Source organism: Malania oleifera, chromosome 8 (genome assembly GCF_029873635.1).
Source record: "Malania oleifera isolate guangnan ecotype guangnan chromosome 8, ASM2987363v1, whole genome shotgun sequence".
Lineage (NCBI taxonomy): Eukaryota > Viridiplantae > Streptophyta > Magnoliopsida > Santalales > Ximeniaceae > Malania > Malania oleifera.
The window spans coordinates 27,036,985-27,181,163 of NC_080424.1; the positions used below are offsets into that span (position 1 = coordinate 27,036,985).

A 144,179-nucleotide genomic window follows, 5' to 3' on the forward strand; every position below is an offset into this window, starting at 1 on the left:
ACTTGGGAGGTCTTTGTGCCTCTTAGGTTGGCTATGGTAAACCTGGCCTCCACTTGGGATGTCTTTATGCCTCTTGGGCAGCAGGTAGCCTTTGGCAAACTTGGCCTCCACTTGGGAAGTCTTTGCATCTCTTAGGTTTTGCAGGCGGCCCTTGGAAAACCTAGCTTCCACTTAGGAGGTTTTTGTGCCTCTTGGGCTCTGTATGTGGCCTTTGGTGGACTTGACCTCCACTTAGGAGATCTTTGCGCCTCTGGGCTTCGTAGGTTGCCCTTGGCAAACTTAGAGTCCACTTAAGAGGTCTTTGTGCCTCTTGGGCTCTAAGGTTGCCTTTGGTAGGCTCGACCTCTATTTGGGAGGTCTTTATGCTTATTGAGCTCAGAGGGTAGCCTATGGCAAACCTAGGCTCCACTTAGGAGGGTTTTATGCCTTTTGAGCTCAATAGGTTATCTTTGGCATACTTGGCCTCCATTTAGGATGTCTTTATAACTCTTAGCCTTGGCAAGTTGTTGTTGGCATTCATATGCGTAGAGTATGAAGTTTACAGACCAACATGTGCTATCGATTCTTTCCATAAAGTACACAATGTTGGTATAACATATGTAATATTGGTATTCACAATGACACGTATGTGATGTTGGTATCAATAATGGCATGTACAATGCTGATATTTACAATGACATGCAATGTTGATATTTTACAATGATACACGTGATGCTGGTATTCACAATGGTATATGCAATGTTGATATTTACAAAAACATATATTTACAAGAATCAAAGGCTACTTAACTCTAATGATGGTACCTCTTCAATATCTACATTCCAAGTTTTCCCAAATAGTAAGCCTTGTAATTTCTTAGTTTCACCACATCTGTAACTTTGTATGGTCTGTCCCACTTTGTCCTCAACTTATTATGACCTAGTTCTGCACCTCCAAAGACTTAACTTGTGTAGTGCATAAGCTTTTGTGTCCCATCTTCCTTCTTCAAGTGAATTGAGCTTACAATCTGCTCTGTTGTTGCAAGGTACAAAAAGAGTACATCTCCAGGCCGATGCTTAGTCAAGAGAGGTGTGGAGCCTATGTACTGCTTTAGATCATCAAATTTCTTCTTTTGCTCATCACCCCACCCAAGCTTCTTTGCGCTTCTCTTAGTCTTGAAGAATGGTAAGCATCTCTCAACTGAACTAGCAATAAATCGACTGAGATCTGCCACTTTTCTTGTCAACCTTTGAACATCTCTTTTAGACTTAGGAGACTTCATATCTACCAAAGCTTGAATCTTTTTAGGATTTTCTTCAATTCCTCTTTAGGAAAACATAAAGCCAAGGAATTTTTTCTGATGAGACACCAAAAGCGCACTTGGCTTGATTTAATTTCATCTGATGCTTCATCAACACTGAAAAAGATGCTATTAGGTCGTCGGAATGGTCACTAGCTTCCTTGCTCTTTACTAGCAAATTATCCACGTAAGCCTCCATGGTTTTACCAAGTTACTTTTCAAATATGTGTTTAACTAACTTTTGATATGTTGCACCTACATTTTTCAAGCTGAAGGACATTACACGATAGCAATAAAGACTTTGATTCATTACAAATGCAATTTTCTCCTCTCGTCCATGCTCATCATGATATGATTGTAACTTGAAATAGTGTCCATGAAAGTAAGGACTTGGTAACCTATAGTGGAGTCAACTAATTGGTCTATGCAGGGTAAAGGAAAGTTGCCTTTTGGGCACACTTTATTTAGGTCAATGTAGTCTATATAGGTTCTCTATTTGCCATTTGACTTCTTCACTAGTACTACATTCACCAACTATTCTGGATATTCCACCTTTTGAATGAAATGTGCATTTAACATTTTCTTTACCTCTTCATTTATCTCCTCTACTCTATCATAACAAAAGATACTCTTCTTCTATTGCACTAGTTTACAAGCTCATTCTATGTTCAATCTATGTGAGATTGTCCTCAGATTAATCCTATGCATATCGTTTTGTCTAGGCAAATATGTCTCAGTGCTCATTTAACAATTAGATAAGAGATTCATTTAACTTAGGAAGCAACCCTTTCCCAACTACTAACAATATGAAAATATGAGCGATTCTAATAAATCTATTTATACAGTTAAAAGAACATTGACTCTTATGAGATGACGTTGATGAGCTATACATCAACATTATGTTTGATATGTTAGTAGGGAATGGATTGAGACTGTAACGGAATAAAAAAAAATGTAGGGTGAGTTTGTAAAATTATAAAGACCAATTCCATTCCTTTCTATTCTATTCTTGTCTACCAAACAAATCTAAAATATATTTTAAAAAATAATATGTTAAAAAATTCATATGGTTATTTTAAAAATGGTATTAGAATTTTCAAAAACAAAACTGCAACCTTGAAAAATAAGAATCTCCAATATAAAATTGAGTTAGAAAATGAAAATAATAATTTTGAAGATGAGCTTGAGCTTTTGAATATTGAGTTTTAATCTTGTTTTTAATTGTGTGAGGTTGTGATTACGTCCAACGAATAACGCAGTAGATGTAGCATAGTTTTGGGGTGTCGATTCCACTGAGAGACAAATTAAAAGAATAGCTGAAGGAACAAAGAAACTAAAGAAAAATATTAAATGATTAATGGTGAACAAAGATTAAATTTAAATGCAAATTAAAGTGAAGCAAAGTGATTAACGGAAAAAGTATCCAAATTTTACAAATAGTTAGCATCGGGAATCCCTTGCACAAATTCGGTATTTTAATTATTCTTAATTCATTGAATAACTCAATTGGGAACTCAATTCCCAATTGGAAGGTATAGATTTATAAACCAAAATTAAACCAAATATAACCCTTTGAAAAATCATTCACCACTTTTAGAATTCGTAAATTATTATCAGTATTGATAAAATCCAATGACGACAATATTCTCAGGGAGCGATATTGTAGCAAAGAAGTAAATCAATAAAGATAAATAATTGATCCAAACATAATCAAAGAACTAATCCATTCAATAGAAAAACACGACTGAATCCATACACAGAATAAATTCTATGATTATTCGGAGAATAAAACATCAACAATGAATTGAGAATGATAAAACAAAGGAGTTTAGTAATTGAAAATCAAATACATAAATTAAAAATACCATCTAGTGTGCAAGTTCATCCCTAACTCTACTTGAGAATTTAGTTCTCCATACTAGGATGAAAAACAAATAAATTCTAGAAGAAAACCTTCAAATCACCAGCCCCCTCTCTTCATAAAAATTTTTAGCTTATATCCCTCCACAAGACCCTTAAAAAAGGAAAAATATAAAAAAAAATGTTGAAAAATATCTTCTGATTTTTCGAGCTTGGATTGCGGCCCACTTTTGACCCAATAAACGTCTGGATTAGCGAAATACTGTGACGCCCCGATTTTCATATCATTTATTTATTTTATTTAAATAATAATTAATAAGTCAATCATCTGCCACGTTACAAACTCTGATACCAACATAACCTGACCTGAAATATGGTATCGGGTAATCTGACTATCTCATACAAACATACCTAACAGTGGAAGTTAAAATTTACATACCATCCAGAATACAGATAACAAAGAACTATCCAACCATAAATACACATATCTATACACATCTCCAAAATCAACAACATACTCTAAGGGATTACATAAACACATCCCCAACACAAAACGCTTACCCTGTCAATCAGGGTACCAATTCTCTCTATCTCGGAGCTCTATCTACTGGTCTGTCACGGTTTCCTGAAATATTTAAATATTTGGGTGAGACACTTCTCAGTAAGACGGAATAAATTATTCACAGTGTGGCAATATGAGTTTAGTTATATCATAATATACTCATTTAAGTGATTGTATCATCTGAGAAAATATACAAATATCTACTCATAATCATATAGATATAAAACATAATTTCATAAGCTTTTATACCATTTCTCATACTCATATATATGTAACCTATGTTTATCAGCGAAAGTTCCCGAGGATAAGGGAGATTACACGCCCATACATGTAACGCCCCTCTGCTTTGATATCGTTTGTAACCTTACTCGATTAATTTGGGTGCAGCTACAATTGATACTTATCAGGGCACTCACCTTACTCAGTAAGCCCTCGAGCGGAGAGTTTTACTTCGTCCTAATTATTTATGCCATTAAATTCACACTCTTTCATTTCTCATTCTCATCTCACAATTTAGCTCATGAGTGTTCACCAGTAACAAATATGCATCCTGTCTGTAACTCATGGTTGCCCTGAGGATATTCACATCTTTATGCTTCCCTCCATGACCAAGTTGTGTGGCCTGAAGGCTAGACCTAACCATGGTTGGCCTACCCAGTTAGATCAAACAATGAAAATGTTTGTCTGTATTACAATTGGCCTACCCACTCTTGGTCCGGATGCCAAGTGGCAAAACTACCCTTCTCACTGGCTCAATTGATTGCCACGTCACACTTTCCACGAGACCGTGTGGTTGCACTAACACCTCGCTTGCAATGGTACCGTGCTCTTTAACCAACAATCGTCAATCAGGGTTCTCATTTCACAATTTAGTATTCACATTTCAGTATGTTGGTACATTTCATCACATTAGAAATATTCTCACCATTTTCTATATCATTCTCATCATTTCAATACACATTTCATCTCATATCAGTATAAAACTCAATTCAATATTTTTGTATAAAAAGTTTCTATACCAACATATATTTCTATCACATATATCATTCTTTCAATGAAAACACATCTGTATCTCATATTTTTATCATATCACTATAAAAATATGTCTCTATAACATATTTCATCATTTTCCAGTAAAAATATATCTATGTTTCACATTTCATCAATTATGTATATAAACCTCGTATCATCATACTTATATATATGCAAATATTACTAGGTTTCCATTTCTTCATATCTATATAAAATATTTTGATATAATCATATCATAATCTCATTTCTCAGTACAATTCACATATTTAAATTTCAAACACATTCCTAGTATTAAACAATCATTTCATATTTCCTCATGCCAAACAATTTTTCACTTGATATTCATAATATAATAACCACCATGAACATATCATATTTCCATTTTCACATATTTACTCAACTAGTAATTTTCAAAAATAACTATTATAATTTATTACTCTTACCTAACTTACTGAGAGGCCTGCTAAAATCAATAAATCCACCCCCCCATGATATTCGAAGCTCAAAACCCTGAAATTCACATTTCCCCAGTTCAAACAACATCAAACCTAGAATTATTATCATTAAAACATATCCAGGCCCAAACACTCCATTAAATCAATTAAATACCAACATTTAACATCCCTACCTCGACTCTGGAGTGGTACCTGGAATGCCTAAATTGAAAATCTACTCTGATTAAACCGCTAAGGATCGCTCCTAGGATCCCGTGGTAGCTTCTGATCATCAATTCATGCTATAATCGGAGCAAAATCGTAGAGAGAAGGGATAGGGTGCCGTAGGGTTCCGAGAGAGAGAGAGAGAGATTTTTGTTTAAAACAAATGAAGCTCGCCGCCCCCTTTATAATTAGCACTGTAGACAAAACTGTTGATGGTTTTCTACATCCCTCACAAAGTCGTTGACAGTTTGGGTCTTTAACCCGTTTTTTTTACCATTTTACCTGTAACCAACCCGCAGTAAATACAAAACTGTCGATGGTTTTTTTTGGTCTCCCACCAAACCGTCGACGATTTGGCCTACACCAAACCAAAAACCTTATTTTCTTTTACATTCTCATTAATTCAAATTTTCGGGTCTTTACATTCTCTCCTCCTAATAAAAATTTCGTTCTCTAAATTTTCTATTTATCACCTTTCCATTCTTAAGGAAAAAACACCACAATTTTATTAATTACCCTCACTTATGGCGGAATAATACCGTGGTTACAAGGGAGGGTTCTGGGAGATTACAATCATACACAGAAAATTCTCCCAAAACCATTCATATCCTAGAACCAAAAACACTATCTATCCTTCCCTACACTATACAAGTCAAAATACATACACTGTCATTTATTTTTTACTCCGATTGGCTCAGCTCTAAGCTCAACTGAATAGATGTGAATATCTCTAGCACATCTGTTCCTCTAATTCCCATGAAACCTCCTCAACTGCATGATTGCGCCATAGCACTTTTACCAATGAAATTCTTTTCATGCGTAGTTCTTGTTCTTTTCGATCCAAAATATGCACAGGCACTTCCTCGTAAGACAAAACATCACCAAACTCCAGTGCCTCATAATTGATCACATAGGAAGGATTTAGGACATATTTCCTCAACATGGATACATGAAATACGTCATGAATTCTAGACAACACTCGTGGTAATGCGAACCTGTAGGCCATTAGACCCACTCTCTCAAGAATCTCAAAGGGTCCAATGAACTTAGGGCCTAGTTTACCCTTCTTTCCAAATCTCATAATCCCTTTCATCGGTCCAATCTTCAAAAATACATGATCCCCAGCTTCAAACTCTAACTCTCATCGGTGAGTGTCTACTTAATTTTTTTGCCAACTCTGTGCTGTTCTGATCCTGTCTCTGATGAGTTTGACTTTATCATAAGTTTGTTGTATCAGATTTAACCCCAAAATCTGTCTTTCCCCAATCTCATCCCAGTATAACAGGGATTGGCACCTCCTACCGTACAACACTTCATATGGTGCCATCCCAAAGCTGACGTGGTAGTTGTTATTATAAGCAAACTCGACCAGTGGTATAAACTGTATCCAATGGCCTTTGAAGTCCAGCACACATGCTCGTAGCATATCCTCCAGTATCTGTATCGTCCTCTCCGCCTGCTCATCTATCTGAGGATGAAATGTTGTGTTGAATGATAATTGAGAACCCATGGTTCCTTACAAACTCCTTTAGAAACAAGATGTGAACCGTGAGTCTCGATCCGATACAATGGACACTGGCATGCCATGTAGTCTAACTATCTCCTGAATATACAACTCCGCCAATCTGCTTATGGAGTAGTAACTCTGATAGGAAGGAAATAGGCAGTCTTTGTCAGTTGATCTACGACTACCCAAATGGCGTCTTGTCCATGAAGTTCCAACTGTAACCCTGTGACAAAATTCATTGTTATATGCTCCCACTTCCACTCAGGAATGTGAAGTGGCTGCAATGATCCTGTCAGCCTCTAATGCTTAGCTTTCACTTTCTGGCATGTCAAACACTGATTCACAAATTCAAAAATTTCTTTCTTCATATTGCTCTACCAAAAAGACTCCTGAAGATCCTTATACATTTTAGTGCTACCAGGGTGTACAGTATACAAGGATCAGTGCGCTTCTTCCAGAATAACTTTCTTAATTTCGGCATCAGCAGACACACACAACTTGGTACGAAACCTCAAAGCCTCGTCATCTGAGATACTAAATTATGCCTTTTGACCATTCTGTACTTTATCCATAATCTTCACTAGTTCCGCGTTTTCATCTGAGCAACTTTAATTCTTTCTTGTAGGGTCGGTTGTAGTACCAGATTGGTAATAAATGCCCAATGATCGCCCTTTACGAGTTCCACCACAAGTCTTTCTAGATCCATCTGAATTGGATGCTGAATCATCACTTCAGATACTGATGAACCCACTGATTTCTGGCTTAGAGCATCAGCCACCACATTAGCTTTTCCTGGGTGGTAACTGATGGTACAGTCGTAATCTTTTATCAACTCCAACCATCTCCTCTGTCTCATATTTAATTCTTGATGCGTAAATAAGAACTTCAGGCTCTTTAGATCAGTGAAAATCTCACACCTAACCCCGTATAGATAGTGTCTCTAAATTTTCATCCTAAAGACCACCGCTGCTAACTCTTGATCATGGGTAGGGTAATTTTTCTCATATTCTTTCAGCTGTCGGGAGACATGCGCTACAACTCTCTCCTGCTGCATCAGAACACATGCAAGCGCTTCATATGACGCATCACTGTAAATCACGAAACCCTCTTCTCTTGAAGGAATCGTCAAAATTGGTACAGTGATGAGTCGCTGCTTCAACTCTTGAAAACTCCGTTTGCATTCATTAGACCACTCAAGCTTCACACCTTTCTTGATCAATCTCATCAGTGGGCCTGACAGTTTAGAAAAACTCTCAACAAATCTATGGTAGTTGCTAGCCAATCCCAGGGAGCTTCTGATTTCCTGCACATTCTTAGGTCGCACCTAATCAACTACTGCCTCGATATTGCTCGAATCCACTGAAATACCACCCCTAGATATCACATGTCCAAGGAAGGTAACTTGTTTTAGCCAGAACTCACACTTCTTGAATTTCGCATACAATTTTCTTTCTCTCAGCACCTGAAGCACTATCCTCAGATGTTTATCATATTTTTCCAGGCTCTTTGAATACACTAGTATGTCGTCAATAAACACTACCATGAACTGGTCTAAATATTGGTGGAAGACCCTGTTCATTAGATCCATAAACACTGTAGGAGCATTTGTCAATCCAAATGGCATAACCAGGAATTCGTAGTGGCCATACCGAGTCCTAAACGCTGTCTTTGGTACATCCTCTATCCCAACCTTCACCTGATGGTACCCAGATCGTAAATCAATCTTAGAGAATGTTTGTGTCTCTTGTAACTGATCAAAAAAATCATCAATGCAGGGAATCGGGTACTTATTCTTAATAGTCACTTTATTAATTTTTCTGTAGTTAATGTACATTCTCATCGACCCATCCTTCTTTCTCACAAACAAAACCGGTGTTCCCCAGGGTGACTCGTTGGGCGAAATAAACCCCTTATCTAACAGTTCCTATAGCTATTCCTTCAATTCTTTCCATTCCATCGGTGCCACTCTTTATGGGGCTTTAGAACTCGGTGCTGTTCTCAGAGCTAGGTCAATTGTAAACTCTACCTCACAATCAGGAGGTAGTCTCGGTAAATCCTTGGGAAATACATCAGGAAAATTGCTCACTACCGGGATGTCCTCTAACCTTAGCTCCCCTTCTGATACTTCCTTCATGTAGGCCAAATATCCCTGACAACCCTCCAGTAACAACCTCCTTGCCTGAATGGCAGGTAACTTCTGTAGTGGGGTACGTACACATGTCCCCACAAATCTGTACTCCTACTCTCCTAGAGGTCTAAACACTACCTCTCTTTGATGGCAGTCAATACTGGCATAGTGGGCAGCTAGCCAGTCCATCCCTAGAATCACCTCAAACCCATACATCTCTAAAACGACCAAATTAACCTGTAAAAAACTCCCATGAATACAAATTGGACAGTTCCCGAGTACCTTCTTATATAACCCTATAACCCAGTCGGCGTAGCCACTAACAAACTGACATCTAACGACTGAGTTTCTAACCCACAAAACTTTGTAAACTCTCGGGCTATAAAGGAGTGAGTCGCTCTAAATCAAATAAAACAATTGCTTTATATGACATAATTGGAACAATACCTGTCACGACATCTCTTGCCGCCTTTGCATCTCCTGGTGTCAAAGCATAGACCCGTGTTGGGGCGGTGTTCCTCTGTTGACCTTCTCGGGGTGCCTGGTGACCTCCTCGATACGTTCTAGGAGCAAGCGCACTTACTGGCGGTGCTCGGCAGTCTCTCACCATGTGGCCAGGCTGATAACATCGATAAAAAATCATTTCTCTGAGTTGACACTCTTCTGGGTGTCTCCTCTAATATCTAGAACAAAGAGGGGGCATCAGTCTGCCTTGTACCACTCGATCTCCCATTCCTTGTCTCTGACCTCCTCTGCTATCCTATCCTCCAAGGTCCCTGGATGGAACTTGCTTGAAAATCAGGAGGCATGGGCCTCTTTCTCTAGCTCTGCACTGGGGCATTTCTCTCTAAGCTGGTCTCAATCACTGTAGCTTTATCTACCAACTCTGAGAAGGTCTGGACCTGAAACCCCACAACCTGCTCATACAAACTCTGTCTCAAACCCTCCTCGAATTTTCTCGCCTTCTTTTCCTCATCCAACACCATATACGGGGAAAACCAGGACAACTCAATGAATCTATATTGTTGTACCATCATACGCCCTTGCATCAAGTGCAAAAACTCTGTTGCCTTCGCGCTTCTGATGGTAGCTAGGAAGTATCGCTCGAAGAACAACTCCCTGAAGTGGCTCCAGGTCACCGCTACAGGATCAGGTCTCTGGTCCTCTAACAGTCTCGCTGATCTCCACCAGAGTTTTGCCTCCGCTGTCAACTTGAATGCAGAAAAGGACACTTTCTACTCCTCAGTACAAAGGAGCACTACCAGCATCTTCTCTATATCCTGGACCTAGTCCTCATCCATGAATAGGTTAGCCCCTCTGGAGAACGACAGAGGTTTCATACACGTGAACTGCTCAATCGTGCAGCTCCGTTCCCCTGAGCTCATGGCCATCTCTGCCATCACCTGCTGGGTGACGCTATGTAGCATTGCATCGGGGGCTCCGCCACCCATACTGGAAGGCCCTGCCTAATCACCTCCAGCATGTGCCTTGCTACTTCCAGGCTCCATCTTGAAAACGATATAAGACAATCTTAGAACTCTTATCATCATAACACTACTAATACACTCAACAAACTAAAACCCATAAAATATTTGTCTATAACCATTCATCTTAACATTCTCAATCCAAATTTAAGATTCAGTCCTATGACTCAGAAACAAGAACTGGTGATAATTTACTATGATTTTCCTAAATTCGTCACCCCTAGGACAATTATAGAAACAACCATGGAACTCCTGTCTCCAGGCCGTAAGATAGAACCCTAAATTCCAATCTCATCCTCTAACAACAATTGACCCATATCTTAACCTACCCATCTCCTATTCTCATCAAAACCCATTCCTATACTCTGGTATTGTATTCCGCTGTTTACTAAAGTCTGCAGAACCTAACAACCTAGGCTCTGATACCAAACTGTGATGCCCCCATTTTCATATCATTTTTTTTAACAATAATTAATAAGTCAATCATCTGCCACCTCACAAACTCTGATACCATATCAACATAACCTGACCCGAAATAGGGTATCAGGTAATCAGACTATTTCATACAAACATACCTAACAGCGAAAGTTAAAATTTACATACCATCTAGAATACAGATACCAGAGAACTATCCAACCATATATTCACATATCTATACACATCTTTAAAATCAACAACATGCCCTAGGGGATTACACAAACACATCCCCAACACAAAATGCTTACCCTGTCTACCAGGGTACCGGCTCCCCTCTATCTCGGAGCTCTATGCACTAGTCTGTCATGGTTTCCTGAAATATTTAAATTTTTGGGTGAGACACCTCTCAGTAAGACGGAATAAATTATTTACAGTGTGTGGCAGTATGAGTTTAGTTATATCATAATATACTCATTTAAGTGATTATATCCTCTGAGAAAATATACAGATATGTACTAATAATCATATAGATATAAAACATAATTTTATAAGCTTTGATACCATTCCTAATACTTATATATATATGTAACCTATGTTTATTAGTAAAAGTTTCCGAGGAAAGGTGAGATTACACGTAACGCCCCTTTACTCTGACATCGTTTGTAACCTTGCCTAATTAATTCGTGTGCGGCTACAACTGATACTTATCAGGGCACTCACCTTACTCGGTAAGCCCTCAGTTGGAGAGTTTTAGTTCGCCCTAATTATTTATGCCATTAAATTCACACTCTTTCATTTCTTATTCTCATCTCACAATCTAGCTCATGAGTGTCCACCAGTAACAAATACGCATCCTGTCTGTAACTCATGATTGCCCTGAGGATATTTACATCGTCATGCTTCCCCCCATGACCGGATTGTGCGATCAGAAGGCTGGACCTAATCACGGTTGGCCTACCCGGTTAGATCAAACAATGAAACTTCCTATTTGTAGTACGATTAGTCTGCCCACTCCTAGTTCGGACTCCAGGTGGAAAAACTACCCTTCTCACTAGCTCAATCAACTGTCACGCCATACTCTCCACGAGACCGTGTGGTTGCACTAACACCTCACTAGCAACGGTACCGTGCTCTCTAATCAACAATCGTCCATCAAGGTTCTCATATCACAATTCATTATTCACATTTCAGTATGTTGGTACATTTCATCACATCAGAAATATTCTCACCATTTTCTGTATCATTTTCATCATTTCAATACACATTTCATCTCATGTCAATATAAAACTAAATTCAATATTTCTGTATAAAACATTTCTGTACCAACATATATTATATCACATATATCATTCTTTCAATGAAAACACATATGTATCTCATATTTTTATCATATCACTATAAAAATGTTTGTATAACATATTTCATCATTTCCCAATAAAAATATATCTATGTTTCACATTTCATCAATTTTGTATATAAACCTCGTATCATCATACTTCTATATATATGCAAATATTACTGGGTTTCCATTTCTTCATATCTGTATAAAATATTTTGATATAATCATATCATAATCTTATTTCTCAGTACAATTCATATATTTAAATTTCAATCGCATTTCCAATATTAAGCAGTCATTTCATATTTTCTCATGCCACACAATTTTTCATCTGATATTCATAATATAATAACCATCGTGAACATATCATATTTCCATTTTCATATATTTACTCAACCAGTAATTTTCAAAAATAACTATTATAATTTATTCCTCTTACCTAACTTATTGAGAGGGTTGCTAGAATCCCTAAATTCACGCCCCACGGCGTTTGAAGCTCAAAACCCTGAAATTCACATTTTCTTAGTTCAAACAACATCAACCCTAGTATTATTACCATTAAAACATATCCAGGTCCAAACACTCCATTAAATCAATTAAATACCAACATTTAGCATTTTTACCTCGACTTTGGAGCGGTGTCTGGAATTCCTAAATTGAAAATTTGCTCCGATTAAACCACTAAGGATCACTCCTAGGATCCTATGGTAGCTGTTGATCGTCAATTCGGGCTATAATCAAAGCGAAATCGTAGAGAGAAGGGAGAGGGTGTCGTAGGGTTCCGAGAGAGAGAGAGAGAGAGAGAGAGAGAGAGAGAGAGAGAGAGAGAGAGATTTGTTTGTTTAAAACAAATGAAGCTCGTAACCCCCTTCAAAATCAGCACTACAAACAAAGCCATCGACGATTTTCAGCACCCGTCACAAAACCGTCGACGGTTTGGGTCTTTAACCCGCCCTTTTTACCGTTTTACCTATAATCGGCCTGCCATAAATACAAAATCGTTGACAGTTTTTTTTGGTCTCCCACTAAACCGTTGACGGTTTGGTCTACACCAAACCAAAAACCTTCTTTTCTTTTACTCTCTCATTAATTCAATTTTTTAGGTCTCTACAAATACTATGTCACAATGAATTGTAACTCTTTCTGTAAGCTTTCCAACGCCACTTGAATTACGCCCATTCGATGTCCGATGAGAGAGTTATGATTAAAATACAGAAATATATTCGGTTTGTCTCCTAGCGAATTTCGAACTTGGACTTCTTACAATTTCCTTTTGTGATTCCTCCTTTGAATTTGACTGGGCTTTGACTTGATCTTTTATAAACTCTGAAATTAAATATAAAAATTTCCTTAGGAGTATCCTGAAGTAAATAGAAACTTAATTCAAGAATACACATTGATTCCAATGATTTCTATTCGCATTTTAACATTTTAGTCTAATAATAGGGTATTTAGAGAGCACTTTCGTACACTCATCAGGTTGTCATTTTGTAGTTTCAAAAATGTGCATGTACATAATTGAAGAACAATGAACTTGAGATGATACGTTTTGGGAGACAAATCATTGAATTTTTTTCTTTTAATTTTTTGAATTTTTATTAGACTTCAATTATAAAATAAGAAATAACTCATTTCCTATTGCATCGAGCATGTCTCTTCCTAATACCAAAATCCTAAACTAACCATTTAAATGTCACCCAAGAAATTGGAAATTTTTTATTTTAAAGAAATATTACTTTTATTTTTCTCTCAACAGCATTATGAAAGTTATAAAAATTGGAGCAAAAGTCTCATATCTTGCTCTTGTTGACAATGAATATATATGAATAATATGGTTATGACTAGAAAAGGTTTCGGTCTGAGTGGAGAAAATGGATTAGAGGGTGCTTATCTTCTATGGTCTTTTTTTCGTTTTTGGTTTTTTTGTTTTTTTTTGTTTTTTTTGTTTTTTTTTCAATTTTAGTAAATGGAGAGGTTAAGCCTTTGTTTCAGGCATCCAAGGGTCTAAGATAGGAGATCCTCTTTCTCCTTCTCTTTTTGTTATTATGGTTGATGCCTTGAGTTGGGTGATTGAGATAGGAGTTGATAAAGAGTTTTTGGAGGGGATTGAGGTAGGGTAGGGTATGAGCATTGTATTATATTGCATCTTCAGTTTGCAGATAGCCTATTCTCTTCCTCTTAGAAAACATGGGTTGCTTCTCTAATTTGTTGACTATCCTACATGTGTTTGAGAAAGCATCCAAGTTAAAAATTAATTTCTCTAAAAGTGATTTGGTAGGCCTTGACATTATTATGGATCCTTTGTTAGACCAGCTGGTTGTGCCATTTTGACTTGGCTTATTACATTTTTGGGTGTCCCCATGGGTGGTAATCCTAATGCTCACTCTCTTTGGGATCTTGTTTTTAAGAGTGACTAGGAGATTAGATGGTTAGTAAAATGAGTGTTCTTCACCTTGGGGGGTTGTATTACTCTTATTCAAGGATGTTTGCCTCCCATTCCTTTGTATTATGTTTCTCTTCTTAAAATTCTTGTGAGATTGACACAGGTTTGAAAAATTAATGAAGAATTTCTTGTGGTTGAGTGGATAAAAAGAAATAGAAATCACCTTGTAGGTTCCAAGACCACGTGAAGGTCTAAAAGGAAGGAGACTTGGGTCATGGTAATTTGGCACCCAAAAACATTTCTTTGGTAGGAAAATAGTTATGACTTTCCAACCTAATAGCATAAGGTAGTTCATAGTGAATTTGGTTTACTATAACACAAGTGGGATGTTAGACTAATTGTCAATATACTTATTATAGTCCTTGGAAGTAAGTTTGTCAAATTTATGACTATTCCTTCCAAAATTCAATATATGGTGGTAATAGGGAGTGAAATTGTTTTTAGGAAGATCATTGGGCGAGGGAGATGCCTTTATCTATTACTTTTCATCATCTTTTTTAATTATCGAATTCTCAATGCTCCTTTCTTGCTTGTTTTCTTCTGTAAAGGGATGATATTTCTTGAAGGTTTGATTTTGGGAGAAATCGAAATGAGAGAGATTAATGAGTTAGCTCTCTTAAACAACTTGCTTGATTCATTTCATATTCATTTGAAGAGTTATTAAAAAGACTTGGGATTTAGGTCCTAAAGAATTCTCATGTAAAATCCCTTTTTTACGACTTGACTCTTAGACTTTAATGCAAATCATTGTCATTTGTATTCCTTGCTCTAGAAATTTAAAGCTCCCTAAAAAAAATAAAAGCTCTCATTTGAATTACCATACTTCAAAGAATCAACATCAATGATTTGCTCAAGAGAAGGTCAGACCCCATCACTTGATGCTCGTGTTCTTCATTTGGGGAATAGGGAAACTTGCTCACATTTGTTTCTTCATTGCCTTATTACTATAGTTGCTTGAAATAAATTATTTGGCATATTTGGTGAAAAGTAAATCTACCTCTCCACTTTGGAAGCCTGATAAGAGTATTGGTAAGGAAAAGGATGAGACAAACTTGTGGCGATGCACTTCGTGCGCCTAGTTGAAGAGGAACACTAGAATTTCCACAAGTGTAGCTACTGTTAATAACTTGCTTTGAAATAGAGTGATTTATCTTCCAGCACACCTTTTTGAACCACTTGTAACGAGCTTGATTGGCTCTACTTTCATTGACTTAGCTTATTGATATTGATATAGGAGGATTTCTCTTATTCTTCCTATTTCTAATTTTCTCCTCTATTTCTTTTTCAGTTGTACCATCTTCTCCCTTCAAATAAAATTCTTCATTTATAAAAAAATCTGCAAATATTAATAACATAAGCAATAAATATTTATTACAAACAATGTACTAGAAAAAGAAATTAAATATTGGCAAAAGTTGTTTGTGATAGATTCATAGACAATGTGTTGCCTTCTCCACACAATCTAAAACATAAAAAACAATATACATATAAAGTTCAAATTTCAAATTCATAAGGAACCTGCATTTCAAAACGATAATCCTCGATCTTAAACGAAAAAAAAAAAGCAAAATTACCACTGTTACAGATGCCTGATCCAACGTCAGGGAAAAATTAGAAACAAATGAATTAATAAATCTAAATGCTAAATTGGCTCTAATGGTCCCCTTGTAGAAGGAAGGTTAAAGAAAATCAGAAAAACATTTAAAAAAAAAAAAAAAAGCATGGGCACACCATCACTCATTAAATTAGCCCAAATCCATTTAAAATCAATCCCAGGATTTCACGAAATTGCACCTTCTAGTCTACAAGCAGCTACTCATAACCACAGTTGTTTCCAGTCGGTGCAATTTGTACCAATAAGCAGAGCAGCATGAACACTGACTCTTAACAAAGTTTCAGCGTGTCAGGAAGGAGAACAAGGGGAGATCTATAGGAAATTAAAAAAAAAATAAAATCCAAAAAGGTCATTTTATGTTCAGTCCAGGTGGAAACCATGTCAACAAAATGATGCTTGCAAAAGTTCTTTAACCATCAGTTCATCTACCCCTTCTGTAAAATAGCAGAATTTTCCACTTCCCAAGAGCTCATGTTCCAAGAAGATAAAAATGGGGAGTAGAAAATTCGAACCAGATGAGCATCTTTATATAGTGACAAAAATAGAAGGCTTGTCCTACAAAGTAAATAAGAGAAGAAACACAACTGGAAAACACCATACTCTTAAATTAAGATTATGTTTCTGGGGTTTTTCTCTTCTTATCTGCTGCCGAAGATTGGGCCTGACCAAAGGTTGACCTGCATTATACCCGCCAACATGCAAACAGGAAAGAAGAAAGGTCATATGGTAGTGGGAGAAGCATCAGCAAAAAATAAAGAGCATTTCTCTTCATAAATAACAACTTCAACAAGAAGAAGAAGCTTTAAGTTCCACTAGGTGAGGTTAGTTACATGAATCTTTTTCCGCCAATTCACCCGATCGAGAACATTTTCCTCTAGGAGATTAATGGCTATTAAATCCTTCCTTACTACCTCATGTCAAGTTATTTTAGACTTATCCTTAACCCTATCGCTTTTTATACCAAAAACAATAACTAACTCACTTCTCACAAGTGAGTTACTAGGCCTGCATTTCAAATTCCAAAACCATGTAAGTTGCCCCTACCTTATATTGTCTTCAACTAGTGCTATGCCTAAATTATTGCTTATATGCTCGTTTCTTACTTTATCTTTTAATGTCATACCACTCATCCATCTTAACATATGCATTTCAACAATTTTTATTTTTTGTACATGTTGTTTCTTAGTTGCCCATCATTATGAACCATAAAGCGTAGTTGGCCTTATAGCTGTCTTGTAAAACTTTCTTTTTAATTTTAGTGTATTCTACAATCATAAAATACACTTGACACATTCCTTCATTTTACCCAACCTATTTTAATTCTATATACTACATCTTCAATTTCCCCTTCCACTTGCATAATTGATCTAAGATATCTAAATCTATTAGTACTATTAATCTCTTGATTATCAAGTTTAATCTTTTTTCCATTGCTGCTCCTTACATTACTGAAATTACATTTCATACATTTTGTCTTATTCCTATTTATCCTAAACCCTTTAGACTCTAATGTGACTCTTCAAAGTTCTAACTTAGATTCCATTCTGCTCCTACTATCATCAATCAACACGATATCAACTGCAAACAACATACACCAAGGGATCTCATTTAGGATAATCCTAGTAAGTTCATCAATCACTAGAGTAAAAAGGTAAGAACTCAAAGTAGAACCTTGATGTACACCTATTGTGATTGGAAAATTTCTAGATTCCCCTTTTATAGTCCTAACGCTAGTCACTACTCTATCATACATATCCTTAATGATCTTAGTATATCTACTGCATACTCTCTTCTTTTCTAGAACCCACCAAAGAACTTCCCTAGGTACTCTATTACATGCTTTCTCTAGGTCAATAAAAACCATATGGAAATCCCTCTTCTTTTTCCTAAACTTTTAAATTAAATTTCTTAAAAGATAAATAGTTTTTGTTGTTCATCTACTAGGTATAAAATCAAATTGATTTTCTGAAATCCTCATTTCTAGTCTTATTCTATATTCAATTACCCTTTCCCATAATTCCATCATATGACTTATATTCTTAATTCCACAATAGTTATTATAGTTTTGACATCGTCTTTGTTTTTGTATAAAGGTACTCCAATACTTTTCCTCCATTCTTCGGACATTTTATTGGTTTTTATAATAGTGTTGAATACATTAGTTAACCAAATATTTCCTTTTATCTCCTAAACATTTCCAAACTTCAATTAGCATTTTATCTAGTCCCTATACATTTCCTACTTTTCATCTTTTTAATGTCATCTTAATTTCAAGGATTAATGCTGCGAATAAATCTCCTATTTTCAGTCTTATCCTCACTCGTCACTTCCAAGTTCAATATTTTATTTTGATTTTTATTAAACTTATCAAAGTATCTTCGCCACCTCTCTTCATCCAACTGGAAATTCAAAAAAAAAATTATTAATATTTAGTCTGGACAAGCACTTTTGTGCAGTCAAGAACATAGTGAATTCCTATTGAAAAAAATAAACATGCCGAATTCATCTTCCCATTTTCTTTTACTTAACAACTAGAAGTTCCCTGAAATTCAAAAAGCCCACTATAGACAAAATTTACATCTGCTTCTATAAAAGGGACGATATTCAGACACTGGCAGCCCATTTTCTTTTACTTGACAACTAGAAGTTCCCTGAAATTCAAAAAGGCCCACTATAGACAAACTTTACATCTGCTTCTATAAAAGGGACGATATTCAGACACTGGCAGCATTAGCAGTCAAAAAATATTGTTCAAGCTCTTGGGAAGGAGAATCCAAAACAGTGGCATGACTTCCAGCATATTTTACTGCACAGTCCTGGTACAGAGGGTTCATGAACACCTAATTTATGTGTGATCACTAATCATTTTAGTTTCTTTTATTTATTCATTTATTTATTTATTTATTTTTTATAAAAGTGCTGTCCTGGCACTGCACTTTTGGGGCCAAGTTCTGCTCCATTCAATATCATGCAGATTTGTTTAATTGTTGACCCAGTCTAACCCCGGCTTGCATCATTGTTGTTAGATCATTCCCTATTTCACGTTACCTAGCAAACACACCGGATATTAAATTTTTTTAATTTCACATTACCTGATGACACCAGATATTGATTTTTTTATCTTTTATTTGAGAAAAAGAAGAAATTTTATGGCAGAAGAGAGACTATACACAAAGGAACATAAGAAATCCTCCTTCAAAAAAGATAAAAATCAAAGAGAAAAACGGAAAAACATCAAAACAGTACTGCCATCCAATCAAGCTGATGTTCAGAAAAAGACATCCCTATGAAACAACCAGCTGCAAATGTCCACAATGAAGCCATATACTGAATTCTACCAAAAGCATGGAGCAAGACATCTTTTTACCCGTGAAGATACGAGCATTCCTCTCCAGCCAAATACCGACAAGACAGCAAACAATGCACACGTCCACAATGCTAACCCATCTCGACTCCTTCCAAACCCTTTAAAAGAGAGAGTTAACAAACCGACTTAGGGCAAATACAACTTTCTCCAAATAATCCAAAAAAATTGTTCCAAATCCTCCAAGAAAATTAACATGAAGCAACAAGTGAGAAGCAGATTCATAACTTTAACAGCATAATGAACAAATATCGGGAGATAGAGCCTTAAAATCCTCCCACTGGACCCACTCTGCAACAGACTTTTGGTGTTTACCTTTATTAAGAATAACTAGAAGCCTTAATCAAAGTGGGGCTTTGGCCTTTCAAACGATACAACGAAGCAGGGAAGACAGATTTTCAAGGATAAAAAATTCAATAAAAGATTTACAGAAATACTCCCCCGAAGAGTCTAGAACCCAAGATCTATAGTCCCTCCAGATGGAAGGATGAATTCCTTCCTATCATTAAGAGATTTATGAAAATGAAAGTCTCAATAGAGCTCATCCCCATTTGAATAAAAAAAAGGAACATATAGATCCATTATGCTACAAGGAAAGCCTATAATGAGGAAAAGAAGTGCAGGATGCAGAATCACCCAAACAAGTGCCATTCCAAAACTGAACGCCAGAGCCATTTCCCACAACAAAATTGGTGTATGGGACAAAGAGAGGATAAATCTGCAAAATACACATCCGCATGCTCTCAAAGGAACATCTAAGCCCAAAATTAGCCCCACCCATTACTTTGCATCCCAAATTTACTTTTAGTTACTTTTTATGCCAAAAGGGAGGTTTTCCCTAAAGGGGAACATCAAAGCCATTTGCCCATTAAACCAATGCTTTTTTCAGATACCAAATTCTCAAGACCCAAACCACCCTCCTTTTTAGGCCTACAAACAGCCGCCCAACTAACCAAATGATCCCTTTTCCTCTACCCCAGACCAAAGAAAATCTCTAATCACTCTCAATATTTTCAGCTATCCCCACAAGAATTTAAAAAAAGACAAGAAACAGCGAGGGGTAATAGAAAGACAAGACTGAATAAGGATGACCCTCCCACCCAAAGAGAACAAAGCACGCTTCCAACCATCTAATCTCTTAGAAACCTTCTCCCATACAGAATTCCAAAAACCAACCAACCTCAAAGGCACTCCTAGATAGGTCGGCCAACTTAGGGAACCACACCCAGCTAGTGCAGCTGCTGCAGCAATTCCAAGGATCTAGACTCGAGTAAAATTAATACAAGCTAAACCACTCATATGAAATTGACTTTTAACCCTGACACCTTCTTAAACAATTGTACCTCTTGAAGCTCTAAACAATGACTTAGGTTCTACAATAATAATGACTGCAAAGAGGCATTTGACAAATACACCCTCATCCAACCCCACTGCCTCTCACCAAATCCCTTTCTCCTAAAAATTTTATCTAAAAAATTCCAACTTACACCATCATAAGCCTTTTCATAATCCACCACTTTAAACAAAATTCCCCTTTCTCCCTCCGAACATCCTCAACTGCTCATTTGCCATCAAAATAGCATCCAAAATTGCCCCGCCCCCAACAAAAGCACTTCAAGCTTGAGAACTAGTATCACCAACCGTTGAATTCAGCCTATTAGGTAGAAAAGGGCAGCTCAGTGCACAAAACTCCTGCATATATGGGTTCTAGGGAGGAGCTTATTAGCTAGAACCATAGCAATAATCTTAGACACTCATAGCTAGGCTAATCGGCTAAAAATTAGCAACTTGTATAGACCCATTCTTCTTGGGCACCACAGGATGAAAGTAGAGTTAATACTCTTACACAAAATCCCATTAACACAAATTTTCATTAAATCCCCTTTGACCACATCCCAACAATCCCGAAAGAAACCCATACAAAGCCCATCCAAACCCAGTGCCTTATCCCTATCCATCCCACAGACAATCACCCTAACCTCCCTCTCCTCAAAAGTCTTTCCAACCAAATTACCTTTTCTTTAGAAATTGGACTCCACTCTAGCCCCTAAAGCATAGGCGCCTACCCATACTCCTCCACAAACAAATTAGGAAAAATTAAAAAACATCTGTAATATCAAACTAGAATCAATTGTAACCTCACCCCACCCCCATACCGCCCCCCTTCCCCCCCCCCCCCCCAAAAAAAAAAAGGGAAAAAAATCCAATTTCCTTTTTTCTCTTACCATTAGCGAACCTTCAAAAAAACTTGAATATCAATCACCCTCCCTAACTCATTTGAATTTAGTTTCTTGTTTTCAACTCATTTCCCTAAAAATCATCTCCTCAAGATCCTCTTCTCATAACCCTTCTCTAAGATGTGAAAGCCTTTTCATACACATAAAACCTCCCCAACCCTTCTCCACTTCCTCGCTGCAAATACTCCTAACCAAGGATTGGAAAGATTTATTAGCGAGCCACAAATTTTGAACTTGAATGGAGAAGGATTTCACTTAATTTTGCTAGGCTTTGATTAAAAAGAATAATCTGACACGTCTCTATACAAAAACATCTGAGAGAGATTAGAAACTCCTCCTCCCACTTAGTACAACCCACAATCCCCTTAAAATTATACATACTTATGGTACTTCTACCACCCCTCTTTTTTCTCATTAGGGAATCTCACCACTCTAAAAGCCCCCCCAACAACCCACCTAGGATAGCAAAACCCCACACATCATATAACTCATCCCAAAGAGAAGGACCTAAGGGCTGCTATAAAAAGGACCATAGACTGTGCCCCTCCCTTTAACTTCCAACAAAAAGGACACAGGAAAAAAAACCCACCAGCCTATTAGTTTTAATGAAAGTGTTGATGGTTATCTTAGTCATTAAGCATTGTTAGTGTGAGTGTTATGTTAACAAGTGAGAGCTAGCAAGGGCATCATGGTCATTGGTATGTGCTTTGACATATATTATAAATAGAGCTAGAGATTGATAATTGTGATAAGGTCTTCCATTTTACCCAATTAAACAACATGGTATTAGAGCAAGATCCGACCTAAACCCTAATTAAATGACCACTGCTAAATCAAACCCTAAACATCATAATACCATGCAACCTGCTGCTGTAGAAGGGTCATCAGCATCACCACAGTCCAGGAGCTGCTGGAAAAAGTTGCAGTTGCTGGAAAAATCCTGGATGCTGCTATCCTCTTTAACACCTCAAGAAATACCTCATATTTTGTGAAACTAACCACATAGCAAGCCACATAACCTGCCAATATGCCAGCCCTCAAAATTTCAGTCAAAGGAGCCTCCACGCACTGCCACGCGCTGGCTGAAAGACGGCAGTGCCGACCACACACGCCGGCACCTGAGACACTTTTGAGCAGCCATATTGCTCTGATTTCCTCCCAAATGTCTTGAATCCTTCCTCACACCATAATACCAAGGTGTTTGTCATCCTTTTTGTCCGAAGATATCACATTTTTTAGTTGCTCATGTGTGGCATTCCAGGGATGATTGCTTGCTAATGCCTGAACCTGTTGGTCAATGTTTATAGGGTTCATTGAGGCCCAAAACAGTTGTATTGCTGTGTTCTTGATTTTTTTTAATCTTTCTTGTTCATTGTATGCTTGTGGTTTGCTCCGGTTGTCGAAAGTTGTGCTTTGGGACGGTGTCCATGAATTCCAAGAGAATGTTGTTTGCTCTGCAGTTCTAATTTTCTACTGTATATAGACTGTTTGGTACTGTTAGAGCTGTGTGTTGGTATCTTGGGGCTGTGTCTAAGTCTCTTGGAGTAGTGGCAGCACTTATACATTGATTTTGTAGGGTTGTGGCAGTGGTATGTCCAACTGTTGGTGACTCATCCGTGGTTGAATCAGTGGTTGACTCATTTTTGTTTGGTTCAGTTGGTCAGGAAATTCACTTGTGGCTGTTTCAGTTGGTCCAGAAGTTCACTTTGGAATCTCAAGAGCATTTTGTTTGCTGTGTATTTCTGATTTGCTGCTGTTTCGAGGTTGCGGTGTTGGGATGGCATACTCAAATCCCAAGAGTGTGTTTCCATTGCCAGACATTTGTTCAGGTGAACAGTGTACTGTAACTATCTCAGAGGAAGAGTATTCAAGGTTCCTACAGTATCAAACATCCCAACAAGCATCTCATCAGATTGCATATTTTGCTCAGAAGGGAAATCCTAAAGTTTGTATGTCATCTGGTATCCCTCCCAATAGCCCTTGCATTATCGATTTTGCTACTACTGACCATATGACAGGTGTAACCAACTTCTTTTCTAACCTTCAGTATCCTAAAAATCTACCTCAAGTTACGCTTGTTGATGGGTCCACAAGTACAGTTAAGGAGATAGGAACAGTAAATCCTACTCCCCCAATCTCTTTTTCTTCTATTTTATACATTCCTAAGTCCCCTTTCAATCTCTTGTCAACTAGTAAGCTTACAAAGGCACTAAATTGTTCTATAACCTTCTTTCCTAATTCTATGATTATTTAGGATCTAAAGATGAGGAAGACAATTGGCACAGCATGTGAGGCTCATGGACTCCTGCTACTTTGAGATGTTCTCTTCTCCCATTGCTCGCACAGCTGCTGCTACACCACTTCAAATCCATTGTCGCCTTGATCATCTGTAATTGGACAAATTAAAACAACTACTTCCTACCTTGAGTTTTTTGTCTAGTCTAGAGTGTGAGTCTTGTCAATTGGCAAAACATTGTCGTGTTCCCTTTGCTCCCCGAGTCAACAAAAGAGCAGATAATCCTTTCATGCTCGTTCATTCTAATGTTTCGCGTCCTAGTCATGTTATTCGAATTTGGGATTTCAATACTTCATTACACTTGTTAATGTCTACTCCAGGATGACTTGGTTGTATTTAATGAAAGATCGTTCTGAGTTGTTTAATATCTTTTGTGCTTTCTGTTCTCAAATAAAGACTCAGTTTGATATGGCAATTAAGATGCTTCTTAGTGATAATGCTAAGGAGTACTTTAGTACCCAATTAGAACCTATATGATTAATTCTGGTATAATCCATCGGTTATCTTGTGCCCACATTCCAAAAAAAAACAAAGTTTGTCCCCAAAGTTTTTTGGAGTGATGTCATGCCCATTGCTTGCTCCCTCATTAATAAAATGTCATCCTCCGTCCTTAGTGGTAAAATCCTATAGTCAATTATCCTCCCCAAGACTCTTTTGTTCTCCCTTCCTCCTCATATATTTGGTTGTCTTTTGTCCATTAGTTAACTCCAAGAATGGAAAAGTTGGATCCTCACGCAATCAAATGAATTTTTTGGGGATATTCCTACACTCAAAAGGAATGTTGATGTTATAGCCCTACATTACATCGATTCTTTTTCTCTATTGATGTCACCTTTTTTGAGTCTACACCATACTACTATGATTCCTTGAGTTCTGTTGATCTTGATGAGTCTCTTTCTCTGCCTAGTCTTCCCGATCCTTAATTATTTCCTTCGTCTAGTCTTCATGCATCTTCGTCCAGTTTGAGTCCTTCTTGTCACTTGGATCATCCCAATCTGCAAGTGTACACACAATGACTCAAGGGAGGAGAGCCTCCTCCAGCTTTCACTTCTACGCCTCCAGTTCTCTCATCAGATGTCCTTTTCCCCAAGCGGTTGATCCTCCTATTTTTGTTTGAAAAGGTAAACACACTTGTACCCATAGGCCATAATCCACTCTCTTAATTTTGTTTCTTATGATTTCTTGTCACCCTTAAACTATTGTTTTGTTAGTACCCAGTCTTCTATTGCTCTTCCCAAGTCTTTTCCTGAAGCCTTACCCCATTCTGTGTAGAGGAATGCAATGATAGAAAAGATGCATGCTTTATAAGAAAATGACACTTAGGACTTGGTACATCTTCCTCCTAATAAGTCTGTGGTTGGTTGTCGTTGGGTGTACACTATGAAGGTTAATCCATATGATTCCTTGACTTGATTAAAGGCTCGCCTTGTTGCTAAGGGATAAACTCAGGTGTATGGCCTGGACTGTTCAGACACAATTCTCCCTTATAGCCAAACTTGCCTTAGTACGTTTGTTCATCTCCTTAAGCACCACCTATCACTGGCCTCTATACCAATTAGATGTGAAGAATGCTTTCCTACATGGTGATCTCCAAGAGGAGGTATATATGAAGCAACCACTTGGGTCTGTTGCTCAGGGGGAGTTAGTATTAGTTTGTTGGCTCAAGAAGTCACCATATGGTTTAAAACAATCTTTGAGGGCATGGTTTGGTCACTTCAATGTTGTAGTACTTGAGTTAGGCCTTCAACGGTGTACAATAGATCATTCTATATTTAATCATCATACTCCATCCAGAAGAATTCTGCTTATTGTGTATGTGGATGTTACTATGATTAGTGGTGATGATGATCAAGGATTTTAGAGCCTAAAGAATTCACCCCATACTAAGTTTTAGATAAAGGATATGGGAGTATTGAAGTACTTTTAGTGTATAGAAGTATAAAAATTTCGTATCGAAACCGTCTTGTCACAGAGGAAGTATGTTCTTGATCTTTCAAATGAGACTGGACTGTTGGGATCCAAACTCATTGATACACCTATGGATCCTAATAGTAAGCTAGTGTCAGGCATGGATGATTTGTCGCCCAACCCAAGATGATATTTGAGACTTTTCGAAAAGCTGAATTATCTCACGGTCACATGGTCGAATATATATTTTGCAATATGTGTTGTGAGTCAATTTCTTGATTCTTCAAGAACTAGTCACTAGGATGTAGTAATTCGCATCTTGAGATATCTCAAAGGTGCATCTAGGTGAGGTCTCCTATATTAGGATTGAGGTCACACTCGTATTCAAGGATATATTGATGCATATTGAGCTCGGTCACCTTCTGATAGAAGATCCACAACTGGGTACTGTATCATTCTTGGTGGAAATTTGGTTTCTTGGAGGAGTAAGAAACAAACTGTGATGGCCAAGTCAAATGTTGAGTCAGAGTATAGGGTCATAGCTAATACTACATGTGAACTTGTTTGGCTGAAGAACATGTTAGAAAAACTAGGGTTTCCACATTCTCAGTCTATGGAGTTGATGTGTGATAATCAAGCTGCCATTCATATTGCCTCCAACCTGTTCTTTCATAAGTGGACAAAAACACATTGAAATTGATTGCCACTTTGGTCAAGAGAAACTCGTGTAGAAGCTCATTACCACTACTAATGTGAAGTCTGATTTGTAGCTTGCTGATTTATTTACTAAAGCTTTGCAGGGTGCTTGTGTTAAATTCATTTGTAACAAGTTAGGAGCATATGGTATATATGCTCCAACTTGAGGGGGTGTGTTGATGGTTATCTTAGTCATTTAGCATTGTCAGTGTGTGTGTGTGTGTGTTATGTCAACAAGTGAAGTGAAAGTTAGTAAGGGCATTATGGTCACTAGCATGTACTTTGACATATATTATAAAGACCAATAATTGTGATAAGGTCTTCCATTTTACCCAATTATTCAACAGAATGAACAAGTATCCTGCATAATAAGAATCCCCCCTTGCCACCCCCCGAGAGGGAAGAGCCTCCCAATCCTTAGGCCTACTCTCCCATAAACTATAGACGACCATTTGGCCCCCATCTACCCTTTCAAGTTTGGTTCTAAAGTATCAAAGATCAAAAGCACTCCTATTCAAAAATTCTCTAATAAGACACCTCTTCCTCAAATTCCTCAACTCCACAGCAGTCCAACCAATGATCCTCATAATTTAACTAGTTGGAACCATTGCCTCATCCCCTTCCCCCTCCATAATTTACATAGGCATCTAATTTATTCAATTCTTTTTGCACCTTCTTTTTCTCTCTCACAAGTCTTAGGAGTAACAACTACCTCTAACTCTTTCCCTAAAGGACTCACTAGCTTAATTCCCAACCCTTCAAGGAGTTTTTGGGGGTCTCAGTTGTCTCTCTCACCTACTAATGAATCAATAGAAATAACCTCTCCCTCGTTAGATTTTTCCTTTTGGCACAAAGAACTATCAGTATTGTTGGACAATAAGGAGTAGAAAGAATACCTTTATGAGTGAAGTTTCTTTAATCATCCAAGAGAAGCTCATTGATAGCATTACCCCCCTCTTTGTATAGAGTAGACTCATTAGGGTGAATTTAGATGTATAAGCAAACTAAGATATAGAGAAAACTTTTTTCTTGATTTCAAAATAAATATATTAAGAGAGAGAGAGAGAGAGAAAATTACAATCTAGGTGAAGTCGAGAGATCCTTATAGAAGGGAAAGCAAGAAAATAAAAAAAATTTAAAGAAAATAAAAAGAAAGAAAAATAGAACTAACACATCTCAACTATGAAAACCCATTTTTAAACCCTTTCCTTCATAATTGATAGAGCTATGAAGCCTTGCTACTTCCCACTGACCTTTATTCACTTTTCTTTTAGCTCCATCAAATTGACCTTCATTCCCTCTAGGATCAACCAACAACAATCCCATTCCATCCAAAACATTTTGGGCTGCAACTTGCTGAACACTAAACTTCTCCATAGGAGTAGAAGAATCAAAAAATAGATACATACTCTGAACCTTCAAGCAGAGAAGGGGGCACATAAGAAATATCCCTCGTGCATCAGAAAAGTAGGATGCATGATCAAACTTTTTACGAATCTCAACCAACAATAGACCAGAATCACATGCAAAGTCACTATCCCTCTGTGAGATGTCCCACACTTTTCCTCCTTCCATTTACCTCTTTCATCCATGTCAGAGTTATAGCAGTTTTGAGACTCCTTAACATAAAAATTCCCAGCATCATCCATTTTAAAAAATTTTCTGCCCCAAATGTTTGAATTCGAGCAAATTCAACCTTTCCTAGCAGATTTTTTAAAACTTTCCCCTCCTTTTCTGATTGGTGCTTCATATTTATTTCCATTCTGTAAATTCCCAGAAATAGGAACCTCTTGACATGAACCATGGTCAAGACTCGCATATTTTTTCCTCCATCTGACTGAACTTTCTGCTCCATCTAAAAGATCCCCCCTTTTGTATCTTTGACTAAAACTTCCCTCCTCAGACCATTACCCCCGTCCAAAGGATCCTGCTCACACTTATCTCTCAAGCCCTGGTTCTTGCTATGAGAACCTTCTTGGGCCTCACTACTGCCTGAAACCCAACTAAAAGAAACCCTCTGGCTCTTATTAGAAGGTAGTCCGACCCTTGGGTTATAATACCTCGCTCTTGGGCTTTGACAGCTGCGATTAGAGTATGGACCTGATCCTTCGAGTGGCCCATCTCATAGGCTGAAGAGCCCTCCATTTTATCCAAAAAACTATTCAATTCTGACCTTTCCACACAATGAGCCTTTTCAAAATCCTGGCCCAGCTTAGGCAACAAAAGGACGACTCCTATAACAAATAACTAGCCCAAGTCAAATACAATCAACAAGCTACCCTGCCCAATCTTCATCTCCTCATCCTCCCCAAGAGAAACCCTAGCCGCTTCAACCACCTTTGCAACTCCAGCCGAAGCCCTAACCGCTTTGACTGTAGGAGTCATTGTCTCAAAACACAAACTGGTAGCTTCCGGTGCTGAATTGTACAATTTGCAGTATGACAACATAAACCCAACCGACAAAGTAGAATGCTAAACTCATGTCTGCCTGGAGGATCAAAGAGCCACATATCGAGACCAAACCTTCAAACTCATATCTGTCATTAGGCCCTCGAAACGAGAAAATAATTAATGTGAAAACAGGATGCATAAATGAAATTCATAGCCACCAACAAGCGGCCTTTCTAAGACATTAAACTCAACTGACATCCAATAATCTCACACAATGTCAATATATAAACTAAAATAACAGCTCAGAACACCCATAATGATCCACCAGGCCTCCCCCATGATCTAAGCATCCTGATTCATTTGTTTAAATTGTGAAGCCACAATATGAAAATTTGTTTTCAATAAAGACCGACAGTCTCCCTGCTGTCCACTGCTGTAACCCCCAAAGTTAGAGCTTAGATGTCAGGCTTCATGATAAAGAACCCGAACCACCTTTTGACTTCCCACCAAGGACATCTCCTCTGCCTCTTGTAAACCTCAAACCTCATACATGACAAACAGAACCACAATTTTTGCAGGATAATTTTATTTTCATAATCATGAAAAGTTGAAACTGCCAAGAAATTTGAAGCACTACTAGATATATCTATAAGATTTTTTTAAAATTCAGAAAAGCATAAAGGCAGGCAGACTTTGTGAGCATACTTTTAAAAAAAGGCATATAGAACTCCACCAAGCATTAAAAGGCTACTCTTATTCTGTGTTCTAATTTATCTACATCCATATCTATTGTTAAGACAACTTGGCATTTAAGTAATACTAATAATAATAAAACAGGTGGAGATAAATTGAACTGCAAGGAAACAATGCTGCATATATTTCAAATGAACTGGCACTCATTTTTAAATGGTTTACTTCACAAGGAGATGTAAAAAGGACTATTTGGCATGGAAGCTTTCAGTAGTGTACTAAAGTTGGAAAGGGAATAACTGCTCACCCACAGGTTGAACATTTCTTGTGATGCTTACAGAATATAGACAAGCAAACAGAGCATATGTAGCCCATGTCAATTGTATTTTTATGGCAGAAACACCTGCGAGTACCACAATTTTGATAAGAGAACTGCTAAAAAGAACCCCAGAAAAAAGCAAATAAGTGACAGGATATTAGTACAATAAATAACAATGAAAATGGCTTCCAGAACATAATTTATCCAAGTTGATAGGCACAAAAGAAAAAATATACACATGAAATGAACATGGGAGGAGGATAATGATATGCAGCTAAGCAAATGATACAGGATGGCACGAGTAAAAATATGATTTCATGCTTTTAGTAAATAGCTAACATAATGGTGCATGGAACTGACAAACCAATCCTATTTATTGCACGAGCCTACAGCAAACTGAAGAATTAAAACAGCTAACCAGGAAACAAGCAGTAGAGAGTATAGGACGCACATAAAAGCTCAGATGTCCACACCAACAAGAACTAGATTCTCATTGGAAAAGGTCTCCTCCACTGGAAAGCAGATGAGGCCAATCTAGTGCAACTGGCACTTCTGCAGGATAACTTAATAAAACCTTGACAGAATGGTTTTGGAATGACTAGCGCAATGAATCATTGTAGCAATTACACAGCTATCATGAGAAATTATGATAAATTCTTGTTTCTTCAGTTGGGGAATTTCAGTTGGGTGTTTTTTCACAAGATTCATAGCTTATAGCTGCTTCTGATCATATTCAACTCCCATTGAAGTGTGGAGAAGCTAGAATGTGACATATCTCACATACCAAAGTACAGATAATCAAGAAAATAAGGAAAGATGGAGAGCTAGAACATCAACATCTAAATCCACAAGAGAAGGAGAGGCAGATCTGCTTTGGCAGGCTGAAAGTATTGGTAATTCATCTAAAAAAAAGAAGAAAGAAATCAACAACGTGACTTCAAAAACCCTTTTAAAAGGCTGGCTGACCTAACAATGAAACCATCAAAGTCCAGAAGAAATTAAAATATTAGAACACCATTAAACAGTCACATGACTTGCATAATACTTAAAATAAATCTCTACTAACCCAAACAACCCTACAAAGAACTTAAATGACAAAGACAAACAAAAGAAAAACAATAAACAGGAAATTAAATCCAGATTAAAGACATAAAGATGGCTTAAAAACACATTAACAATCACATAATCAGATCAGGTGTACATCAGTCCAACCAGATGAAAAAAAGATTGCCCTTGGGTTTAGATTGAGCTTGCCATGATGAATTGAAGGGCCATACAATTCTCTGCATCCTTTTTTGTAGTTGTGGCTTTGAATAGCTTGACACACTACATTAACCTTGATTTACTAATGATAAGTCTTACACTTCAAACGCACATGCTTGATCTGATTTTCAGTTGAAAATGCAATGAAGTTGCTGAATACCAACTAGTATTGAAGTTCTATAATATCATTGAACATTGTTCAGCTGAGAAACTCAATTTAATCCTTAAAATTTTAGAAATTTGACTAATCAATTCATTCTGCAGAAAATCTTCCCAAATTTTATTGAGTTCCCCTTCTTCAATGTTACATGAACGAAAATTTTCATGTTTAAAATTTCAGTGAACAGCAATAAAAGAACTTATCTTGACCTGAGTAAAATTTCTGCGCAGACATTCGCAAAAACACTTGAACTAGTATATCTCTGCTAGTTACTTGATCATATTGCAAAAACTTTGCATCCCCTGTTTCCCAGTCAGGAGGGGATACCCCATATATTTGATGGAAAATACCAATATTCAAAAACATCATTGCTCTAAACATCATAAGTTTTGAGAATAATATCAAATTTATGGAACTATCTTGTTCATCTTTAGGTTGAGACTCAACCTCCTGGAACTATAACCATCTTGAGAAGGGGTCTTTCTTTTCAGAACTGATTATATCACCACTGTGGATCAAAATCAACCATTGCATTCCAGTTCAGTTGAGCAACTGGTCCATGAGAGGGATTTCTTCTCCTTGAAGGTATCTTGTTTCTGCTCTCTGACACCAGCTGATGGCACTTCCCTCACAAAAGTAAACAGAATTTAAAAAAAAAAATACAAAGGAATTTGGAGGGCCAGGCCACCCCATCCTAATCCCTAAGACAAAAGGAGAGACATCTGCTTAACAGACCAAATGCATTGTTAATTCATCCAAAAAATAAAAAGACTTCTTGAATACAAATTGTAACAACCATTTAAAAGGTTTCAGGGTTTCCCTAGCAAAGAAAACATCTAAAGGGCTTCATTTAGAGTCTTAGACTTAATCTAAAGACAGCACACCTGCCCAACAGAAATTAAAACATAAAGATGACCAAAATGCCTACAAACAGTGACATGATTTGCTAAAAGTCAAATGACATTTAAAATAAATGTCCAGATACCAAAATATCCCTACAAATAACTTAATGACTGACAAATAATAGGAGCAATAGAAGATATATGCAATTCATGCATATGTCCTAGTGGAAACAGGTAGCGATGCTGTTCGAAGCCAAACTCGCTCACCGACTACCCTTGCTGCTTCCCTTCAACATGTCCCTTCACCGTCAACAATGGAGGTTCTCTACTCGTGTTTCGTCCTGAACTGGAGAACCCATTCGACCTTGACTCCCCTTTTGCTCGACCTCAACTCCTCTCTCGATCAACCTCAACTCCCCTCTCGCTCGAGCAGTCCTCACCTTACCCTCTTGCTGCAAGCCCTAGTCCTCTCCTTATCCTCTTCGGTGTTGTTCATCATGCTCGACCACGACTCCCCTCATGCTTGAGTAGTCATCTCCCTTCCTCAAGACCTAGTTCGAGCAGTCCTCTTCATCTCGTTCTAAGCCTTCCTCTTCCACCTTTCTCTATGGTTTTTTGGTGCTCGCTTGCTTCCCACTGGTTGACTCTATGACTGGTTCTCTATTTGCTGCCTGTCCTAAAGTGATGCTGAGGGATGGGAAGTGCACTATGGTGGTCGAAAGGAAATCTTTCAACTTGTTCTTAGAAGGGGGGGAAGTTCTGATTTACTTTGAATGACGAAATATCGCAGGGGAAGAGGATCTCCATCTTCCTAGAGATGGCAAAATTCAGATGGTTTCTTGAATCTAGGGAAGAATTCTGGACTCTGAAAAAATCCATACCCCAGGCAAATTCTTGGTTTCATCGAACAAGGAACAAGGATGTAACCCTCACTTTGAAGATGAACTCAAACAAGTTTGGGAACTACCTTGCCCTTATGGAGACCAACAGCGGTGGTTAGAGAACCCTTGCGTTTCCAGAAGGGTTTGAATACAAGGGATGGGTGAAGATCTCCTCCGCAGCAGTCGAGCCGGGCCGTCGTGTTTCTTCTCCCACAAAGAAAGGCTCAACATCTTCAGGCATTCAGTAGGTGGGGAAGAAGCCAACAACCTACCCAAGGGATTTGAACTCAATTATCAACAAATTAGCTCCCTTGCGCCCATGCCCTCATTATGACAAGCCTTTGAGTCTATTGCTGGTTGGTGGCTTGACAACCAACCCATAGGTGGTGGCGAAGACAAGTAAGTGCATACAATCCTTTGTGTGTGTGGTGGGGGAGAAGAGTAGTGTTACAAGCGACTCTTTTGGATTCCCTTAAGCTTGATAAAGGCAGTCCCAAAGCCTTCGTCTCGTTTGAGGATGCCTCAACTTGGGCCTTGGAGCCGTACAGGGATCAATTTCAGCCCAACAATCCCACTTGACCACTCGAAGTCCAATCCCAAGTCTTTTTTTTCTCCCTTTAAGATACATGATAGTCCTTTTGAAGCTGCCAAAAAGTTAATCCACTTTGGGAATGCTTTCCCCCTACAGGACCTCCCCTCACAGGCAGCTGCAACTTAGGAGAAGACGGTTTTGGAGCAGGAATGCCCCTAACTCTCCAAATGACACTGGAAGACTAGACCTTGTCCCAACCCCCAGTACTAGCTATGACACTTTGTGTGTCAATCCCAACTTCGAGGATTTGGTTGATAGGCCCAATCTTGAAATTTTGAATGACTTGGACTCAGACAGCGGTCAATTCAAGAATTAGGTATCTATTTGGGTTTTTCAGAAGCTGAAATCGGTAAGCAAAACCATAGGCGTGTCCTTCAAAGGGTTTGAGGATAGAGCCTTACAGTTGTTTGAGGATATTGAAAGAAAAAGAAGAGCGGAAATGGGAAGCAATCACAAAAAACCTGTAGGCAGTATAGAAAAAGTTGGATACTAATAAAGAATTAAAGTGCTTGGAATGTACAATGAACCATGGAAAAACAGGAGGATGCTCAAAAATGGAAGAGGCATGCAGTAGATGGAGCCTTTGTGTTGAATCATTTTAAGAAATATCATTTCCTGGAATGTGAAGGATCTCAATGACAAATCCTTTATTAAGGATTGGAGAGGCGATATGGTGTGCTTGCAAGAAACTAAGGCGGAGACAATGGAGCAGCTCTTGATCAATGATCTCTGGGGCCCAAGATGCCTATGATTGGACATCCTTTGGAGCAGTTGGTAGCTCAGGGGGCATACTATTCTTGTGGAAGCCCATTGCTGCAGAATTGTTGGATCACTCTATAAACTCCTCAATTTCTTATTTGTTCAAAAGCACAAATGATAACTCTCAGTTTCTTGTCATTGGTTAGTACCAACACGCTTTTGTGATTGGAAGACAGATTATGGATGCTGCCCTTATTGCTAATGAAGTGGTAGAATGTCTATCTTAAGGAGGAAAAAAGGGGAATAGTGTGCAAACTGGATATAGAGAAAGCATTCGATCATGTCAACTAGAACTTCTTTCTTTATCTCCTTAGGAAAATGGGCTTTAGGGAGCCAGTGTAGTTGGATTGCTCAATGCATCAAAACTTCAAGCTTCTCAATGCTCATAAATGGCTGTCCTTTTGATTTCTTTTGCTCCTCAAGAGGCTTGAGACAGGGAGATCCCTAGTCCCCCTTTCTATTTATTTTGGTCATGGAGGTGCTTAGCCTCATGCTGATGAAAGCTATTGAAGGAAGGATCATTAGAGATCTCAAGGTGGGTAGAAATGGAGGGCTTATAGAAGTTTCTCATCTTCATATCCTCAACCATGCATTTTTTTAGTGTTTGAGGCCATCTCAAGCCTAAAAGTGAACCTCGGTAGAAGTGAGTTTATTCCAATTAAGGAAAACATGAGGGGGAATTTCCTTGTTGGTCTTTTGGTTGCAAGATGGAAACCTTTCCCATTAATTACCTCAGCCTCCCCCTCGGAGCCAAATTCAAAGATAAAGGAATGTGGGTCCCCATTCTTAAAAATTTTGAGAGGAGATTGGCAGGATGGAAAAGAAATTTCTCATCAAAAGGAGGCAAATTCACTCTTACCAGGAGCACTTTGGCGAATCTTCCAATTTACTTCATGACTCTCCTTCCCTTAGTGGCCTCAATCGCTAGGAGATTGGAAGGAATTCAAAGAAGATTTCTTTGGGGAAGGTTAGGGGAGAAGTTTAAATATCACCTTGTCAGATGAGGAGTGGTCAAAGAACCCATTTGTTGGAGAGGTTTGAGTTTGAAATCCCTCCTTACATTCAATAAAGCTCTCCCCGAGAAAGCAAGAAACAAGAAAACCTTCAAAGATTCATCCACATCGCTTTAGACCTGCAAAGACTAATGGATTGCCGCTGTCTCCAGCTGGATAAGTGGGAAAATTGTTAATGATCATTTTGTAATCCTTGATGTTTGCGACACTCTTTAGAGTGGTTGATGTTTTGTGCCATGGGTTGGCATCCCTTTGATGCCTTGCTAATATATTTTCCTTTTGCTAATCCAAAAAAAAAGGGAGCAATAAATAGGGCAAACTACACTACTCTCCTCAAATTTTTTTGAAAAAAGGTAGACCTCTTCTGACGTTCATAAATGAAATTTAAATACAATGACACTTATACCACTTGTTGTGTTTTGTGGTTCATATTGTTGAGTAGATGACATACACAAAGGAGGAAGACATAGTAGAATCAGTACTGGGGGAAACCGTCGACAGTTTGGCTGAATTTCAGAAGGTTTGCACTCGGCTTTTATCCGTTGAAGGAACTGTCAATGGTTGACTGAACATGCAGAGATGATTTGGTCTCGGTATCTTTCCATCGACGGTTTGACCATAAACGTCAACAAATTCGCTCGGGAGACCAGCGTTGATTTCAAATGTTGAATGTGAACGTTAGTATGGTTGGGTGTTTGGAGGGAAGCCTCCGTAGTGTTTATATATACATCATTATGGGTGTATTCTCATAGTAAGAAGATCATTGTATTGTGTCCTTTGACACCAAGATAGTGAAACTTTGCCGTTTGCTCCTGTGGATGTAGGCATTGCCAAACCACGTAATTACTTGTGTTGATTTTATTTGCTTCATATATACTGCATGGGTGTGTTCCATATTCGGTTCTACATTAATTGTTGCATGGATATTCCGCTGTGCAATCCGATCCTATACACAACAAATTGGTATCAAAGCAAGTGTTGTTGTGGCATCGAGTACTTCATCTGCGAAATTTGACGTTGTCAAATTTGATGGAATCGGTAATTTCGGTTTGTGGCAAAGAAGGGTAAAAGATTTGCTTGTGCAACAAAGGATGGTGAAGGCCTTGTGTGTTCAACCTAAAGGCATGGATGATGCAAATTGGAAGGAATTAGAGGCAAAGACAGTATATACTATCAGGTTATGTCTGGCAGATGACATGCTGTATCACCTCATGGAAAAGGATTCTCCTGCGGCTATATGGCAAAAGCTTGAAAGCCAGTACATGTCTAAATCTCTTACGAATAAACTTTTTCTTAAGCAAAAGCTTTATTGGCTTAAGATGGTGGATGGTTCGGATTTGAACCAACACATCAACGCATTTAATCAAATCATAAATGATTTAATGCGAGTTGATGTGAAATTCAAAAAGGAAGACAAAGCACTGATGCTACTGAATTCCCTACCAACGTCTCACACGTATGAGACCTTGGCTACAACTCTTACATGGAGCAAAGAGACCTTGAATGTGGAAGAGGTGACAAGTGCGTTGCTTGGATTTCATCAAAGAAAGAAAGTCAGCGATGAAATATCTTATGCAGAGGGACTTGTTGTGAAAAGTAACCATGAACATGGGAGAAGAAAATTTAGAAATGGATCAAGTCAAAAATCCTGATCTCAGTCCAAGAGGAAAAAGAAAATCCGGTATTTTAAGTGCAGCAAAAAGGGGCACATTAAACCGGAGTGTCCGGAATGGAAGAAAGGGAATGCTGAAAATCAGCAAATGTAGTTGAAGGGAATTCAGATTGCAGTGACGGTGATATACTTTCAGTTTCATCGGGGTCGGATCGCCTCACAGACTCATGGATTTTAGACTCGGCATGTTCTTACCATATGACTCCAAATAAGGAGTGGTTCAACACTTACAGGTTGGTAAAATCAGGTTCAGTTCTTATGGGCAATGATGTATCATATAAAATCATTGGCATAGGAGATGTAAGAATCAAAATGTTTGATGGTGTTGTAAGAACCTTGAGTAATGTAAGACACAAACCGGACTTACGGAAGAGTCTCATTTCACTTGGCACTTTAGATTGTAATAGATTCAATTACAAGTCTAAAAGTGGAATTATGAAGGTGTGCAAAGGCAATCTAATAGTGAAAAAAGGGCAAAAGTTAGATGGAAACATTTATGCACTACAAGGAACTACTGTTGTAGATGGAGTTGCAGTCGTAGATTCTGAATTTAATGAAACCTTTTTGTAGCATACGCAGCTTGTGCATATAGGTGAACATGGTATGAAAGAATTTCATAAGAGAAAACTCTTGAAGGGCATGAAAACATGTAAGCTGAACTTCTGCAAGTTCTGTGTTCTCAAGAAGCAAAACAGGTTACAATTCAAATCAGCTGTTCACAAGATGGAAGGTATTCTTGACTACGTACACTCTGATGTTTGGGGGGCCGGTAAGAGTAGCATCAAGGGGTGCACATGTTTATTTTGCGAGTTTTATTGACGATAACTCATGGAAAGTCTGGGTTTACCTTATGCGGCACAAGTCAGATACGTTTGTCAGGTTTAAGTCGTGGAAAGCTGAAGTGGAAAACCAGTCGGGGAGTAGAATTAAAACCTTCAAATCAAATAATGGGACCGAGTGCGCTGATTCTCGTTTCATGGAGTTTTGTGTGCAGCAAGGCATTAGGAGATAGCTCATCATTCTCCGGACACCTCAGCAAAATGGTGTGGCTGAAAGGATGAACCGGACTCTAGTTGAGAGAGCTCGGTGTCTCAGGCTAAATGTAGGGCTAGCAAAGCACTTCCAAGCTGAGGCAGTTAGTATGACTTGTTTCTTGGTAAACCGATCGCCAAGGGCATCACTATAGGGGAAAGTGGCAGAAGAGGTATGAAGGGAAATGCAGTAGACTCTTCCAGATTAAAGGTATTCCGGCGTCCAGCCTATTTCCACGTGTCTAGTGAGGAGAGATCTAAACTTAACGCAGAGTCTAGACGCTGCATCTTTTTGGGGTATCAAAAGGGTGTGAAAGGGTTCAAGCTGTGGGATCCAATAACAAACAAGGTGGTGATCAGTAGGGTTGTAGTTTTCGATGAGAAAGCTATGGTGAATTGTACTCAATCGATGATGAAAAGAAACAGGGGCCAAACAACTTATGTAGAGATAAGAATGTTGTGCAAGTGGAGTTAGAAACTCAGGGCAATGACAATGATCTTGGTCCCCCAATTGCAAGGAGTTCTAACTCGAGAAACCAGCAAATCGACAATGTTCCTATACTGAGATCCAGACACACTATCGGGCCACTGCCAAGGTATGACTTTGATGATCTAGTATCTTATGCCTTCATTACCAGTAGCAATGATCCAACTACATTTCAAGAGGCAGTGCACGGCCAAGAGAAAAGTAGGTGGATGGCTGCTATGATAGAGGAAATGGAGTCGTTGCATAAGAATCAGACTTGGGTTTTGGTGGAACTTCCAGATGGGAAGAGGGCAACAAGCTGCAAATGGATATATAGGAGGAAAGAAGCAATTTCAGAAAACGAAGGAGAGAAAGTCAAGGCACGATTAGTGGCAAAGGGGTACTCACAAAAGAAGGGAGTAGATTATAATGAAATCTTCTGACCTGTGGTCTGACACATTTCCATCAAGGTTGTGTTGGGATTAGTAGCTTATTATGATCCGTATTTGGAACAAATGGATGTAAAGACGTCATTTTTCGATGGTGACTTGGAGGAACAAATTTATATGGTACAGCCGGAGGGATTTAGTGAACCTAGGCAAGAGCACTTAGTTTGCAAGTTAAAGATATCTCTTTACGGGCTGAAACAGTCTCCAAGGCAATGGTACAAAAGATTTTATTCCTATATGATCCGGATAGGCTACAAGAGGTGAGAGTATGACTGTTGCGAGTATGTGAAAGACCTTAATGACAGTTCTATTATTTTCTTATTGTTGTATGTCCATGACATGTTAATAACTATGAAGGATTTAACTGAAGTAAATCATTTAAAGGATTTGTTGCATAAAGAGTTTGACATGAAGGATCTTGGTGCTGCCAAGAAGATACTGTGAGAAAGCCGTGAACCTACTGAAGTTAGTCAATTTAGTTATTTAGTTGAAAAGTCAGCAGACAACTCAGCTTACAGTCAGCAGAACATTCAACAATAAAATTATTCAGTCAGCAAGTTGCAGCCAGTGTGATTCTTATTCAAAGTTCCGTTCAGTTTTTCAAAGTGGAATACAGTTGTCATCCATTAATAGTACAAGAGTGAGTTATTTAGTCTAGGAACTTGTCATATTCTTTGCCTTGTTTCTAGGTTTATTTAATGAGTTGTTAAGTTCCCAGAATATTAAAATTTCCCATCAATTCCCCATGTACTCTGCCCTATAAATAGTGGCCTTATCCCAGTCATTTTAAGTAGTGGAAAAATAGAAAAGAATCTCAAAAATCCAGCAAAAAGTGCTGCAGCACTGTAGCTTTTTATATATGTACTTTCTTCATCAAGTCAGTAAATTAAAAAGGCATTTTTCAGTGTTTTTTATTCTCTGTTCTTTCTGTTTTTTCTATTCTTCTGTTCCAACAAAATTTGGTATCAAAGCTATGTCGTCCAGCACCTCTTCCTCTGCTGGAACTATGTTCAATTATTCTCAAAACCAAGTACCCATCTTTGAAGGAGAAAATTATGGGTACTGGGCTGATCAAATGAAAATTTTCTTCATTGCATGAGACTTATGGGAGATTATTGAAGAAGGGTATGATGATTCAACTTCAGCAAATGATGATTCATCCTCTATAAACACAAGCACAGCAACCTCATCTCAAAGATCGGCCCAGAACAAAGAAAAAATAAAAAATAATGCTCTTGCTTTGAGTTATCTTCATCAAGGGATCAGCGAGACCATCTATCCCCACATCTTTGGCATTCAAAAGGTTAAAGACGCATGGGAAACACTGTAGAAGGAATTTCAAGGAAACAATAAAGTAGTCTCTATCCGAACTACAATCTCTTTGGAAGAACTTTGATTGCTTGGAAATGAAAGATTCTGAAAGCATCAAAGATTTTTTCTCCAAGGTTGCTGAAATAGTCAACCAAATCAGAGCTTATGGTGATCGGTTAGAAGAAAAAACTTTACCACCAAAATTTGATCATGTAGTTGCAACAATTGAAGAATCAAAAGACCTCTCAATTATGACCATGTTTGACCTCTGTGGTTCTTTGGAATCACATGAGGAAAGAATTAAAAGATCTTCAGGTCAGCCCTTGGAGCAAGCTTTTCAATCAAAGCTCAACTTGAACCTGAAAAATCAATAGAGGAAGGGAAATTTTCAGCAATAAGACCAGTCTCAAAGAGGCCAAAATAATCAGTCCCGTGGTCGTGGAAGAGGCCGTGGCAGAGGCAGGAATTTTCAGCCTCAAAGGTCCAGCAATCAAGGACAGAATTGCATCATATGCAAGAAGTCAAATCACACCTCAGCTGAATGCTATTTAAGGTGTAAAAGGTGCCGCATTCCAAACCATTCAGACCGGGATTGTTGGCACAAGAAGAATGGAAGTTCATAAGCAAATTTCAACAAGGAAAATGATGAAGAGCAAGTGTTTCTCACTTGTCTCAATGCTGAAAGCAATGACGACAAGGTTTGATACCTTGACAGTGGCTGCAACAGTCATATGACAGGTAACCATGAGTTATTTGTTAAAATTGATGAAAATGCTTCAAATTCCATTATTCTTGGTGATGGGAAATTTGTAAAAGTTGAAGGAAAAGGCGTAATAGCAATGCAGTCTAGATCAGGTGAGCAAAAATTCATCCATGATGTTCTTTATGTCCCAAGTCTTGCTCACAATCTCTTAAGTGTGGGGCAGTTAATTCAAAAAGGATATCAAATCCATTTTGAAGGAAATGAATGCAGAATCATAGACAAGAAGAAGAACTCACTGATGGCTAAAGTTGAGATGACTCGAAACAAGGTTTTTCCACTCTCCATCTACTACACAAGTCCAGTGGCTTTGAAGAGTGAAATTTCAAACAAATCTCAACTATGGCATCTCAGATATGGGCATTTAAATCATAAGGGACTGCAGCTTCTCAAGCAAAAGGATATGATTCGTGCCCAAATAAATCAAATTGAAGGAGTTTGTGAAGGCTGTATTTACGGGAAGATGAACCACCTTCCTTTCCCCAAAACTTCTTGGAGGGCCAAAGCTCCTTTGGAGCTTGTTCATGCGGATATACTTGGTCCTACAAGAACACCATCTCTTGGAAACAAAAGGTATTTCATCCTTTTTGTTGATGATTTTACTAGAATGATATGGTTGTATTTTATTTAGCAAAAATAAGATGTCTTCTCAATATTTCTAGAGTTCAAAGCCCTTGTTGAAAGACAAAGTGGGCTAAAAATGAAGACCTAAAGAACTAATCATGGAGGTGAATTCAGATATCACCCGTTCATGAATTATTGCAAGAAGGAAGGCATTCAAAGGCAACTAACAGTGAGTAGAAGCCCTCAACAGAACGGAGTTGTTGAAAGAAAGAACCGGACCATTGTTGAAATGGCTCGGAGCATGTTAAAAGGTAAAGGACTTCCTAATTCTCTTGGGGCTGAAGTTGTACATACCACTGTTTATATCTTAAACAGGTCACCAACAAAATTAGTGAAAAATAGAACTCCCTATGAAGCTTGGAGTGGGAGAAAACCAGATGTTAGCCATCTGAAAGTGTTTGGTTGTCTAGCCTACTCACTCAACAAAGCTCCAAATAAGGACAAGTTTGATCAAAAGGGAGAAAAGCTTATGTTTATTGGGTACAACAATGAATCAAAGGACTACCGGCTGCTCAATCCTGTTAATCACAAGCTGACAGTGGCAAGAGATGTCATCTTTGAAGAAAGGGGACTATGGCAGTGGACTTCCAGCGGCCAGAACCCAACAAATATTCCAGATTTTGTACCAACTGAAGTAACAAGACCTAAATCAGCTACTGAATCTCAGAATCTAGCAATTTCAAAAGCTGAAATTGCACCCGGGAATCTTAGTTCAAAATCTGAAAATTCAGAAAATGAAGGAACTTCATCCTCTTCACCTGTCCTAAGAAGATTTGAAAGAGTTAGAAGACATCCGAAGAGGTATGGTGATTTTAGAAGCTATATTTTTAATGAAAATACAAAATTTGCTCTTTTCTCTTGTGAGCCACAGAATTTTGAAGATGCAGTGAAGGATAAAAAATGGAAAAAAGCCATGGAAGAAGAGCTGAACATGATTGAAAAGAACACATGGAAGTTTGTGGATCCTCTTGAAGGCAAAGACATTATTGGTCTCAAGTGGATTTACAAAACCAAGTACAGCAAGGATGGTTCCATTCAAAAGTACAAAGCCAGATTAGTTGCCAAAGGTTATTCTCAACAACCTGGAGTTGTTTTCAACGAGACCTTTGCACCAGTTGCAAGAATTGAGACAATTTGGCTTGTACTTGCAATAGCTGCCAAATTGGAGTTAAATGTGCATCAAATGGATGTTAAATCTGCATTTCTCAATGGAGAACTGAATGAGGAAGTTTATGTTGAGCAACCACGTGGATATGAAGTGAAGGGCAAAGAAGAAAAGGTGTACAAAATGAATAAGGCTTTGTATGGCCTCAAACAAGCTCCATGAGCTTGGAACAGTAAGATTGATTCTTATTTTCAGAATTCAGGATTTCAGAAAAGCTCTCATGAACCAGCTCTTTATTTTTTTTAAAAAGAAATTGATTTCATCATTGTTTGCTTGTAAGTTGATGATCTGATTTGCTTTAGAAGCAATCTTCATTTACTTGCTGATTTCAAGCACTCAATGATGAAAAATTTTGAGATGACAAACTTAGAGATCATAAAGTACTTCCTCAGGATGCAAGTTAAGCAAGGAAGAAGGGAAATTTTCATTTCCCAAGAAAAGTATGCAGCTGATATCTTGAAGAAATTTCATATGAAGGACTGTAAGGTTGTAGGTACTCCTATGGCTCTAAATCAAAAATTAAATTCTAATGATGGAGCTAAGAAATTCGACGAAAATCAGTATAAGAGTTTAGTTGGATCCCTTATTTACTTGACTCATACTAGGCCTAACATTACACAAGTTGTTAGTATGTTGTCTAGGTTCATGCACAGCCCAAGTCTACTTCATTATGCAGTAGCAAAAATGGTATTAAGATACCTTAAAGCACACTAAAACTTGCATTGAAGTACAGCAAAGATTCTGAGTTTGTTTTGACCGGTTTCACTGACAGTGATTGGGCCGGATCAGTTGATGATCAAAAAAGCACATCGGCATATGTTTTCTGCCTTGGAAATGGCACCATTTCATGGTGTTCAAGAAAGCAAAACACTATCGCCTTGTCATCTGCAGAAGTAGAATATATTTCAGCAACAGGCTGCTCGTGAAGGAGTTTAGCTGAGGAAATTACTTAGTGATTTAGGATTGAAGCAAGAGGGTCCTACAACCATTTATTGTGATAATATGTCAGCAATAGCTCCAACTAAGAACCCAGTTTTTCATGCCAGGACAAAGCATATTGAGGTCAAACATCACTTTATTCGTGACCTTGTGCAGAAGGAAGAAATTCAGCTAGAATTCATCAGCACTAATGAACAATCAGCAGGCATGCTCACAAAACCTATTACTACAGAGAAGTTTTTGAAGTTCAGAGACATGTTAGGACCCACAACTTTAGAGGGGAATTTGTGAGAAAGCCGTGAACCTACTGAAGTTAGTTAATTCAGTTATTTAGTTGAAAAGTCAGCAGACAACTCAGCTTACAGTCAGCAGAACATTCAGCAATAAAATTATTCAGTCAGCAAGTTGCAACCAGTGTGATTCTTATTCAAAGTTCCGTTCAGTTTTTCAAAGTGGAATACAATTGCCATCCATTAATAGCACAAGAATGAGTTATTTAGTCTAGGAACTTGTCATATTCTTTGCCTTGTTTCTAGGTTTATTTAATGACTTGTTAAGTTCCTAGAATATTAAAATTTCCCATCTATTCCCCATGTACTCTGCCTTATAAATAGTGGCCTTATCCCAGTCATTTTAAGTAGTGGAAAAATAGAAAAGAATCTCAAAAATCCAGCAAAAAGTGCTGCAGCACTGTAGCTTTTTATATATGTAATTTCTTCATCAAGTCAGTAAATTAAAGAGGCATTTTTCAGTATTTTTTCTTCTCTGTTTTTTCTATTCTTCTGTGCCAACAGATACTTGGGAAAGAGATTTGCCGTGATAGAACTACAGGGAGGTTGTGGTTATCTCAGGGCAGTTATATGGAGAAGGTATTGGATAGGTTCAACATGGCCGATGCTAAACCGATACGTACACCTCTAGAGAATCACTTTAAATTGTCTACTGCTGAATGTCCAAGGACGGATGATGAAATCCGGGACATGTCAAAGGTCCCCCCTATGCTAATTTTGTGGGGAGTTTACTGTATGTCATGGTGTGTACAAGACCAGACTTGGCACATGTAGTGAGTGTGGTGAGTAAATTTCTCCCTAATCCGAGTAGATGGCATTGGGAGGTTGTTAAATAGATTTTCAGATACTTATGGGGTACATCTAATCATGGCTTCATGCTCGGCAAGTAACAAGATAGTTCATCAGTTGGGGGATTTGTTGATGCTGACTATGCAGGGGATATGGATGACAAAAGGTCTACAACGGGTTATGTTTTTGCTCTTGTGGGAGGACCTCTATGTTGGAGGTCCATGGTACAATCCCTGGTGGCATTGTGTACAACTGAGTCTAAATACATGGCAGTTGCCGAAACAGCAAAGGAAGCCTTATGCCTTACCAATTTGGTCAAGGAGCTGGGTATATAGCAAGGTGGGGTTGTGCTGCGTTGTGATAGTCAAAACGCCATCTACTTAGCGAAGAATCAAGTGTACCATGCTAGAACCAAACATATTAATGTAAGGTTCCACAGGGTCCAGGAATTGATTATTTCAGGTGAACTTATACTAAAGAAGGTTCACACATCTGAAAACGCAGCAAACATTTTGACAAAACCGATTACTACTGAAAAATTTAAGCATTGCTTGGACTTGCTTCATGTCTCCAAGTGTTAGAAGGAAGACGGACCCAACCTAACGTTCCAAGGTCAAGGTGGAGCAACGGGCTACGTTTTTTGGTTTCTCCTAAGGGGCAAATATTCGCCAAGGCGAAGATTGTTGTGTTTTGTGGCTCATATTGTTGAGTGTATGCCATACACAAAGAAGGAAAACATAGTAGAATTAGTACTGGGGGAAACCTTCGACGATTTGGCTCTTACCGTCGACGGTTTGGCTGAATTTCAAAAAGTCTGCTCTCAAATTTTATCCGTTGAAGAACCGTCGATGGCTAACTGAACATGCAAAAACGATTTGGTCTAAGTATCTTTCCATCGATGATTTGCTGAAACCGTCGATGGATTTTCTTAGGAGACCAGCGCTGATTTCAAATTATGAATGTGAACGTTAGTATGATTAGGTGTTTGGAGGGAAACTTCCGTAGTGTTTATATATACATCATTCTGGGTGTATTCTCATAGTAAGAAGATCATTGTATTGTGTCTTTTGACACCAAGATAGTGAAACTTTGCCGATCGCTCCCGTGGATGTAGGCATTGCTGAACCACATAACTCCTTGTGTTGATTTTATTTCCTTTCATATATACTGTGTTGGTGTGTTCCATATTTGGTTCTACATTGATTGTTGCATTGATATTCCACTGTGCAATCTGATTCTATACACAACACCACCTTTGTGTTAGTTGACCTCCCATGATAGAGTTATGTCTTAATAAATGAAATTTACCCGCCTAAATGGTAAGTGTAGAAGCCATAATACTGAAAAAATAACTCAAAAATCGTTGTTGGATGAGTCTCAATGAGAACTCTGGTCTGGGCCATGCAAAGCTGGTCCAGTCAGAAATGCATTTATAGTGAAGAAAAAATTCATTCATATGCAAATATGCACCACGTATTTTCTCTGTGTTCATTTGTTCAAACCTTTCCGCAATTTATGTGCCTGTTTCAAAGGGCATCACTTTGATTTGCTTATGTCTTTATAGGAGATGGTTAACTAGTGGATGGGGTATACGTATCATGTCAATATATTTAAATGTCAAGGGAGGTTAGCACCATTTCAGCGTGTAATGGTGTATCCAAGTCTTTCAAGCAAACCTCAAGGGAAGTAAGCATAATTTACCCTAGACAGAAATAAATCCAGATTTAGGACATAAAGCTGATTGATAAATAATCCCATAATCAGCTTAATTCTCGTCATAATGGGTTGAATTCCTCTAGATTTAAAAACCATAATAAGAATATCCCTTTTACTAGGACCTAAAATTTTAAAAAGGCATCATTTAAAGAGAAAGGCAGCGATAGGTTAAAAAAAAAGTGTTAATCCATCTCACCACCCTTTGCTCATGTGAAGGGAGAGGAATAGTACAGCTTTTGAGGGAGAGGAGCTGCCTCACTCAATGGCTAAAAATAGATAGTTCAAGCTTTTGAAATTTTGGTTGGTAGGCAAGATTTGACTGATATGCATATCATTCTACATTTTGTTAATTTTTTGTCCTCTAAATCAGTTTTAGTCCTTGAAATGACAGCAGGGGTGTAATAAAATTTAGCTCAGTTCAGTTTTTGCCAAAACCAGAAACCAAACTGAATTAATTGGTTTCTAATTTTTAAACTGATACCAAACTGATCACTTTTCTTTAAAAAAGAAAAAAGACTAATGTTTGCTAACCAGTTCAGTTTTGTTTTTAATTTTTCAAAGACAAGGTCCGAAGGGAAAAGCCCAAGAGCGTTTATACTAAAGTTCAAATTTATAACTACATTTGAATACTTGGTAAATAGTGAATTCCCATTTAATAAGGGCCTACTTTCGAAAATGGCTGGTGTAGCCTACAAAGGAGCATAGCCCCGTGCAGGAAGGAAAGGGTTATGGTGGAGTTTTTATAAAGGAGAGAGATGGCCCCCACCTTCATCCTTGGTTGATGTGGGACAAAGGGAGGGTAATATCCCATCACCCACCCCCCTCGCACCCCCAACCACATCACCCAGGGATGAGAGCAGCCTCTCCCCCTATAAAAGGGTCACTCTCCTGTCTCTCATTTCATTCCTTATAAGAAAAACAAAATGAAAACTTAAAAAATATGTTACAAAATAATTAAAGTATAAAATAGAATTTTAGTAACTATAAAAATTCAGAACATGAAAATAAAAAAGTATTTGGTTTTCCAGTTCAGTTTAACAGAAATCAAAAACCAAATTCTTAGAAGATGAAAAACCAAAAAAAAAAAACTAAACAAAAAGGTCATATAATTTATTTTTGGTCCATTTTTCAGTTTTTTGACAATTTTTGCACATTCCTCGTTGGCACCTCTTTGGTCCCTTTTAATACACTTGTTGGCTCTTTACTTATCCAGAAGAAAAGAAGGGTCCATGTCTCAGAAACAAAATATCATATCAACAGAGAAAATATCACAGATACTATGTTACATGATACAGCTGTAATTTAAATTTTGAAAGCATGCCACAGGAAGTTAAATTTTGTTATGCGGCATACCTTCAGGTTCTACAACAAGGCCAGAAATGTTTTTGTGTAAAATCTATATCTTCCAGTAAGAAGCACAAATACGAATTTTTCAGGAAACTCATTGATGACAAGAAGTCTTTTAAGGAAATGCATTCATTAATGGTTAAGGGAAAACTTTTGATGGGAGATGTCGTATTCTCCTATTTGTAAATTCTTCTCTTTCTAATGAAATCTCTTCTTATTCTATATTAAAAAATTAAATTAAATTCAAAGGAAGATCATCCCACTTTCTCTTATTGTGAGGCAAAAGTGTCTGCAAATAAGAGTCATTCAAAATTATCCAATGAACTTGCTGACAAGCTTGAAAAAAGGCACAATTCAGCACCACATATAAGTGCATTGCAGTCAGAAGTTTGACTTACGAGGCACGGAAATCCACCCCTACAGGCCTTGGAAGTTGTAAAAATCTGCGAGAGTGCAAATCAGTTGCAAATACAGTCTGCATGTAAATAACACAGTCAGAGTGGCATTATTAGGAGTACAGATGTAATGGCGTGTGCAGCCCAATTTAGAGATGCAGGCTGAAAACAGGGAACAGAACTTTCAAACATTTTATCCTCAGAATGGTAGGCATACGATAAGCCAAAAGGATGCCACGATTCAGAAAGCATATATAATAAGCAGCAGCAATATAATCAAATATGCAAAACAAAATTACAGAACTCTTACTAGAAAAGGGATGCCACTAATTATAGTGAAGAAAAACAATAAACAATTAAAAAGAGCACTGCTGTTGAGCTCAAGCATATGTGCAAATGTTGGTACCTTGTTACACAGCTAATGATTTTTTGCAGGACTACGTTTACCAAAATGACTAAATTCCAAAAAAAAAAACATAGCAAACAATAAATAACAGCAATATAGTTAAATTCGCAAAAAAGAACTTCAGAACTCTAACCAGAAAACGGATGTGAACAGACAACATACAATGGGGAAAAAAAAAAAAAGCAGTGTAACTCAGCTCACATGAACATGCACAAATGTCTGGTCGAAAAACGCCCAGTGTAGCAGATGGCTCTTATTATGCAGCTAATTATTTTTTGCACGACCACATTTCACTCAAACCACTGACATAGACACATATCCAGACTCCGATACTGGTAATGCATGCCAAGTTTTCCATTGATCAGGTGCTGATGACTTCGCATATGAGCTGCAAAGTCTAATTTCTTTTTAAAAATAAAAGTTAAAACTCTAATCTGCAGCCCTATGCCCATCCAATTTTTTAAAAAATATAGCACTATACACATGGCACAGCCCTAAAATTCAAATCAACTCAATATTTAGCGAATAAGCAGCAAATAAAGCATACATGACGCAAAAGGGCAGTTAATAAACATAAGTCCAACAAAATATTTTGATGAAAGAAGAATGGGAACTTTTATACTACGAAGAGAGAGAGAGAGAGAGAGATCCTAATACATACATATATCTTGGAGCAATGGTCTTTTCACATAAGGTCTAAAGCATAAGTCTCCAAGAGGTAGAAATCCATCTACAACAGGAATAAACCTCTAAAACAAGCCACGCTCATATCTTCCATTAACCCTTAAACTTGTATCAAAGACTCAGGCTTCCTTAAAGGTTCATTTGGTAACACTGATTGGTACGTGCTGAATCAGAAAGGTGCTTAATTGCTGCAAGTATTTTTAGCTATAATTGCTAAAAGTTAAGAAGTACTGTTGAACTTAATAAGGATAGTTAGTAAGTACTTTTAGCTATATGTACTTGTTAAAGCTTGATATAAATTGTTGGCCCACAACTTAACAGCTTAAAATTTTAGGTAAAGTGGAAATCTAATATGGTATCAGAACTGATTATCAAGAGATCATGGGTTCTAGTCTTGTTGCCCATGTTTATTGTTTGGAGTTTAAAAAAATAATTTTATTCCTTGTAATGGGTATTGATAATTTGTTTATCTCTCCATGTGCTGTCAGGCTGCATGTGCAGAAGAGTGTTAAAGCTTGATAAACATTTTGGCCCACAACCTAATAGCTTAAGCTTTTAGGTAAAGTGGTAATCTAATAGTACTAAAAGTTAAAGTAGGGTTTAGTAATGTTAGAAAATATATATTGATCTGAATAATAATAATAATAATAATAATAATAGCAGTAATTTTTATTATATATATAATATAATAATATGTTGTGATAGTATTATCATATAAATGATAATAGCTTATATGTAAAAATATAATAATGCGTTCTTATAATATTTTAATAATATAATATAACATAATGTAATATATTATGATAACATAATGTAACATCATATATTATCCTTTTTTCCTAGTGGATACACTGTCAGACTATTGATCCATCGTTTCATTTTCTCTCCCTTTTTCTTGTTTGTTTTTAATGAAATTTCTCTCTGCTAATAAAAAAATAATAATGATGATGGTGACATAACATTAGTATGTTATTATATTATAGCATAAAATAAGTACATACCACTCAACCTCTTTTAAGTAGCTATAAACATCTTTGATCCACTTCTCAGAAAACCTCTTATTTAAGAAACTTCTACGAAGTACTTGGTTTATAAGTAATTTTCCTATTAGGGACCAAAGATTACATGTTTATTTTAAGTTCTTATGAGTGATGTGATATAAGTAGTTATTTTATAAGCAGTCCCAAATAGTTGTTACAAACTTCCCTAATAGTACAGAAAGTTTGACATTTTTATGTAAAAATAATTATATTAAAAGACTCTAATTGTGTCTTTATATCAGGATTCTGCTAAGTGTGACATTAAGAATCCCATTTCCATCATTGTATTGTCATTGATACCAATGCATTACACTCTTGTACGTGTGTTCGTTAGCAAATTTCTTTGCAGTACCAAGATGTTCTATAGCTTTTTGTTGTATTCTTGAGCGCCGCATCCAACTGCATCACCATCTTTGCCACCTCCTCAAAGTTATTCTGTTTTTCCGTTATTGGGTAACATCAGCTAAACAACAATCAACCCAACACCCCCTCCCCCCCCAAAACCAAAAAAAAGAGAAAAATGACGACATTCCAGAAATTCCACGTCCCAAGGCTAAAAAATGACACAAACCCTCTTAGTCAATGGTCATCAGTGACACTAAGGCCCCTTATGTTAATCAAAGGGTAACAAATGGTTTAAAATGTGTTAATCTCATGATCTTAATTTCGATATATGGCCAAATCACCCTTTTCTCTACAATTTTCAGGGAAAGGAGTATTACATGACAGCTAATAAAGGATGATACTATTTTTTCATTTAGAGGATCATGGGGAGTCTTTGTTAAATGTGATTACTAATTTGCAATTGTTTTGAGAGAATATCTGGTTTGAAAATAAAATTTGGGGAAAAGTGGTTTAGCTTGTATTAATGTGCGTGGTGCTAAATCTTTGGAGCTGGAGCTGTCCACTTTAGCTGGTTGTGGTATTTTACAGTGGCCTCTTAACTTATTTAGGCCTGCCTTTGGGTGCAATCCTAGGTCAGTTGGGTTTTGGAATTCTGTGATGCAGAAGGCGTCTAAGCGGATGGATGGGTGGAAGGGTGTCTTATTCTCTCTAGGCGGTGCATCACCCTCATTCAGGCTTGTCTTTCTGGTATTCCACTCAATGTTTTGTCTATCTTTAGATTTCCAATGAGGGATGCTAGAAAGATTGAGAGAATCATGACAGATTTCTTATGGTCTGGCGTGGGGGAGAAAAGGGATCATTCGATGAGTTGGGAGTTAGTTTGTAGGTCTAAAAAGGAGGGGTGTTTGGGTCTTGGTAGGTTGGTGTCTAAAAACATTGCTGTGATGAGTAAATGGCTTTTTCTTTTGGAGGAGTCATCCCTTTGGCACAGAGTTAATATAAGTAAATTTGGCTTGCAAGAAAATGGCTGGGATGCAAATGTTGGGTTGAGATGTTCAAATGGAAGTGTATCTTGCAGATATATCATTTTTTACCCCTCATATTAAATTTATTATGGGTAACAGGTTCAACATTTGGTTTTAGGAAAACATTTGAGAGGGTGATCTTTTTTCCTTGTTTTTATAGGCCCTCCTCTTTGCATAATGAACCCATTTCCTCCTCCTATTTGATTGGGGATGATTTTTCTTGGGACTATCATTTTCGTAGGTCCCTTAATGATAGGGAAGTTTTCAAGCTTAATATTTTTTTGAGCATTTGACACATATAGACTTCTCTTCTTCATTGCATTATTTGGAAAGCCAAAGTTCCCTCTAAGATTAAAGATTTTATTTGGTTAGTAGTTCTTAATAGAGCTAATGCTAACAATCTGTTCCATAGTAGGCCTTTTAAGGCTTTATCTTCAGATGTTTGTTGCCTAAGTTTTGACAGCTCAGAATCTGTTCCTCACTTGTTTCTTCATTGCTCTTCCTCATGGAGGGTGTGGAATAATTTATTTGGTTTTTTGGGAGAGAATTGGTGTGTTTGGAGTCATTGGAGGATCATTTGGCTATCACTTTTTCTAGTTTTGGGAGGATTACAGATGGTTCGGCATTGTGGAGGTGCAGGTTTTATGCTGTTTTGGGGGGGATTTGCTAGGAGATAAATGCACGTATACTCACAGAAAAAGATTTCTTCCTTGCTGCTTTGGGATAGTATCCAGCATTTGGCCTCGTTGTGGCTTTTGCCACTGGTTGCTTCGAAGGATTTTCCTGTTCAGATCTACAGTGAGACTGGCAAGCAGTGCTGTTTTAATTTTCATTTCATTTAGTTCTCTTATTTTCTAATGAGGTTTCTTATGCTCCCTTTTTTTTAGTAGTCTTCTATTCTCTTAAGTGTTGCTTGGTAATTGGGAATCAACTCAAGGAATCAGAAGTAGGAATGGTTGATTCCCATTCCTAAAGTTTCTTTTATGGTAATTTCATGCTAATTCCCATTCCTGCATGGAATGGGACTCCCCCTTTTGCCTACAGTTTAATTCCTGAGTCTTACTCTGGAATGAAATCCTAATTCCAGCAAACACAGTATTTATTATAATATAATAATTTATATTACAAAAATTTTAAAATAATATTTATATTATGATATCATTAATAATATTTAAGATATTATTATATTTTTTAATATAAATATTAAATCATCATTATTATATATAATAACATTATAACAAATAAAAATTAATAGAACAGTATTAAATGCTAATATTATGATATACTTGTGGTATGATTATTGATTTATTATATTATTATTTGTAATCTTAAAAATAAAATAAAATATTTATCATTATCACCAATTATAAATATATAATAATAAAATTTAATAGTGATATAGAATAGAAAAAGATGTAATACTAGTGTATATTAAATATAAACAGGCACATATATATAATAATACACTATTATATATAATATGGTAAAAATATATACTACATAAATATAGAAAATAATATTAATATAATACTATATATAATATTACATAAATTTAAAAATAATATTAACATTATGACTTCATTAAATATAAATACATAATAATATTTTTAATATAAAATATTTTAATCATTATTATTAATATTTATATTATATGTAATAATATTATAATGGCACATATATATTATAATGTAATATTATATATAATATAATAATAATATATACCACATAAATATTAAAAATAATATTAATATAATACTACATATAATATTACATAAATTTAAAAATAATATTAACATTATGACATCATTAAATAAAAATACATAATAATATTTTTAATATAAAATATTTTAATCAATATTATTAATATTTATATTATATGTAATAATATTATAATACATAAAAGGTAATAGAATAGTATTAAATTATAGAATACTATGATATAATTATGGTGTGATTATTTATTATATTATTATATTATTATGTATAACCTTAAAATAGAATAAAATATTAATTATTTATATCATTAATAAAAATGATATAATATACAAAATAAAGAATAAAACACTATTTTGTAATAAAATATAATGCTATGATGATATTCTTATTTTATATTAAATAATAAATTATGTTATAGTGTTATAATATATGAGATTTTTATTTACATTTAATAAATTAAATGTTAAAATATAACACTTATAAAATATAATATTAATAATATAGTTAAAACAAAATGGTAATAATAAAAAATATAATAAAATACAATATGCAAAGTATAATCAAGTACATGATTATCAAAATGATTTTATTGTAAAAAAAAATTTATTATATAGTGTATTCAATAATATTATAAATCAATAATATTATATAATAATATATATTTATAATATTATTATCCATATTAAAATTAATTGAATAAACTTTTTATACTATACTGACATAATTGACAAACTAGACTCATTTCAGATTCCTATGTTCATATATACTAAACACTATAATACAATTTCGATTTCGATTCTATGCCGAACAAACATGAGAGACGAATCTAACATTCCATTTCCAATTCCAACGAATTCAAATTCTAATTCCGATTCCAATTCCAATTCTGAACCAAATGCTTACATAATAGAATCTCTTCTTTTTCCACCAAAAAATAAATAACTAACTAAATCACGTATGCCTCACCTTGGTCTTTAATAGCTCGTGCTTTTGAAGGAGGAGTTCCTTTGATTCATATTCAAAGTGACTTTGATATACTGAATTTTGTTTTTTCGCTTGAATTTTACTTATCTTTTGTTTTTTGGAGGGCTTTCCCTGTATTATACTTTCTTCTCCTATCTTGTAGTAAAATCTTTCTTTTCCCATCAACGAGAAAAAACAATAAGTGAAGAAACTACACTCAAAATGACACCAAATAAATCTCAATTCATCTGTGCATGGCTACTTATGCATACATAAAAGCATTGCAACTAGAGAGGGAAATATAAACAGCATTAACAAATAAATAATTATCCACCAAAACAGCAACCATTACAATATGTTTGATGAATAACTAAAATGCATGATGTAGACATACTACATAGTTTATTAATTTTACTAAAATAATATCCATTAGAAAATTTAATTCTTTTGTTTTTTTATATATATATATAAAGAAGTAATGTGGAAACTTAGCATAATGCTCTATTGTTGATGACCCACTTCATAAGGGTCTTACAATTCAAAACTTGCTCTTCAATTCAATCAAAAGAAGAACTTCTATAAAAACGACAATTTTCATGGTATGTTTGCTCTAATCAAGTCCCAAGGTCCCTAAAAGTCTAGAATACACAAAAGACAGGGTGGATGAAATAATGAATTAGAATAAACTACTTTTTTGATTCATTTGATAAGAGATCCGTCAATTAGGGTTTATCATTTCTTTTTTTACCCAAAATCTCTGTGGGTGGTAGGAGGTGGCCCATCAACCATTGCTGGAAAGCAACAAACTTGGATAATAGAGGTTTTAAACAAGAAAGAGTCTTGAGTGGAGCACTGCAGCTCAAACACTCTTTGCAGGAGCAAGGATGACAGAGAGAAATGGACAAGCAGGGAAGGGGAAGAGAAAATGAAGCAAGGATGAACAAGTTAGGAAATATAATGATGTTTTAGCATAATGGAAAATTTGTAAACATAAATGTTTGTTACATTCTGTCGACCAACAAACCATAATAGGGGATTTAGTGTTATTTTTAAAACCTCAAGGGGGTGGGATGCTATCAGCTTAAAAACACCGAAGTTGAGCTGATTTTACCCTAACTTCATCCATAAACACTATTATTTTTCTTATTCTGGAGAAAAAACTTGCCTAAAATAAGTTTTTCAAACAAAACACAACACTCAAGATATAATACCAAAATACATTTGGGAATGATGAAAGTATGCCAGATGTCAAGGGAGCTCAAGAGCTACACGAATATGTAAAACATTGTGATTACAGCAATTAAAAACTGCAACTCGTAACATATGAACAGCATATCAAAGAACCCAAAACAACTCCGGCAAATTTTTTTTGATAGAAAAAGTTCAATGAGAGAAAGGAAAATAAAAATACAAGGGGTGAAGGATAAGTAATTATATAAAAATTTAAAAAATAAAATAAAAAAAATTAAACAGGTGCAATTACATGAGAGCGCTTTCCAATCCTGCTGAATGTCTAACAAAAATATTCCTAAAAAATATCCAAAGAATGAGCCCAAAAAGAAACCAAAAAAATAACTCTTCACCAAAGAACAGGTGAGGCATTTAATTTGTTTTTAAAAATCCTTTCTTTTCTTTCAATCCACAGAGTCCAAAACAGCACAAAAACCGCATATCTCCAAAGGACTATTCCTTTCTTACTCCTCCTAGACCCTGTGTATCACACCCTCAAAAAAGCTTCAACAGTCTGTGGCATCACCAAAGTTTCATCAAAAACCGAGGAAAGATTAGCCCAAAGCTGCTTGGCCATTCGATAATGAAGGAACAAGTGATCGCTAGTTTCACTTGCCTCTATACACATAATACAAATATCAGGACTGACAGCCTTGAAAGGCCTTCTCACCTGCAGCAAATCATTGGTATGAAGCCTATTAAGAGCCACAGTCCACATAAAAGCCCTGATTTTCGGAGGAACCTTAGCCTTCTAGATAAAAATGGTCAGGGGAAAATAATAAGGATTCAGAATTTTCAGCAACTGGGAAAGGAAGGATTTTTTAGAGAAAGAGCCAGACGAATCCCGGAACCAAGACCTTGAATCCCTCTACATTCAATGTATAAATGATTCCAACACTCTCAACAAAACATTTAAATCATCAATCTCTCTCTCATTTAGATTCCTTAAAAAGTAAAAACGCAAGAGAGAGAGAGAGAGAGAGAGAGAGAGAGAGAGAAAGAGAGAGAATCCCCCACAAAAGAATAGAAAGCATTAATTCGGTGCATTGTGCAAGGTAGACAATCTAAAAAAGTGGGGGACCAAAGACTCCTGCGAGACCTCACCAATCCAAACATCCTCCCAGAACCAAATAAGACTCCCATTCCCAACATGGAAATGGGCAGAGGATAAAAGAAGTGAGCAAACTGGGAAATAAACTTCCAAAGGGCTTGCAGAACAAACATTACCACTCCCTTTAGTATCCCAACCATTCCGGTGCAAACCATACTTTTCATAACCATGCACCATAAGGAACCAACCTTAAATGGGAAGTTCCATAACCACTTTCTGACTAGCAAGATATTTTTAGACCCCAAATTCCCTAGGCCCAACCCCCCTTTAGTCTTAGGTCTTCCAACCTTCTTCCTACTAACGAGATGATCACTAATGAGAGTAATGCGGCCCATTAAAGATAAATATGCTCTCTTTCAACTTACTAGTCTGCTCCCCACTATCTCTGCCATTGGACTCCAAAAAGTAGAAGAGTTGGGACTACCACCTAAAGGAAGACACAAATAAGTAAAGAGGCCACTCCCTCTAATAGGAGCACTAAATTGCTAAAGTTTCCTATTTTTTATTTATTTGTTGCATAAAATTGTAAAGCATGGTATTTATGGATTAAAGACAGATGATAGCAGCTTACACCTTTCCTGGTCAGAGAGAGAGAGAGAATTCAGGGGAGCTCAAGTACTTCTAATATGTAAACTCTATGCTGCGATCACCGCAATTAAAAACTGCAATCATAATTATAATCCTAATATTCACCCTCGGCTACCAAACATATCAACACGAAATTAAAAAAACCTGAAATAACTTCCCCATTTAGAAGCACCAAGCTAAAGTTTCTTATTTTTATCTCTTTGTTGCACAAAATTGTGAAGCAAGGGTAAAATCCCCATCTTCTCCACTGGACCACTAATATATCAACATCAAATCAAAGACATCAACAATAACTTCCTCTTGCTCAAGAACTGTTGCACAAACACTTATTTTAAGTGGTAAGTGCTATAACCACTTCTTTTCTTTTAAGTTCTGCCAAATGGAGGCTGAATTGCTAGTGTTATTTATCTATTTTTCATAACAAAATAAGGAATATTAGATTGAGAAAAAAAAAAATTTACAATCTAAGGGAACAAGAAGTCCACCTGAAAAAAAAAAAAAAAACAACAAACAAAAAAGAACATTAACCAAGGAATCCCCTTTTCAATCCCTTTCCATCATAATTCACTAAGCACTTAAATTTGCTAGGTCCCTCCAACCCTTCTTCACTTTGTACTTGCCCCCAACAAAGTGCACTTCTGTTCCTCCAGCAACACACATTTTTAAATCAAGTTTATCCATTATCTCTTGGGCTTCTAAATCCTTCCTAGAATTCACCTCCACTGGTTTAGGTAAATTCCATCATTGCACTGCAGTTTATAATCCAACCCATTATTTTAAGAAAAAGGAACATTTGATAGGTCCCTGAGATCATCACAGGAATCAGAAACATATCCATATTGTTCCCGAATCTCATCCAACAGCAAACCATAATCACAATCAAACTCACTTATGTGGCTACGACATAACTATCATTATCTGGAAAATCTCCCCCACTTCCTATATCCTTCATCTTCGCAAGTGCATCTTCCACGATACTCAACTCACCAACAGAATGTCTCCTTCAAATCTTAGGCCTTATCTCACAGAAATGCTCCCATCGCTTCATATAATTTCCTCATTTTTTGCACCAATCACACCAGCCTTCAAAACCTGGAACATCAGGTTTTGTACCCAAACCAACTTCTTTTTTTCTATTACTCCTGGTTACTCTCTGCAAAACCAAAGTCAACAACCAATCTGACACTTTTGTTATTATCATCATTATATTCCCGAACTGTTTTCGAAACCAAGCTAAAATTGTCCTGATTACACACTGAATGAAGATCAGTTGTGTGTTTTTCTTGAAGAACTAAAGAGGGGATTTGGATTTCATTAACTGTCTGAATATCCACCTCCCCCTTATCTGGCTTCTGTGAATTTTGGCCAGGTAAGTGATCCTGTTCAATGACGGTCAGACATGCGAAGGGCCTGGTCGCCCATAACCTTGCAGTGGGCCTTTCTGAGAGGCAAGACCCAACTAAAAAATCCCCTACTGAGGAGAACCCTACTTTGAAACCAAAGAAAGGCCCATAGCATTAATTTTTAGACATAATCCATGTTCTATTAAATGGCCCAAATTTGTTAAGAAAGAAGCCCCACCTTTTCTCACATAGCTGGCCCAAATCCAAGATGAGAACCAAATGTTCCGGGCCAACCTCCATACCCTCTCTTCCCGATTGCAACACTAGCCGCCTCTTGACACTCGCAGCAACAACCAGAACCCTATGCACTCTCACCTTATAGATGCTCTCCTTCGGACAAGCAGCAATGTTATCTGGAGCCGTCACTCCAGATTCCTTCAATCGCGAATCTCCCCCACACCAAAGACATAATTACTCTGATTTTATACAACTTAGGCAGTCTTCTCCTAACTTCCCTTCCAACACCACCTGACTCCACAATCTAGGAGCTAAAGAACATGTTACGCTTTCTCCTTTAAGATCATGACGAAACTCCTTCACGAACTCACAGAACTCATTCACGAACCTTCACAATCCAATTGCATTTACACCTCTAGGAATAAACACCAAAAAAGGCCTTCCCTTTCCCCCTCATCCCTAGCTCCCAAAACTTCCCCACTCTCATCTACCTAGTTGCAATCCAGCAACAAAGATGTCCCTTAGAAGCGCTTCTGGATTTCCTTTCCAGCCAAACAAAAGTTGATAAGCTATCGGCAACCCAAGAAGCTGCCTCCTTTGAAAGATTGACCCACCTATTTCGAGAGATGTTCTCAAGCACGCACAACAAAGGAGTCTCCCCCTCCTCCAAACTCAGATCAAACGATTTACCTTCGATCTGCACTGAATGCCTTAACATCTATGGCTGCATAGCCATGATCGAGTTTGTGTGAGAATAAGAGAGTTATTTCACAAGAGAAAGAGACACATCTTCATTCTTTCCTGATGTTATTTTTCATCGAAATTGCTCATGTTATTTATTTTCAATCTATTTGCAGCACAAAATTGAAGCAATCTATACATTGAATTGAAAGTTCTAAGAACTCGGCAACTTAACTCATAAACTGTCTTTATAACAACTTCAAAAGCTTTTTCCAAGACAAAGACTTACATAAGTGGAAATTCCTAGGAAACTAGATTTCCAAAACACATAATGAAGAAAACTTTATCTTATGGAACTTTTGGAGGCTGCAATGTCTACTTTGTACTTGAATACTGAAAAAGATCTAGATTTATTTTTGTTTTAAAAGGAATTATTTATTTCATGAGTAAAATCTCATATTTTTTATCTTTTCCTCATTTGTCACTTCTATGTTCAAGCTTTCAATTTGGTTTTCAATAAAAAAAAAACTTTTTAGAGTATCCTTGCCACCTCTCTTTTTTTGTCTTCTTCTTTAACCAAAACATTATAGTTCTCATTTTTATATATTTTACATTACCTAAATATTTGCACTTTCTTTCTCTAACTCTAGCAAGTTAATATATGTCTCTTTCCCCTTCTTTGTATCTAGTCTAGCACATAAGTTATCATAAGCTCCATGTTTAACTTCACTTAGGACCTTTTTTGCATCTTTTCTTGCCTAGTTATACTTTTCAAGGTTTTTTATGTTTTTACAATTTTACCATGCTTTATACCAAATTCTTTTTGTCTTTACGACTTTTTGGATATCTTGATCCCACCACCTACTTCCTTTACTATCCAAGAATCTTCCTTTAGATTTACCTAAAATCACTTTTGTCATCGTTTTAATAGAGCTAGCCTTCCTATTCCACAGAGTTCGCATCAACCTCATCCTCCATTGTCCAATCACTCTCTTTGATAATTTTATCTTTAAATTTTACAAAATTTTCTCCCTTCAGCCTCCACCACCTAATCCTCTTGGATTGATTTATGTTGCTCTTTCTCTCTCATTATTAAATATATATATATATATTTATATATATAAAATACTAGAACTCCATGTTGTGCAAGTCTAACTTTCACCTGAGATAACTTTACAATCCTTACATGATAAATGATCCCCCTCCTAGTTAAGAAAAAATCTATTTGGCTTTTATTTTGTCCACTCTAGAAGGTTATCAAGTGCTCTTCTCTTTTCTTAAAGCAAGTATTCATAATAACCAAACTGTAGGACATGGAAAAATCTACAATCATATCACCCCCATTTTTATCTTCATATCCATGGCCTCCATGTATCCTATCATAACCTTTATTTTTCTTTCCAATGTGTCCATTCAAGTTAGCTCCTATGAATGTTTTTTTTTCATACCTGGGTATCCCTTGTATATACTATCCATATTTATCCAAAATTGTCTTTTAAAGCTTTCTGCTAAGCCCAGTTGGGGAACATATGGACTAATGGCATTTATTATCTCTAGGCCTAGGACAATCTTGATTTTTATGATCCTATCCCCTCTTCTTTTAACATCTACCACATTATCTTTTAGGAATGATTCCCACCCCATTTTTGTGTTTTTTCTTTGCTGATGTACCAAAGTTTAAATCCTGATTTTTCAATTTCTCTAGCTTACTCCCCCTAACAATTTAGTCTCTTGAAGGCAGATTATGTTAATTTTTCTTCTGATCATTGTGTCCACTATCTCCATGATTTTGCCTGTAAATGTCCCTATTCCAAGTTGCTAAACTAAACCTAGTTTCTTGTACTAACTTCATAAACCTCTCCTGTTTAGAATGACCGGCCTAGCCCACCTTTGTCCATTTCTTGCTACACCCAGCTGTTATAAGTGCAATGCGTTGCACGAAGCAGATGTCCTGTGAATATTTGTTAAGGAATCATATCATACAAATTTGACAAGTTTTACGCTGGTTGTCAACTACCTAACACAACCTTGTTCCTTTATCCGGACTTGCGGCCGATTGTACATAGAAATATTTGGGGCAATTAGTGCTACACAGGTGGAGTGCATGTATCTAATGATTGTTGATCAATAAAATTCAGTAAATAATTTCTGTAGCACTTTATTGAAAATTATAAAAGAAACATATGCATATATTTCTGTTTTCGAAGATCTAGGGAGGGAAAATGACTAGTGCATATACTGAACTACATAAGGTCCGGATGCTCTAACTTGAAATCAGAATGAAATCAAGTTGTTCTTGAAAATAGAATGTCATTAAAAAATGCATATGTTTAACAAGAAATCATAATATTCCTGGAATCAAAATGTTTGGTTCGCAAGTTATTTTGAAGATCTGAGTGAGGGGTAAATATGTGTTCCGTGGAATTTTAGATCTAAGCGAACGGCTTGTAAAAATCAGAATGAATTAGCTTGTGATATGAATAAAGTAATGCATGAATGACTTTTACAAATGAGAGTATGAGCATGTGTGTTTTCTAATGTGTATGTGAGCAATATTGTATGCATATCAAGATCAAAACAAGCTCATCTATTATATTGACAAAAACCCTAACCTACGATCCCTTCCCAACTTACCCATAAAATCCAACTATCTAAACCTACGCCCGTTAACTAGAAAAGAGAAATCTTAACCTAGGTATAATACCCCAATCTTATAACACCAGTCCATAAACACTAGGTTGTCCGTCTGAAAAATAAACCCTTCCAAACATTTGCAAAGCTCGAGATATAAAAAGGCAGATACTAGGGACCAGAATCTTTAGAAGGATCTAGCAGAATTCCAAAGTTTAAGATCTAACAGGTAGATCAGATAAAAAAAAATCAAAACCAGAGTTCACAAGAGAAACCAAAGAGAAATCGAAGAGATCAAGAGAACAGGGCAAATATTAGATTGAAGAATTTCAGAGAGAGAGAGAGAGGTAGGTAGCTTAGAAGTGGCGATGGCGATGTCACTTTGGCATGTGGCGATGGCGAGGTGGCTTTAGCATGTGGCAATGGCATGTGGCGAATAACCAGTTCTCGATCAAAGCGACGTCAGATTTTGATGCCTTCTGCTTCTGACTGAAGGAGCTTGTCAAGAGAAGGGCCTGAAACACTGGGTTCCGTATATCCTGCGCCTGGAGGTGGGTTCCAAGGGCAGGCCAAGGACTCAAGAGGTGACAATGGAGTTGTATTGAGGGTAGGGGTGTACAAAAATTACCGAAAAACCAAAAACCGGATTGAAACAGAACCATTTAACATTACGGTACAGTTTTTCGATTTTGATATTTGATTTCAGTTTTCCAATTTTAAAAAATTGATTTCGGTTTCGATTTTGGTTATACACAAAAACCAAACTGAAAAAAACAAAAAAAAAAACAGAATTATGCATTTATCTAAAATATTTTGGCCAAGTTATAATTCTTAGTTTTTAATTTTACTACCCACAATTATTTAATAAATTTTATTCATTATAATAATACATACAAATATTTAATTATGGCAAAAAAAAGTTGGAGGGATTAGAACCCTTTATGCTAAGGATGACAAATTTTCTCCCATGTATTACCAATGTGGGATGAACCCCTCACTCTCACTCACACACACACTGACACACATAACCACCCGCCCAGCCACCCACCCCCCACCTCCCAAGCCTAGCCATTGCCCAGTGACCCAGTCCCAGCCTTCAACCTTCACATTCCCCTTGATTCCCACGTCCCACATCAGCTGGCCATTACTTTTGAGGGAACCTTGTCCACCTATAAAGTCATACCTCCTCTCCCCCTCATTCTGCATTCCACTTGGGCTGCATGAAAAATGATTCTTATGCTTGGCCTGCTCAAATTAAAGCCCAGTGGGCCTGAAATCATAAAATTTGGGGGAGGTTCAGTTCGGTTGCTAACCAAAAACCAGACCAAAGAACCACTATTTATTTAAACCGAACCATCGGTTTACAGTTCAGTAACGGTTTTCAAATATGAGAACCGATAGGGTTCGGTGTTCGGTTTTGGGAAAAATCGAACCAAAAAAAACCGAGTACGCCACTAATTGTGAGAAGCCAGTGAAAGGAGCACAGCGCTGACCAGCGAAGCGACTTTAAGGCTACACTCCAGCATAGAGATAGTGACGACGACAGTGAGAAAAAGTGCCAAGAAGGGGAGATCTTCAGCCTCGATCTCCTTTTAAGGGGCAGGGTCACCAGACCTTTTTGGTTTAGCAGCATAACCCAGCATGCCAATATGCCTGATTCTGGTCTGACCTGGTCGAAGCAAGCAGTCTGGTCCAGGTTTTAAAACTATGCTTGGAAAACAAATAACTAATTTTAGAATCCTAAGCTTGTTCAATACTACTTCCCTTACTAATGTTTCCCCAGAATCTAGAATATACTATTCTTTTATCCAAAAAAAAATAATCCTAAAGAAATTTTAGAAATTACAACAAAAGATTTACAAAGCACATAAACATGCTTGTTTGGATGCTCCATTGCTTAGTCAACATGGATTAAGATATTTCCTTCCCTACAAGAATAAGTGAGACACAATCTCTTTCTAGTGCTGACTTGGATTCACCTGATGGGAGTTCAGAAGCACCCTTGAACTTAAATTTCAGTCAATAGAATGTCTGTTTTGAGACAAGACTTGCTCAATTCATCACTGCATAGGGCCAACCTGAGTTTGGCATGTTGTAAAATCAACAGAAGCCATATCAGGTGTCTTTGAAACCATGTATCTGTCTAATATCTCAAGCTTGTAAGTCCATAGTGTCCTGTCTGTTCAAAATTCACTTGAATGTTTTCAAACAATTTATACACTTCTCCAAATTACAGGAGTTAACAGTAGCAATGAAATGATGAACTCTCAAATGACATAGGAAGATTCACTAATAATTTCATATTACATTCCCAACAAATTAACACTAACTTAAAACTATGCTACCTTCTAAGCAGCAGCTAAGCACAGTACATGATATTTGGATCTTTAGATATCCATACAAACAAACCATTGACAAGTTCAATCCATAGCAACTTGCAAATTTAAGATTATACTCCATACTGATTGATCAAGTTAAAGAATTACCGTGAGATATTGAAACAGGCCATCCAATAGCTGGGGCTTTAAATACACACCACCTGTTATGTACGAAGCCTATACTAGGCATCAGATAGAGTCAGTAAATACATCTGAGCGCTCAAGTTAATGAAGTGTCAAATTGTTTGCAGGAGTAATATATACAACACCTGTTGCAAAAAGGCAGAATGCTGGGCGCCTATAACACAAGAGTCTATAGGGACCTGCAATAGATATAAAAATATAATAGACTGTTCACAAATTTGATTCAACAAGTTGTGCAGACATGAATAATGCAGTGATGTAGAATAAGTAACAAAACAAGTCTTATCCACCAGCTTCAGCTCAGTTAAGTAATGATTTAACATTATATTTGAGCCATAGTTGCATGTGTTAATGGTTATTTAGTCTTTTAGCATTATTATTATTATGTGTTAAAGTTTTGTTGGTAATAAGTGTGAGTTAGTAAGGATATTATGGTCATTCCCATTGTACTTAGAGACCTATCATTGAATTTAGGTCTTCCATTTTACCCAATTACTCAACATGGTATCAGAGCGTGATCCAAACTAAACCCTCTCTCCTCAGCTGTCGCCGGAAAACACCATTCCCGTGGCTGTCCTTCCTAGATTCACCTCTATCCCATATTATTTCACAAAACCAACCATACACTCATAAACAGACCCTCCCGACGACTCACCCCATGAAACCTCATCGCCAGAGCCCCCCCACCCCAATGCGCCGACCAAATGCCGGCAGGGCCAACCCCAAGCGCTGGCGCATGAGTAAATTTCCAGCCACCTTTTTCTTCTTTTTTTTTCCCCCTCTGCCATGCTCTGATTCCTTATCTAGACCATATTATCAAGCTGTTAGGTCAGTTTTTTGATCAAAAATTCAACCTTTTCCGACTATGCACACATAGCATTCCGTTAATGTCTTTTCAAGGCTTGTAAAGGCTTCTTTGTGAGATTTTTGGTAGGCTAGGTCGTCGCCCCGAAGCGACACACCGTGTCGGCACCCGGGTACGATGTCAAATATGCAAGGGTTCCTGCTTTATTCTGGACGTGGGCAGGTAAAGACGTTAGTTCAGAAAACTATGATTAGATTAGCAACTTGGAATATAGGGACAGTTACGGGTAAAAGCATGGAAATTGTGGATACAATGATCAGAAGAAGAATTAATATAATTTGCCTTTCAGAAACTAAGTGGGTGGGGGAGAAAGTTAGAGAAATTGATAAATCAGGATTTAAACTTCCGTACACTAGAAAAGAAAAACATAAGAATGGAGTAGGCATTATTATAGACAAAAACTTAAAAGATAGCATTGTGGTTGTAACTAGAGTAGGGGATAGAATTATAAAAATCTAGATGGTTTAAGGACGAGATAATAAATATCATTAGTGTTTATGCTCCTCAAGTTGGCTTAGCAGAAAATCTTAAGAGACAATTTAGGGAAGATATGGGTAGTATTATTATACAAGGCATACCAGGGACTGAGAAAATATCTATAGGAGGAGATCTGAATAGACACGTTGAAAGAGATAATAAAAATTATGAGAGGATACATAGGGGATATGGATATGGAGAAAAAAATGAATCTGGGGAGATGATCTTTGACTTCGCTATATCATATGATTTTAGTATAATGAATAAATGCTTTAAGAAGAGAGAAGAACACTTAATAACCTTTAAAAGTGGACAAAATAGAAGTCAAATAGATTTTTTTTTAACTAGGGGGGTAGATCGTTTATCATGCAAGGATTGTAAAGTTATTCCAAGTGAAAGCCTAACCACACAACATAGAGTCTTAGTGTTAGATATGTGTATTAAAAAATGGAAGAAAAAAAATAAAATAAACCAGTGTAAGAGAACTAGATGGTGGAACCTAAAAGGAGAAAATATAATAAAATTTAAAGATGAAATGATTAAAGATGGGGATTGGACCATAGAGGATGGGATAGATACAAATACTCTTTGGAATAGATTAGCTAGCTCTATTAAAAAGATAGCAAAAGAGATTTTAGGTGAATCAAGGGAAAGATTCTCGAATAGCAAAGAGAGTTGGTGGTGGGATAAAGATATACAAAAAATCATAAAGACAAAAAGAATTTGGTACAAAACGTCACAAAAATGTAGAAATAGAGATAACTTTGAAAAATATAAGGAGGCAAAAAAATATGCAAAAAAGACCGTTAGTGAAGCTAAATATAGATCATTTAATAGTTTGTATAATAGATTAGGTACAAAAGAAGGGGAACGAGATATATTTAAACTTGCTAAAGCTAGAAAAAAGAAGAGTAAGGACTTAGGAAATGTAAAATATATAAAAAGTGAGGATGATATTGTCTTGGTTAAGGACGGAGACATTAAAGAAAGATGGCAAAGTTACTTTAGTAAGTTGTTTAATGAAAACCAAATAGAAGGCTTAAACTTAGAATTGTCAAATGAGGAAAAGACTAAAAATATAAATTTATTCGCAAAATTAGAGTTAACGAAGTTAAGTTTGCACTTAAAAAGATGAAAAATAGGAAAGCTATAGGACCAGATAACATCTCAATTGAAGTTTGGAAAAGTTTAGGTGATAACGGAATTATATGGTTAACTAATTTATTTAATACAATTGTAAAAACTAAGAAAATGTCAGATGAATGGAGGAAAAGCACTTTAATACCTATATACAAAAATAAAGGAGATATTCAAAATTGTAATAACTATCGTGGAATTAAACTTATGAGTCATATAATGAAACTATAGGAAAAGGTAGTTGAACAAAGATTAAGGTTTGAAACGAAGATCTCAGAAAATCAATTTGGTTTTATGCCTGGGAGATCAACCACAGAAGCTATTTATCTTTTAAAAAGATTAATGGAAATGTTTAGGGATAAGAAGAGGGACTTGCATATGATATTTATTGACCTTGAGAAAGCATATGATAGGATACCTAAGGAAGTTCTATGGTGGGTTTTAGAAAAAAAGGGTGTATATATTAGGTATATCGATGTCATTAAGGATATATACGATGGAGTAATGACTAGTGTAAGGACTATAGATGGAGAAACTAGAGAATTTCCAATTACCATAGGTGTACATTAAGGATCTGCTTTGAGTCCTTATCTTTTTGCTTTAGTGATAGACCAACTGACTAAGAGTATTCAAAAGGAGGTTCCATGGTATATGTTGTTTACAGATGATATTTTATTAATTGACGAAACTATGGACTGAGTAGAGGCTGAGTTAGAATTAGGGAGAGAAGCTTTGGAATATAGAGGTTTAGGGTAAGTAGAAATAAGACAGAATATATGAATTTTAATTTTAGTAATGATAGGAGGAATATTAGAGACAAAGTTAAACTTGATGATGAAGAAATAAATAGCACTTGTAGATTTCGATACCTTGGATCTATTATGCAAGCTAAAGGAGAAATTGAAGATAATGTAATGCATAGAGTTAAAGCAGGTTGGGTAAAATGGAGAAGTGCTTCAAGTGTGATCTGTGATCGTAGAATACCCTTAAAATTAAAAGGAAAGTTTTATTGGACAGCTATAAGACCAGTTATGCTATATGGATCGGAATGTTGGGCGACGAAGAAACATAATATCCAAAAAGTAAAAGTTGTCAAGATGAGAATGCTTAGATGGATGAGTGGTATAACATTGAAAGATAAATTAAGAAATGAACATATTCATTATAAGCTAGGTGTAGCTCCTATAGAAAATAAGATAAGGGAGGGACGACACAGATGGTATGGACACTTGCAACATAGGCCACATAGGACACCTGTGAGGAAGAGTGACTTAGTTACTACGGGGGCAGTAGAAGGGGTAGGGGTAGACCTAAAATAACTTAGGAGGAGATAGTGAGTAAGGATTTAATATCCTTGAATCTATCAAAAGAAATGGTCCATAATTACATAAATTGGCGGAAAAGGATTCATATGGCCAACCCCACTTAGTGGGATTAAGGCTTGGTTTTGTTGTTGTTGTTGGCAGCATTCAAATGTTCAGTTGTGAGGCTGTGGCAGTGCTATTTCCATTGGTGAGTTGTTCACCTCGTCCGTGGCAGTGCGGCACCCAAGGAATGGTTGTTTGATGCTTTGTGAAGCTGTTTATCAATTGTTATTGAGTTTATTGGGTCTGAAACAGTGGGCTTTGCTGTGTTTTTTTATTCACTTCTAATTTCCAAAATATCAAGATGTTGGACATGTGTTTTCGCTCCAACATCCAACCTTTGTCATAACAATGCACTCATGGTAATTCATTAGTTGTTGTTCGGTGTTAGTAACGGTCATCGGTGACCTTCTTGAGGCAGTGGCAGTGCTCATAAGCTTTTCTTCTTCTTTTTTTCCCTCTGAGGCTACGGCAGTGTTGCTTTCTTGGGGCTGCATCTGAGGTTGTTGGTGATCTGTTCATGAGAGTTTCGGTGGTTCACCTCTCCAATTGTTCCACTGCTGAGTGTTGCTTTCTTGGGGCTGCGTGTGAGTTTCTTGGTGTTATGGCAACCTTGTATTGATTTATCTATGGCTTGTTCGTGGTTGTTCCGATTGTTCCAGCAATTAATCTTATGATCGTTGGTCTGAGTTTGTGAATGTTGGGATGGCGTTTGCAAATCCCAAAAGTATGATTCCTTCGTTAGTCACTTGTTTGAGTGAACCGCGTACTATGACCATATCAGAGGAGGAGTATTCAAGGTTTCTACAGTATCAATTGTCTCAACAAGCATCTTATAATATTGCTTCTTTTGCCCAGAAAGGTAGTCCTACATTCTGCATGTCATCTGGTATCCTTCCTACTATTCCTTGGATTATCGATTATGCTACTACTGACCATCTAACAGGTTAAACCAACATCTTTTTTTATCTCCAATATCCTAAAAACCTCCCTCAAATTACCCATGCTGATGGGTCAACTATTGCTGTTATGGTGATACAAACAGTAAATCCTACTCATCCTATCTCTCTTTCTTCTGCTTTACACGTTCCTAAATCTCCCCTTAATCTTATGTCTGTTAGTAAGCTTACAAAGTCACTAAATTGTTCTGTCACATTCCTTCCTGATTCTGTAGTTATGTAGGATCTGAAGATGGGAAGGACAATTGGCACAGGACGTGAGGCTCGTGGACTTTACTACTTTGAGTCGCCTTCTCCACCCACTACCTGCACAATCGCAACTACACCACTTCAAATCCATTGTCGCCTTGGTCATCCATCCTTGGACAAGTTGAAATAGCTAGTTCCTACATTGAGTTTTGGGTCTAATCTTGAGTGTGAGTCCTGTCGATTGGACAAGCATCATCGTGTTCCCTTTGCTCCCCGGGTCGACAAACAGGTAGTTAGTCCTTTCATGCTTGTCCATTCTGATATTTGGGGTCCTGGTCGTGTGACATCAGAGTTAGGGTTTCGGCACTTTGTAACATTTGTTGATGACTACTCTAGGATGACTTGGTTATATTTAATGATCGATCATTCCGAGTTGTTTGATATCTTTTGTGCTTTTTGTTCCCAAATAAAGACTCAATTTGATATGCCAGTCAGTATACTTTGTAGTGATAATGCTACATCAGTACCCAATTCAATACTTATAAGACTAACTCTGGTATGATCCATCAATCTCTTGTCCCCACACTCCACAATAAAATGGAGTTGCAGAGCGAAACAACAAACATATTCTTGAAGTCACTCGTACCCTATTGTATCAAGTGAATGTCCCCAAAGTCTTTTGGAGTGATGATGTGCTCACAGCTTGCTCCCGTATCAATAAATGCCATCCTCTGTCCTTCGTGGTAAAATCCCATATTCAGTTATCTTTCCTAAGGCTCCTTTGTTCTCCCTTCCTCCTCGTATATTTGGTTGTGTCCATTGATCATCAGTTATCTCCAGGAATGGATAAGTTGGATCCTCATGCTATCAAATGAATTTTTTAGGGCTATTCCTATACTCAAAAGAGATATCGATGCTATAATCCTACTTTACATCAATTCTTTGTCTCTGCTGATGTCACCTTTTTTGAGTCTACACCATATTACTCTGATTCCTTGAGTTTTGTTGACCTTGATGAGTCCTTTCCTCTGCCTTGCCTTCCAAATCTAAACCTAGTATCTATGCCCAATCCTCCTACATCTTCATCCAGTTTAAGTCCTTATCGTCGCTTGAATCATCCCAATTTGCAGCCATACACACGGTGACTCAAGGGGGAAGAGCCTCCTCTAGCTTCTACTACTATGCCTCTAGTTCCTTCGCCCGATGATCTTATTTCTCATGATGTTGATCCTCCAAAAGTTGTGCGAAAAGGTAAACGCACTTGTACCCAACATCATATCGCTAATTTTGTTTGTCACGATTTCTTGTCACCCTCTTATTATTGTTTTGTTAGTACTATATCTTCTGTTGCTCTTCCAAGATCTATTTCTGAGGCCCTATCCCATTCTGGGTGAAGGACGGCAATGGTTGAAGAGATCCGTGCACTACATGATAATGATACTTGAGATTTGGTACCTCTTCCTCTTGATAAGTATGTGGTTGGTTGTCGCTAGGTGTACAATGTGAAAGTCAATCCTGATGGTTTTATGGCTCGTCTGAAGGCCAGCCTTGTTGCTAAAGGGTATACTCAGGTGTATGGTTTGGATTATTCAGACACATTCTCCCTAATTGCTAAACTTGCCTCAGTATGTTTGTTCATTTCTTTAGCCACCACTTGCCATTGGCCTCTACATCAATTAGATGTGAAGAATGCTTTCCTACATGGTGATCTTCATGAGGAGGCATATACAGACCAGCCCCCTGGGTTTGTTGCTCAAGGGGAGTGAAGCTTAGTATGTCAGTTCAAGAAGTCATTGTATGGATTAAAACAATCTCGAAGAGCATAGCTTGGCCCTTTTAGTGTTGTAGTACCTAAGTTTGGCCTTCATCAGTGTGCAGTAGATCACTCTATATTTTATCGTCATACTCCATTAGACAGTGTTTTGCTTATTGTATATGTGGATGACATTGTGATCACTAGTGATGATAATCGTGGCATCCAAGACCAAAACTTTTTCTACGGAATTAGTTTTAGACCAAAGACTTAGGACCATTGAAGTACTTCTTGGGTATAGAAGTATTGAGATCTTATACGAGAATTGTCTTGTCACAGAGGAAGTATGTTATTGATCTTTTAGATGAGACGGGGCAGTTGGGATCCAAACCTGTTGATAGGATCCCAACAGTAAGTTAATGTCAAATATGGATGATTTGTTGCCTAACCCAGGTTCATATGGGAGACTTGTTGGAAAGTTGAATTATCTCACAGTCACTCGACCAGATATATCCTTCGCAACAAGAATTGTGAATCAATTTCTCGATTCCCCGAGAACAGGTCACTAGGATGCAGTAATTCGCATTTTGAGATATCTCAGAGGTGCACCAAGGAGATATTAGGATCTAGGTCACACTCATATTCAGGGATATACAGATGCAGATTGGGTCGGATCACCTTCCGATCGAAGATCCACAATCAGGTATTGTATCTTTGTCAGTGGTAATTTAGTGTCTTGGAAAAGTAAGAAACAAACTGTGGTAGCCAAGTCGAGTGCTAAGTCAGAGTACATATGATCTTGTTTGGCTAAAGAACATGTTGAAAGAACTAGATTTTCCACATTCTCAGCCTATGGAGTTGATGTGTGATAATCGAGCTACTATTCATATTGCCTCCAACCCTGTCTTCCATGAACGGACAAAGCACATTGAATTGATTGCCACTTTATTCGAGAGATACTTGTACAGAAGCTCATTACGACCACTCATGTGAAGTCTGAGTTTCACCATGTTGATTTGTTCATAAAGCCTTGGGAGGTGCTTGTGTGAAACTCATTTGTAACAAGCTAGGAGCATATGATATATATGCTCCAGCTTTAGAGAGAGTGTTAATGGTTATTTAGTCTTTTAGCATTATTATTATTATGTGTTAGGGTTTTGTTGGTAATAAGTGTGAATTAGTAAGGGTATTATGGTCATTCCAATTGTACTTACATATATTATAAATGGAGGAAGAGAACTATCATTGAGTTTAGGTCTCCCATTTTACCCAATTACTCAACAGCAAGGAAGTCATGGGTTCAATCTTATTGCCTGCATTTATGTCTCCACTAAATTATCACAAGCTGGATTTTGTTATTCTCCTAGTGGCTGTTATCCATAGCTTGTTAACTCTCAATGTGTGATAAGCAGCATGCACGGGAGTGTTAAGCTTTTTGGTCAAGTACTTGTTTGACATCCTACTAATTTTTTAGTAATGTATGAATACTAGAGCATGTGATGACCAGACGTGGGGACCACACTCCTGGAACTAAAAAAACTTGCTTCACATATAATTTTGCCATTTAACATACGCAAAGCTTTCTAAACCAAGTTCTTGGCGTTGAGCCAAATAATCTCACCACCTTTGACTCACTAATTGCTGAGGGACAAATCACAACTTCTGATGCAGGACAACTAGGGGAAATTTGGGAAGTCGATTTAGGGTGCATGGGAAATTAACAATATGCAAAAGTAAAGCTAGAAAATTAGGGATTCAGATCTGATTTATACTCAATTGGAATATCCAAGATGGCAGTTGAGCTGTGGATCATATTCATAGGGCGGTCCAAAAGTTTTAAGTAAGGGGAAGATTTGCATGGAGGGCAGAAGGCCCAAACCCACAGCATTTAATGAGTGAACCGTGTTTACATATATGGGGGTGTTTTGAAGATTTTTACATGGAGCTATATATATTTGTAGCCAAGGGTTGAAGCCCAAATACAATTTTGAGATTTTCGTCGGGCTCTGTCGACATGGGCACAATAGCAAACTGTGTAATATTGCTGTGTTCATCTTTTTGTTCTACTTTCTTCTAGTTTCTTGTATTTATGCATAATAAGGTCATATCCACAACAATAACAAAGCATATAAACTCACACTAAAGGATTCTAGGAAGCACGCCCAAGAAGAAGAAACCTAAGCATTGAGATCCATAGGAAAAGAAGCAATATAGGTTTATGACCCTAAAGAAGAATTGTTTATGACTTTTTGGTCCTCTAAGCCAAAGCAAGTAAAGCCAAGTATAAATCATTAAAAATCTTAGAACACTCGGCTAAACTGAGAAGAACGATTAAAAGAAAAAGATATACGACAATGATAAGTCAATAACTGAGGGGGAGCAAATTAACTTGAAAATACTATGGCTCTAAAAAATAAGCATAATCACATTTGGTATCATATTTTGTATTTACATTTGATATCAAATATTGAATGGTATGTGTAAATTCTTTTATGCATATATGATTCAACGTGTTAACCACATGAATTTTTTTTAAAACTATACTGAACTAAACTTGTTGCATGATTGAAAATATTTAGGGGAGTTGAGCTCAATCCCTAGAGTAAGAGCATAAAACTCATGTGCATCATAGCATCGCTATAGTTGGTCTAAAATATTTTACAATGATTGCTTATATGGCTATGAACTAGTAGTGAAATTAATCCTTGATAAGTATAAACATTTCATTTCATCTACGCAAGTATTCAAATTCATTGGGAGCATCTGGAAATTATTTCCTATCTTATTATGCCAACCAATATTTTTTTGTTTGATTAGATGTGCATTGAACTTTCTGTGGCATGCACTCAATTATGATGATCTTATTGAATACTCTAAATTAAAAATATATTACTTTGCCACAAGTTCCTTGAGTTAACCATATGATCTTATTTTAAAATGCATTGATATAATTAGGATCAGTATGGTTAGTCTTTCTGGTTATAACTCTTTTCGAAATATACTTAAAGTAAAACAAAAACAAAAAACACAAAAAAAAAATAGAGCACAATTTTTTTTGAAGATCCAAAAGGTGAGAGATATGTACAAAAGCAAAAAGAATTTTTGAGATCTAAAGGGGAGAGAATTTTCTTGAGATCAAAAGGGGGAAAGATTTTTTAAACTTGGATAGTGTATAATGTGTATGAGCTTAAATGGAAAAAAAAAAAAGGGAAAGTTTTTTTTCATAAGGGGGAGAGTTTTTCTGAGCTAAAATAAAAATTGTTTCAAAAAGGGGGAGTCATCCTTTTTAAAACTAAGAATTTTTGTTCTTACACTTAACCCGTTTGCTGATGTCAAAAGGGGGAAAGAATTAATGAGCAAAATGATATACTCCTTGTGTTTAGGGAGAAAGGATTTTTAAGGGGTCAAGATTAATGTGCATATGCTTTATTGCTGAATCTAGCCGAACTTAAAATTCTCAACTTGAAATATCTCAGTGTCTTCTCTCTGGATATATTTGAATTTTATTGCATTTTGCTCTTGTGTTTGTCATCATCAAAATGGGGGAGACTTGACTTTTTGAGTCCGATCTAGTTTTGATAATGACAAAACACAATTATCTCATCTGTGCATTAAGTCTTTTAGCAGGATCATTATTTAGCACACACGGATGGTACGAATGCTATGGAAGCCATGAGGAATTTGAAGCGCATACGACCTAGCATATTCCATGAAATTAAAAGAGCAATAGGATGAAGACACCTCAAATTTTCAGTTATAATGCGTGTTTAGTCTCACTTGTATTTACATATTTCATAAGATATAATTCGAAGCTCAAATTTACCCTAGACAAACCTTAGGACTCATGCATTTCATGAAAGATTCATTTACATTAGTTCTAGTTTGAATGAATTTTTAGAGGCAAATTTTAGAGGCCTCATCGACGAACCCCATGGCCTCATTGACGAACGCATGAAAGCCACTCGCCGATGAACAGTATTGTCTCGTCGACGAAAAAATACCGAGAGCCCAAAAAGTTCAAACAGGTCTCTTGTCGACGAACTCAGGTTCTCGTCGACAAACGGGTGTTGTACACTCGTCGACGAATGCGTGCTCTCGTTAACGAATGCCGTGGCGCAAAACGGCGTTTCAGCGCAGACACGAACATAAATATGATTTTTTAAATGATCCAACGGCCAGAAATTGTTTAGATGGCGAGATTGCTTATATACACTAACCCAAAACCCTAGGAGAACAGTACAAGACAAGGGGAGATCACTTTGAGCATACTTTTGAAAGCCTTTGCATACTTTGCCTACACTCTATCAAGTTAAAACATCTTTTGGACATCCTCTCAGCTGTTCAAGGGCATTCACGCACACATCTTGCTAAGCACGGTTGATATTGAGGTTTGGTATACAAGGTTTTATATTTTGGCACTTAACCTTCATTGCGAAAGTTTTTCTTCTCTCATATTTTTGTTTAATATTTTATTAAAAGAGCAAGAACCCTAAGTTTCATATTTTTGTTTGAAAAATCTTGTGTGAGAAGTTCATTCTAGGACTTTAAATCTTTGAAGCATTCTTGATATTATTTTAATTCAAAGATTTGATATTCTTTTATTCGTGCCAAAAGTTATTTGAGAAAAACCTAGATCTCCAACACATGTAAAATCAATTTTTGGAGATATATTGCATTGGGTGTAGATCTTTGAGAAAACTCATCATACATATTTTTATATACAAAAATCATATATTTGATTATTATTGAAATCATCACATACATTCATTGAGCTTCTAGTTATATCCTATGAATGTGTTTTAGGAATTTTATTATACTCATTGGCTTATTGAGAAGCATCTAAGTGTTCAGGAATTTCATTCAACTATTGTATTAACGATTCGGGCTATGAACCAGGAAGGAGGAAGTTACGCCTTTTGTAAGCAGCGGAGTAGGAGGAAGTTATGCCTCTTATAAGCAACGGAGTAGAAGGAAGCTGTGCCTCTTGTAAGCAGCGGAGTAGGAGGAAGTTGTGCCGCTTGTAAGCAACTGGTCTGTAACAGGAAGCTCTACCTGGGTTTAAGAAGCAGATTAGTGGAATCCATGGGAGTTTTGCCCAAGAAGAGGACGTAGGCCGAGTTTGGCTGAACCTCATTAAAAATCCTGTGTTTGTGCTCTCTCTCTATCTCTCTTTTTATTTCCACACTTATATTCATATTATATCTGTTGTGCATGTTTTAAATATTGGTATATATGAATATCTAAAGTACATGAGAATAATTGGGTAATACTGAATTAATTGAGATATTCACTGATTAAATCAATTAAGTATTATAATACTGAAATTGGTGTATATCCAAATTTGTGCTTGTATGGTTGGGTTTTCAAGTAAGGATTGAAATACCAAAATATTTTTAAATACCCAATTCACCCACCTCTTGGGATTACACCTAAATTAACATTAGGTATTAGAGCCTCGTTACATAGACTTGAACATTTTTTGTAAAAAATCACAATGGCTTATTTTGGTGTATCCCCATTCGGTGTGGGACAAATCTCTACAAGGCCTCCAATGTTTTATGGTGAAAATTTCACCGAGTACAAAATAAAAATGACTATTTTTATCAAATCAATGGATTGGAGAACCTAGAGAGTAATTGCTCAAGGAAACTTAGTACCTAAGAAAATTGTTGATAATGTTGAAATTCCTAAATCTGAATATGAGCTGAATGAGAACGACATGAAATTAATGCAAATAAATTTCGGTGCCATGAATATTCTATTGCTTGCTTTAGATACTAATGTCTTTCATGAAATTAAGTCATGTCAAAGTGCTAAGAAGATATGGGAATAACTCGATAGGAAATTTGGAGAGACTAAAGGGAAGAAGTCCACCACTTGGTAAGATTCATGCTCAAATGATCAAGTAGTGGAAAATTGTAGCTTAGTTGCATTACTCGATGAAGAGGTACACTCTACTCCTACTTCTCATAATGATTCTCAAAATGGTTCATGCAATGACTGTGATAAATCTTGTGATATATATTGTGATAATTCTGGTAGTGAATCCTATGATAAATCTGATAATGAAAACATGCTATCTTATGAGGAATTACAAAAGGGATTTGTTAAGGCTCATAAAATTTTAACAAAGATGTCTAAAAAGAAAACAATGTTGGAAAATGAAAATAAAAACTTAGCAAATCAATTAGAAAATTTTAGAAAGTCTCATACTTCTTGGGAAAAAGAAAAGGTTGAAAAGAAATTAGAAATTAAAAGATTAGTAAACAAAAATGAGGCATCACTGAAAGAATTAGAATCAAAAATTAGTCTTGAGATTAGAAAACAAGAATGATATGATGGCAAAAGAGCTGAAAGAGTTAAGATCCAAGATTTTGAGTGATGATAAAAAGAATCTTCTTATTTCAGAACTTGAGTGTAAAGCAAACACAATGTCCAAAGAACTCACAAAACTACAAGGTGTTTGCAAGGGCTTAAAAGATTCAAAGACTCAAGGCCTAGAAAGAAAAATTGAGGACCAAACTAAGATCACCCATACACTTACTAGAGGCAAAGAAAGCTTAGACAAGCTTCTAGGTTTACAAAAAATGACCTTAGACAAAGAAGGTATAGGTTATAATAGAATTGAAAATAGGAGAAGAAAGAACCTATACATGGGGTACTTTGTTAAAGCATCAAAATTCTATGCTAGTACTTCTTCCAGTCCGTATGTTCACGCCACCTACATACTATGTAAAAATAAAGGGCACATTAAATTTGATTGTCCATTTAAAAGGAAAGGTGTGAAACCCAAACAAGTCTGGAGAGTTAAAGAAATATGGGTACCAAAAACAAACCCCAAAAACTCCTCCTTAGACTTCAGGATTGAGAATCTAGTGGAGTCAGCCACATAAACAAAAAAAGGGGTCGTGATGACTAATAGGCTTGGGGAATAGTATATGCTTAAAATGTAAAATCTTAGTATATGTATTTACTACACTATTATTATACTAAGAATCCTACAAGAAAGTTAAGTCAATATGATTTCTTTAAGCAATATATACAATCTGACTAGCTAATGCTTTTATATCATAATGATTGGGTAAAATGTTAAAATAGTAGATAGCATGCAAGCCTTGATTTATTCAAAGTGAAGGTTGAGAGATTAACTGTCTAAACTATCAAAAACCTTGCTCTAAAAAATGAAAAACATAAATCACATATTCAAGAAAATCTCATAAGCATGCTCTATGAAATTGATTTCCGAATGGACAAGGTAACTGTGTCTGGTAGATAATTCTTAATGCTTAATCCATGATTAAAATCCTACGCGTAGTTGTCCATTTCACAAATTCGAGTTTTAGGATATTCATCTTGTTATATTTCATTTATCCCTAAACTCATCTCTAAATATAAAAAGCCTTAATCAAAAATAAGTCATTACTCTAGGATTAAGCACTGATAAATCATAAATTCTATATCTATCAAGTGCTCATTAAAAGATATCCTGTTACAATCAAATCAGTGAAATTCTCTAAGGGATCCAAATGGTTTATCAAGACATTTTAATAAATATTCCCTTTGTGCTTAAAATATAAAATTCCCTAATTTTGATTTACACTAAAACTATCTCTTCCTCAAGAAATCTTTACCATATCACGATCATATCCAATAAAGATTCATCTATCCTAGGCTCGTACCCTTGCTTAAAATTGTATAAGGTACCGTCCAATGGTGGGATAATCAGAAATACCCAGAGAGCAGTATTCAAAAATTAATATTCTCCACGAAAAAATTACGAATAATGTCCACTCATAATGAATACTCTTCTAAACTTAATAGCAATTTAATTGATAAGAGTGTTTGTCAAATCTCACTTCACAAGCTCTCAAACTTCAAGTCAAATCTATTATAAGCTTTTGAATATGTCAAATGGCTAAGTTATTTGCAATAGGTTTCAATCTATATGAAAATGCAAATGACTAGGAAACCTATGCGTTGAGATCCATAGGAAAAGAAGCAATATAGGTTTATGACCCTGAAGAAGAATTGTTTATAACTTTTTGGTCCTCTAAGCCAAAGCAAGTAAAGCCAAGTATAAATCATTGAAAATCTTAGAACACTCGGCTAAACAGTGAAGAATGATTAAAAGAAAAAGACATAAGACGATGATAAGTGCATAACTAAGGGGGAGCAAATTAACTTGAAAATACTATGGCTTTGAAAAATAAGCATAATCACATTTGGTATCATATTTTGTATTTACATTTGATATCAAATAATGAATGGTATGAGTAAATTCTTTTATGCATATTTGATGCAACGTGTTAACCACATGAATTTTCTTTAAAACTATACTGAACTAAACTTGTTGCATGCTTGAAAATATTTAGGGGAATTGAGCTCAATCCCTAGAGTAAGAGCATAAAACTCATGTGCATCATAGTATCGCTATAGTTGGTCTAAAATATTTTACAATGATTGCTTATATGGCTATGAACTAGTAGTGAAATTAATCCTTGATAAATATAAGCATTTCATTTCATCTACGCAAGTGTTCAAATTCATAGGGGGGAGCATCTGGAAATTATTTCCTATCTTATTATGCTCACCAATATTTTTTTGCTTAATTAGACGTGTATTGAACTTTCTGTGGCATGCACTCAATTATGATGATCTTATTGAATACTCTAAATTAAAAATATATTACTTTGCCACAAGTTCCTTGAGTTAACCATATGATCTTATTTTAAAATGCATTGATATAATTAGGATCAGTATGGTTAAGTCTTTCTAGTTATAATTCGAAATGTACTTAAAGTAAAACAAAAAACAAAAAACACAAAAAAAAAAAAAAATTTAGAGCAAAATTTTTGAGAGATATGTACTAGAGCAAAATTTTTTTTAGAGAATTTTCTTAAGATCAAAAGGGGGAAAGATTTTTTAACCTTGCATAGTCTACAATGTGTATGAGCTTAAATGGAAAAAAAAAAAAAAAAAGGGAAAGCTTTTTTTCATAAGGGGGAGAGTTTTTCTAAGCTAAAATAAAATTTGTTTCAAAAAGGGGAAGTCATCCTTTTTAAAACTAAAAATTTTTGTTCTTACACTTAACCCTTTTGCTGATGCCAAAAGGATGAGAGGATTAATGAGAAAAATGATATACTCCTTGTGTTTAGGGAGAAAGGATTTTTAAGGGGTCAGGATTAATGTGCATATGCTTTATTGCTAAATCTAGCCAAGCTTAAAATTCTCAACTTGAAATATCTCAGTGTCTTCTCTCTGGATATATTTGAATTTAATTGCAATTTTGCTCTTGTGTTTTTCATCATCAAAAAGGGGGAGATTGTTGACTTTTTGAGTCCGATCTCGTTTTGATAATGACAAAACACAATTATCTCATCTGTGCATGAGTCTTTTAGCAGGATCATTATTTAGCACGCACGGATAGTACGAATGCTATGGAAGCCATGAGAAATTTGAAGCGTATATGACCTGGCATATTCCATGAAATTAAAAGAGCACAAGGATGAAGACGCCTCAGATTTTCAGTTGTAATGTGCATTTAGTCTCACTTGTATTTACATATTTCATAAGATATAATTCGAAACTCAAATTTACATTAGTTCTAGGTTAAATGAATTTTTAGAGGCAAATTTTAGAGGCCTCGTCGACGAACCCCATGGTCTCATCGACGAACGCATGAAGGCCACTAGGCGATGAACAGTGTTGTCTCGTCGACGAAAAAATACCGAAAGCCCAAAAACTTCAGACAGGTCACTCATCGACAAACTCAGGTTCTCGTCTACAAAAGGGTGTTGTACACTCGTCGCCAAATGCGTGCTCTCGTCGACAAATGTCGTGGCGCAAAACAGCATTTCAGCGCGGACACGAACGTAAATATGATGTTTTAAATGATCCAACAGCCAGAAATTGTTTAGATAGCAAGATTGCTTATATACACTAACCCAAAACCCTAGAAGAACAGTACAAGACAAGGAGAGATCACTTTGAGCATACTTTTGAAAGCCTTTGCATACTTTGCCTACACTCTATCAAGTTAAAACATCTTTTGGACATTCTCTCAACTGTTCAAGGGCATTCACGCACACATCTTGCTAAGCTCAGCTGATATTGAGGTTTGGTATACAAGGTTTTATATTTGGCACTAAATCTTCATTGTAAAAATTTTTCTTCTCTCATATTTTTATTTAATATTTTATTAAGAGAGCAAGAACCCTAAGTTTCATATTTTTCTTTGAAAAATCTTGTATGAGAAGTTCATTCTAGGACTTTAAATCTTTGAAGCATTCTTGATATTATTTTTATTCAAAGATTTGACATTCTTTTATTCGTGCCAAAAGTTATTTAAGAAAACCCTAGATCTCCAACACATATTATTTGTAAAATCAATTTTTGGAGATATATTGCATTGGGTGTAGATCTTTGAGAAAACTCATCATACATATTTTTATATACAAAGATCATATATTTGATTATTATTGAAATCATCACATACATTCATTGAACTTCAAGTTATATCCTATGAATGTGTTTTAGGAATTTTATTGTACTCATTGGCTTGTTGAGAAGCACCTGAGTGTTCATTCGGGCTGCGAACTGGGAAGGAGGAAGCTACGCCTCTTGTAAGCAATGGAGTAAGAGGAAGTTGTGCCTCTTGTAAGCAACGGAGTAGGAGGAAGTTGTGCCTCTTGTAAGCAACGGAGTAGGAGGAAATTGTGCCTCTTGTAAGCAGCTGGTCTGTAATGGGAAGCTCGGCTCGGGTTTAAGGAGCAGATTAGTGGAATCCTTGGGTGTTTTGCCCAAGGCGAGGACGTAGGCCGAGTTTGGCCAAACCTCGTTAAAAATCACGTGTCTGTGCTCTATCTCTCTTTCTATTTCCGCACTTATATTCATATTATATCTGCTGTGCATGTTTTAAATATTGATATATATGAATATCTAAAATACGTGAGAATAATTGGGTAATACTGAATTAATTGAGATATCCACTGATTAAATCAATATAGTATTATAATACTGAAATCGGTGTATATCCAAATTTGTGCTTGTATGGTTGGGTTTTCAAGTACGAATTGAAATACCAAAATATTTTTAAATACCCAATTCACCCCCCCCCCTCTTAGGATTACACCTAAATTAAAAGTTACAATGTAGTAGCATACCACAACCCACAAATTTCTCGCCCTCTTCACCATCGGTTTCCCCAACAATGGCAACAAAGAAATCAAGCGCCTTTATAGCATCATTGACAACACTGTCAACTGCCTGCGAGTTTAGGTGTCAGTGCCCTTAGCTTCTGTGACTCTTCCCTAGACTCCCACCATGAGACTAAGACCTATCGTCTGATCACAGACTCCTTCAACCCCTACTCTGGTGCCACCATCCACCTCCCCAAAGAGAAATACAATGACAAGAGTACAAAATCTCCAAGCGTGTACAGTCAGTTGACTTCGCACATGGGGAAGCTCCACACTCTGAGACACTATGCCAAGAAAGACACCTCCACCTGTTACAAAAAGAAGAAGGAGAAGATGAGCATAGGAGGCAACAGCCAGCACCGCTGCCCCAACCCATGGAAGGGGATGACCCCAACCCCCCCCCTCCTATGTGTTGTTGTTGTTGTTGTTGTTATTGTTATTTTAGACTAAAAATCCAAAAAAAAAAAAACAGGGAGGCAAGCATGGGTCCCAGCACAACAACATAGGCAAAAACCCCTTCCACATCGGACAGAATAATGGACATTGCAACACTCATTGAATTGAAGTACATCAACTTCAATAAAACAACTGAAATTTTAGTGACCTCAATGAGATTTAGTCAATACCTCAGCAACCACATATGGAATCGGCACCAAAGCTTACAAAGGACTCTAGCTTGATTAACCCTAATTTTTCTTAAAATAACAAACGAGTATTTCTTAAAAAAGGGGGGAAAAACAAACAAACAAACAAAGATGGAGGACAATAAGTCTCAAAAATAAAGCCAAAGGAAAAATAAAAAGGAAAACAAAAATCTAACACAACTAAATTAAAAGGCTCCTTTCAATCTTCCCCATCATTGTGTATAAAACAGTTCCAATTGGCTAATTCTCAATGTTCCTTTTTCATACTGCAATCCAAAATCTAACTTTCCTCACAGAGCTCACAACTGCAAGCCCAACTTATCCAAGTGATCTTGAGCTGTAACACATCTCCTTTAATCCCATCATCATCTCTTCAAGTTAACAATTTCTTGCTTGTTTAACATATCATCCATTCTCAAATAAGGGAACCTATCCCAACCCTATTGTTGGGGTCTCAACCACATGATTGAAAAGCAGATTCCTAGGTACAACAATATTGCTCACAAAATTCATGCAATAATAAATGACCATCACAGTCAAACTCACTATCAAAACCACTCTCCTCATCTAACAAATGAACCCAATTCTTAGTCCCCAAACTTAGTCATCCCTCGTAAGCCTTCTCCATATAGCCACTCCTGGTCTTCTGAACTTTCCATGAGAGAAAACCGCCATCATACTGCCTTTTTAAAACTTTGTTAGTGTACAATTTTAGAATAAGGCGATCTTGTTCAAATATTTTCTGCATCTCTAAACCTGACAGCATTGCCCTTTGACAGGTACGTTCCTTGCTAGACTCATCCAAAGAGGTTGAATTCCCACCATTACTAGAGTTCTTCCAAACCTCGCTTCTGTTCTCGTCTATATAAATTATGGTGTGTTGGTAAGGGTCTTTTCATTCTTTGATATGCATGCAATATATTATAAATAGAATAGGTGACCTAACCATTCTATAGGTCCTCCAATTTCAAGAAACTTCTCTTCTCTTTCTTGAGTATCAGCGCAACAATCCTAAAAAGACCTTCCTTCAAAAATTCCCAACAACCTTCCAACAAATATCCACTATAAACACATCCCACCCAAGAGCCTTTCTCTATCCATCTCAAATGCTACACCTCTATTCTCATCTTTCTCAACAGGCCTCTCTAGCCATTTTGGTTTTTTTACCAGAATAGGGAACCAACCCAATCCCTCAATTATAGCACTTCCCTCATCCTCCTCTGAAAATAGGTTCTTATAAAAAACAGTAATTCCTGCAATACAATCAGAATCCCTGGAAATCACTCCCCTATCATCCTTTAATTCCTTAATAAAATTTCTTTTTCTCCTAGCACAAGCCACCCCTGCATTACAATACACATCCTTATTCCTTAACCCCTTTCATTCTAGTCTTCTACCTCCAACTCATCTCCTCCCTGAAATGAATTGACTAAAACTCATTAGCTAAGTTCTACCCGCTATTTCTTCTAAGAGAGGACCCTCCTATAATCTATTTATTACCCCTACCTTCAATAAAATCTCTCTTTTTCTAGTACATACATCACCGAAAAATTCCATAATCCAAATGTGAGTTTTCTATTGACAAACTTCAATCACCTCATAATCCCCCACTCCCCTCCCCCCCCACCCCCACCCCCACCGCCAAAAAAAAAAAATCCATCAAATTACAACCCACCATTCCTTAACCAACCTTTGAAAAACATAGGGGCCATTTTTGGTATCATTGTCAAAATTATGAAAACAAAAACTATAAACAAAACTAAACCAAAAACAGAAACTAAAAACCCGCAACTTGCGTGCCGATATTACCTTCTTTGAGTCTACACCATACTATATCAATTCTTTAAGTCGTGCTAACCTTATTAGTCCTTGCCTCTAATTAGTCTTCCAAATTTCAGCCTACTATCTCGTCCCAATCTCCTACATTATCATCTCAGTTGAATCCTTCTAGTCACTTGGATCATCCCCATTTGCAAGTATGCATAGACAATGACTTAAGGGAGGAGAGGCCCCTTTAAATGCTAGTGCTATACCTTTTGTTTCCCATGATATTGACAGTTCTATTGTCATCTGAAAACAAAAAAAGGCATGTGTACCCTATATCCAATCCCTAATCTTGTTTGTTATGACTTCTTATCACCCTCATATTCTTAATCTATTACCATGTTATCAAATGTTCCCTTCCCAAGACTGTGTTTAAAGCCTTATTCCACTCTAGGTGGAGGGTTGCAATGGTTGAAGATATGCGTTTCTTACAAGACAATGATACTTTGGAACTGATGCCTATTTCAATTGATAAGTATATGGTTGGATATTGCTAGGTGTACATTGTGAATTTCAATCATATTGGTTCCGTGGCTTGCCTACATGCTTGTCATGTTGCCAAATGATATACTTAGGTGTATGGTTGGGACTATTTTGACACATTCTCCCCACTCACTAAACTTACTTTAGTCTAGCTTTTTATCTCATTGGCCACCACTTCTCATTGGCCTTTTCTTCAAGAACACCTTCCTACATGGAGATTTTCAAGAAGAGGTCTATATGGAGCAACCACCTAAAGTTTGTCCCTTCAGAGGAGTCAACATTGGTGTGTCATCTCAAGAAATCTTTATATGGTCTGAAGCAATCTCCCATAGCATAGTAGAGTAACTAAATTGGTTGCAATAGTACTTGAGTTTGACGTAATGATCCAACTTCCAAGTGTCGTAGTGCTTGAGTTTGACCTTCAATGGTGAGTTGTGATTGACTTATATTCTATCATGTTGCTCGTAGGATTTTGTTGGTTGCGTATCAGGGATTTTGGATGACATTGTGATAGCAAGGTATCCAAAACAAGAAGCATTTTCTACAAACCAAATTTTAGACTCAAGATTTGGGGCCATTGAAATACTTCTTGGGTATAGAAATGTCTAGATCGCATATGGGGATTGTTTTGTCACAGGAAAAGTATGTTCTAGATATTTTAGATGAGACTGAGATGTTGGTATCAAACATGTTACATACACCTATGAATCCTAACAGCAGTACTTCTTGATATGGGTGATTTGCTAACTAACTCTAGATGCAAAGACTTGTTGCAAAGTTAAACTCTCCCACATATCTTTATATGGTTTGAAGCAATCTCCCAAAGCACAGTTGGGCATTTGGATTGTTTGTAGTAGTGCTTGAGTTTGACATAGTAATCCTAGTGTTGTAGTGCTGAAGTTTGACCTTCGATGGTGTGTTGTGATCACTTTGTTTTCTATCGCCTTGCTCGTAGGATCTTGTTGGTTGTGTATCTAGATGACATTGTGATAGCAAGGTATTCAAAGCATGAAGCATTTTCTACAAACCAAATTTTAGACTAAAGATTTTGGGCTATTGAAATACTACTCGGGTATAGAAATGTCTAGATCACGTATGGGGATTTTTTTGTCATGGGAAAAGTATGTTCTAGTTATTTTTATATCAATCTGAGATGTTGGCATCAAACATGTTAGCCACGCCTATGGATCCTAACAGCGGTACTTCCAAATGTGGGTGATTTGCTAACTAACTCTAGAAGTAAAGACTTGCTGCAAAGTTAAACTCTCTCTCAGTCATTAGGGTAGATATATCTTTCATAACGAGTGTTTTAAGCCAAATTTGGAATCTCCCAAAACAAGTCATGGGGGTGTTGTCATTCATATCCTGCATTACCTTAAAAGTACACCTAGGAGAGGTCTCTTACATCATGATCAACACACTCTTCTGCAGAAACTCATCCCAATCACTCATGTGAACTACAAATACAAACTTGTTGATTTGTTCATAAACATTTTTTTTGGGAAGGGGGGCACTTGAATTAAAACCAATTTAACAAGCTAGGAGCATAGAATACCTATGCTCCAGCTTGAGGGGTTGTGTTGGTAAGGGTGTGATTATTAATAAAGAAGAAGACCTATTGCTGTGATTAGGTTCTCCAATTTACTAGACATTCTCAACAATATTAATGCCAATGATGGTGATAGTGATAACAATTTAAAATTTAAAAAATAAAAATAAAAAGAAGAGAGAGAGAGAAGAAATGTTACTTCATTTTACCTAATGATACTAATGTTGGTGAGAGTTATAGTGATGATATATATATATATATATATAGAGAGAGAGAGAGAGAGATAGAGAGAGAGTGCGTTCAATTTCACTAAAATAAAAACAAGCTTCACATGCATAAATTACCATGGAACGCTGCGCTGAGAATATTGCATTCATAACTGCAACGTATCTGTGAGGAATGAAAACCATTTGATGTAAAAGCCAATATAAGCATAATTGTAGATCATGAGAAAGATCAAATGATCATATGGACAAACTGTTCAGGGCCGTCTGGGGAACACTGCAAGCATAAAATCTGCCACCATAGGTTAGTAACTTCATTAGGGGGATGTATCAACTTGAAATAATAAAAAAGCAACAAAAATGTCAAATATTAGAAGGAAATTTAGGTCTTCAAGAAGCCATCCCGACCCAACAAATTATGCTAAACTCAACTAAACTAGCTTATACGTGGGGATGTTTGTATGCCAAAAAAAAAAAAAAAACAGCTTAAAATATGGCTTTGAGAAATAAGATGTTGCACATTTCACATATCTGCACTTGAAGTCAGAAACAAATATATACACACAACACACACACACAGACTCATGGACATTAAACATTTTTTAAAAAACCTGGAATTTTTATACTGCATGTTTTTTTTTTATCACCAAAATTTGGATATTTTACTTGTTTCTATCTTTTATCTGAAGAATTGAAGAGAAATTAAATACTCTTCAGCCCATTCACTATCTCTACAAACTTATTTCTTTCAATTAATCACCGAGTTTGATTGACCCTTTCAAGTTCAACAACTGAAAAGGATCACTGAATGGTGCTTTCATTAACTTTAGTCCCCTTGTTGATCAGTGTTTGCAGTAAGCAGGAAATGTCAATGGCAATAGCTAAATTTTCTATGTCAAGCTCATAAGAAAAAAAACTTAATGATGCGATACTGCTAAAGAGAAACCGAAGCAATTGTGTGCAATGTTTTTGGACACAAAGTCTGTTAACCTTGGGTATCAACTATCAAGACAAACGCTTAGTGATTTGGCTAACTAATGCAGTTTAACATGCAGTGATACTTTGCCAGGTTGAACAGAATGTCATTTCTACAACTGCAAAACTTATCTGGACTCTGAAGGTACAAAAATTTTGGGGATCAATCCTTAATTCCTTATGCATTAGCATGGAACAAATCTTGCCTGCAATATTGTACCATGGAATTCGATAGTGAAAGGCTTGCTTAATTCCCCACTGCAACCCCACAACCAGCATACAGCCCTTAATCAAATACATATTAAACAACTCATATAAATTAACATAGGCATTAATTTCTCACCCAAAGAAAAAAGTCCATTAAATTGTGATTGTAAGTTCACAGGCATGCAAAGCACATGCTTCTTCCAGTTACGAATATACCTTATCAGATTCAATTCATGAGAAATAGTTGAAAATTGCGAGTAAATCACTGGTAGAACTTTCACAATTTTAAATTATCAACTCATTAAGTGTGTAAAATTTTGTTTAAAACACTCACTCGAGGTTGGGGATGAAGCGGCCCTGACCGAAACACTCTTTGTATATCTATTCATCAAATCAAATCAAACACTTCTTAAGTACACATAATGAAAATTAGCACACAAACACGAACCCACACATGCGGGCACACAAAGAAAGATTCTGTATTAAGGATACAACAGAGAGCCATCGACAAAGACCCAGACATAAGCGAAGAACAAGTCCCGTCAACTGAATCTTCCTTGTTCAATTGCTCATCCCTAATCACAAATTCCTCCAATTTCTGTAATAATTTGGAACAAAGAGCAGGCATTCGTCCATTTTCCGAACTCTGATCAGTGGCCAAGGCCGAAGATGAATCATATATGCAGCCGCAAGAATTTACCCCGGTGGCGATTACAACCACCTGGTTGAACTGGTTGAGGAGGAGAATTGAATTAAGAAACGACAGAACCTGCAAAGTTGTAAAAATTATAAGGTAGAATCAAAAACAAAGAGCATAAATGAGTAACATCTTGGAAGTAGTATATTGTCAGCAGCCAGGAAAAAACATTAAAATCTAATTTCAGCTCCTAAAAGAAAGAATTTTAGTTCCAAAATTCTAAATAGGCAAGTGGGGATTTTGAATAGAGAAATTTAGGGTCGTACATTAGAGAGAAAGTTGGAGAAAGAGAGAGAAGTGTTAGGTGAACTCCAGAAGAAAGGATTGGTGTCGAGCAAGACCATGAGGAGACTAACGTCATCTGCAAGAAACCAGCAATACTCAAATGAGGAGAGATAAGAATGATGTGTGTGCGTGTGTGTGTGTGTGTGTGAGAGAGAGAGAGAGAGAGAGAGACCTGAATAGAGCTTGGAAGGGACCGACGCCATGGCCCTCGTTTCAAGGTCTGCAGGCTGATGTATTTTGAATTTGGCCTTCTTAAACAAGGAATGGGGAAAGCTGGGAGTTTTTTCCCGTTTTATTATTAAAAATAAATAAAATGTCAAATAATACTCTGGAAAAATTTTCCCAAACTAATGCTCACATAATACTGCAAGATTTAAACTGATGTACCGCTAAAAAGACGACGCGTGGCAAGAAGTGAACTAAATCTCACAGTTCCAAGCTGCGAGATTTAAAGAGAACAGCTAACAGGAAGTTGACGCGTGGCACGGAGGGAAGAAAATCGCACAGCTTCAAGCTGCGAGATTTGTCTGTATTCTGAGTTAATTATGCATTTTTGTATTACATCAATTTTATTACGCAAATAATATTTATGTAACAATATGATAATAATAAAAAATGAATGCTAAAGTAAAAGAACTTGAATATTTTTAAAAATTGAAATTATTTTTTTTAATTTAGTGGTAGTTGAGCAAACACATATATAATATATTTTTTTCATAAAATTAATTAATTATTTTTGAATTATTTATTTTTAAAACTTACTTTAATTTATTTTATATAACAATATAAATTAAGAAGTGAGCTAGAAATTGGAAATTTTTTTTAAAGTTATATTCCAGCTAGTCGGTGAGTTCAAAAATAAATTTTATTAAAGTTAAAAAAACTCGACCCGAGTTTTGTCTGTAATAATGATACAATTTTTTTAATGAATACTATATTATATATATATATATTTATATATTTCTGAATATAATATATGGATTAATTTAAGGTATTCTTTAAAAATTTATGAGTGATTCATCAATTTAAAATTCAATTGAGATTAGGAGTTTAAGTTATTGGACTTTTTTCCTGTTTAAAGTGTAGCAGTCAAAACATTTTTCTTGTTAATTATTTCTTTTTAAAACTTTTCAATTTTCAAAAGCATAAAACTTGTGTTATATGTGAAATAAATAGGCAACCCTTCTAGACTATGGTCAAATGGAACAACATTGTACGACTGTTGTACTGATTTGTAATTAATTAAAAAATATTACCTAATTAAGTCACCTTCAAAATTTATTTTATTAGGGAATTATATTAGGATTTAAAAAAAAAAATAATCAATTATTAGATGCATGAAGAGTGTGAACTATTGCGTAGAAACAATTTTAATAGAAATTCAATTTACAACCCCCGAGTCATTAAGGATGGGACTATTAAAAAATATTTGAAAATCGATATAATTCAAAATTTTGATCTTAACTGAATTCAAAACTCGTTTAATAGATTTGTTCGGTTTGGTTTCGATTTTTTTTTTAATAGTCTTTAGTTATCACTTCAATTTCAACTTTAAATCTAATTAAAGCGTGACATAATAATTTCTTACATGTAGTGGTAAATCAAGTTAGAATTTTTTAAAGGATGGAGGGGAAGAGATTGGGACAAAATTGTTAAGTTTCCACGCACACTTAAATGTCTAATTTGTTTTCAATGTCTTGGAAAATTATAGGAAAATTAGCTTAAAAAAATTTATGCTATTTTTTTTTAATACACAAGTAATCTTACTTTGACTGCCCACGACACTAAATACATCGCCAAGAGTAAAATTCATTAACCAAATACCATACAAATTTTAGCGATACGAATTTTGCAGTAAAAGATAATTCAATTTCAGGAATTAACTTAACTCTAGGCATGCAAATTTTAGCGATACGAATTATGTGTCATTTTTTATATTTGGCAGTATTTAATTCTTTAGAGCAAAGGTCGAATCTTTCACTGTTTAGTTAAATAAAAGTTATTTTATTCATCTCAATTTAATTTGAAAAATTATATAAAAAAAACTTCAAGAGTATGAAGTGTGCACAAGACACATGACTATACAAATGAAATTAAAATAATCAAATATTATACAAGTGAAATAAAAATAATCAATGATATATACAAAAGAATAAAAAAATAATCAATACTATACAAATGAAATCAAAACAATTAATCATATACATACAAATCAAATGCAACGAAAATAATGCTAAACTACTCCGTGCCGCAGCGAGGTCGTCTGCGGGGTCGTGGTGGCTGCCGTCTGCATCTACCCTCTCCCTGCTGGTCAGCAGCATCAGGTGTCCTGTCCCGTCGTCCTAGATATGGATCCTCTCCGCCAAGAGGTACTACATAATCATCATCATCCATGCGAAGCGCATGCTGTGAGAACTGATACAATGTCTTGGGACGAGAACGAGGCGGCATGAGGGGTGCATCAACCTCCACCCCATTGAAAAGATCTTCCAATAAAAATGACATCGATGGGGTAGCAGCAGAGTCGGCTGGGGCATCAGCAGGTCTACTCGATGGTCCGGCAATATCAGCTACAGTGGAAGGTGCATAAGGCGCTCACGGGCTGAACACGTACTCTACCTGTACGACTGGTGGCGAGGACATGGGAGTCACTAGACGACTAGATGTCGTCCTCCTCGTACTGGAGCTGGTTGACCTCCTCGTGCTGATACATCAGGTCGACCTCCTCGTCCTGGGATCTGTCGACCGTCCTCGTGGATGAGGTCCAATGCAGCACTCATCAATCGGTGGATTGCAGGATCGGACGAGATCTGGTCTGCCTCAATGACTATGTCAGCCTGCACGAGATGAAAATATTTGATTAATGCATTCAAATCGTAACGTATATATAACAAAATGAGTTGTGGGTTAAAGTTTTCTTACGAGGCTCAAATATACAGCAACGGTCCTGTCAACGAAGCGGCGTGTGATAGACCTATACCAAGTGAAGTATGGGTTATCTAGACGCATCGGACCGTGCTCTGCCACTCCTGCTATGATGTAGTCTCATTGATGCTTCCACGCAGTGACGAATATCGCGTGCGTAGTCGACCAATCTGTGACCCCTCGACCGCGCCCATCCATGCCGTGGAGGTCGTCCCCAACAATATCTACCCCCGACGTTAGAAATCAGGCAAGAATGACTTGTCGATACTCAAACTTTCGCATGACTCAATCGGGGAGATACCATTTAATAATATAAAAGCATATAAGTAGCACTTGGGCTACTCACAGGTCACTCCCGTCTGCATAGTCAGGCGGCAGGTCGGCTAGAATCTCTACCGTGTAGGGCATCCATAGAAACTGCACTTAGACATAACCAATAGTTAAGCTAACTATAAACAAGTGAAAGAAAGAATGAATATCGTGTGCTATACTTTAATTGATTTATACCTCATGCTCCCGGTGCATGTCCAACTCGAACCTGTACCAGGGCAATGTGTGAAGCGCAACCATTGGTGCCCTTAAGTCATCCCTCCATCTATATAAGATGAAACGTAAGTTTCCGAATGCAACGACTAGCACGTATTACGAAATAGTATTCGTAATACTAATAGAGGAAATGAGGAGGGATAAATGAATTTGGTACTAACCGGTATGCGAGTGGGAGAGGATCAACCGAACGACCGTCCTGACCCCTCTGAATCTGCAGGAAACCTCGCCGCATAGGTGCGAATGAAGGAAATCTTTCTCGGGCCCAAACCTGGAGTAGGTGAAGGGGGCTCGCAATCTGTGTCTTCGAATGGTGTGCGGCGCGACACATCTCCCTATACAGCCACGCCAAAGTAGCGGACCCCCAACTGTACAAGTGACACGCTCCGAAATCCTCAAGGAGTGGAAGGAACATCAGATGCGCATAGCTGCCGGAAACATCAGAAAAGATCACCCCACAAATCAAACGCAACAAGTGGGCTCGTGCGTGGCATGCTATCGTCCGTGCATTTGCATCTATCGGAAGCTGACGAAACGCATCCCCCTCGAGGAACCGCATACGGATGTGTGCACTAACCAACTCGCTGTCAGATGGAACGACACCTAACAAACGCTCACACATGGCACGCAGGGCAAGTCGACCCTGACGATCTGTAGGTCCCTCCACTGGTCCGACAGTGCGATCGATCATGACTCTCCCATTAATCGACAACCCGAACAAAGCAACGACATCCTGTAGTGTGACGGTGGCCTTGCCATGAGGTAGGTGGAACGTGTGCGTCTCGGGTCTCCATCGCTTCACCAACGTTGTGACGAGATGCTAATCGAGCTGGATATGAGCAATTCGATAAATGCCATAAAACCCCGCATCGCGTATCAGCTGGATGATGTGGGGGTCTGCCTTTAACCAATGCTCCACAAACTGCATGCCCCCTCGGCAAAACAGGGGGTCCGCGTGGCCATCAGCCCACGTTCGGCTGGCCCGGTGATCATCACCCATCGTCAAAATGCTCGGATCAGATGGCCTTGGATCAATCCTGTCAAAATGCATCGTCGCATCAAAAAAACTATATAAAAAATAAGAAAGGTCTGAATGAGTAACAAACTGCATACGAAATTAACACGACGGTCGAGCTGCATCGCCGGGTTGGGTCCTTCTCGGACACCTTGTGCGATTATGTCCTTCTTGATGACATATACTGCACGTGCTCCTCTTCCTACCTTCCCTTGCGTCTATCTCATTGTGGATACAGGAGCTCCTAGGACGACCTTTATGTCGAGCATACGCTGGATTTGCTTGTATAGTTGGCAACGAGGATGCTTGCCAGTACGCCTCGTGCATTATCGGATGAAAATCTGCCGCATATGTCGCATAGTGTTTGGCGGTGCTCCAACAAGACTCAACGTATTGTATAGCATTCAGTCGTGTCTCTGCACATGCAGCGAGAAGGTGGGAGCATGGAAAGTGCAACGCTTGCCACTTCCCACACGAGCACGAGTGCGTATCCTGAATGCGCAGGGTTTGCACGTTGTTTCCTTTATGAGGTCCCAACTGCGCAGTCCTGATGCTAAAAGTACCCCTAGACCGGTTGAACGTCGTCACGCGATGTTTGGTCGCCTTCAACTTCCTTCTTTCCATCGCTAACAATATATGAGGAGTGAATGCATTTTCTCCCGATATTACGTTACGAGCAGCTTCCCGTCGGCTGTTGAAATAATGTGCAACGCGATAAAATGTCAATTGCACAAGGGTAGTGATTGGGAGGCTACGAGCGCCCTTCAGCACGGCGTTGAAACATTCAACGAGGTTAGTCGTTATGTTCCCATACCTTCTGCCACCGTCGTGGCACTGAGTCCACATATGAGGAGGGATCTGATCAAAAAACGTCTTCGCGGGTTCCCTACCCTCATCAAATATCCTCTCAATCCATATGTTAAACTTTCTTACCTGATGCTCCCTTCCCGCTTGCTCAGCCATTCGCTTAAGATTGACACTGTGCACTTTCGTGCTGAAGTTGTTGACCACGTGTCGAAGGCAGAATCGGTGGTGGGCACGTGGTGGTTGCCAATCGGGATTGCAATACACTGCATCACCCTTCTGTTTACCCAACCAAATCTTTTTATATAAGATGGAATAGCCGAAACGACGATCTATGAATTCTTTCAATGTAGCGATAAAGGTCGACGCATCACCCCTTATCATATTCACAATCTCCCTAGCAATGAGGGACGACTTGATTTGGTTATGGTCTTGCGAGAGAAGTTCATTCAAGTATGTGTGCGGACCACCATATTGAGTGATTTCGAAAAATCAGTGTTTCTGACGATACATCGCACGCAGTCTCCAACTGCCATCGGAGTTCTTACACCTAACAACCCATAACAGTGGGGTCGACTGCACGACGTGGAAGTCATGGTGCGTTCGAGCGTGGTATATTCGCACAGCAGCTATCAACTAATCTTTCAACCCGAATAGCATTCTTTTACTCAGCTCTGAGGATTCATCCCAACGAGTTACCCGTATAGGAAGCTCCTCACCATGTGACAAATTTGCAGCATCTACGTCAATTACACCATACATAGGAGGTTCGTCCATGAACTCGGCCGTATACGTTGCATCGTTCGTTTCACGGGGGGGTGGGTCGACATCATCGGGGAACTCGTTCGTCCCTTCACCAATTTCCTCTTTGTACGTGTCATCTTGTAAATGAACATCATTCGTGATGTTCATCCCCTCGTCTAGCGCATTGTTCGAAACTTCTTCGTAAACACCATGATAATCCGTGTCAATAATAGGTCCTGCGTACGTCTGTGGCTTGAACGACGATCCCGGACATTCGTTCATATCCACAACAGGCTTCCCACCAACATGTGGATCTTCTTCCTCCTCTTCAACCACGTGCTCAATAGACGTTCCCAGCTGCCCATCCGCGGCGAGACCCATGTGAGGAATGTTTTTGACATATAATTGCACAGTCAAATATGTCGTCCTTATGCAGTGTGCATCCAACACAATGCGCAAATCGTAATCATCAGTTACGGGAACAACCTCATAAAAGATTGTATCATGATGCCCTTTAATCGAGTACCTTGCGGTTACCCGCAATGCATATTGATTTGGATCAATATGCAAGTACTTGTATATCTTCGTATACAATTTAGTTAATTTACACCTATGGCCAATTCGAATAGGTCAAACTGGTGGAATACTATAACTAACACCGGTTTGTCCGGTGATAATGTTACCCCCTATGTACAACAATACCATCACCGGAATACTGCTTGAACTTCCTGCCATCTAGATCGATGCTCGGGAAAGATAAAAGACGTACGCAAAACAATAATTGTATGTATAAGTGATATGCTAAGTCAATAGTAAACAAGAATTATTTTCACTACGTTCATGTGCGTGCAATCTTCCCTAAATGTTTCATTTGTCACTTCAAAAATATTTTTGCATGCATTTCTGACTTTTCTAGGAAAAGTCCTACCGAAATTTCGGCAGCATGCCGGGTGTAATTTGAACGTTTACCCATTTTTACAATGACCCTGAAACGTTTGCAAGCAATATAATAACATTGTTTAAGCATGCGAGAACCTATGATATCTATCAGCATGCAATTCACATCACTGCATCAGCCGTGCAGGAGGCATTTAAATTCGTGCTCGAAAAAAAAAAAAAAAAAAAGACTTATTCACTTGATAACAACATATTTTTTATACTTATAATAAAAGTGACTGTCCTAATACTACTTGTATAAGAAAATGTTTGACAAAGTAGTGGTGATGAAAAAAAAAAATCATGTGTTAGAAAATATGAACCACAAAAATTGAAACACTACTTTTTTTTTACGAACCCTAACTAACATTTTGAAGTAACACAACACATTATTCATAGTTGTACCTTTATTTGAAAGAGTTTTGTTAATTACGTAACTAATAATGATGACAATGGTAATATTTCTTTTACAACATATTTTTCTACATAAATGGATTAGTTGATTATGAGTTTGGTCAAATAACAATAAACTTAAAATGATAAGATCTAAAACAATATGGATTAATTGATTATGAGTTTGGTCAAATAACAATAAACTTAAGCATGAGTGTAGTTGTGAATGTTTGTTCATAAATCCAAATGGTTATAAGTGCTTGTTGTTATATATATATGTGATAGACTCAGTTTACTTAAAAATTTCTCGTTTTAAATGAACTGTTCAAAAATATAAATTCTAAGTTGAGTTCCACTTTACTTAGTCTCTTTGACTTATGTAAGAGATGAACTTAAAAAATAAATTTTAAAAATTACTCATTCTTAACAATACCTTACTAAACGTAACTACTATATTTTAACGAATAAAACAAAACTTGATTCATTTGCAACTTCCCTAATTTTTAAACAAAACATAAAGGAGTCGGTGTTCAAATCCTTTTAAATTGTCATTATTTATTTAAAAATTAAGAAAAATAGTTGTGAATTAAACAAAAACTTTAATTTTATATTTCATAATAATATATATTAAATGGACCAACCATAAACGATAAAAGTAGCTACTTAGTAGCATATAGGTTTAATTAATTAATTAAAACTGGAACCCATAAAACTACTAAGCAACTATAAAATATTTATAAAAATTAAAGAATTTATTCTGTAAATATTTCTCCAAAAAATATTCTTAATTTTCAAGAACACCTTACATATAGTTACCACATAATAATCGTTTTGTCTGCACATACCTATTACTTACAAAACCTATGTAGACACGCTATAAGCCAATAGAATAAATTTCATTTGATTTTTTTCATGGCGACAATGATCTCAAATATCAGACACCCACACGATACGAATTAAACAATTAAATTCGACAAGTAAATATAAATATATTAATAATAAAGAAATAAGAAATTTCATTCTAGAAACAAATTAATCGATACATACTTGCAACTATATATATGAACTACAAACTTGAGAAAGTGATCAGTTTGCAAAGTTGGAACTTGCTCTGCTGCCTAAATAGAGGGGAGGGTGGCTGGATTCACTAAATAAGAATGTGATTTATATGGTGCAATATCTATAATAAAACAATTGTTCTTAAATTTTTTCTTAGTATTATGCATGTCAACTAAATTTAACAGGCAAGCAAAACATGAAAATAAAAATATAAAAATTTAAAGAAATTAAAACTAACCTTTGTCTAGATGCAGCAACGAACCCAAATTAATCCAAACGAAGCTATGAAATAAATCCAACTCAAAACAGAAAATTTCTCAGTAAGTAAAACAATAAATTCATTTTTGCTAAATAAAAAAAAACCTACCCCATCTTCTCTTTTAAATAGCCTCGCCTTCGCCCGAACAATCACCTGCAAGCTCAAACGGTCACCTGTAAGCGCAAACGGTCACCTGCAACAGCCTCTGCGCAATCCATTTCTCCCGCAAACGGTCGTATTTTGAGCGCTCGGGAGAGGTTATGAGCAACGAAGCAAATCTCGCAGGTCTATCCTGCGAGATTCTCCATGTATCACACGTCAAGCCATTTCAAAGACAAATCTCGTAGCTTAGTGCTGTGAGATTTTGCCATGCGTCACCTTCCCACTGGCTGCTCCCTTTAAATCTCGCAGCTTGGTTCTGCGAGATTTGCTCCCCTCCGCCACGCATCACCTTCCTGCTGGCTGTTTGGTTTAAATCTCGCAGCACCAAACTGCGAGATTTTCTTCCCTCCGCCACGCGTCACCTTCCCGCTAGCTGTTTGATTTAAATCTCACAGCACCAAACTGCGAGATTTTTTTCCCTTCGTGCCACGCGTCACCTTCCCAGTGGCCCATCAGTTTAAATCTCGCAGCATCAAGCTATGAGATTACGTAAGCATTAGTTTGGGAAAATTTTTCCCAATCAGAGTATTATTTGATATTTTATTTATTTTTAATAATAAAATGGGAAAAAACTTGGAAACCTTGTTCTGAGCTATAAAAAAAAAAAAAAAAGTGATTGATTTCACATTTTATATTTTTTTCCCACCCTTCTAGAATTTCAATCTTATAACTCTTAACATAAAATTCCTAAATTTTAATAAAATTTTTATAATGAACATTTTAAGACTCAATTTCAAAAATAGTGTTGTAAAAAGTGATCCTATCATGGTACTTTCCACTTTTAGAATTTTTTTTTGGGGGTACATAAAGCAATATATAATGTGCCCATTCCTATTTTTCTCTCTCTCATCTCAACTTGAAGGTAGAGAATCTTGAACTTCCCACCTTAAATTTTTTGTACCTTTGGCTAACTTACAAATTAATTACAATGCTAATATAGCTTGAAATTGTTTTTAAACTTTGTTGAATGTGTGTACTTCACGACCTCATTACAATGAATCATATATTTTGGTTTTTTCTTGGGTAATGCACGTGATCAAACCCAAAAGAAGAAAGAAGATAAGCTAATAACAAATAGTATGGGAAAAGGACCAAAACTACCACTTTGGTGATAATTTTGGTGATAAGTTGAGGATGGCTAGTGTAATAGGATTTACTAAGATATTAGCAACATCTAGACTACTTATACAAGGAAGAAGAGAGATTGTGTTATCACATTCATGTTTTTTTTCAACTATCCATTTTAAGATGAAGAATAGATGTGTGTTCTTGTTTGCAATGCCTAGCTCTCAATTCCAAGATGTGTTTTGACAATCTTGATCATGGTAGTACAAGTTTGAATAATTTTTTTGAAGATAATTTATGTTGACTTTTTAAGTCTAATCCCGTTTTGATTATGACAAGTTACTCATATCTCATGTGTGCATTTAGTATTTGAACAGATTTATGATTCAACACACACATGAGGTAAATGAGTAATGGAAACCTGAAGGACTTAAAGAACATACTGTCCGGCGTATTCCATGAAGAATTAGAGAGCAAAGAAGAAGAAGATATTAATATTATTTGACTTGTAATTGCATTTAGTTTATATTTGGTCTGTAATAATGTATGTTCCACATGATATGATGCTAAGCTCAAAATGACCATAGACTGACCTTAGGTTCCAAAATTTTCATTGAAAACATTTCACTTAAAAAATGTCATACTCATATATATAGGGTTTAAAATTTTAAGGGTCAAAATTAGAGCTACAATATAGGTTTTCACCGAGCTCGGTTGACCAACCAATACACGTTATATCACCTCGGTTGACCGACACTGCCTTAGGCCCAAAAATCAATTTTTTGTAAAGCTTAGTTGATCTGCCGTCTTTTTAACTTAAGTTTCTTCAGCCGACCGACCACCTTGAAATTTGAAATATGCTTTTTCGCCAATCGACCAGTACATTCACCAGTCGACCGAGGCTAGTTTTTTGGCCATATTTTAGTGCTCAGTCGACCGGCCATAGAAGCAAAAAAAATGCTTAGTCAACCGACCCTCAAGGCTCAGCCAACCAAACTTACGAAAATGTGAAAAATCGCCTTTGTCAGTCGACCGACCCTCTCGGGTTGCTTAAGATTTCCAGCGCTAAATGTTATTAATTCTCTAATTAAATAATTTCAAAATGCCAAGCGTGTCCCCAAACGGTCATATTTTTTAGAAGTCTATAAATAGCTCTTCCATTACTTTAATTAACAACCTTTGATCAATCCAAAACTCTCTCAATTGTTTGAGCATTTTAAATCAAAATCAAAAGCTCCGCTCCATCCTTTATTTGGAAATTTTTTTTGGAGTGCATTAAATCTAATTTTTCTCCTACTCTTTCTTTTCAAAATATTTTTGGAGAAAATGTTTTTCTTTTTGAGTTTAGATTTTTTAAAGGACCCTTTTATTACATAAGTCTTATTTTACTCATCCTTTCAAAAACAAGAGCATTTTTACACTCTTCTATTCATTATCTCTTGTTTTACAAAATTTACTTGGGGTGATTTTTTAAAAGGCTTAAGCACATGTTTACACTCATATATACGGTGCTTGAAAAGCCTTATTGCATTTGAGCTTTCATATATAAATCTTCTGTTTGCAAAAATCATTTGAAAGCAAACCTTACGTTCTCCTACATTTTTATTGAAAAATATTTTTGGAGAAATATTTATTAGGGTTAAATCTTTGAAACTTTTTCCATACACATCTTATTCAAAGATTGCAAAAATTATTTTAAGAAAATAGCCTCTACTCTACTAAGCTTATTTCATATCGTTTGAGAGTGCATTTTAGAGCTTTTAATATGTACATTTTTGCTTATGTAAGAAGTGTGTATTTTGTGCAAAAATATTTTTATGTACCATGTAAGGACCCGAACTCAAGTGAGTTCCTACATATAAATTTTTCAGCGGATGTACATTGATCTAAATTATTTTTATTACCATAGCACTAATTAGCTTTATTTCAGATATATGTTTCATCTATTAAAATGGAAATTTTTAAAATTCTAAAATACACAAGCATATGCTATTAAATACAAGGGTATATTTATACATGAGTCAAGGATCCCAAATTATTCCTAAAAATCTGCTCAATAAAAAATACACAATAAATGTAAAATGGAAAGTGTGTACATATCTCTAATACTTCCCCTCAAGTTGGAACATGGAGATCCGTAATGTCCAACTTACGTGATAAGTCTAGGAAATGTTCACGACCCAAAGTTTTGGTGAAGATATCTTTAGAGAAGATATCAGCAAGCTGACTATGGGTAGGAATATGCTTGGTGACGAAGAGTCCAACCCGTAACTTTTCACGAACAATATGACAATTGATTTCTATATGTTTTGTAAGTTCGTGGAAAACAGGATTCTGGGCAATGTGAAGAGCCGCTTGGTTGTCACAATATAAGAGCATGGGCTTGGAATGTGGTACACCAAGATCATTTAAAAGAGTTTTGAGCCATGTAAGTTCACAAGTAGTGGAATCAAGCGCCCGGTACTTAGCTTCAGCGGAGAAGCGAGACACTGTACGTTGTTTCTTAGTGCGCTAGGAAATTGGATTAGTGCTCAGTTGAAGGAAAAAACCAGTGGTGGAGCGGCGAGTAAGGGGACAACTAGCCCAACCCGAATCAGAATAGGTAGAGACTTGAAGAGTGTTGGCAGTAGGAAAAATAAGCCCTGGCCTGGATATACCTTAATGTGTTGAAGAACATGTACAGCAGCATCATAATGTGGTTGTTTGGGCTGGTGCATAAATTGACTGAGAATGTTGACTGGAAATACAATGTCGAGACGGGTGATGGTGAGATATATCAAATGTCTAACAAGTAGCCGAAACGAGTTTGGATCGGAGAGAAGATCACCATCAATATTATTGAGCTTGAGATTTTATTCCATGGGAAAGTTGGTAGGACGAGCACCAAGATGACCGCTATTAGTGAGGATGTCAATAGCATATTTTCGTTGATTAAGAAATATGCCAGTTGGAGAGCGAACAACTTCGAGGACAAGGAAATATTTCAGTTTACCATGATCTTTTAGTTTGAATTTTTTAGCAAGCATGGCTTTGAAAGTGCTAATATCAGAGAGATCACTGTCTGTTGTGAGAATGTCATCAACATAAACAAGTATGAGAGTAAAAGACCGACCCCAAGCGTGGGTGAAGAGAGAGTGATCGGCCTGAGATTGGGTGAACCCCTCAACAAGTAAAACAAAAGATAATTTAGAGAACCAATTTCGAGAGGCTTGCTTAAGGCCATAAAGGGATTTTTGAAGATGACAAACACGAGTCTCCCCTTGTTTGCAATAACCCGATGGAGGGGTTATATAAACCTCCTCATCGAGGTCACTATGGAGAAAAGCATTGTTGATGTCCAATTGAAGGAGATGCCAATTCCGAGCTGCAGCCACTACAAAAACGCACCTAATAGTAACGAGTTTAGCAACGGGAGCAAAAGTGTCATGATAATCCAAACATTCTACCTGAGTGTAGCCCTTGGCCACCAAGCGAGCTTTATGTCGCTCTATGGATCTATGGGCCCGAATTTTTGTTTTGAACAGCCATTTACAGCCAATTAGTTTTTTTCCAGGTGGAAGGTGTTGAAGAACTCATGTATGATTGGCTTCTAAGGCTCGGATTTCATAAGTCATGGCATGACGCCAGTGCGGGTGTAGCATAGCTTGAGAATATGAGGTGGGTTCGGGATGTTGGGACATAACAGAAAGAAAAGTCAAATGTTGATTAGAAAAACGATGATAAGATAAAAAAGAGGAGAGACAATAAACTGTACCTAATGAAGATCTTGAAACTTGTGAAGTCATGGAGGACTTTGGTAAAATAGGGCAAATATAATTTTCCAAGTAAGAGGGATGTGTGACAACTTGTTTGGGCCGTGAAAGGATGGGTGGAGGGGGTGGTGGGGAAGGGGGTGAGGGTGAGAGTGTCGGTGAGGATACCAAGGGAGAAGGAGAGAGAAGTGAGGGGCTAGGGGTAGGTAAAGTGTAGGAAGGGTGTATATCAGAAATAGGAAGGGGAAGAACGGGAGAAGATGTAGGAGTTAGAGGTATGAGATGATAGGGAAAAACATTTTCTTCAAAGGTGACATCATAGGAGATTAATTTTTTTTTTGTTTTCAAGATCGTACACACGATAAGCCTTATGATGAGTAGGATAACCCAAGAAAACACATCGAAGAGCACGAGGAGAGATTTTATCGCGATGTTGGCAAGCAGTTTGGGCATAGCACAAGCACCCAAACACTCGAAAGTGTGTATATGATGGCAGTTTCTGAAAAAGAAGTTCATAAGGGGAATGATGATTGAGGTTGGGTGAAAGAGTGTGGTTGATTAAATAGGTGACTGTAAGAATGCATTCGCCCCAAAAAGATATGGGAAGATTAGCTGGAAAACGTAAACACCTAACCACATTAAGAAGATGGCGATGTTTACACTCGGCAACATCATTTTGCTGAGGTGTATCCACACATATGTGCTTATGAAAAATGCTTAGAAAAAAGTTTGTACCGGGATGGATAGAAATTCTCGACCATTATCAATGTGTACGTGCTTAACAGTGCAATTGAAATGATTTTTGACCATGGCGCAAAAAATTTAAGGCAAGTGAAAGTATCAGATTTCATGTGCATAAGATAGACCCACGTAGCACACGAGTAGTCATCCACGATTGTTAAAAAATAATGTGCACCAGAGAGTGAAGTTGTAGGATAATCACCCCATATATCACCATAAATCCGATTAAGACAAAATATGCTCTTATCTGTATTTAAAGAAAAAAGTAAACGAGTGTGCTTTGCTCTAGCACAAACATCACAAGGCAAATGAGGACAAGAAATATTTAAAGTTTTCGGAATACATGAAATAGAAGGATGACCAAGACGTTAATGCCAAATAGTAGTGTCGAGTGGAAAACTGAGGCAGAGGAGAGTAGTGTCAGAAACACGCTGAGAGTGGAAAACCGAGGCAAAGGATAGTAGTGTCAGAAACACGCTGAAAGTGGAAAACTAAGGCAGAGGGAGGTTTATAGTGGTAAAGTCCATCTCGTACTTCACACGTTCCAATCAGCCTCCTCATTAATAGGTCCTGAAAAACACAGAAAGGTAGGAAAAAATATAGCAACACAATTGAGATCAGTGGTAAGTTTGCTAATGGACAATAAATTAAATTTAAATGAAGGCACATAAAGAATATTAGAAAGAGAGAAAGTAGGAGGAAAGTGCATAGTGCCGGTATGAGTAACAGGAACAACGTCACCATTTGGAAGTTTAATGGGGCATGACTGATTAAGAAGTGTAATATTAGCAAGAGAAGACAAATTGGAAGTCATATGATCGGAGGCACCTAAATCAACAATCCATTCAATATTAGGAAAGGAAGCAGAATGACAAGAAGCAAGGTTACCAGCAAAATTGGTAGAGTTGGTGTTCGCGGGCGATAAAAGATCCAAGATTTGATGGTATTGTTCGCTGGTGAGACTAAGGACAACAATCTTAGAAGAAGTTAAAGAACCTGTGATAGTATTTGCAGTCATTAAAGAACCAGATGTGATGTTGGACATAACGTCAGATCGGTTCAAATGAATCAAACCGCCAAATCGGGTCAGATTCGATCTTTGTGATGGGCAAAAAAATATAAACCTTTGATTTGATAATCTCGCTGTAAGAACTGAAAGGCAAATTCAGCGATTGCTTAATATGAGAATGCTGAAGAACATATACGACGCCGGAGAATGAACAATGCACTGGGATGAGGCCGGAGAAGGCAAGTCTGGCCGGAGACTACCCAGAGGTCACTGGAGAGATAGAGAGCACGCCGGAGAGGATAACAAAGCTCCGGAGAAACTGCTATGAGCACCGGTGATACTGGAGAAAACTAGCTGAGAGAGCTGGACGCTGGAGAAGATGAAGTTGGGATGACGAGAGAGACCTACAACCCAAAATAACGGAAGATACTAGTCGAGACGACGGGAAAAACTGAGAACCATATGGGCAGCGAGGCCAAAAAGGAGAGAGACCATGGGAGACAGTCGGAGACGAATTGCAGAGAAGCAGTATTTGGAGAAGCACAATGATGATGTTTGTGTAAGGAGGAACGACCACGACGACGGCGATGAGGTTTGAATGCCGAATGACGACTGCAGGGAACGATGACGTGTGCAGAGGAGGAAGAACATCGAACGAAGACTGAATGCCGAATTGGGAAGAGATCACCGGAGCACACGACTGGAACGAAGCAGAGATGCCATCGAAGAAGGCAACTCAAGACTGCTACGAGCGCCAAAGGCAATGACGGCTGAAACACTACCAAAGAAGACCCGAGATGCATTAACTACTGCTTCGCTAGACTGAGAGAGAGAGACTGCGACTGAGAACTAAAAAAAAACTGGCGAAGCTATGACTAAGATAGAGATGACGCCAGAACGGAGAAGAACTAGAGAAGCCGAAGGTGATCAGAGTGTCAGTGTGCTCACTTATTCGGTGAATACGATGACGACAAAAGGGATGTCTGTCGCCGAACGGAAGCCTATTGCGTGTGCAACAACGTGTTCTTGTTGTGTGTGTTTAGAAATAGGGGGCGACGACAAGAAAGGTTAGGGGAAGAAATTAGGTTTTGCTCTGATACCATGTTAAAATTGAATAAGGGATTTTTTTTATATTCATTATTCAACAATACAAGGGTATATTTATACATGAGTGAAGGATCCCAAATTATTCCTAAATATCTGCTCTATAATAAATACACAATAAATGAAAAATGGAAAATGTATATGTATCTTTAATATATTCTAAATTGTATTATGCTAAATTTTTATTCTACGCTGCTATTTCTTCTCCCGCCCATGCACTTGCTGCGCCAGATTTCTAGTATATCATCTGAAATTTAAAATAATGATTGGGGTGAGACGACGTTTAGTAAGTAAATAAGATTATTATTAGTGTGTATCCAAAATGAGTTTTCATAATATTAAACTTTTGTAAAATAATATTTAATATCATAACTTCAAAATTGCTTTTAAAATAAATGTAAATTTAAACATTTTTATATAAAACTTTTACCATCAACTAGAATAGTAAAATTTTATAACCATATACTGTAACTGTTAAATTAAACTTTTGACTTAAAAATTGTAACTATAATATTTAATTATATACATATATAATTTTCCTTACATGTTTCCTTTAAATCATCATTTAGGCACAAAAATGACCATGCTCACATAAACATATATTTTTCCTTCAAATCATCGATAGTTCTATACACGTAATTAAATATGTATATACAAATATTGTAAATAAATCACCCTTAGGTCTGTTAGCCGTAAGTCATGTTTTTGTTAGCCGTAAGTCATGTTTACCCCCATGATTAGGTTGTGTGGTCCGAAAATTGGACTTAAATGGATGGCCGGCCAAACTAAATTAACGTACATAATTATTAAGTGAGATTTTCCTTATTAAACTCTAGTCCGACCCAGGTTTGCACTTAGGAGAAATCCACTACCATATAAAACCACTCTATAAACAGTATGGGTGCACTCTGATCCGTTTAAACTTTAAGCTGCGGTATCGAGCATTCGTAATTTTCTGTATCGTCTGAGCCATAAGGGGTTTTGAAAACATCTTATTATATAATTTATACAATTTAAATAATATCATGAAAATCTCATTTTTATTCATATTTTCGTGAAATACGCAATGTAAAAATCAACTAATTTCATCTTTACTCATATTTTCATGCAATATGCAATGTAGAAATGAACTCATGCCATATAATTTTTGTGTTAAAAATATTTTCTTGAATAGAAATTAATGTTGTAAAATAGTCGAGGGGTTTAGAACATTTCTTAATTGAAAAATAAACGCAAGTATATTAAAGACAAAACTGGTATAATTAAATATACATAAAAATAAACTCTGGAGAATTTTATGAAAATAACTAACATAATCAAATTTACTTACAAATAAACTCGGGTATAAATTTAAAATAAAAATATAATATAATCAAATTTACTTACCTCTTACTTAACCTTGTGATATGATCACCACGAATATCTCTAAAAAATGAGATTGGATACCTATATTATTATTATTATTTTATCGTAAATTTTTACAAATTATGTCAATCAAAACATTATTTTATGTATATGTACTTATTTACGTGTATAAACAGTGTCTACCTTATTTATTCTATGAAATTCTATTTTGACCAAGTTAACTTCCAATAAGCAACTAAACTGCAACGGTCTCAGAGCACTCGCTAAGACAAGGTCTTTCTTAGGTATCAAACATAAAATCAATGATCCTAACAGAGAAACACATTCATATTGATATTAACTTAATGATTATTATTATTATTATTATTATTATTATGCTTTAATTGTATATACATTTTCGAGGTCATTACATACTAGTTTGGCTTAACCTTGTAATTGAGTTGGGGAGACTCCACCCCGTAAGGAGAAATCAGTTTGGTTCAGCCTGGGTAATTGAGTTAGGATGTGCACCATCCTATAAAGTGTGCACAATTTGGCTCAATCTGGTAATTGAGCTGAGGTGTCTCTGCCTCGTAAGGAGAATAGGTTGTGGCTCAACCTTGTAATTTGAGTTGGGGAGTCTCTATCCCATAAGGAGAGTGTAAGTGGCGTTGCTCTGCTTGGTTAAAGTGAGCATATAGTGGAATCTTTAAGCTATTGGCTTAAGGCAAAGATGTAGGCAGGATTGGCCGAACCACGATAACAAATCTTGTCTCTCTCTCTCTCTCTCTCTCTCTCTCTCTCTCTCACATTTAAATTCACGCACTTAAATTTCTACAAATGTGTAATGTCTCCGACTCGCCACGTGGGTTCGAGGTGCTACTTTAGTGACGTTTGTGTACCTGATATCTTATTCATCGTATATAAAACACATATATGCAGCGGAAATAAAATACAAAACTTCAAATTACATTACCAGAGTTCTAACTATCTTTATACACAAATATCTCCATTTTCACATAATTACATCCCATAAAACTATACAAAAATAAAATCTTTGTCCATACACACCACCTACATAACTTTACACTACTAGCCCGGCTCCTTTAGCCTGCTAGACCCGATCTCTAGAATTTCCTGAAAAGACATTTTGTAAAGGAGGGGTGAGGCACAGCTTAGTAAGGGAAAAACTAAGTTAATGTCAATGTGTAGCCAACATGCATTTAGTGTACAGAAAATAATTAGTTCACTAAGTAGATAAACACATTTAAGAAATCATTCTTATTTTAAACTCACACACACAATTAGCTGAGGATAGAGAAGATTACCCGCCCATACAAGTAGCTTCTCTCTACTCTAATACCATTACAACTACTAGGGTACTCACCTTTCTCAGTAAGACCTCGAAATTATCTTATTAATTATTCGTATTCACATAAATTAACAGATATGCATATAAGACACTTCTTGTGACTAACACGCCATTTACTTCCCCATGGCACGGGTTGTGCGACCGGAAAGCTGGACTAATGTTCTGGGGGATCCACCCAAACAATAGTCATCTGTACTCTCTACTAACATACTCCACAGGTATATGCAGCTCTAGCTGCTGGTCCGATTGCCCTTACCCAGGGTGGTACATTCACCTCACGTAGGCAAATCGGACAAGGCTTCCCTACACCTCTCAGCACAGGTGTGGGCGCACACGGTTATGTAACAAATCATTTGCAACGGTATCGTGCTCACAATACACTGGTCCCCAAGGTTCCCAAAGCATATCATGCAATTTAGATAATAGAAATCACCATTTAAAATATCAATTCACATATATTTTCTGTTATTCTAAAAATCTGGCCCCTGGCTACAAATACAATTCGGCTCACAGTCGTTTAAACAAAACCCTGGCCCTCGACTGTCATATCAAATCCTTGCATTATTCACAAGTATTTCCAGTATTTTGCAAACAATTTCAGTAGTTCACAAACAGTTCAGCATTTCAAAATCTCAAATCCAGATATACAATAATACATACCAATTAAATCATCTGCCACATGATTTCCATATTTTAACATAACTATATAAACAAATAAGCTTTCCATCGTTCAATTTATTCAAAAATACCATACCATATATCCTAAGTTTGTAAAATCCATTTCGAACGGTTGGTTTTCAAAATAACTTTTAAATTTTTAAATAAATAAATAAATAAATATATATATAAACATAACAATTAAATTGATTTAAATTTCATAAAATTATTGACTTAACTTAATCCCCTTACCTGATTCCCAAAAAGCCCGATAAAACCCCGACCTACGCCCCACGGCGTACAAAACCCCTAAAACCCTAAAATTCAAATTTTACCATATTATTCATCACAATCTCCAGAGTAACTTTCCCTAAAATCCCCTAAGGTTCTTAATACCCTAAATAGTCTATAAAATCCTAAATTATTAAACTTATCCCGATTTAGGGTTGGTGCCCTAGAGCTCTAATTCGTAAATCCGCTCTAGCTAGATTGTTGGTGGCGGAGATGGGAACCCAACGGTACTTTTCGTTTTTCGATCGACCGAATATTGGAGAATAAATTGAGGAGAGTGGGAGAGAGGAGACGAGGAGAGCGTGAGAAGTCTTGGGGGGTGCAGCTTAAGCTTCAGTTTAGTTCTATTCTCATGAAGATAATGAAATCTTCTTGAGAACTTGTATACTTATCCTATATTATGATATAAGATATTCTATTAATATATTAAATTATATAATTAAATTATTAATAATAATTATTTAATTAATTTAATAATTATTAATAATTATTTAATTAATTTAATAATTTCATTTTCATTTTCATTTTCATTTTAATAATATTTTTTATTTTTTTGAATCACTACAACATGCATGCATGTTCATTTATCGTTGTCATTTAAATTTTTGCCCTTAATTTAAATGAGATATGCTTCACGTGTATGTTTACATTTAGCGGCTAATCATTTCACATACACGCTTTAAATCTTAAATGGGAGATGATGAGATGTTTGTATGCAAATATATTGTAACGCCCCAAACCCTTAAACCCGGGTCCGGTGCGTTATACCTGATAATATCCTGATAATCATGATCCATAACATACGCAACGGAAAACGTAAACAAAATTTTCATATAAAATATACCAGAGTTTACTAATTCTAACTATAATCCATAATAAATCATCAAACATCTGCATTTCCATAAATCTACATAACTCCCAAAACAATTCAGCATTTTCACAATCATTCCTTACTCAATAGCCTTAAAACATAAAGGCATAAAATATAACTATTTACATTCCTCAAAATTAATATAGAAATATACTATTTTCTTTTTCTATTTCCCAATAATGTTATAAAAACCTCGAGTTCTCAAAACTCGATCTCGAGGAAATCCTGAAAATGAATTCATATTCGGGTGAGACGCAACTCAGTAAGGGAAGAAACCATATATTAAAACAGTGTGTGACCAATATGAGTTTATATATAACATAATATTTAACATTTGAAAATCCTTAACATAATTTCCGAAATCATTCCCTGATCCTAATCAAACACATGTAAATGTTTAACCCACGAGATTACCTGAGGATAGGGGTGATTACCCGCTCATACAAGTAGCACCCCTTTGCTCTGATACATTTGACAATCCAAAGGTCACAACTAAAGCATACCAGGGCACTCACCTTACTCAGTAAGCCCTCAAGTGTTAAATTGATCTCGTACTCACACAGTTCATACAAAAGTTTACCGGCAAAGGCCCTAAGGATAGGAAAATCTACTCGGCCATACAAGTAGGTTCCCTCTGCCTTAGTACGTTATGCGGCTACTGCCACATCTGTAGCTACTAGTGCACTTGCCTTACTCAGCAAGCCCTCAGGCGAAAGGTACGCCTCGCCCAATCGTAACATGTTCTACGTCCATACATACTTCTAATATCATAATACATCATTCTTTTCTGTCATTATGCATTCATGCACATTCATTCATGTTCGTAACTTAACTTTGCATTTCGTTTCACTTTAAGTGACTCTTTCCCATTTGTATCATTCACATTTCACATTTCATTTCATTGCATTGTCGTTCCTTGTCATTTCATTTCATAACATTTTCATTTCATTCCTTTGTACTAGAAATATCCTAGAATCTGCTAACACAGCTCCTTTTAGCTATCATCAGTTAGTCCACATAGAAATGCGTTAGAATCTGCTAACCCGGCTTTTAGCTGTTGTACCTTTACATGGTTGCATTTAACATACACAGGTAACATTGTCCACATCATATTTTATTTTCATTGCTTTTCTTACTAAGTCTGCATCTCATACATTTAACATATATTTGCACAAAATTTACATTTACTCATGCCACACAATATAATTAATACATATTTCTCATAAAATAAGTCAATCCACATTTAACATTTATATGCTCAAAATACATTTCATTTTTTATTTAATTCATCATAAAATTCTTTCCACTTTCATTTGTTCACTTTCACATATGCATAATTATATTGACAATCCTAGGCTCAAAAACATAAATTTCATGGCTGGCATTTTAAACCCACATAAAAAAAATATATATACATAAATAACACATAGTCATTTTTTATTCATGAAAAACTTGATTTAATATATAAATTTTCCCCTTACCTGATTTCTTGAACTACGCCAACAAGGGTCCCGAAAAATACCTGCGGCGCTCACCCGGACCTTGAAATTAAATTCCTAATTCCAATAAATTAATCCTAAATAAAATATTATTTAAATATTTCCTAGGGCCATAATTCCTAAATAAATAATAATACCCTTAAATTTAGCCAAATTCCCAAATCTCACTCTCTCTTTGGAGTAGGGCCTAGAAATTCTCAATTGACAAATTACCTATGTCAAAATGACGGTGACAACGACTAGGACCACGTGGTGGTGTCCGATCGTCGATTTAACTGCATATTAATAGTGAAATTGAGAAAATAAAAAAAAATTATCTTTCCCCAGGAGCAGTGCCTAAGCCGTTCCCACGACAAATCTGCTCTAGTAGAAATGTCGGTGGTGGAGCCAGGAATCCAACGGCACCTTCCGTTTCCTGATCCGTCGCAAACTCATCAAGAAATTGAGAGAGAGAGAGATGGAAACGGAGGGGTATGGCACGCAGAAAATTTTGCAGAGGGGGGGGGGGGCGTGCCTGACTCCAACTTCTTCTCCTTCTTCTTTCTTTTTCTTCTTTCTTATTCTTCTGTCAGTTACTTTATATATTTATATATTAAACTTTCTTCTTTCACTTTATATATATATATATATATATATATATATATATTACTTAACTTATACTTATTTTATATATATATATATTTCTCTTATTTCAATTAGTTTTTTTTAAATCCAATGTAAAAATATTTAATTTAATAACTAATTATTTAATTATTTAATTATTTAATTTATATTAATTTAATTTAATTTCTTTATTTTTAATTTTTTTTCTTCTTTTTCTCACACCATTCATTTTATTTATTTATCTGTTATTTTATTTATTATTTTTTTTTCAAAATTATTTTAATCCTTTTAAATTTCCAAGTCTTTACATATATAAATTGTAGAGAATGCCATATTTGTTTTAAATATTTGCATACTTAATTAATTAGGGGAATTGAGACTGCTTAGAAAGATCCTAAGTTACGAAATACTATTTGTGATTTGAATTTAACCTAAGAAGTTTTTAAATACCCAATTCACCCCCCTCTTAGGAATACACCATTCCTGTCAGTTGGTATCAGAACCCAGTTGCAATAAGTTTAACCGTTTTTGCATAAAGATTGCAAGAGCTCATTTTCAGTGTATCCTTATTTTAAGGGTCAAACCTTTGCAAACTCTGAGCTTAAACGATTAAGAAGGAGTAAATTGTATTGGTATATCTCTGCCTCCTTCTATTTTGTTAAATATTTCATGCCATGATTCTTGTTGCAATAACCTTAACCGTTTTTGCATAAAGATTGCAGGAGCTCATTTTCGGTGTATTCTTATTTTGAGGGTCAAACCTTTGCAAACTCTGCTTAAACGATTAAGAAGGAGTAAATTGTATTCGTATATCTCTGCCTCTTTCTATTTTGTTAAATATTTCATGCCATGATTCTTGTGATATATATTGTGCTAAATCCTTTGTTGAATCATGTGTTTTAGCATGTTCTCTTATGAGATGCTTAAAAAGAAATTTCATTAATTCTCATAAGATGTTAAGATTTAGTTTGAAAAAGGGCTTATGATGCTTTAAATGTCTAAATGGTGTTTTGTGCTTAAAATTTTTGTATACGCTATTATTTTACTAAGATTATTAGAAAAGCAAGCCAATATGAAAATCCAAATTGATAATATCCAATTTGTTTGCTTAAGTATGAACATATTATTTTGATTGGCTACAATGTGAATATATTGGCCATTGCATGCTTAAATTTGAAAATCCCCTTCTAATGGACAAAGAAGCTTTATTAGTAGAAATAATTCTTAATGCTATATATATGCCAAAATTTAAAAATCTTAAATATAGCATAATTTGCCCATCACTTAGTAATGAGTTTTAGGAAATTGATCTTATGTTATGTAATGTATAATCCTAAACTCATCATTGAGTTCAAGTGATTAATCTTTTTCAATGCTAAATTAAATTTAAAGAATTCATAAGCCCTTCCCCATATTAGAAAATATTCATTATGCCAAATACTGTTAATTGAATATAAAATACTTAGGCTATATAATTGAGGGGGAGTTCTTTAAAAATTCATCCAATGAACACTTTTATTTTGTGCTTATGCTTTTTGGATGAGTTGTATGAGCTGAATGCTAATATCCATCTTTGCTAAATGATTATATTTTGGTTGGATAATTTATGACATAAATTGTTATTTGAGCTAAATGCCATTGTTCATTACTTGCAAAATGATTATATTATTTAATGAATAGTTTATTTTTAAATATACTTATCTGCATGCTTGAACTGGAATGTCACTTGGATGACTGATGCAGTGATGTGAATTGCATGCTGGTAGATATTCTAAGTTGTTGCATGCTTAAAATGAAATATATGTTGAAGACAACCAGGTTTCAAGTACATGGTAAAATGGGAAAATATTCAATTTATGAATGGCATATTGTCGAAATTTTGTTAGAATTTTCCCAAAAATAAAACCATGTGCTAAGATCATTATGATAAAATAAGTGCTAAAATATTTTTGAAATGATGATGGAAAATTAATTGAATATTATACTTTATCCTTACAGAGTTGAGCTCCATCATCTGAGAAAAGCTTAAGAGACTCATATGCATTATACGTGCATAAATTTTCAAATATTGAGACTCTTATGAAAAACCTTGAACATCATATCTGGTTTTTAAAGCCTTACGATTTGATATGGAGTGTTCTGAGGTTCATGAGCTTTGTAGAATGCCTTGATATATACTTTCAGATGCACGTGTGTAGTATAAGGAATACTATACTGGTCAAATGATAAAATGCCTTGATAGATATCGAGTATAGTTGTGCCAAGAAATTTTAAAATGTTGCCTATACTAGTCTGCATGCTAGGTGAACTTTATGAATATCTTCATAATGCATGCTAAATAATTGAATAATTTGGTACATGTTGAATTCCATATGGTATGTGCTGCATTGAAAGACATGTACAATTTTCAAATTCCTTGATTTTTCCTATGATGTTTTAAATTATGCACACTCTCTAAGTCTAGGAAAATCTAATTCATGGACACAATTTGGTCCTAATCATTGAGTTGTGAACTACATGTAGGATCCAAATGGTTAGTAATCATGTTATAAAACTCAAGTCCATGTAACTTGGCAAAATACATGGCATAGGGGTAGTTCTCATGTGTAACACACTCATTGAGTATTTTGAGTGATGTCATCTTCATATTAAACCCCTATAGCATAATTCTTAAGAATAGCCTTGATTTAGATTTAGATTTTACACACTTTCACATGCGCATATACATATGCATGCATGCCCTTACAATCACACACACACACACACACACACACACACACATATATATATATATATATATATACGTATAATGGTAAAATTATAAGAGGAGAGAGAGAGAGAGAGAGAGAGAGAGAGAGAGAGAGAGGAAACTTGCTACTTGGGGAATTGGTCGAGAACAAGAGGAATGAGAGAAGAAGAGGAAGAAAAATAATAAGGAGGAGAGATAAAACTGGAGAGAGAGAGAGAGAGAGAGAGAGAGAGAGAGAGAGAGAGAGCGCTCTAAAATCTTCCCCTTGGTCCTCCCCTTGTTTTCCTCCTAACCCAGTCCTTCGAGGGAACTTTATAGGGTGCAAGTAGGATGAGAAATAGAATAGAGGTGAGATAAAACTGGGGAGAGGAGAGAGAGAGAGCTCTAAAATCTTCCCCTTGGTCCTCCCCTTGTTTTCCTCCTAACCCAGCCCTTCGAGAGAATTTTATAGGGTGCAACTAGGATGAGAAATGGAATAGAGGAGAGATAATTAAAATAAAAACAAAAACAAGTAATGGGCGATACTGCAACTCACCAAAGCTGCACTTTCGGGCACCATGAATGGCGCCTCAGCTGATCAAGTGGGAAGAGCACTAATGAGTGGGGAATGTGGAAAGAGAGATAAAAAGTGGATAAAGTGGAGAAAATGATAAGAAAAAAGAAAAGAAAAAGGGGGAAAAAAAAGGTGGCCGGTCATGGTGCTCCGGCAAAGCTCCGATTGTCGGAGCATATGAGGAGAAGGGTAAGAAGAAGAAAACGTGAAACAATGCAGTTTCGAGCTTTAGTGAAATGACCAAATAGGCTGAAACAACCTCATTTTTCATGCCATTTTTTTTTTTTTCTAAAATAATGCTGATTGGCAAATAGTCATGTTCTCTGATACCCTCTAACATATTCATATACCTAGGCAATGAAACACATAAAGTGTACAATAGAAACACAATACCAGAATTTCTTAATACTTATACACATCACTATAGTTTCAGATACCAGATCCTCCAGGATCTATACAAAATACATATCTCCCAAAATAACTCACCCTTTAGATAGGGCAATACTGATAACTCCTCTATCTACGAGCTTGTTCTGCTTGTCTAGTTGGGTCGCCTGAAAAGTATTAAATCACTAGGATAAGACAACGCCCAGTAAGAGGAAATATGCTATTACTAGTGTGTGGCAACTGAGTTACATAAAACTATACTGATAAATATTTGAAACTGTAAAAACTGGTAGAATAATATACAGTACAACTTGCATCTTCTATAATTTCAAATACAACTGTAGTTTCTGAGTTTTCTACTTTTTCATACTTCTAGTATCATAATATATCTATTGATATTCTGAAAATCTTTATACATATACATAACTGTGATATATACCCTGAAAAACTGTACGTCATGATTTGACCCTTCATGATAGGATTGTGCGGCCCGTAGGCAAGACTTAACACTGGTTGACCTACCAGGTAAGTCAATTGTAACTCTACCAATCCTTAGCCCGGTCAATCTGCAACCTCTCCTAGCCACAGTACTGGTATCTACCTCGTCAAACCAACCACCTCAACCCAGTCTTTTGGGGAGTCTGCAATCCCTCCAAGCACGATTGACGGAAACCTTCCACACATTATCTAAGATGTGTGCTTACTCTCTAATCTATAATAGCAACGATATCGTGCTCTGATAACTGAATATTTATTGAACTGATTTGTCAGGGTTTGATACTATATAATACTGATATACCTAATTATCTTGCTGTTTCATCATGATCCCAAAATAACCATAACACTGAAAGCTAATATGAAAATACTGTAATATCTATACTGTATAAACTGTAATACCATAGTGTTATGGAAAATAACCATAACACTGGAAATTGATACGAAAATACTGTTAGTTGCGTATAGTACTTGAGAGTAAGTACTGATTTTTGTAAACGGGTGGTCATTGTTAGGTTTTGCAGACACCCGGGGTATGTACTGTATTTTGGAGGCATACTCTAGTTATATGTAGACTCTGGTATGATACGTTGTATGTATTAGAAAGAACATTTTCGATGCGTAAGTGATGTGTATGTGAATGGGTATAGGGTATACGTGTACCCGACGGGGTCAGACCCTCATTCAGTGTAGTATCATGTATGTTTTAATTGATACAGAGATAGGTTAGGTTACTAAATTCACACCTGGGCCCACCCGCGGGTTCGGGGCGTGACACAAGGTATAGAACCTTGATCCCTATACGTCTAAGTCACAAGGGCTAAAACCTTGATGCCCATAATAAGTCTACTCCTTTTTCTCAAGATTGCTTGTTACATTTTCGAATCAACATGTCATCTAGAATAGAAGTAGATAAAGTTATGTCGATACCAGATTCTGGTCTAGGGAATGTGCCGAAGGATGGGAATGTTGTCATCCATTGGCAATCCCCCCCAGTAAGATAGTCAAATAGGTGGATAAGACTCAAGAGAATGCAAAGATTGAAAATACGGAGTCACCCCCTTCATTATTTTTTTGCATAGGGAAAACAAAGGAAAAAACCATATGACGTCTACGACATAAAGAATATGGGTTGGAGAGTACATTTTTGTATAGGAAAGGTAGTAAACTAACCATTCTAGCCAACGAACACCCTACCAACACCCGTTCTAAGAACGGTTACCACTATGTGTGTGTGTGTGTGTGTGTGTCCTAACAAAGAATAAAGGAAAAGAAAGAAAGTTTCCCTTTTGGGTCATTTAGTAACGATTCGAAGAATAATGGTATTTAAATAATTAAGAGTGGTGGAAATGGAAACAATAACAGAAGGAGGCAACCAACTCCGTCGACGAACGCGATGTTGCATTTTGGAATGTAATAACCCGAGAATTTTCCTAGGGCCTTGTCGACGAACACAGGGGATTCATCGACGAGGGTACATAAGGACCTCATCGACGAGGAAGCATTTCGTCGATGAGAAAATACCGAGCAGCTGTTTTTTCGAATTCTGAATTTTGTCGACGAGGAGGTGGTATTCGTCAACGAACCTCCTTCTGGACCTTGTTGACGAGATGACGTGGCTCATCGGCGAAGGCCGCAGTATAAATAACTCTAAACTGGATTTAATCGTAGAATTTCAACGAAAATCTTCCTCTCTCTCTCTCTCCTACGGTTCTTCCTCCATCTCTCTTCGATTTTGGCCTCGTGGTTCACCGGATCGACGATCCAAGGCCACCACGATGCTCTTGGTGGAGTTCTCTTCAAGTCTGCTGGGGCAGATTGTTGGTGGGATCGAGTCGAATTTCTCCACGAATCAGGGTAAGGCCTTTTATTCAGTTTTTGGCCTTCTGGCAGTTGTAGGAAATAATAAAGACAAATATATAATGATATTCTATTCTGACGAATGTTGTTTTTAGGGTGTTGAGTAGGAAGCCTTGCGGGTGTTGGATCAGTATACAGTAAGGGTTTTTTCAATAGTTAGGTAAGGGAAATATGCTATGTTAGGAAACCTTTTTTTGATTTCAGTACAAAATATATGTTTTTATCAAATTATTATTCAGATTATATATATATTTACAGTTTCCAGAACCTGAGAATATTAATATTTATTTGTGTGGCTTGAGTCAATAACAGAACAATACCATATTTATAAAATTTGTGAATACCGTGTTTATAGTTATCAACAGAAATACCATGATATTTGCATGTTATAGAATGACGAATTTTTCAGTGTACAGTGTACTCAGAATTATGCTTTTTCAATAATCTCAGAATTACATATTTATCAGTACCATAACGCCCCGATATACAGATATTCAGACAGCAGTTCAGTTATACAGAAATCAAATTTTCAGTCAGTTTATTTTGAATTTTAAATAAATTCTATGAGGTTATGGTTATTTAGAAACCACAGTAAAAACAATATATTACAGATATCAGTTACCTATATAGTATCAGACCCTGATGGATCAGACAACAGAGTATGGTACCGTAGCTACAGATATTTAGTTCAGAGTGCAACCACTTTACTTAGACAGTAAGTGGTATGAGGTTGATCGTGCCCACGTCGGTACAAGCTCTCCATCAATTATGGATTGAGGGGGCCGATCAGACTGTCGGAATTTAGTTGACTTACCCTGGTCGGCCAGCCAGGATAGGTCCCGCCTTCGGGCCGCACAACCCTGTCATGAGGGGTTAAATCATGACATACAACCATCTAGGGAAATTTCTTAGATATTATGAGTACTATCAGACTTTCAGAAATAGTAGTATTAATATGAAAAGTAATTTCATACAAATTGACATGTTAAGTTATGTAGTTAATGATTTTTATTATACGTTATGTAATATCAGGATTTTTAGATTCAATTATTCATATTATTCTTATATCATATTATTTTTACAAACTATAGCTTAATAGCCACACACTAGTAATAACATGTTTCGTCTTACTGAGCGTTGGCTCATTCCAGTGTTGAATTGTTTTTCAGGTGAACTAGCTAGGCGAGCGGAGCAGGCTCGCAGGTTAAGGGGCTGTTGTAGTACCCTTTTTGAGAGTGAGTATTTTTGGGTGACATGTTTTTGTAAACCCTTGGTATCACTAAGGGTAGTTTCGAGAGAACAGTGATGATTGTATATTGTGGGTTTATTTGACACTCTAGTATTGTATTATGTGTGGATTTATTTTATATGATTGATCTTCCGTTGTTTAGGTTAATGATTGGATTTAAAATAGGGGAAAGGACTTTATTTTGTTTTTATTAGCAGGTCGTTTCACATTTGGTGAAGTGTCACCATCCAAGAGTCCAAACAACTTGGTTAAAAACCTAAACATGCTCTTATTTGAAAAGGGTAATTGACCTCAAATAACCTTAAATTTTGAAAACATGAAGTAAAAGGGAAGAAATTATGGAAAAGGGTTTTGATTGATGTCCTAAGTAAAATCAAAGATGATCCTTTCCTTTGAAAATTAATATTAGGGGGAAAAGTCAACATCAAAATGTATAACTTCAATCAAGACTAGATGAGGTGCATAAGATTCTTGATTAAGTTTTGAATTAATGAAGATTGTCATCCTAATCTCATGATTGAAGTTGGAGAATTCAATACTAACAAGGTTGAAAATCCCCTGATTAGCATCAAGTTTTAATGGAGAGTTAAATTTAGTTAATCATTTATGGAGTTTAAAAGCCTTTTAATTTACAATTGGGGTTTCATTAGGAACCATAGCCATAGCCCCAAGTGCCTCCTCTCTCAATTCATGCCTACGGGTTGCCATTTGTAGCCAATCCTACTAACAACTATAGGCAGCTATTTCCTAGCATGAGAACAATCTAAAATCTCACCTTATTATATTTATAATGCTAGGGTTTTAACCCCAACTTGCGCCTATACTATTCCCTCCCAACCTAGCTGTTGTTGTCCGAAAGAAACCCTTCTTGATCCAACTGTTACTGCTCCCTTTTGCAATTGATACAACCTACCATCATATCTAGCTACTTGTAACGACCTGCTTAATTTACCGTATGATTAATCACAATCAATAAAGTGAACCCAAACCCGCAGGTAACAGGGTACACCTAACATACACAGCGGAAACCTAAGCAGTAGTAAATATAAATTACATCTATCAAAACTAAAAAAAAAAACATAATACCAGAGTTAACTACAATCCATAATAATACTGTACTCATATACAATCCCCAAAACATCCAAAAATATATCTAGAATCTCACATAAAAAATCTCCTGATCCTAGCTCAAAACTTACCCTCCTAGCGGGGTAGCACAACTAACTCAACGGCGGCCTTGCTCCGCCAGTCTTTCTAGGTTTCCTGAAAATTATTTAAGCTGGGGGTGAGACACCTCTCAGTCAGGGGAAATAAACTAAATATAATTGTGTGGCAATATGAATATTCAATGGTATTATAAATATACAGTACATTTTGCATACTAAAAAGCACTATTCATTTAATAACTGCATAAACATATACTTTCATATTTCTAATAAATCGTATTGTTCATCAACTATCTGCTATAGCTAATAATACTGAAATTTACCCAGGATGCATAGCTAGCTGATGTCATGTATTACCCCCCACGACGGGTTGTGCAGCCTGAAGGCAGGACACGAAAATGGCTGGCCAATCAATGCCAAGTCAAAAATGTCTGTAAGTACGATGGACTGCCACACCATGGTCCGAACTGTCAGGTGGATGTCTACAACTCTACACTGAAAGCCACATCGACTATCCATCTCCCATCCCCTCTACTTGCAGAGGCAATTAGCACAAGTCTGAAACATAATAATCTTATCTGTATAACTACGGAACCGTGCTCCTGTAACTGAACTGAACTATCATCCGGGTTCTGATAATATATAATACATGATAATATACAGTTTAACATAAATAGATTGATAGCATTTTCAGTAATAACATAAATACATACTGTAACGACCTGCTTAATTAAATGGGTTTTTTTTTTTTTTTAAATACTATAACACTGAACATACTCTGATACCATGTTGGGGGAAGGGTAAACCCAACCATTAACCTAAGCAGCGAGAAGCATAAATCACATAGACCTAACCATATGAAAATATATACACAATACAAAACCAATACCAGAGTACTACATGTTTCCCAAAATATACACATATATCTGTTTTCCCAAAATTCCCTCAACTATGCTGGGATATACAAAAATACTCTCAAAATGTACTCACTCTCTACTGACAGGACATCATAGAAGCCCCTCTATTTGTGAGCCTGATCTGCTCGCCTACCTGGATCACCTGAAAAATATTTCAACACTAGATGAGCCAATGCTCAGTAAGACGAAATATGCTATTACTAATGTGTGGCAAATGAGCTACTATACTATGAAAATCTGTTTTCATATAATCATGAATAACTAGATGCAAAAGTATAGTTCAAGTAAAAAAATACACCACCCCTCTCCATGTTGCTTAGCATAACAGTATTATAAGTTACTATTCAACATACTTATATTATTCATAAGTATATTCCTTGTTTCTATAAATCTGTACATTCGTAATAATAACTGAAAATGTTCCCTGTGGATATCTGTGTGTCATGACTTACCCTCTCATGACAGGGTTGTGCGGCCCATAGGCGGGATTTACCCTGGCTGGCCAATCAGGAATAAATCACTATACTTCATCAGTCGATCTGCCCACCTCAACCCATATCTAGATGGGGAGCTTGACCTCTTCAAGGGCTTAGGTGATCGACCTATATCACGTATTATCTAAATAGGTGGTTGCACTCATAACGTAACATAGTATCTGTAGCAACGGTATCGTGCTCTGTAGCTGCATAGTCCAACAGGGTCTGATACCATATATTGTATTTCTATATACAACTATATGATTTACCATAATTCTGAAATAATCGTAATAACCATGATGCTGCATAAACTGTACTGTAAATCATACGTCGTAATACTGAGAACTGTATAATCATATCATTGAAACTACATAATCATAATATTGATATTCGTATAATCATGGTACTGAGATTCATAAAATCATGGTACTGAGATTCATAAAATCATGGTGCTGAAATATCGTAAAATCAAGATACTGAAATATCATAAAACATATCTTCGTACTATATTCATATTCACAAGCCACACGATACTTTAATACATAATTTTCATCATTTAATAATCTGCATAATATTTTAAAAATACCTAGCATAGCATATTTACCTTACCTGACTACTGGAAAGCCCCTAAAATATTATGGCCTAACCCCCGTAGGATTTCTTGATCAATACCCTGAAACTGAAAACTCACAGTACTAAACTTCAGTATTTCTACGTGTACATCATTTTTTATAACTACCATAAGATCAAATCTGGCTTAAAAAACTTTACCTCAACTTAGGGATGATTTTACTTCGTTCCACCAATGATCCGCTTCGGCAGACTTGTAGAAAACTTCGCTAGGAGCGTCATGGTGGCTTCGGATCGTCGATCTGGCGACTGTCAGGGCCAAAATCGAAGAGAGAAGGGAGAGAGAGACGTAGAGAGAGAGAGAGAGAGAGAGAGAGAGAGAGAGAGAGAGGAGAGAGAGGAGTGCTGAAAGTGACTAAAAGTCCGATTTTTAGCTATTTATAGGGCTAGATTCATCGATGAGACACGTCACTTCGTCGACAAATCCTTTAGTAAATTCATCAACGAAACCCTATATTCGTCGATGAAATTTAGAGCAGTCCGAACCATCTTTTGGTATTTTCTCGTCGACGAAGCCCTGTATTCGTCGACGAAATCCTTTAGACCTTCATCGACGAAACCCTGTGTTTGTCGACGAAACTTGGCAATTTCCTTGAAATTATTATATTCTCCAAAATGCAATGTCGTCGACGAAGTCTATGACCTCCTTCTATTTCTGTTTCTATTTCTCTCCCTCTTTATTATCAAAATGCTATTATTCTTCGGGTCACTACACATACGCCCTTGCGCCGATTACTTTCACATCTGCGGCCTTGCGCTGAACATTTCATAAATACGACCTTGCACCAAAATCTTACATAATACACGGTCTTGCGCCAACTATCAATCATTACCTTGCACCGAACATTTGATTTCATAAATAATAATCTGAATAAGCATGTTATTTATTATGTATTGCAAAATCGTAATGTACTGCATTATTCTATATTTTCTGAAAACATACTTTATCTATAAAATTTCCTTAACATAATATTTTTCACATAAAATAATATTCATGCCACACAATGCTGAATAAGATCATATATTCTATACTGAAATCATATTTTCTGGCATTTCATACTAATACATACATTTTAATATAATAGCAGTATTTTCCTAAATAAACATTTTCGCAATGATATTCAAATGTTATACATGCTTTCTAAACATAAATCTACTAGTAATTTAATAGTATTTTCATGGAAAAATGACTGCTTTAGTTTATTCCCTTACCTGATTTCTGCAAAGAAACCCCCTAAAATACACTCGTCCTGCACTCACAGGGTTCCCCATTCAACACCCTGAAATCAACATTTCTCAGAACTAAACTTCAATATTTCTTCGTGTACAACATTTCCTATAACTATGGAAAGACCAAATTTTGAATAAAAAGCCTTTCCTTAAACCAAGGATGAATTCAAAAGTAGCTCCACCGACGATCCACTCTAGTAGGTTTGCAGAGAACTTTCCCAGGAGCTTCGTGGTGGCTTCAAATCGTTGAACTAGCGAGAATCTGACCTGAGATCTTACAGAGAAGGGGGAGAAACCGAAGAGGAGAGAGTGAGTGAGTGTTCTGCATGAAATTTCCTGAGAGAAAATCGAGTTTAGGGCTATTTATACACTGACCTTCGTCGACGAGTCACGTCACTTCATCGATAAGGTCAAAAAGGAAATTCATCAATGAATACTATTCCTCGTCGACGAAATTCAGAGCTGAAAAAAATAGCCTCTCGATATCTTCTCGTCGACGAAGTGCACCCTCGTCAACGAGCCCAAAATGCCACATCGTCAACGAATGCAAAAGCGTTCATCAACGAAGTTTGTCGCCGCCCCCTTTTTACTATTTCCATTTTCCTCTCTCTTATTATTTAAATACCATTATACTTTGGGTCATTACACTACTGCTATTGCTATGTACATGTAAACCCTACTCAATGACTACCCAAAAAACTACCCTATGCTAATAGCCTCCACCATCCTCCTTCATCGGCTGCCTACCCCATACCCTTGTAGCAATTGACTACAATTGTAACTTCAGCTGACAACTACCGCTCTCGTTACCATAACCCTAATCCATGGTGTTCTTACTTTCACACAACTAAGGCTTCCTCAAAAACCCTAGCATCCAACCATAATAGCCCCCTACCAACCTTAAGCAACCTACTACCCTTTCCTTCAATTAGTTTGAGCCACATCTGCCACCTTTGGCAAACATTTCTTCTGTGACAACCCATGAAACCCTATTATCCTTGCTAAAAAATACCAAAATCCCTCACCTAGCCTCACGACCTCCACCATGTAAGCTACCCTAGCACTTCTATTATGACTTCAATCAACTAAAACGAAAGGGAAATTAATCCATCTATGGGGAACATGAAAACCACCATATATTGAAAATTTAAACTAAAAAAGAATAAATTAACCTATTCACGCGGTAATTTGTAGTTTTTGTTTGAAGATTTTCTACGTGAACCAAAGTTGAAAGCTCTCCTTGCTCACTTTTTTTCTCCGTAGCCATCAAGACCCCTCTCTTGCTCTTCTCTTAGCTTTTCTTTTGAGTGGTCGTACCCCTCCTCTTCACTTTCTTTTTCTTTTCCCCCATCTATGTATATTCCCCTCGGATTTTTTTTCCTCCTCTCTCTCGCTCCTCTTCTTCTCTCTAACCCTCTTTTTTTTTCTCTCTCTCCTTCTATCTTTTTATGTGAGCTCCCTTGTACCTCCCCCCCCTTTTTTATCACTAAATCCCCTTCCTATTTATAGGCAAAAAGGGAAGTTAAGGATTCTCTTAAAAAATATAATGCTAAGAGCATCCCTCGGGGCAAGGTTAATTACATCCTTACTCTTTGGGGCTAAAAAAAGTGCTATTGGATCCCAATTAGACTCATTTAACTTACAATGAGCCCTCTTATGACCCTTATTAAGGCCTAAAGAGACCCAAAAAAAGCGCAAAGAGGTCTTGTAGGCCCAATAAGACCCTACTCAGTTGCAAGGAGCCTTGAAAGGCCTTGAGAGGCCCTAAGAAACCCTAATAGGTCCATGAGGAACCTTGAGACACAATTACAGCCTTTAGAGGCCCTTAAGAGATCTGTAAATTGCAGTTGAAGCCCTCTAGAGGGGCTTACCTCTCTTAAGCTCACTAACTATTATAAAAGATCCCTAGGTCACAAATGGGCATTAGTAGGTTCAGGCATTAGAATCATAGAATTGCATGAAAATTTGGAAGAAAAATCAGAAAATGCATGCAGACAGTTGATTAGCCTCGAGGCATGGTTAATCGCCCTTTGTCCTCTACAAACTGTTAATCAGTCTTTCAGGCATAGTTGATCGTCCAATCTAGAGGTTGTCTTACAATCTTTTTCTCCAAACACTTTGTTAGCTTTACCATGATCCCAAGAGGGGGGGTGAATTGGTATTTTTAAACTTTATGCTCTAAGTATCCTAACAGCAGTATATTCACAACCCTAAGGTCAATCTAGTGCAAGTAAGGTAAATCAATTATGATATATATCAAAAATTAAATAACACAATTTAATTAACTACACATGCACCAGAAAGCAGTAAAGAGAAGTGACACACAAAAATGTTTTCGAGGTTCGACAAATTGCCTACGTCCCCGCCTTGGCTAACAAGCATAAGGATTACCACTATAATGCTCACTTAAACGGGTGGAGCGACACCTAAACAAATTAGGTCAATTAGCACAATGCTGACCTCAACCTTTACACAATCCTTACCGGGCTGGATTATCGCCCCCTTAGGCCAGGCCTGAAAATACAACAGTGTTCTCTCAATCAAATGGTATAGTGATTATGCTTTCATGTAAAGCAGATATGTACCTAATACGTGCAGTCACATACCCATCAATGATATAGATATAATGTAAGCTCAGTGATGCGAATAGTTGTGCTATCACCACTCAATATGGTATAATCAGTGATATGCTCAAGAGTGTTCAAAACAAGTAGTATCTTGGAATCTAAACAAAGCACAGTTCAGTAGCAAATCAATATTCCAAAGATAATATCAAACTAGTTCAAGAAAATTTTTCTCAATGAAATAAGCACAATACAAGTTTGAAAATGTTTTGCTTGTTTGAAAAATCTTTGCACAACAAAAATCCAAGCTATTGGACACTTGCAATAATAATGCAAATATCCTAAGCTCACTTAGTTTATCCCAACACAAATTTATAATATCAAAAACTATGGGATAAACCTAAGCTAAACTCCCCAAAAACGATATTACACTCATTCCATCAAATGGGAGTTTTTAGCAAAGTGTAGCAATCACAAACACTCAAAATGTGCTCTCATGAACTCAGAATATATCAAGGAAGTAAAGATTTGAGAGTATTTGGACAAAGAGTGTATTTTGTAAAGAGAGGATTTTTTGGCTAATCAATTTGCTAAATCTTTCTAATCCTCACAAATGAGCCTATATTTATATGCAAGGTAAAAAATATAACCTTTTGGGACTTGTTGGGAATTATTAAAAAACTTTCAAATAGTTAAAACACTATTAACCCAACTTAACCCAATTTTACCGCAGCTAAAATTATTTTAACCCGCCGAGGTTCAGGTGGCTAAACCAAGGTTCGATTACCCGAACAGACACAATAATAAAAGATATTTAAATAGGTTCGGTCACCTGTGTCGTGCTTTGGTAATCTGAATCAAAGTCAGTAGCCTTTGTTCGAGACTTCGGGTGCCCGGTCATATATTCGGTGGTCCGAACTCGAGTGTTCGATTGCCTGGGGTTCAATTTGAACTAAAAAGTTCGGTCGCTCGAGTTGATGGAATGTCTCTTTCAAAGGGTTCGGGTGCCTGTGAATTGTACGCACAAAAAGGTTTTGTCGCCCGATAGCCCAAGTCAACTGTTGACTTTTCAACAGTTCAAGCGCCAAAGGAGTTTTGAACTCTCGGGGTTCGGTCGCCCGAGATCACCTAATTTCCTTAGAAATATTCAATTAAGTATATTTTTGACACTCCTTAAATTTGTATGATCTATGTGTGAGTGTTGAGACCTAAAGTCTTACTATGGTTTTACTGAACTTACCATATATCCTATATGCATGATATGTAAGTAAGAAAATATAGACCATACCCTAAGTTACAATTACATACCCATATTACAATCATTTAATTGACAATACAAATTAAAATCTTCAGGGTCTTCTTGTTGCTTCAAGTGTCATTTCTTGAGATATTCTTTTAAGACTGCACAAACACTTGACAATCATCAAATACCTAAGTATTTGTTATTATCAAAATCGGGTGTGACCTATAAGATCAACACACTTTTTGGATTTCAATGTTATTGATAAGTCAAAACACTCACCAGAATATATGGTCAAGTCTAGCTGCATATAATTTGATGTGGATCAATGGTTTTCTCCATAAAAAAAACAAAAATATCATTTTTCAAATGTTTTCAAGAAAATTAAAAGTATAGAATGAATGTCCATGATGTGGCTTTTAGGCATTTTTCCAAAGGTTTTCAAGTTCACTGTCAAAAAGATTTCAAGGTGGGTTTGTAGTTATCCAACAAAAAAGTAATTTTTAAGTTAATTTAGAAAAAATGACATTTTTCAAAAGTAATTACCTATGAAGTGGCTTGAGGATGGAAAGATGTTTTCAAAAATCATAAAAAAAAAAATTTAATCCAAATATTGAAAATGTTTTGATGAACTATAGATGACTTGATTCCTTTTTTGGGGATGTATAGACATTTACTTTGTAGATTCAATCATAACAACCAAAAACCCAATAATCCTTTCTTGTTCCTTTTCTTTTAATGTTTTGTATGATTTTTTGATAATTTGGAAAGGCATAAAAATAATGAGGTCTTTATGAGGTTAAATCCTTTGCATAGGCCTTATGAAAACCTTTTCAAAAGGGATTTGGGTGATATAATATCTTCTATGAAAATAAATAAATAAAAAGGCGAAATTGCCTTCTGCAAACAATTGACCACATATTAGGGGATGGCTAACTAGCGTTGCCAGGGAGCAAGGCAGAAAATTACAGAAAATTATTTTTTCTTAAAGGACACATACACAAGGTAAGAATAGTAACGAATCGTAGAATGGGGGTTTTAGGGTACTAATGTCTTAATCCTATTTGAAAGGATTTAGAGGATACCTTCCCTATTAACAATTATGCTCCCAAAACAGCCCCCAGGGCTGAGCTCAGTTGGCAAAGCGGACTTCGGGCGTTTCCTTTCACGAGGTGAGCCTAATCCTGGCACCCCGGGTTCGAGTCTGCTGCTGGGCGCCTGAAATTTACATCTCTGTGATGTGTGGGGCCGCACTGCAGGGCGTGGGATTAGTCACTGGCCGGTGCGACGGACCGTAAAACGGACGTCGTTGACAGTAGGTGGACACCCGGGACGAACCCAAAAAAAAAAAATTATGCTCCCAAACCTAAATAATTTGAAAAAAAAAAATATTTTCTTTATTTTTCCTTTTTAAAACTAAAATAAAGTGATGTCTTCATTTTTAAAAAATAAAATGGTAAGTTTGATAAACAATGGTTTGTTTATCTACACTTATTTTTTTAAATGGTCTCCATATTTGTTGACAACAAAATTGGTCACCCGAGTTTGACATCAATACTAACGTTTGTTGAAATTTAAAAAGAAAAATGATAAATATTTACTTCTTAAAAAAAAGCTCATATTTATTGAAATGTTAAATAAAAATTTTAAATAAAAATATTATATATTTATTAATAGGGACCAATTTATAACTCGATAAATAAAGTTCGAGTTTATGTTTTACATGCCAATTAAAAAACAAGTCAACCCTAAACCTAAACTTGTTTAAGTCCAATCGATTAATGACTTGACCCAAAACCAACCCTTTGATCTTTTTTGCATCCCTAACGTGTAGGGGATGTAAATGGGGCAAATTTGGAGCAAGGGATAAAACCTAAATTCACCCCTTCAAGAATTACCAACCGCATCTCCAATTGAATCTGCCTTGGAAATTATTTATATCATTATCCCCGCCTCATTAAGGGGTCCTTCTCCTGTTGGGAACCAAACCTATCCCACCAACGATATAATGTAAAAAAACATACAAAAATTTGAAGGAAAAAAAAACAACAACAATTGATGTCTTTATATTATGAGAATAAAATAATATTACTTATCTCATTTTAAATATAATTATAGATAATATAATCCTTCTACGAGAATCCTAGAAAAGAAAATAAAAATAATGCATTTAGAAGTTATGAATAATTGGATAAAAATACTACATTTATACAGACACATGCACATATGTGCATATATATTGTACAATATGTGTCTGTTGGGAAGGTGGGGTTCAATTAACTGTATCAATATTTAGGGTTGTAAAATCTCAATTAAGCATTGCGATATTCAAGTGATGGGATAATATCTCTTGATTATGTGAGATCAAAGATGAATTTAGTAGATCATTTGACTAAACCACTAGGTTGAAAGTTAGTGTGTGATTCATCAAGAGGAATGGGGCTTGTGCCTTTAACTTAAGCTTTAAGGGTGATGGTAACCTAGTTTAAATAATTGAAAATTGCTTGAAGTAAGTTCTAACAAGTGATAAAAAATGATCATTCCTATGGTGAGGGTAGCATAAGGCTACAATATTTTAGGTTGAACACTTACTCTCAATGAATTCCATAGCCCTTATAGGTTGGTGTGCTTGATTGCAATGCACACTCAATGATTTCACCTATGTAAGTATGTAAGTGTAGAGTAGGGCTATTCTTATGTGAGCTAAAGGCACGATTGGAAGGTCATTCTGAAATCCAAGGTGCATGACCTATTCATGCCTATCCTCATTGAATAGTCATCTTTGGATTCTAAATAAACTATAGTCACAACTTATCTTCCTAGGATTGGTTCAAAGTCCAAACGATGCCATACCATACATAACATTCTAATTGATTAACCCAAATATTTGGTGGGAGATTATTGGTGTTTTATGAAGAGATATTTCAAAAATCTTTATTGTTTCAATCATTTAATTAATTTTATTAACCATTTTAAATCTTTCACAACCACTTTGCAACCATTTTGTGATCATTTTATAATAATTTATATATGAATATCAAGGCTAGTTATTTTGAGTATGAGAATGCTGCCATTTCCTTCGTCCTCACAAATTCTTCTTTCTCTGAAAATTCTTTTGTTAGTAATTCAATTGTTGTTCCTTCATAATCATTCTTGCAATATACACTTGCCATGATTTTTCCTGTTGCTGATATCTTCTTCTCTATTCTGATTAATCAAGTCATTGTATTCCTTTCTCTCAATTGATAAGCTCACACTAATCAAAAGGGCGGTTGGATTTGGAAAGCAAGTACAAAAAGCCTTCTAAATCATAAAATCTTTCCCAAAGACACATCATCTGGCAAGTGAGGTTGTTTGCGTCTGTGACCACCTGGATTGGCCCCCACAGAAGGAATGACGAAGGCAGCCTTAAACATCAGGTCAAGGTTTGCCCTAGAAAGACAGCCATCTCAACACGAAATCTAACAGCAAAATCCACCAGAAATGGCAACAAAATATATGCTATATGAAATCCATTTAAAATGCAATCCTGGCAATTCCAATAGTCATGTAGGGCGATGCAGTCACTCTGAAATTTCTTAAAGCTCCAGAAATGGCTATGATAATATATAGATTACAAATGGGCGAATGCTCGAAGATGCCAAAAAGCAATCACCACAAAACCCCTCAATGCAGCATCCAGAAATCAGACCACTAATAGAAATAAATTAAAAAAGTTAAATACAAAACCATGAGGAATAAACATGCCACCCGGACGGACAGCAGATGAGCAAAATTACAACAAAAATGGCACCATGAACTTGATAAATAAACATAAAACAATAACAGTTGGAAAACTAGCTAATGCGTTCGTCAAGATGCAAGCATCAGATGCACTTCCCATAGGACCATTTGCTGGGGTAAATCCTGGAATTGACCCAGGTGAAGACGTGACCGAAGACTTGGGGGTCATTGCAGCAGGAACAGCACTTGATTGAGATGGCGAAGGTGATGGAGCAAATATAGAACCCCTATTAACTGTAGTAGGTGGTGCTACAAGTGGAATAAATTGCTGTGACCCTGCATAATTTATGGCAGTCCAATATAATCGGTAAACATCACAAAATTATGATAATAATAACAATAATAATGAAGCCTTGTGTAACTATTTAATCCAGCATTTAGCCAAGAGAAATCATTTAAACAAATATCATATTTGAATGACCTGAAAATTGAAATCATTTAAACAGCCCATAGTTTTAATGCGTTCTATATAGCATTTTACAGCACAACTTGAAAGTGCAATTAGGATACATCTTCCAGTCATTAACAAAGCATTTGAAATTATGCATTTTAAATGATTTTAGATTAATGAAAACAAATAGGTTTAGTTTCAAACCAATTTTCATTTAATCCCACTAGCCATGTGCATGCCACTCTATGATGTGGACAACCAGCAGATTATGCCTGTGCACAGGAAGGGCACATGTGTCATATAGATTTCACATGTGCCCACCAGTGCTACTCAAATGAACAACATTTTTTTGACCAAATTTTACCTGGGCACCGAGGCTGAAGAGATGTGGACAACCTGCACAGCAAACATAACAGGGTGAATGAGTTCAACTTTCAAATTGAATTCCACTTGTACAAAATATCAAATTGGAGAGAAGGAAAAAAAATGTGAGAGAAACAGCCAAATGGCTCAAACTTACGTCGTCCAAATAGTCCCATTGACAGTGCCATCATAACTACAAGAATTAACATTGCAACCAGCACTGCTCTGTTGTGCTGTAACATTCCCAAGCATGAGCTTACTGTTTCTGCATTGCATGCTCGAACAAGAAACAGCCAACGGAGATGGCGCGCAGTACAAACTGTATAAAAACCCGCAATCAAGTCATCTAACATGACGCTTCCAACCCACAAGCAACTACAAGTAATACAAGAAAAGATGCTCAATTACTTGAGATTCCCAGGCCCACAACTGCATTGCACGCAGTGTCCTGCAGTAATGGAATAGCTTCCAGTTGCCACAAGCAAGCCATTATCGGAGGCGTATTTCGTAAAATTGGATGCACAAGCTGCAATCCAATAGCAGAAAAAAGGTAAACATCCAACCATCACAACCATATAATAACAGGCCTTTAGTATGTCTAGCTGAATTCAACTCTAGAATATGTTGTTTATTCACAGCCATATAATCACAGGTCTTTAGTTTGTCTAGCCAAATTCAATTCTAGAATGTTGTTAAACCACGTATGTTTAATAGAATTATCCCATCACGAGATATTTTCCTCTGCAAAGCCCAGTAGGCATTCAAATCATCACACCAATGTCAATAATAAAAAGCATCAGTTTCGTCAAACAAATGCTGAACATAAAATTGAACACACAAATTTTCACCAATAGTAGCTCAGCTTGAACTCACTAAAAATCACTCTGCAAATAACCCCCAAAAAAAACTGAAAAAAGGAAACATGAAATTTAGCTAAAACAGTCACAACAAGCACTATGTTAGACATTTAAACGCCCGATAAATGGATTTAGAATGCGAAACTTATTTGAAATTACCAGGCAGCGGAATGGCAAGTATATCTCCAGCAGCAATCGACGGATTCCCCATTGCATTAACATTCATAATATCCGTGAGAGTGGTCGAATACCTGGCCGCAATCCCACCGGTCCCATTCAATGAATCACCCGGCTTCACGACATATGACAAATAGATGGCGGGCAACGAATTATCCGTCGAATTGAAGCAAGTGCAGGTGAGAGGGACGGTGAGGGTCTGCCCGGACTCGAGAACTGGATCGTCCGGTAACGAATTGGCGTCTTGAATCTGATCGGCGGAAACGAGTCCACCGTAAAAGGAACCGGCGATGGCGGAGAGGGTGTCGGAGGGGCGGGTCTTGTATGTGATGACGGACTTGCGAATGCCGTCAGCGCAGGAGCAGGTGATGGGGATTTTAAGGAAGAGCTGCGAAGGGAGGATGTGATTCTCGACGTCCGGGTAGGAGATGTCGATGGCGTTGGCGGTGAGGAGCGCAATGGGGTCGATTGCGAAGAGGGCGGCAACCTCAGCGACCTTGAGGTCGGTGTAGAGAGTGTAGCCCAACATGGCGTTGCAGGAGTCTGAGAAGGAGCAGGGCTCGATTGTTGATTTGCACTTCGCAAGACCCGCATTTCTCAAAATCAACAAGAAGATGATGTTACAGATGTAGACCGAGATGGGTTTCGGAGTTGGCATTGTGGGGCTTTGGTGTTTAATCTTGCTTCTCCCTCTAACCAGTGAACAGATAGAAGCTGAGAGATAGACTAGCGATGCTAACGGGTGCCGATTGATGGAAGAAATATGGGTCTTTTCGCAAATCTTTTTTGCTTTTGGCGGCTGCTGCTAGGGTTTAGTTCGCAGTGCGAAATGGGGTTTTGGAATGGAGAACGAAGACAAGGACGGGAAGAAAAGCAAGGGACCGTCTTGGCAAGGTAACCAAAGGGTTCAGGAGAGGTTTTGGGGGTTTAGGTTTTGGTATTCTTCTCCTTCTCTGCTTCTCCCCTTCTGCAAGAAGAGAGACACACAATCAGAGAGGTGAGAGAAAGCTTTTTTGAAAATATGGAGCCAAGGCTGGAGAGGAGACAAATGCGCTGCTGTGGAGTGTGATCAGACCCCTTTCCGATTCTCGATGATAGTCTGGCACAACTTTTTTTGGACTAAAATGTCCTCACCAGGATGGTGAATCAAGACGAAGTCATTTCACTGCTTTCGGTACAAAAACGACATCGTTGTACGGCCATCGCAAGCAACGTTATTGCTTCCCCCGTCTTTTATTTTCCATGGCAAGGGAGGCTTTTTGGTATTTTCAGTATATAATTTTTGGCATCTACATCTACCCCACCCCTTCAAGTCTCGTATATTTTGAATGGGTTTGTATCATCTGCATTTTAGGCATGCCGGGAAGGAATTATTGGTAGGCCATAGTTGCCCCCACCCCCAATGTTTGGGTTATTTTTCACTTTGCCCTTGAAATTTTTATTTTTTAGAGTAAAAGATATTGGTCACTTGAAATTCGACGACAAAAAGATATTGATTTCTGCTGAGATTTTAAAATTTTTAAGAAACTTTTCTAAATTTTTAAAAATTTCAAGGACCTTCCCTAAGATTTGTCAAAAAAACACAAGTATCATATTCTGCTGAATGTCGATCTATTTAAGCAATTAAATCGTGTTAAGTACTTCACTAAATTTGACTTATGGTTAGGTTATTATCAATTGAGAATTGCTTATGAGTATGTGTCGAAGACGACTTGTGTGATGCAGTATAGGGCATATGAGTTCTTGGATGATGTCATTCGGATTGACGAATGTACCTGCTAAATTATGTACCTTGATGAACTAGGTATTTTGGGAGTACCTTGACAAGTTTGTCATGGTGTACTTGGATGATATTGTTGTCTACAATTTTACTCTTATTTAACTAGTCAACATAGTGTTTACCATTATTCACCAACAGAGCACTTTCATAATCATTCAAATTAGTATAAGCGGAAACAATAAGCAACTTATGGAAGCAATGACACATAAGCAGTAAACATTGAAGTAACATAATTCATTAATCAACACCTCTATTAATAATATGTGTCTAGGAGAGGAAGCAAGTAGGCTAAATACGTTTACATTAGTTAGTGAGTTTTACCCTCCCCTAAAGAGCTTTCTATGCTATTCTCACTCTAACACTAAGAAACATCAGTATGACCAAGGAGTCATGCTCCCCTTTTTAGCCTAAAGAAATACAATCATTGAAAAATAACCTTACACTCATATTTACCTTTTGATCAACTAAGTCCTACCAAATATTTCACTAAACTTAACTTGAGGTCAAACTATTATCAGGTGAGAATTACTAACGTGGATAAGCCGAAGACGACTTGTGTGACACGGTATGGGGCATATGAGTTCTTAGTGATGCCATTCGGGTTGACGAATGTGCCTGTGACATTTTGTACCTTGATGAACCAAGTATTTCAAGAGTACCTCTACAAGTTTGTCATGGTGTACCTAGATGATATTGTTTTTTACAATTCCATTTTTAGGGGTGGTAAAACGGGTTGGAACCCGGCGAGTAACCCATAACCCGTTCATTTAAATCAGGTTTGGGTTTAGTAAAAGGTGACCCATTTATAAACAAGTCAATTTGAACCCAACCTATTTAATAAAGGGGTTGGGCGGGTTTGGGTTGGGTACCCGCAAGGTGACCCATTTAATTTGATACACACAGACACACACACACGGTATCTTGGTTCTAAGGTTGAGGTTCTCTAAAGTCTAATTTGATCTTTGGTCTCTACTCTACATCTACCAATTCGGCCTTCAGCGATTCTCTCTGTCTCTCGTCTCTCGACTCTCTCACATTCTCAAACTCAGTTCTTACCCATCGACCATCAACCATCTCACTCGATTCATCTCATACTCTTGCCCTTGATTTGTAGAGCCTCTGCAGTTTGTCGTAGAGGTCATGGCCAAGACACCACTTCTTTGATCCTTGTTGCCATCTCAATTTGTAAATTGATCCTTGTTGCCATCAATCTGTGAATCGATCCTTACGTCTTTGATCCATGTTACCATCAATCTGTAAATTGATCGATCCGTGAATCAGTCCTTGCTTCTTTGATCCTTGCTACCATCGATCTATGAATCGATCAATATATCGGTCAAGAGGGACAAATCCCCCCCTATTCTTATTCGATTGGCTTGGAATCATAGGGATTTTGACTTGTTGATCTGGTTTGTTTCATATTTACACCATTTGGTAGTGCTCTCGATTTGTGAATTGATCGCCTCGGTTGAGACTCGACACTCTAGGGCCTCAAGCTATAGTTCAGGTAAGTCCTTTGAATTATTGAATTGAGTAATCCAATTGTTGTTATGTATCATTTTGTTTGTTTTTAATTCTATAGTTAGAATTTTATGCATTAGCTTGCTTAGTTGATTCGAGATCTATTGATTTTGTATGTGTTTTTTGTCTGTTCATTATTATGAAGTCAACTATTCATTACACGTCTTTTGTTTGATTTGTTTGTGTAGTTTTCTGTTGATTTTGAAGGTTAGCTTGTGTTTTGAGAAACAGAGAAAGTATAACACATTAATTTGTACTAGATTACTATAATAGGAGCTTTGTTTAATTTTTGTGTACACAGTGTTGTGCAGGGTTATAGCTTTTAAAAATCTAGTGGTTGACTGGTTGTTTTTCTATACTAAAGAAGGTATATTCCATGGTAGATTTGAAGTTGAGGAGCACCTGCCCATTGAATATGTCATATGATATGAACTCTGTTGTTTTTTAAGGAGGGAATAATTCCTCAGAGGGCCTACTGTTCTTGATGACACTGTCCAGCTGGTGTATATGAAAATATCAGTGATTTTACAATTTATTATATTTTTAGGTTGGAAGATTCACTATATTGTTTTTTTTTTCTAAATAAATTTTCAGATTGTTTAGTTTGGAAACAATGGACTCCATATGTAGAGACCCGAAAAATAAAAGGAAAATTCAAAATGAATAAAAGCAAGGTTCGTCGATGAACCCCATGGTTTCGTCAACGAATGACTATATACGGTTCGTGGACGAGCTTCAGTGCCTCGTCAACGAAGAGATACTGAGAGGGAGACATTCAGACCCTTTGGTTCGTCAATGAACTCATCATCCTCGTCAACAAACCCCCTTCTTCAATTCGTCGACGATTCCACGTGCCTCATCGATGAAGTCACATGGCAAGCTATCTATAAATATGCTCAGATCGAATTTTCAGCGAGAAAACCTCTCTCTCTCTCTCTCCCTCTCTCTCTCTCTCTCTCCCCCCTCTCTCTCTCTCTCTCTCATTTTCCCTCTCTACATTTCGGATCCTCCACCTTCTCTCTAAGATTCCAGCCCCATTTTTCCCCAGTTCGACGATCAGAAGCTACCACGATGATCCTGGGGAAATTCTCTACAACTTAGCCAGAGCAGTTTGAGGAGTTCAGGCACCATCCCAAAATCAAGGTAAGTAGGTTGTTTCAGGGTTTGTAGTTATCAGGCTTTTCTAAACCCAAATTTTGGGTTAGATGGAAATATACTGGTGTTTGGGTTGATTAAATTAGGGTATTGTGATTGCAGGGTTTGGGTTTCCAAACACCTCAGGCATGGGTTGAGGATCCCAGCAGGTTTTTTCCCAAGAACTCAGGTAATATTGATAAATAATTAATAGTATAGAAATTTTATGAATAAAAGATAAATGTGAGCCTGGGGAAAATGCAGATATGGTTATTATTTTAGGATGGGTTAATCAAATTAGGAAATGTATATTATTACAGGATTCTGTGATTGGCGCGACGGGCGTAGGAATATAATTGGAGTTATATCTCCTAACTAGTTAGGTAAGGGAAATATGTTATGCTAGAAAATTCAGAAATTTTATCAGTAAATTATATTATTTGATTATGAGATACAGAGTATAAATTATACAGTTATACAAATTTTAGTATATGAGTTCTATTTATTAATTGTGTGGCTTAAGATAGTATTTATTCAGTACAGTATTTATACAGTTTTCAGAATATCATGATCTACAATATTCATGCACAGAAATATGTTTTACCAGATTTATAGAATCATGATTTACAGTATATATACAGACAAATATTTTACAGTATTTACAGAATACCATGATTTCCATAATTACAAAACCATAACACTCAGATGTTGCAGTTTATTCAATACATATATTAAAAACCATACAGATCAGATATTACAAATATTTTAGCTCAGATAATTCAGTATATTCAAATTAGTTTTACAGTGTTATGGTTATTTTGGAATCATGATGAAACAGTAAAATATATACAGAGAATAATATTATACAGTATCAGACCCTAATGAATCAGATCAGTATCAGAGCACGGTACCGTAGCTATTTCAGTTTAGAGTGCAACCATATGCCTCAAATAGAGTATGGAATAGCCGATTGTGCGACAATAGTGTGGAGTGCTCTCTGGTGTCCAAACTAGGTGGAGCAGTCCTTTTGTGCTACAGGCATGTGTATGCATACAGTTAGACTAGCACTAGTAGGCCAACCAATGTTTAGTCCCGCCTACGGGCCGCACAACTAGTCATGTTGACTCTATGAGTCAAATCCTATTTTGATAATGACAAATCACTTGATATTTGATCTGTGCATTGAGATTGTGAACAAGAACAATATTTAGCATGCACGGAAGGCTAGAAAGTCATGGAAGCTATGAAGATTAAAGTATATGAATCTTGGAACAATCCATGGAACTAAAAGAGTAGAAGAATGAAGATGCAAGTACTAAGTTCAAGATCGTCATGGGAATGGGTATTTAGAACTGAATGTATTTACATATTTCATATGATTTAATTCAAAACTCAAAATATACCCTAGACTGACCTTAGGACACATGCATCTTATGAAAATCTCTAGGGGATATTTATAGACTTAGAGACCTTTTTTAAAACCCCAAAAAATAATTTATAAAAGAGCAAAAAAAGAGAACAAAACATATTTTTGAAACTAAAATGAAAAAACCAAAAAGTGTACTGTTTAGAAGACTGAAGTCACTGCCTAGAAGTCTGAAGTTTCAACTTCAGAAGACTGAAGTCTATGCTCAGTCGTCTAAAGATTCAACTTCAGAAGACTAAAGTTTAAGCTCAATTGTAATGACCCGAAGAATAATGATATTTAAATAATAAAGAGGGAGGGAAATGGAAACAGTGGCAGAAGGAAGCAGTCGACTTTGCGTTCGTCGATGACGTTGCATTTTGGAATGTAATAACCCAAGAATTTTCCTAGGGCCTCGTCGATGAGGAAGCATTTCGTCAGCGAGAAAATATTGAGCAGCTATTTTTCGAATTCTGAATTCCGTCGACGAGGAGGTGGTATTCGTCGACGAACCTCCTGCTGGACCTTATTGACGAGATGACGTGACTCGTTGACGAAGGCTGCAGTATAAATAGCTCTAAACTAGGTTTAATCATAGAACTTTCAGCAAGAATTTTCCCCTCTCTCTTTCCTACGGTATCTCCTCCATCTCTCTTCGATTTCGAGCTAGATTTCCTCCAGTTCGACTATCTGAAGCCACCCCGACGCTTCTGGAGAAGTTCTCTGCATATTTGCCGGAGCGGATTGTCAGTGGAACTACATTGAAATTCATCCCTGAATCAAGGTAAGACTTTTTATTCGAAATTTGGTCTTTCCACAGTTGAAGGAAATGATGTACTCGAATAAATACTGAAGTTTAGTTCTAAGAGTTATCATTTTCAGGGTATTGCTCAGGGTTTCCTACGGGTGTAAGACCAGTACTATAGAGGGGCTTTTCAGTTGCCAAGTAAAGGGATAAATTAAAGTAGTTATTTTTCATTGAAATTACTATTATTTAATAGTAGAATAATTTTCAGAAAGCATGTGATTATATATGAGTATAATTGAGAAATATAAGTTTGGGAAAGTACTGCAATTGTACAGGAAATGTGATTTCAAAACGGAATATATGGTTTCATTCAATTCCTACGGTGTGAATATTATTTTATCTATATATTATACCATGTTAAGTTAGATTTACAAAATAAAGCATATTTACAAATATTTTCAGGAATATTATGATAAACACAGTAAATTATGATTTCAGAATGTATGATATGTTCGGCGCAAGGTCGTAATTGATGGTCGGCGCAAGGCCGTAATTACTCATGTTATTCAATGCAAAGCTGCATTTGTTCATATTTTCGGCGCAATGCCATAATAATTATGTTAATGTAGGATTCAGAAAATGCTATTATTTGATTTACGATAAACATTATATGTTTATGTATTATATGTTAGCAGAACCCGGATGGTAGTTTAGTTCAGTTACAGGAGCACGGTACCGTAGCTATACAGATCATTTTACTATGTTCAGACTTGTGTTAACCACCCCCAAGGGAGTGGGAGATGGATAGTCGATGTGGCTTCCAGTGTAAAGTTGTAGATGTCCACTTGGAAGTCCGGACCAGGGTGTGGCGGGCCCATTGTACTAACAGACATTTTTGACTCGGTAGTGGTTTGCCAGCCATTATCGAGCCCCACCTTCGGGCTGATCAACCCGTCATGGGGGTAATACATGACATCAGCTAGCTATACATCCTGATTAGTTTTCAGTATTATAGATTATACTAGATAATACATAATTAGTATGATTACTTGGAAGTATGAAATTACATGTTTATCTAACCATATTACGATTTATGTTTTATGGTATGTGAAATGTATGATATATGTATTACAACATTAAATATTCATGTTGTCATATAGTTGATTTTAATTTATCTACCCTTACTGAGAGGTGTCTCACTCTAAGTTTAAATTATTCCAAGAAACCCGGAGAGACTGGCGGGTCAGGTCCGCCGTTGAGTGAGTTGAGCTTCCCTGCTATAAGGGTAAGTTTTGATCTAAGATTAGGAGGTTTTTGTTGTAAGATCTTAGGTTTATTTTGATGTTTTGTAGATTGTATATAAACACAATATCTTTGGGAATATAGTAGACCTTGGTATTATGTAATTTATGGTTGATGAATGTGATTTATACTTATTGCTGCCTAGGTTCCGCTGTGTATGACAGGTGTCCCCGCTACCCACGAGTTCGGGTTGACTATTTTATTTATTATTTTTTATTATATATTAAGATAAACAGGTCGTTACATCAGTCGTCTGAATAATTTCTTCAAAAGACCGAAGATTAAGTTCAGTCATCTGAAGATTAATTGGAGAAACACAGAAACAGGCAGAAGCATATCAGAAGACTGAACCTTGACTTGAGTTGTCTAAACCCACGAATTCAGAAGTCTGAACCCCAACTTCAGACATCTGACCCTATGTCCAGTTCAATTTTTCAAAGCTTTAAGCAACTTCAATCGTCTGAACCTGTGGGAAGTTTAAAAAAGCTGATCTTTAGCGAGAGAACACGCGAGTTATTTTTTAATCAAGTTGATCTAACAGTCAGGACTTATCCTAAGTCTAAGTTTACCTATAAAATCAATCTCTAAACCCTAGTCCACCAACTTTTGGAATAGAATTGAGAGACTTGAACATATTGCAATACGATTGTCTGCACTCCAACTTATACTCATCAAGTTTGGGCAAATCATCTCAGCAAAACGAAGGGATTTCATTTACACATCTTGATAGCAAGCTTTGGTGATTGAGGTTTGGTAAATAAGGGATTGGTTTGCATTTTGAATATACAGATATTTTGAAGATTTTTCATATCTCATACTTATACATCTATTACTCTTATTGAAAAATAAAAATCTTTGTGTTGTTACATACAAATTTATTTGTGAAAGGATTTTCTAAACATTGAATATTTGGTGATGTTGATTAAGGTGTAATCTCAAGAGGGGGTGTGAATTGGATATTAAAAAAATAATTCACTTAATTTTCTTTTAGACACTTCTTATAAGTTTACCAACTACTTCTAGTTGCTCAATTATGTGTGAGTGTGGCAATCCTATCTATGCATGCAATATACTCAATTTAAATATAACGCAGAAAATAAAGAGTAAAAGGAAGAGAGAAGACAAACGCGATTTTACAAGGTTCAACCAACTTGACCTACGTCCTCGCCTTGAGCAACCACTCAAGGATTCACTAAAAAAACCCTACTCCTTAAAGTGGGATGGAGCTTCCCTTACAAACCGCTGCTTACAAGAGGTACAACTCCCTCCTTATCCGTTGCTCACAAGAGGTACAGCTTCCTCCTCACACCCGGTTCACAAACCAAACCGTGTTTACAATGAAATCTGAAAATAACACTCAAAACAATGCTTCTAACAAAAGCTTGTGAGTACAATTCAATTTCCTATTACATTAACATATGATATAACTTGAAGCTCAAGAATGTATGAAAAACGATACAATCGTTTGATGTATGATATGTGTCAACACAAAAATTTGTATTTAATCAAAACTCCTAAGTGAAAATATATTTGGAATGCTTTGGAGTCCACTAGGGTTCTTGATTCACTTTTTAAAGATGCTCAAGTATATTTGAAGTGAGCTATTTAACAAGAATTTGACTTGAATACAACTCAATCAAAAATCACAAAGTTTTACTTCAAGTTCCAATATTTTAATCAAAGTAGGTTTTTCAATAAGAAACCCAATGAACAATATATATGAATATGTGTTTATGTACTTCTTGAATTTCAAATCAATCAACCAAACTAACAAGTTTTTTCTCAAAACATGAGATTCTCGAAAATCAGTTTTTATATGTGAATACACACTCAAGATCAAAACCTCTTTCTAACGATAAACACATAGAGAGATGAGAGGTTCTTGAAAAATAATAACTTGACAGATCAAACCTTAATACTGGATCAAAGTTTAGTTGGATGAATGAATGCCCTTTTGATTTCAGTAGAGATTTTCCCAAACGAAGATGGAAGAAGATTGAAGTGCAGAA

The 144,179-nt window shown here is 36.6% G+C and overlaps 2 protein-coding genes across 9 annotated transcripts; both read right to left on the reverse strand.

The window, feature by feature from the left end:
- Positions 1–16,203: 16,203 nt before the first annotated feature.
- On the reverse strand, positions 16,204–90,330 carry LOC131162383 (general transcription and DNA repair factor IIH subunit TFB4). 8 transcript variants are annotated; one of them, XM_058118804.1, is made up of 13 exons: positions 90,215–90,330; positions 90,024–90,118; positions 89,553–89,829; positions 89,395–89,441; positions 88,133–88,170; positions 87,999–88,044; positions 65,338–65,391; positions 65,177–65,245; positions 48,694–48,770; positions 30,215–30,310; positions 19,693–19,790; positions 16,926–17,002; positions 16,204–16,587 (listed from the first exon to the last, which is right to left on the reverse strand). In XM_058118804.1, exons 1-13 carry the CDS (start codon positions 90,243–90,245, stop codon positions 16,513–16,515), a joined length of 1,080 nt encoding a protein of 359 aa, XP_057974787.1. In that variant the 5' UTR covers positions 90,246–90,330; the 3' UTR covers positions 16,204–16,512. The 8 variants fall into 8 exon arrangements, with proteins under 8 accessions (XP_057974787.1, XP_057974786.1, XP_057974789.1 ...); XM_058118803.1 differs by having other exon boundaries at positions 16,204–16,593; XM_058118806.1 differs by having other exon boundaries at positions 16,204–16,637.
- Positions 90,331–132,283: 41,953 nt separating this feature from the next.
- Positions 132,284–135,384, reverse strand: LOC131161755 (lysM domain-containing GPI-anchored protein 1-like). The gene is made up of 5 exons (XM_058117712.1): positions 134,263–135,384; positions 133,655–133,772; positions 133,404–133,565; positions 133,248–133,279; positions 132,284–132,768 (listed from the first exon to the last, which is right to left on the reverse strand). Exons 1-5 carry the CDS (start codon positions 134,936–134,938, stop codon positions 132,485–132,487), a joined length of 1,272 nt encoding a protein of 423 aa, XP_057973695.1. The 5' UTR covers positions 134,939–135,384; the 3' UTR covers positions 132,284–132,484.
- Positions 135,385–144,179: the final 8,795 nt, after the last annotated feature.

Coding starts and splice junctions, on each gene's coding strand:
- LOC131162383 (XM_058118803.1), bottom strand. CDS start 90,245: ATGGCGTCGGTCCCTTCCAAGCTCTATTCAG. Junction 88,045..88,132: donor TCCCCAGACGGCCCTGAACA/GTTTGTCCATAT, acceptor CATTCCTCACAG/ATACGTTGCAGTTATGAATG. Junction 48,771..65,176: donor GCCTGTTTCAATATCTCACG/GTAATTCTTTAA, acceptor ATTTACATGCAG/ACTGTATTTGCAACTGATTT.
- LOC131161755 (XM_058117712.1), bottom strand. CDS start 134,938: ATGCCAACTCCGAAACCCATCTCGGTCTACATCTGTAACATCATCTTC. Junction 133,773..134,262: donor ACTTGCCATTCCGCTGCCTG/GTAATTTCAAAT, acceptor ATTGGATTGCAG/CTTGTGCATCCAATTTTACG. Junction 133,280..133,403: donor AATGGGACTATTTGGACGAC/GTAAGTTTGAGC, acceptor TTTGCTGTGCAG/GTTGTCCACATCTCTTCAGC.